At 41.2% G+C, this 134,471-nt stretch overlaps 1 protein-coding gene across 3 annotated transcripts; it reads right to left on the bottom strand.

Moving 5' to 3' along the window:
• Positions 1-15,295: 15,295 nt before the first annotated feature.
• SERTAD2 (SERTA domain containing 2) lies at positions 15,296-128,094 on the bottom strand. Of its 3 annotated transcripts, XM_089923098.1 has the most exons (3): positions 37,103-37,432; positions 24,882-25,140; positions 15,296-20,556 (listed from the first exon to the last, which is right to left on the bottom strand). In XM_089923098.1, the coding sequence occupies exon 3, from the start codon at positions 20,550-20,552 to the stop codon at positions 19,617-19,619; it is 936 nt and encodes a 311-aa protein (XP_089779224.1). In that variant the 5' UTR covers positions 20,553-20,556; positions 24,882-25,140; positions 37,103-37,432; the 3' UTR covers positions 15,296-19,616. The 3 variants fall into 3 exon arrangements, with proteins under 3 accessions (XP_089779224.1, XP_022452873.2, XP_022452872.2); XM_022597165.3 differs by lacking the exons at positions 24,882-25,140; positions 37,103-37,432 and adding an exon at positions 127,434-128,094; XM_022597164.3 differs by lacking the exon at positions 24,882-25,140 and having other exon boundaries at positions 37,103-37,431.
• Positions 128,095-134,471: the final 6,377 nt, after the last annotated feature.

Below are 134,471 nucleotides of genomic sequence, written 5' to 3'. Positions count from 1 at the left end.
AGCCCTGGGGTTCTTTAATAAAAATTGTCTTTCCTGGACGATGACCAGGAGTGACTTGGAAATTGACACAAATTACCTCAAAGAATTGACCCACTTAGAATCTCTTTAGATTAAATCCCAAATTGTTTACAGTGGAGCTGGAAAAGCACTCTGGCTGTATTGGCCATGACCTCTGAGGGGCTCACAGCACCTGGTGGCTCATATATCCAGCCCTGTGCTAGAGACCCATGGCCATTGCTCTATGGATGTCATTATAGGCTGAATGAAAATCTATCCAAGAAAGTGTTGGATACTTTTGAAGATACTGATCTAAAGGTTCACTAGAGGTTATTTCCCTTTCACAGAGACTACTTCCCTGACCTAGAAAAATGTGGGGAAAGGGAAAAGATGTAGGCATGATATTTTGTCTTTTTTCCCCAGATTAATCTTTAATATTTTACATAATATATTCAATAAAATTAAAAACATGCATAACTTTGTAATGTCCCAATCCCTGAGGCCCAAGTCTCAGCTGTTAATCTAGTTACTAAGAAGATCTGCCTAGTGGCCATGGCTTAGTGGGAATGTCTCCAACTAGAAGTACAATGGTACAACCAACAACTTTTGAGTCACACTGCCCTTAACCCAAAGGAGTAATTCTGATGATGGAGTGCAGATCAGAGAGGGGTAGATTTGGGCATCGGTTGGCCAAGTCTCTCAAGTCCCATCTCCCAGGACCCTCCCACCTGCTTCTGACCATTTGAAAAGGCAGGGGGAGTTGAAATGAGAGAGGGGGCCCTAGGGCACTGGGCCTTCCAGCTAGTAGGTGAGTACATCTGGGTGGGTGGGGATGGAAGAGGGTTTGATAGAGCAGGGCTTTGTTCAGAGCCAACTGTAATGTGTCAAGAGCCTTGGAAATATCCTTTCTCTTTGTCTCAGCAATTCCACTTCAGGTGTTTCTCCTCTGGGAATAATCAGAGAGGCTGTAAATGAACCACAACATTTGGAGTTGTTTATGGGAGTGATTTAAACAAGAGGGGCACCGTCACAGGAGAGAACAATCTACAGCCATCAAAAAACACCATTTTCAAAGAATTTCTAATGATGTGGGAATTGCTCATGATATAAGGTAAAAAAGCATCATAGGGACTTCCCTGGTGGCGCAATGGCTAAGACTCCGTGCTCCCAAAGCAGGGGGCCCGGGTTCGATCCCTGGTCAGGGAACTAGATCCCACATTCATGCCTGCAACTAAAAGTTCCCACATCACAACTAAGGAGCCTGCCTGCCACAACTAAGACCTGGTGCAACCAAAGAAATTAATAAAATAAATATTTTTTTAAAAAGTCAGAAGCAAAGAGTACTTTAAAAAAAAGCATCATAGAAAATGGTATTGTAAGATGTCTACTTTATGCAGAATAAAAACTATATATCTATAAATACTATATATAGAGAGAGAGAGACTGGAAGGAAATTTGCCTAAATATTAACAATAGTTTTCTCTGGGTAGTGGGATCATAGGTGATATTTCTTTTCTGCTTTACTTTTTCTGTGTTTTCCTTTTTTTTTTTTTTCTATACTGAACACGTTACTTTAGAATTAGAAACATAATTTAAGAACCTACAGTGTTCTAAGCTTTGTGCCAGACTCAAAGATGAAGATACAAAGACACATTTTCTGTCCTGGGGGAACCCATGGTCAAAGGAGATGAGAGGTACCCAGAAAATAGCAAGGCAAGGCAGGGTGGGATAAATGGTGAAGAGGGAGCAGAGCAAGATGCAGTGGGAGCTGAGGGGAGGGAGAGAGAACATCTGCTGGAATTTAAGCTCCTTGGGGCAAGCACATAGGCAGTCAGTGTATATGATACGAAACACAGCATGGTGGCATGAGAATCCAGTTCTGTTCCCTAATGCCCTGTGATTTTACAAAGAACTAGTCTGACTTTCCTCATCTGTAAAATGGGGTAAAAAAAATCTTCCTGTGAACAATTAATAAGGTAATGGAGTTGAAGCTTGGTCCCTGGCACAAAGTAAGTGCTCAATAAATATTAGGTTTACAGTATGTGTTTTAGTTAAGTCTGGTCAGGAAAGTGCAAAGGCATGGGATTCTCAAGGAGATGGTAGGAGAGAAGGCAGGGAGGTTGGGCGCAGCCTGGGCACAGGCGGAGGGGTGCAGCTTCCGGGGCAAGCTCCGCTCAGCGCTGGGAGCCTGGGGACCATGTAGGCAGGGCTGCTTTCCCTGTCCCTAAAAAATGGAATAAGTGCGGGCCATGGGGATGAAAAAGGGGATGGAGATTCCTGAGCTCGACTGGAGCCCTCAGCTCTGACAGGCGAGGGTAGGGAAAGGGCGTGGAGGGGCAGGCACAGAGAGCTCCTGGCATTTACTGAGGACCTGCAATGTGCCACATTACGCTTTTTTTTTTTTTTTGCGGTACGCAGGCCTCTCACCGTCGTGGCCTCTCCCGTTACGGAGCACAGGCTCCGGACGCGCAGGCCCAGCAGCCATGGCTCACGGGCCCAGCCGCTCCGCGGCATGTGGGATCCTCCTGGACCGGGGCACAAACCCGTGTCCCCTACATCGGCAGGCGGACTCTCAACCACTGCACCACCACTGCGCCAGGGAAGCCCCACATACCGCTTTTTTTAGTCCTCTCGGCAGCCCTGAACATCAGCATCCAACTCCATTTTACAGATGAAGAAACAGACGCTTGGGTTCACACACAGGCACCAGGTGGGCCAGGGTTCAAGCAGAGGCACGTGTTCTACCACCTTCGGGCGCAGCGGCGGCGGCGGTGGCGGGAAGGCTCACGTTTGCTGTGCTCCGTGTGCCCGACCGGGAGTGGCACCAAGCCAGCCTGGGGGTTTCCAGGGACCTTCCTGCCTGATTCACCAGAAAGACCCTTTCATCCCATCCTGTCCCCCAGGTGGGACCTGCGCGCCCTGCACTATGGTGGAGGGAAGGGGACAGAGCCTTTGAGCTTTAACGGTACTCAAGTTTGTTTTGAGCATGTCATGGAGGCAGCCCCTGCACCGACCCAGGGATCCGTCCCATCCCCAGGGCAGGCCTGGGTGCCAGGGGGATGGCTCCCTCCTGAAGGACCTGATTCCTCGGTTGCACTCCTCCTGTCTCCTGCTGACATCTGAAAGGAGATGAAATGCCTCAGATAAGACTTTAACTCTACACCTTGAAGCCCCAGAGAGGGCAAGATTGCTGTGCATCTGAAGGCGGATGCAGTAGAGAAGCAAACGTGTTCTGAAGAACACCAGCTTTGTCCCCTCCATTTAGGGCTCAGGCTGTCTTCAGGGAAAGTCTAATTGCCTGAGTGAGCATTTTTAATGCCTGTCAGAGAGCCTGACCGCAGTGTCTTCCTCACCCTCTTTCCTGAAACTCCAGCCTCCTCGATGGGATTTATAGAATTTGGGATGAGGGTGCTGTGTTGCTTCCCAGTTCTGCTGCCCATTTTTCATAAGAGAAAACTGGGTGTCAAAGAAATGAAAATAGATTCTGTGATGAAGCATTTGGAGCCAGACAGTGGGAGAAATCTAATTTATAACAAGGGTCTCAGCCATGGCTGCAAATTAGAAGCACGAGAACACTTTAAAAAATATTGAAACCCAGGCTCCACCAAATATTTACTCAGGGATGGGGCCTTTTCCCTTTCTTCCTTCCTGCCCTTGTCATTCTTCCCTCCTCACTCCTCCCTCCCTCCCTTTTTTCTTTCTTTGTTTAAAGTCCTCTGGGTGATTCTAATATGCCAGGGTTGAGAACTACTCACCTAAATAGGACAACTGTGCTAAAAAGAAGAGTATCCAATAGAAAAATGGACAAAGGACATGAATGGGCAACTGAGAGAAGAAATAAAAGTGGCTAATAGGCACATGAAAACTGTTGACCCCAATTAATAATGAAAGAAATGCTAAATAAAACAATAATGAGATAGTATTTCATGTATCAAATTGTCAACCTGTTTTTTAAATGCAAGAATATTCCAGAAATAGCGACAGTGTGTGTGTGTGTGTGTGTGTGTGTGTGTGTCCGCGCGCGCGCACGCACGCACGCTTGCGGGCACTGGGGTGGGGCAGGGGCAGGAGTCTCCGAATATGAGAATAAATGGCTACAACATTTCCTGAGGGCTCTTGGGCAACACACACACACCTTTTGACTCATTAATTTCACTTCAAGGTTCTACATAAGGATGTACTGAGATTTTAACTCGAGCTGCTGATCACAGCAGGAACAAAAAGTAGAAATTCCTAAATACCTACCATTAGGAGATTAGGTCAATGAATTACGGTACAGCCGTAGAATAGAATGCCACAGAGCTGTTGAATATGATATAGTGGGTGAATAAATATGTCCCTACTTAGGAAGATGTTTAGATAAATTACTGAGTGAAAAAAAATAAGCAGTTTCCAAATAATAACATTTTTACTCTGTTAAAAATATAGTGTGAAAAAGCATGTGCGTATATGTGTCTGCACTTAGAAAGTGCATATTGACAAAATATTTGCATATTGACAAAAATATATGCAAGGTTTTAGCAGTCATCACCTCTGAGTAATAGAAAGGCATTTTACATTTTTATTTTTGTGTCTCTGTATTTTCTGGCTTTGCTTTTGTTAAAAGGAAAAAAAAAACTTTTCATTTTAAAATTTTACTTTCAAGAGTAAAATTTGCTAATCTGTTTTCTTCTGAGAGGAGAGGGGTCATCCTGGAGCAATAAAATCTCCAGATAATCTCCTGACCACTCATCTTCTTCACTGCATCTCATCTTTGACCAAAAGGCCAAACTAGAGGCTCAAACTGGATTTTTCCTCCTCTTCCAGGCCTTTTCCACATTGCTGGGCTGTGAAATGGCTGAGGGAGGTGGCCCTGGGGAAGTAGAAGATCCAGAGGTCTTGGGGATCCCCATCAGAATAGAGTAGAGCCCAGGTTTTGAAGTCCTGGCTCCACCTCCATTTAGCTATTTGATCTTGGGCCAGGCCCTTAACTTCTCTAAGCCTCGGAGTGCACAGCTATAAAGTGGGAATAATAATAGTGCTGACCTCATGGGTGGTTGCAAGTCTTCACAGAGCTAATGCAACATAAAGAGCTTAGCATGTCACCTGGCATGTGGCACTCAATAAATGGCACTTCTGATCATTACTGATTTGGGAAGCCAGACCCTTCCTGCCCCAGGGGTGGGCAGATACACACAGGGAGCCTCTGATGGTTGTGACCCTCACTGAGGTCCTGTGACCATCTTGGGAGGAAAACTGGAGAGAGAAGCCGAGCCCCAGAGCCACAGAATGCAGAAGGGCCTGCCTAGTCTCTGCGCCAGGACCGATGACCTGCGAGCCGCACTTGGTGAGGTCTCCCGACCCCAGCCCTTCTCCACACCCCATCCTTAGATGCCCGCAGACCGGTACCCGTCTTGACCTTCCCCCCATAGTAGTAACCCCATTTATCGCAGTCCACGTGCGGCTGCATCAGTGACGCCCAAGGCCTGTGGACTCATCTTGCCGCCCCCAACCCCCGTCCCTTACAATGTAGGACAAAGGGATTAAAAACCACTTGCAGTCACTGATCCTCTCAACCCCCATGACCATCTCTGTGCCTCCAAGCCCCTCGCTGTCAACCTGGTGGGAAGCTCCTATGGACGGGACCCAGTGCAGAGCGAGGTGTCCCCGGGCACGGGGTTTCGCAAGCGGTGCAGCAGCTGGGGTCTGTCACCCAGCCTCGGGGAGCCTCCTCAGCAACAGTGCAGGTGCTCTCTGACAAAACCGGGAATGGAGTGGCTTTCTGGCTTCCAGAAGGTTCCATCCTGGAGTTGGAGGAGCTGCGCCTGCTCCCTGACCCAGAGGAGGCCATCGTCCTGGAGGCAGCACGTGGCCCACCTATTCTTCACTCGCCTCTGGAGGGGGGCTGCCGGAGACCAGGTCCACCAGAAACAGTGCCAGGAGAGAGCCTTTATAGCACCTGTGAAATCCCCTTCCCCAAAGACCAGGAGAGAGTTGGGAGAATGTTTGGGGTTTTTAGTACAGAGGACCTGGTGGGGCAGCCTGACTTCACCTCTCCTGAATGAGTGAGGGAATGAATGAACGAATGATTCGAGTTCACCCTTTTATTTCTAGAGTTAATTAAGGTAGACTAAAACATCTGTGGATGTGCTAACAACCACTAGAAAATCATTCATTAAGCCCGGAACCTTGCTTGTAGCAGGCAGCCACATTTTGCATCTCCTGCCCAGCAGCTAAAGCAGAACTTGGCCTGCAGAGCAGTACTTCAGTCAACTATTGAATGAATGAATGAATATTACGAGACATCTCAGATAAGGTAGAGAAATGCGGAGGAAGCTCGGGGTATGTCTCCGCACCCTATAGAGTTAAAACAACTTGTACTTCACTGTGTCACCCAACAGCTCCATAGCTCGGTGAGCCTTTGGGGTCAAACAGCCACAGATGGGGAGCGCATTTTAAAAAGTGAAATTCACAAAGCAGGAGGGGCAGGGGCAGATTGGCGGGTGGGGTTCAGTTCACACCTCAGACCACTTATTAATCTAGTAATGAGAGCAGAGCTTCTGCTACATAAACTAGTCAAATAACACCTGCCTGGGGTGGCAGGTCTTCCCGCTCAGAATTACTGGACATTCTAAGACACACACACACACACACACACACACACACACACACACACACACACACCATGGCCCTGTCCTGGGCTATTCTGAGGGTTTGATGCCTCAGCCAGAGTTAGGGTTTGTGGGGACAGGAGTCCCTGGAGGCTGAGCATCTGGCCGGGACCATGTGCCCAAGGACTCCTCGGGAGAGCCGGATCCAGGCCACTAGGCAGCCCAGTGCCTCAGGCCCTCTGCCTTTATTGCTGTGTGGTTGACTTGGCTGGGGACTCCTGAGGACTTTGAGGCTCTCCCTGATCTGGACTCAGTCCCTGGGGCTTCAGCCTTCTGCCTGCTCCCTATTTCCTGTCTCCCCCATCCTGGACTTCCCTGGGTAGTGGGCTGCCCCAGTCTGAAAGAGGCGGTACCGGGGCAGGGCACAGGCCCTGTCAGGCTGGGGCCGAGGCCCAGACAGCATCTGGAGTGGACAGCAGGCCCGTGAAGCTGGTGTTTTTCTCCTGGGGAGTGGCCTCTTTTTGTGACTCAGACCCTGGGAATTTGGGAGCCCTGCTAGGCTCTGGCTGAAGTTGGCTCCCAGGAGCCCTCACCAGGCTCAGAGTGAAGGCACTTGGGTTTCTTAGCTCCCCTGGCCCCCTCCCATTCCCCTCAGTGGGTTCCTTTTGTTGTCACTAAATCCTCTCCAATCTCCCCTTCCAAAGGCTGGCAGATCCAAGTGGAATTCAACACCCAAACACTCACACAAAAGCTAGGATTAATAGCTGGCTTTGTCTGGGCACAGATGTGCAGCAGCTTGGAAGGGTGGGGGGACATTTTTCCTGCCACTTTAGTCAACTCGGCTGGCTCCACACTGGGGGAGGGAGAGGAAGGGAAGGAGGGACGGCTGCATGGACCCCTCTCCAGGGCACTGTGGCCCAGCTTCCTGAGCTGGTGTGCTCTTAGGGGTCTGGACCCACCAAGGAGGAGACAAAGGTCCTCTCCCACTGGGAGGCCCCTCAGTCTCCCCTCCTTCCCCTTCCAACAAGTCATACTCTGCAGCCAGCTGGCGCTCACACTCCCTGGACTCAGTCCCTGTTCTTCTGGAGCCCGAGCTCTGAAACAGGCCCCAGCAATCCTCGAAACCCCATGAGCTGAGCAAACTAATGGGGGGGGGCGGCGCACAGGAGCCTGTGAGCACAGGCAGTCAGGGGAGGTTCCCAGAGGAGGTGTGCCTGAACTCCAGAGGATGGGAAGGGCCTGGGAGGTAGGGAGGAGAAGAGGGTGTCCTAGGCAGGGGACTTTTGGAAGAGTCAGTGGGATGCAAGAAAGCAGGGCCTCGAAAGCCTGAAAAGGGGTTTGCATATTTCCTCATGGCAATAGGGAGCCACTAAAGGTTGTGCATCAGAGTAGGAGCTGAGGGAACATGGTAAGTGTAAGGAAAGCTATTCTATTGTTATGGGGGGGACAGGCTGGAGGAAGTGGTAGCTGGGGCAAAGCTGGTTCCCACCCAGTCCTCTCTGCCTCCAGCCCATGCTGCTGTTCCACTCTACCAACGGAGGAGGCTTTGAACTTGGCCCTCAACCCATAAGGGGAAAATATCATGTTTCCCTATTGTTCTGTCAGGTAAATCAGGCTCTGTTCCCAACCAGAGAGCTGGTTGGAAATATGACATCAGTCAAATTTCAGGGGCAGTGGGGTAGCTTCCCCCTCCCTAGGGTGGTACAATTATCTGGGGTCCCCAGACCATCTGTTCTCTGCGAAGCTTATTGACCAAGACAAGGTCCCTACTGTCAGGAGGTTTATATACTACAGGAGAGAAAAAAAGAAGAAGAAGGAAGAAGAAGAAGAAGAAGAAGAAGAAGAAGAAGAAGGAGAAGGAGAAGGAGAAGGAGAAGGAGAAGGAGAAGGAGAAGGAGAAGGAGAAGGCGAAGGAGAAGGAGAAGGAGGAGAAAGAAGAAGGAGAAGAAGGAGAAGAAGGAGAAGGAGAAGAAGGAGAAGGAGAAGAAGGAGAAGAAAAAGGAGAAGAAGGAGAAGAAGAAGAAGAAGGAGGAGGAGGAGGAGGAGGAGAAGGAGAAGGAGAAGGAGAAGGAGAAGGAGAAGGAGAAGGAGAAAGCAAACGAATAAATGAGATAACCTCACATGGTAATAAATGCTACTAAGAAAATAAAACAGAGTGATATGCCTACTTGGGAGTGGGATGGTCAGTCAGGGCCACTCTGAAGAGGTGGCATCTGAGCTGAGATTTGGAGGATGAGAAGGAATAAGATATATTAGGAATCCTGATATTTAACCTTTTTTTAATCTACAAAAATAGTCATTTCATAGGGTTCAATGAAATACAAAGATAGAGGGGAAGGGAACAGTAAATGCAAAGGTCCTGAGGCAGACCAGAGCTTGGGGTGCTTCACCCAAAACTCTGTCTCAGAGAGTTGATTTGGCACTGATGTACAGAGAGGCTGAGCTTTCGGCATCAATAAACCACGTTTTGTTTATCCATTCACCTATTGAAGGACATCTTGGTTGCTTCCAGTTTCTGGCAGTTATGAATAAAGCTGCTATAAATATTTGTGTGCTGAATTTTTGTGTGGACATTATATTTCAACTTGTTTGGATGAATATCTATGAGCATGATTGCTGGATCATATGGTAAGAGTATCCTTAGCTTTGTAAGAAACTGCCAAACTGTCTTCCAAAGTGTACCATTTTGCATCCTCACCAAGAATGAATGAGAGTTCCTGTTGCTCCACATCTTCACCAACATTTGGTGTTGTCAGTGTTTTGGGGTCTGTGGTGGTACCTCATTATTGTTTTAATTTACAATTCCTTAATTACATGTGATGTTGACCATCTTTTCATATGCTTGTTATCTGTATATCTTCTTTGGTGAGGTGTCTGTTCAGATCTTTCGCTCATTTTTAATTGGACTTGGACTGTTTACTTTGTTTTGCTAAGATTTTCTCCCAGTCTGCAGTCTGTGGCTTCTTTTCATTCTCCTAATAGTGTCTTTTGCAGAGCAGAGATGTTAAATTTTAATAAGGTCCAATTTATAATTTTCATGGGTCATACTTTTGGTGTTTTATCTAAAATGTCATCACCAAACGCAAGATCACCTAGATTATCCCCTGTGTTATCTTGTAGAAGTTTTAAACAGTTTCGCATGTTACATGTAAGTCTACGATCTCTTCTGAGTTAATTTTGGTGAAGAGTATAAGGCCTTTGTCTAGATTCTTTTAGTGTGTGTGCGTGTGTGTGTGAATGGCCAGTTGTTCCAGCACCATTTGTTGAAAATACTATCCTGTCGCCACTGAATTGCCTTTGCTCCTTTGTCAAAGATTAGTTAACTCTATTTGTGTGTGTGTACTTCTGGGCAATCTATTCTATTCCATTTTTCTATTTGTTTATTCTTTTTCCTATACTGTGCTTTCTGTCTTGATTGCTGTAGCTTTATAGTAAGTCTGGAAGTTGGGTAGTTAGGCCTCCAACTTTGTTTTTCTCCTTTAATATTGTGTTGGCTGTTCTGGGTCTTTTGCCTCTCTACGTAAACTCTAGGATCAGTTTGTCAATGTCCACAAACTAAGTTGCTGGGATTTTGACTGGGACTGTGTTGAATCTATAGGTCAAGTTGGGAAGAGCTGACCTCTAAACAATATTGACTCTTCCTCTCCATGAACATGGAATATCTCTCCATTTATTTAGATCTTCTGTGATTTGTTTCATCAGTGCTTTGTAGTTTTCCTCATATCAGTTTTGTACATATTTTGTTATATTCATACCTAAGTATATAGTGCTAATGTGAATGGTTTCATATTTTTAATTTCAAATTTCAAATTCATTCTAAACATGAATCAGGCCACTTCCTGGCCCTCCAGCAACTTCCCATTGAACTTAAACTCCCCCCTCCTTCCCTGACCAGTCCTGCCCTACCTCATTTTTCCGAAGCCCTCCCCAGCTCAGGGCCCTGCTACTGCACTGGAAAGGACAGAACAGAAGCTCTGAATAACTTCAGTTCCCATTGAGTCTGTTACAAAGCTCCAAGGGATTTGTAACTTCTAGCTCCATGGCTGGCTGTTGACCATTATTTTTCATAATTAAGTTTCTGGCCAGTTTCTTTAAGCTCTGAAGCACCGGAAGGTAATAAATTTAGGAGTCCAGAGCCTGGGTCTGCAGCCCTGCCTCTTTGTGTGCCTCAGTTTCCCCAAGCAAGCTCAGCCTCCCTCCATTGCCACCCCCTCCAGAGTCGTCCCGAGAATCAAACAGCACAAATGTATGTGAAATGCTTCCTGCACCATTAAGCTATACACAAATGTCCAGGATCCCTGGAACGTCTCCAGGCCCAGGAAGGCGGTATTTCCCATGAGCGCGTGGATTGGACTGACTTCGAACAACACCATTTTCAAAGCACTTGGCCACCTGGCACTGTTTTCAGCGCTCAGCTGGGAGACAAGTGACCATAAATCCTTTTCTAGAGGCAGCCTGACGCGGTAACACTAACACACAAAAATAGTGACAGGCACATCCTCCAGTGATGACATCCCGGGAAGACAAGTGTGAAAAAGTCTGCTGGGGGTGCTTGTGCTCCAGCTTCTCCAGGCAGCCAAGCCCCCTTGAAGACATTTCCCCAGCTCGGCCCGCCCCTCCCCCTTTCTGTCTCCAGCCCTTCCCGGGTCTGGGCCCCTGCAGCCATTTCTTGTCACTGCTGAACAATAGGCCTTGCTAGCAGCTGGCAGCTTGGCTTCCCCGCCTGCCAGGGGAGGGAGGGAGGGAGGGAGGGAAGCAGGGGCAGGCTGTGGGACTGGGACAGCCAGCCTGCCGCAAGGGGGTTCCCAGCTCCGGGGATGGTGTGTGTGCCTTCCCGGTCTTGCACACCAGCAGCCGGGAAGACTGGCACTGGGGGACTTAGAGCAGCAGCTCTCCTCCCACCTGAGCGATTCCGTAAGATCCTGAGGCCTAGGGCTCCGTGCCCAGAGATGCTGGCGGAGGCCCCCATGCTTCCAGCTTGCAGCCAAGAAGAACCATGGCCCGAAACATGTGGCATGCGTGTGCCTCCTTCTTTTGCCACCCAGCCAACTGAGTCCCTGAGAGGGGAAGTAGCTGACCCAAGGTCACACAGAGACTTCAGCCCTGTAAGAGCAGTCCCAGCTCCTGGTACACTGCTGGCCCCACTGGGACATCTTCCTCTCTTGTCCCACTGGCTAATGCTTCAGTGTGCCAGGAGGGAGCCATATCCCTGTGGAGAAGAAGAGGGGTGAAGTGGCTTGCCCAAGGTCAGACAAGTGACAGAGGTGAAGCTTGGATTGGGACACCTGCTCAGCCTCCAGCCGGCAGCCTGCAGGTGGACTTGGATGACACCAGGAGCGAGGATGGGTGACGGGAGAGTATGCTGAAGGGGTTATAAGGGTCAGAGAGGCCTGGCCTGCAATCCCAGCTCTGCCACGTGCCAGCTGTGTGACCTCTGGGCGGTTGCTTAGCCTCTCTGAGTCTGGACTCCCTCCTCTGTTAAAGCAGAGGTGGTAAGATAAACCTCAAAGGGCTCGGGCAGAGTCCACGAGATCCCATACATGGCACTTAGCGGTATCTGGCTCGTGTGAGTGCTCGGGAAGTGGTAATCCTGAATCTCCCCATTCAGTTAAGATTCCTTTCCAGGAGGAGCAAACATACATTAAAAGCAAAGACAGAGGAGACAATAGGGACTCTGGGACCCCAGATTGCCACACAAGCTTGGAGCACAGTGTCCTCAGTAAATACATAGCTGAGAGTCATGACCACAAGCGTGGAAATGGTGGTGGTCCCACAAAACGTGCCCTCAGCATTAAGATGCCCCAGGTTTGCTTAATGGCCCAACCTAAGACCCCCACACCAAGTGGAGGCCTGGATTTTTGCCTTGCCACTCTCAGGTTAGCTAGAGCCAACATTTGTGGACTTCTTGTTTTAATTCCCTAGAACTGTTATAAGTGCTTTACATGTATGGACTCCTTTAATCCCTATCATTGCATGAGATAAGCTCAATTACTACCCTCATCTAACAGATGAGAAAGCTGAGGCATAGAGAGGTTCGGGAACTTGCCCAAGGTTACAGGCTATCAATGATGGAGCCAGGCTTCAAACTCAGGTGGTCCAGTTACAGAGCCAAACTCTGAACCTCCATGCTATGCTCTCCCCCCTTAAACAAGAATCACTTCCCCTCTCTGTGTTTCAGCTTTCACCTTTGTAAAACGGGGCCCTTTCCTTCCTAGGTGTTAAGCGCTCTGAAGATGTCCATCCTCGCGGGGCTTTTCTGGCTCCTCCGCCGTCTCGGACCCTCGCATCCCCGCCTCGCACTCTTTGTCCTTGGGATCCCTGCCCTCACCTCTGTACTGTACTCGCTTTCCAGACCCCTCTCCAGACGTCCCAGTCTGTGTAAGCCCCTGAGCACAGCAAGTCTGGCCTGGTCTCAACTATGGTCAGACCCTGTTCTAAGCATTGCATGGTTTGCAAAGATCAAGGTTTGGTAAACTGTTTCTGTTAAAGGCCAAAGAGCAAACATTTTAGACTTTGAGGGCCTTACAGTCTCTGTGTCACTGTAGTAGGACAGCAGCCATAGATAATACACACATAAATGAATGCGGCCGTGTTCCAATAAAATTCACACAAACAGGCAGTGGGCAGGATTTGGCCCAAGGGCCGAAGTTTGCCAACCTCTGACAAAGATGAACATCACGAGATAAAGTCATGGCTCCTAAATCTCTTTGAACTGCTCTCTAAAGAGCAGCAGCAGGGGGGTAGCACAGGAAACAAAGTTGCACAGCTAGCCAGAGACATGGCAAGGCTTGCTAAGTGCCTTTGCAGAGGCAGAGCCGTCCCGAAGAAGAGGAGGCTTCATGGACAGACACTTGAGCTCGGCCTGGGAGTGACGGGTAGAATATCTACAAGCTGAACTGCGGGCACAAGCAAGGGCATGCAGTGTGCTGGCAATGGGGGCGTCCAGAGGGCCGGACGGGAGTGGGCCTGGGACCCAAACAAGGAAGACCACGCTCTGTGCTTCCCTCCTGCTGTAGAGGAGGAACCACAGGGTTTTTTTGTTTGTTTTTAATTAAACAAATGTTTTGAGTGCCTACTATGCACTAGGTGCAGTAGGAGGCATGTGAGGAGAGACGACATCCACAGCTTGTGCTTTTACTGCACCGTCAACATGTTCAAAGAGATTTAGGAGCCATGACTGTATCTCCTCCTCACAAGCACAGAGAGCTTGAACGAGTCGCCAAAGCTCTATCTCTAATTAATAGCAGATGCTCATATTCCAGAGACAAACCTCTCCAGTGAGCAACAGCTTCTTATTTCTAGCGGCCTAACGAGCATCCCCATCGGGATGTCTGGATTGAGCTCAGCCTCTTCTCCCCCGTGTTAGTCTGCTAGGGCTGCTGTAACAAAGTACCACAGAGCGACTTAAGCTATAGAAATAGATTGTTCTGGAGGCCATAAGTCGGAAACAGAGGTGCCAGCAGGGCTGGTGCCTTCTGAGGGCTGTGAGGAAGAACTCTTCAGCCTGCTCCCCCGGCTTCTGGTGGTTTGCTGGCAGCCTTTGGTGCTCCTTGGGTGTAGACATGTTACCCTGATCTCTGCTTTCGTCTTCACATGGTGTTCTCTGTGCTTGTATGTGTCAAAATCTCCCCCCACCCCGCCTTTTTTTTTTTTTTTATAAGGACACTAGTCATTGGATTAAGACCCACCCGAGTAACCTCATTTTAATTTCTCTGTAAAGACCCTATTTCTGAATTAAGGTCACATTCTGAGGTCTTGGGAGTTAGACCTTCAACAGATCTTTTTCGGAGGACACAATTCAACCTATAATACCTCCCCAACGCTCCCCGCTCTGCCACCATATTCCACTGCTGACTGATCGGAACCCTCATTTTCCAGCCCCATTCCCTCACCAGCTAGTATCGTGGCCCGGAGCTGCCTGGAGGAGGTGATGCCCTCAGAGACGGCCCCGCTGTCAAGGAGACTCCCCAGGATCTCCTCCACGACCCTGTGGAAGATGGTGGGAGGGGTGGGGAGCCGCACTGTGGAAATGGGGGTCGGGCTGCTGGAGGATGTGCAACAAATTCGTGAACCACCGGTGCTGTGGAATACCAGTGGGGGGCAACATGGATGTTAGAGAAACAAGCAGGTGGCAGTGACGAGCAGGTAGGAAGCAGATGCAATAACTGGAGGCGAGGGGGGAAGAGGGTCCGGGCTGCGGAAGAAGCTGTGGTAAGTTCGGAAAGGAGGTGGCGGAATCACACCTGGGAGAAGGGTGATGAGGCCAAAGAGAGGCCCAAAGGGGAAGGCCCAGCCCCGTGGGGGGAACGAGGCTGGTTTAGACCCACTGAGCGTGAGATGGCAAAGCTTGGCAGATACCAAGTCCAGAGCCTGGGAGAGAGGTAGGGGCTGGAAATACGTTTTCAGAGTCCTGAGTGGATTAGGAGCCCTCGGGAAAGCAAGCAGGAGTGGAGGCTCAGCAAAGAGCTGGAACAACCCCCCCCCCCCCCGCCAATGTTTAGTAAGAGTTGGGGGAGGAGGTCCGAGAAGGGCCCAAGAGGCAGGGGGAGAACCGAGAGAGAAGAGTGCTCCTGAGAGTGAGAGACAGGGGGCGGGTGACAGCACCAACTCCAGCAGAAGCCGCGGGCAGACCGTTCCCTGACGTGGGAAGACGGTGACACATGAGCTGGCTGTGCTCCGGGCAGAAGGAAACTGCAAACACACCTCTCTCATCTTTTAACTGTTTATTGTATAATATAAAACTACAAAAGTAAGACTGCTCATTTCCATGTACATTTAATCTGTCCAATTGTTTAGATTACAGCCCAAACCTACATGTGAATACAACCATCTGGGTTCCGATGTAACGTCTAGTAATATTGCATAGAAAAGGCACAGCTCTCAGGTCTGTGGGGGAAAGGTTACACCTCCTGTTTGACAAAAGCCCTCCTCAAAAACCATGCACCAAACATGTCACTATGTACATCTTTTCCAAATCTTGGTTGTTTGCTCGTATGGACCGACTTCCCTTCCAAACTTGTTATCCCCAAAAGACGTCCAAAATTTTTATTGGCTTTGCTTGCAAGAGCATTTGATCCTGGCTAATTCTCAAGAACCATTCAGACTCATTCTTAGAAGCCCTGAAAACAACTGTACATAAGCAGGACGCACACACCTCACTGCCATTGGCAGTTACTGGAAGTCAACCATTTCCAGCCGAAACAGGTTAAATATGCTCTTTTCAATTATTTTCAGAAAGCATATAAAGGTCCAATTTGTAACAGCAAGATTTTGAAATTAAGACAATTCATACAGAGAATAACAATCGCTGCACAAAGTAGAGTCTCTCTCTCTCTTATTATTATTTTTTGCACCTGTCATTTGAGAAGGCTGCCCTGCAGATTCATAATTCATTGTTTACCACAACGGTGGTTAATAAATTTAAGCTTTAAAAATGATCCGTAAGTTGACACTTTGGCTCTTTGGAGTTTATTTATTTAAGAAATTTCCTTGATCTATCTCAGGGCAGCTGGGACACTCCAAGGGGCTATGGCAATAAACAGCACAATTGAGAAAGACACTCCGGTGGAGGCGGCTGTGGCTAGCTCTCACCCTTTGGTGTGAGCGAGGGCGTCGGTGTGGATGCCCCTTCTGTCATAAAGAGAGAAAGTGCGACTAAAAAAACTTTTAAAAATATCAACCCTTTGATGCTTGATTTTCTTAAAAATTTGGAGGTATTAAAACATTCCTCATCCATACCTTTTGCATATTTCAAATCGACCCATATTAGAGGAGAGAGTAAAAATGAACGTGGACTGTGCATACGATGAGAAGACCCAGGGGTCTGGCTCGGACCCCCTTTTAATACAGATTGACATTCCTACAGGAGAATAAATTCCTACATACATTCTGCACATGTTACGATCCAGATGTTGTTAGAGCTCCACAGTAAAATAAATATATTTACACAGAAAAAAAGGAATAAATAACTTATGAAAAAAAATCACTTCAAATTCAAAGCTCTTATTATTCTGCTCTCATCTTGTCACTTCATTGCACATCACTGTCAATAATTGTCCTCTCCCAGCCCCACCCAGCATGTCTCTCTGTCCCTCTCGTAAAGGCACCTCAAACTGCCTGCCTGACTCTGAATGCCACAGGATGTCCTTTAGACACAGGAAGGCACTGCTGCCGGATGGCATCTGGAAGCACGTCCCACACTCAAGCTGGGACTTGGAGATCACACACAGGCTCACGTTCTTCCCTGTCGGGACATCACTTTGTAAAAATAAGACACAAAGATAACTGGAACACTTGATGGTTTTGTTCTTTTGAAAAAGGGCCACTAATTCCCCACGTCTTCCTCATTAGACCTTTCATATCAAGAATTTACGGTGAGGGTGTCCAGGGAATTAAAAAGCATTTGCGTGCTGCTGTTGGGGGTTTTTGTTTTTGATCCTGAAGCCCAGCCTTACAAACGCGGGAGAGTCAGAGAACCACGTGTGGGCAACACTTCGCTGTGCTTATTTGAACTGCTGCCCAACATATGGGATTTGTTTAAACACACGATTTGCTAATCCAACCGAAGTACAGTTGTTCTAAGTTACTATCAATCAGTTTTTAACAATGGCAAATCAGCCGCCTTACCCTGTTACTGTCCGGAATAATCAACACTATTGTGCATGTACACGTATGTGTATGCGGGCGGCATGTGGAGAGTCTGCCAGGTCCTTGAGTTAGCAGAAGCATGGAGTCTGGGCGGACTTGTTCTCTACAGGAAAAGGAAGCCCTTCAAACGGACAGGCACGGTGACACCGGAAGCATCTACCACAACCCTCACCTTAACTACATGGTCCCTGGTCCTAGCAAAGGGAATGACACATCTGCAGTAGTAAGAGGTGTCCGGTGGAGGGTGCTTGCTGGAGAACGGTGCAGTTTGATCGGTTTCTCACTGCTCGTCTGAGTTGATAATTAGCCTTTAAAAACACATTCAAGTTGGCGGGAGGGGGTGGGGGGGGGAGTAAATCAGAACGTAGAAAGATTTAATCATATCATACACGAATCTTTTGCTTAGATGAGCAGTTCCTTCATCAAAATGTATTTGCTTTGCCATGTGTATTATAAAAATAAAACTATCTATGGCTTGTTTAAAGTGCCATTTTATAAAGCTGTCTTTTTTAATTGGCCAGAAAGACTCAATTTTATCCATGGCAAGAAGTGAGCAGAATTGGTGACTGAATATTGACAAATGACCAACAACAAAGACAACAACAACAACACAAATCCCATAATTTAAAAATTCTTAAATAAATATAAAAGTTATTCCTAAAGAAGCCACCTGCATTTCAACAATATAGGTTGTAACCAGCTAAAGTACCATTGGAAGGAAGAAAAAACTGAAACGGAAAGGCCATTAACAATTTCGGCAACAAGCATGATACATTGCAAACGTTTTAAAATTAAATGTACACCGCTAGGAATAAAAAGCTAGTTCTCAAGTTCTCCTGGCAGAGAGAGAATGGCAATGGGGGAGGAGGGGAACATGCATAGAAAGTCCTATCTGTGTATTTGGGTAAAACAGCCTTGTAAAGTGTAGTTAAAGCAGTTGATTTAAGAAAGCAACCAGATCGGAGGCCGTGACGTAATGGGGCCAACTCCAGGTTCAGGAGCCATGCGTGTTACAAGAGTGCATCCTAGGCTGGGCCGAGGAGAGCTGGGCTCACTGTGGTGATCGTGAAGATGCCATTTTCAGCACTTAGCAACAGAGGGAAAGAAAGCTCTAAGGAAGGGAAGCAGGAAAAGACAACAGAGCGACATGATGGATGCCTTCTGGGGGAGAGTTCCTTCTTGACGAGCCCTAAGCGTCGCAACAGGGTTTAGTTCCATGAAGAGGTCAGTTGCTTTTCATAAAATTTTGTTCGTGTGTAAAATTTCAGGTCTTCATAAAAATTATGCCAAAAAGGGAAAGATCTGGGGTTTTGTTTAAAAAAATAAAAACAATTAAAAGCGCAGACTTGGCATAAATACAATGAGTACTTGGTAGCCTTCCCCTCCAGAGAGAGAGCTAAAGAGAACCATCACTTAAACCCCGAGCTCCATGGCCACCTCCCGCCAACTGCTTAATGCAAGTTTGATGAGCAGACGTGGCTCTGGCTTTGGAAGTCACAGTGCTGGCGGGTGCTCATGCCAGGGGGGGTCGGTGCTTGTGAAGTTTGGGTGTGATATCTCCTGGCCCTTCTTAAAGCGCTGCGTGTGTGTGTGTGTGTGTGTGTGTGTGTGTGTGTGCGCGCGCGCGCACATGCGCGCATCTGGGGACATCAACTGCGGATTGATTTGATCCAATTTTCTCTTTGCACCAAACACATATAAAACATTACAACTCTATAAAAGTACAAGTGCAACTTGTACATCTGAAGTTTGCAGGAACTATGTGAGCAAATCCTATCAAAATAGCTATCTCATATGTATAAACAGCATTTGTTTTTAGAAAAACAATATCATAAACTGCGGAATCTGTACAAAAATATAAAATAAATTTGGGCAGCAGTTTCTAAACAGCCATGTAAATGCAACACTTACGAGGAGTAGTTAATGCCTCTAAAAAGGCTGAATTGCCAAGTCAACCTATACAGGGCGAAAATGCCGGAAAAGGTACTGAGATTATCTAAATAATATATATATATATTTTCTTTTTTTACTTCTTGCAATAAAACTTATAGAAAAAATAGACAAATATGCACATGCAATTTACAGCTTTTCCAACTTATTCCTTGTGCTTCACTTGAGCTGTTTATTTTTGTCATTCCACATAGCGACATTGTCTTCAAATGTATTCTTTCCTATTCCCGGGTACTAGGTCTCTGAGGAACCACTCAAAAAAGCATATTAAAAGTGGTCATACTTGGATGAAGGCACTCCAACTCTGCTCAAAGCAAAAACTAGTGTGATCCTTTTGTAGAATGTTCTTTTTCTCAGAAAAAGGCAAGCAAGGGTACATGCACAGTGCGGAGAGCTGTCGGGGTGCGGGGTGCAGGCGACGGGCCCCGGGGCTCAGGACCCGACCAGCACCTCCATGATGTGGTCCAGCTCCGTGAGGTCCATCTTGAAAGGCTGGCTCGGGGCGACGGGCTGGCTGCTGTAGGGGGCCAGCGTCTTGAGGAGGTCGTCGGCCGACACGGGGGACATTTTTGAGGATGTCCCCGACGCGGACGTGCAGGGGTCAAAGTCGTACATGGACGTGTCAATGTCGGCAAACAGGATGTCGTCCAGGGTCAAGTCTGTCAGGAAGCCCGTGGACGTGGTGATCTCAAAGTTGCCGGGCAGGGAGTCCATCAGTTTCGGGTCGTCGGGCCGGCCGTCCTGGAGCCCCTCGGGTCTCTGCGCGCCGGGCCCGCCGGAGTCCCCTTTCGGGTCGTCGGTGGTGGCCTCCGCGGCCTCCATGGAGGTAGATGTGGGACAGAGCTCCTCAATCTCGTCCAGGGCGGAGGAGAAGCTGTCCTTTTCCGGCGGGAGGGCAGGAGGTGCGAGTCTGGCGGGGGCCGCAGGCTGCGCGGCCGGGGAAGTGCAAAACGTGTCCTGGTCGTCCTCGAGCAGTGAGGCGGGGGTGAGGCAGGCCTCCAGGGGCGCAGCGCCGCCCAGCTCGCAGGGTGCGGGCGCGGGGTGGCTGAAGGCAGGCGGCGCCTCCCGGTAGCTGGAGCCCAGCGGGTCGGCGGGCGGCGAAGAGGCGGGGAACGCGGGCCTCAGGCTGCCCTCCTGCTTCAGCTCCTCCTGGATCCGCCTCAACATGTTGTTGATGAGCACGGTCTTTTGCAAGCTGGGCTCTGTGAGGGGCCTGTGGTTGTAGAGTTTCATAAGGGAAATGTTGAAGATAGTCTGGCGCTGTAAGGTGTAAGACACCTTGGACGGACCGTCGGAGGGGGACACAATTTTGCCTTCCAGCCCATCTTCATGCTCGTCAAACTTCCGTTTTCCTCCTTTCCCCAACATATATCTGCCAAGGAGAAAGGAAGGAGATGGAATCAATCCCACAAAAAAGAATTTGCACCGTAAAAAAAGACGCGGATTCAGAGGTCAGGACCTGGACTTGAGTTCCCTGCCCAGGGTTGGTTACAACAGAGGAATTCATTGGGAAATCTACCTTTGTGTGCCGGTGGAGCAATTTTTATCACTGGGTAGTCTGTTGAATGTATTTCTTGAGAAATGTGTACAACACAGACAAGTTAAACGTTACCATGGAAACCGTGATTTTGACTTTGTGCTCCTGGGCTTGCGTTCGCATGCCTACGGCTTTACCATGCGGGTTCAACTTCCCTCCCCCAAACAGATCTATTTTTAAAGCCCAAGAAAACACTGACAATACTATGACCTAAACAGGTAAAGGTATCATAGATTACAGCTTGAACACACCTAGAGCGATGAAAAGAACCCAGTTGGAGAAAAGGGAATATGTACAATTTTGGTAGAACCGCGTGTGCTTTCAAAACGCCCTTTCCTTCCTCATCACACATAGAGCCTTTCTGCCTGTTTGGTGACATGTGGCGGAGTGCTTGGACTGTGTTAAATGACCACAGTGATTGAGCTGCCACTGCTTTCCCGTCTAGAATCAAGTGGAGGAAGGTGGATTGCCCAGCCCAAGTTTTCCCATGGCTCAATTTCATCGCATGCAGCCATGCCTGAGTGCAACTGGACTAATTTAAAAGAAATTTGCTCTGATTATAAGCATTGCTGTTTGGGTACTCGACACATTTCTTAAAACAATACCTACTGTGATTCCAGCAGGGATTTCAAAGAAACAATGACCTCCTATCTCAGACCTTGAGCACTGGGGAATGGGTTGGATTTTAACTCCCGCCTACCTCGCCTGACACGCACAGCCTCGGAGGTCTCCTTGTGTGCTCTGGCCTGAGTGGAGACGCCCTCAGCTGTCTGTGCCTTCAGGAGAATGGCCCTTTATCTCAGAACTTCTACCAGCTAAACGGCAATCACAAGTCCACCCGCCTTTGACTCAGAGACCTCACTTTCCAACCACTGAATCAAGAAAGCTGTCCTTACGCCGTTGTTCAGACCAGCAGACATGCTTCTAATCAAGCCAGGCCCATGCTCACTCCCTATGCCCTCTACACCACTTACCCACAGGCATGTGTTAATGCTCTCCTCAAGGCCACTCACTCTTTCTGATATCGTCACACACTAGAAAGTGCTTTGTAGTTATCCAGTTTTTCTTCTAAAGGCGACTTGCCTTTTACTGAATGGCCTCCTTCAATCCTTTAACTCATCCCGCATCTACGCTGTCTTGGGCACTCGGCCAGAAAGTGGGTAGTCCTGCACAGGAATAAAGCCTGGTCTTCAAGGGGCTGAACATCTTCGCGGACACCTCATTATCATTTTCAATTAGGAGTCTCATCCTAAAGGAATAAGGCTAACCATAATAAAACTTCCCAGAACTTCCTCCCAAGGCTTTGTGAAAGAAGGCCACGCTGCCCCTCCAGGCAGACGGACATGCAGGTGGACACAGAGCCTGGTGCACAAGTCCCACTCCGGGTGACTGCCTTCATGTGCCTCAGTCTCCAGGAGAGAAGGACGAAGACAGCTGCAAGCCATCAAATCAGAATCAGCTTGAGAATTTGTTAACACTCATAAAGAATGTGGAGTTGCTTGTAGGAAACACTTTCTCTCACTTTGTAAACATTAAGAAAATGGCTGTCTATCACTAGGACCAAAGACCAGTCCCATAATTAACTGTTCTCTGAGGTAAGGAAGGTATGATAGTAACAACTCCCTTATCTAATGCTTCACATGACAGAAACCTTTCCTACTGTCCAGTGCTAAAAGCCTCATCTGTACATACACTTTGCACAGAACATTTCCTATCTAAAGTATCTGTGCCCATTTAAACTTGAGTGTGAATCAGAGAGGAGGTGACTTCATTTCACATTACAAAACACTTTCTACTTTATGCTTTAGAAGTATTACCGGACAACTGTGTTTTGAAACAGATAACTGTATTCACATATATGCCATTTGTATTTGTTTACAATTTAAGCATTTAATGTCACTTCTAGAAAAACTCCATTTTTACCAAAGAGCTCACCAAATGCATTTAATTATCATATAAAGCTGTTATATAATCTACGTTATATGCTGTAACTTGAATGTACCCAATACATCCAAACGTGTGCCAGAGTACACAAGTACACACGCACACACACTCTAAAACAGTGTTTCTCAAAGTGTGGTCCATAGATGGAACCAGTCTGTAAACTGTTACTAGTTCATGATGAGGTAAGTAAAGATACTGTATTGTTTAGAAACTTTTATAGCAGATTTACAGAGTAATTGTATCTCTGTAAATACAATTTTTTAAAACGAGGCTTCTATTTTTGTACTCTTATTTCATTTTTCTAGTAATTATTTTTGTCATGTTTTACTAAAGTATCAGTCTATAAAGGAGGAAAACACAAACAAGATCGTCTTTCATCACAAAAAGTTTGAGAAGCACTGTCCCAAAATGTAAACCAAATACACAGCTCAAAACAAATTAGTAAGCTCATCGCCACTCAAAATTTTTACTGGTTTTCTGGAGAAGTAACCCTTAGAAAAGACAACATAGACTTTTCCTTTCTTTTTGTCATTCATGCACAGCTGTCTTTTAAAGACTTGTTGACAGGAAAAAACAACAGGGCTTTTTCAATAACTCATACTTCTCTAGAAATAATCACTGAGCACATAGAACTTAAATACTTAAAAAGCATGTGGTACTAGAGGCATTTAGCAGAATTCCCATTGCTGAGGGAGATCTATGGAGATACTTTTCAGAGAGATTTCAACATGAGAAGCGCCTAATTTCCAATTAGAATGATCTAGCTGGTCATAGCTGTGTGATAATCTTAATGATTTAGGGAAAGCCTGGTAAGACATTCGTAATGCTCTCTGGAAGGGGACAGAGGAGGGCCCGCGTAAGCAAAATCTGTGAGCGCGAATAGGCAAGACGAATCGAATCCTGGATGCTTCTCAAATGTGTAAATAAGGACTCATGATAGAGTATGGCTCCAAGCAGGTCTGCCTTCATTTTTCTATTTCATTTTATGAGGCAACACTGCTCTACACACCCAGTAAGATTGCAAAATGCACACAATCCTGACTTGTAATCTGAAGTCTATCTACATTTTTACAGAAAGGAGTGAAAAACAACATAGTAAAATCTAATCCACACTCCTACTTAGAACCTTAACGTTAAAAGAAGTTTTTTTAATTTAAAATTTGTAAAAAATTAAAGTTTTCCCAAAGTTTGCTTAACACACTGTTGAGAGCGTCGTCTGCCCACGTTCAGAAGAGGCCTCCAGCTCCTGGCCTCCAGCTCCTGAGAAGGACCCTCACTTGGTGCTGTGTGAACGCCACACCTTGGAGCAGACACAATTCAAAGACAAGACGAGCTTCGCAGGAACCCAAGGGCCAGGCTGCCTGAAGCCTTTTCCTCGGGCGCGCTAAGACAACAGCAATAGCTCTTCAGGCCGCTGGAGAGGCAGGTGACGTTTCAAAAGGCCTCACTTGGCTGCAGCCTGAGGATGGAGCAGTGGCTGGAGCTCATTAGGGGCTTCAAGCTGACAAGAGGGAAGGGGGTGTCTGCTGTTCCTGCCCGAGAGGCCCCTTGGCGGTGGACCTGGACACCAAGGTGGTAGCCTGTAGTTCACCAAAGGGGGCCTGTGATAAGTCGGTTTCCAGGCCACCCCGAGGCTTGGCGCCCCACTTTGCCTCCTCCCTTGGCTTGAGAAGACCCAGGCCCCAAAGCTCATGTCAAAGTCAAAGGCCCAGAAGGGGCCCTGAGCTTCAGGGCTGGTTAGAGATCCCCACGTGGGGGAGTGAGGTGGGCGCTCCCTCCCTTTCCTGCCCACCCAGAGGGGTCTAAAACTAACCACAGCCACTTTTTTATTGAATATTCACTGGCTCTTAATATAAGGGTCCAGATAAAACACCCTCCCTCCCCAAGAAGCTTGCTAGAAAGAAACTCCTAGCATTCTGATTTGCTTAACGTACATTTTGGCAAGTAGTAACTGCAGCGATCTAAGTTTTGAAAATAGAGACCAAAACTCAAGGGTAGCGATACAAATGGACATTTCTCTGCCGGAGTTTTCCAGGAAGTTGAACAGTGAATAAAACTCTCCAGATACGAAACCTGGCTTGCAGTTGTGCCGCTTTCGTTGGGAAGGACCCTGCCCTCAAAAGCTACAATCCGCTTGGGCAGATAGTCGAAAGTAACATGTCACTGGGAGATTCCTCAGCAGAGAAAGAACCAGAGAAAACAGGAGAGGGTATTACCTGTTTGGGAGTCTGCAATTCCAGATTCTGAATGGCTCCCACAGCAGGGAGTCTGAGAGATTAGTACAGACTGAGGTGACCAGGGGACTTCTGAAGGGGATAGGATCTGAGGTTTCTGTTTAAGGCAGGATTGTCTCTCAATGTCCGTTTCCCACCCCAGATGGTAAGCCCTCTGAGGGTTTCAGACCGTTCCGATTCGTCTCTGTGTCCTCAGGTTAGGGCAGTCCCTGATACACCGAAGATGCTCCAGAAATGGTCACTGGATGAATAGTAAATGGAAAGAATGAGAAAAGACACTGAGGGACAGCCAGAGATGGACTGTAAAACAAAGACAGAGATGTGTGTCTTTGGCTCTGACTGTAAACTTGGCATGGGAGGGACGGTATGACAAAGGGGAAGGTTGAACGAATCTCAGAGGGCACAGCTGTACAGGGCAGACCCTGGGTAAGGAGATTTGTCAGTATCCGAGGCACAGCGGGTGGGCAGGGATGCCTCCCATGATCTTTAGTTCCCAAACTTGGGGGAGCATCAGACTCACCAACGGGGCTAGTTAACACAGAATGCTGCCCCCCCCCCCAAACACACACACACTATCCCAGATTCTCATTCAGTCCGTCTGGTGTGGAGGCCCAAGATGTGCATTTCCATCAAGTTTCCAGGTGATGCTGGTCTGCGGACCTCATTTTGAAAACCATGACTTCCTTTCTTCCCCATCCAGCTATTTCATATGTAAGCCTGAGAATATCTTTACTCAATTAAACTGGAGCCTAAAGGGCTTCCCTACTTGTGCCTAAGCAGGTAAGGAAAAAAAGAATGAGCAGCGTTTCTGTGATGGCAGCTGACATTAAAAAAGAAAGACTCCATGCAGAATTAAGATGTCTTCAGCTCAATTCTAATGATAAAGCTCAGCTTCTCAGACTGATATATCAGATCCCACCTGCTCACTGGGGCCTAGATTCTTCTTGCTGTGATCACAGAGTGAATGGCAGTGAGGCCTTATGCCCAATGTCCAAAGAGAAACTGGAATAGTACCTATGTGTTAAAAGGGAGCATTTCGTAGCTTTTATATTTTTTAAGGCGTTATGGGAAAAAAATGCAAACATTAAAAGAAAAACACAAGCAATCAAAAATGTTCTTTTAAACTCAATGTTTTTCAACTGTTTAAAAGCTATGCCTTGGAAAAAAATTTTTAATCACTCTCCTTTAATGTTAATCTGAGCTGTCAAAATAAATGTTATGATTTTTAAATAAAGAATATTAAATCTACTTTTGTAAACCACCACTTCTGTCATCCCCACTAACAACAACAAAATCCACTGCTTTAACCTGCAGCCCTCTGTGGCCACTAGTGCTTCCTAGAGGCCCAGAGCCTGGTGGCCGCTGATTGACAGGTGCACGGAGGGGGCTGTGTGGCCCCTGCGGGCAGCATCACTGCTCGGGCTTGTGAGAGGCCCAAACTGGGAGCCCTCCTCTGCGCACCACTAGGGCTGTCTTTCTGACTCGCTGCGGGTCAAAAAAAGATGCAAAAGACTGCATTATGCTTTAACTCAATTCATCCCCCCAAATAGTGATCACCCCAGATAGAAGGAAAACCCTCCAACTCATCCTACTCAGTATCTAAGGGAATTAATGCTACAAAAGGCATTTAAAAGAAGGTCAAAATTGATAGCTTAGTTCCAATTTCTGAAGGGAGGAAATGACTGGGGAAGGTATGACTGACCACATGATCAAAGAGGCAGCTGAGAGCGGAGGCAAGTGGCCGGGGAGGGAGTGGAAATGGCTCCCAGCTCAGCTCATCCATCCAGGCAGAGGGATGCTGGTCCACACACAGAGGTGGGGCAGACAGGGGAGATCCCAAAAGACTCACTCCAAAACACCTCAAGGCCCGATGGTTTGTACTTCGTGTACATTTTCAAAAGCTTGTTCCAATTTCCTTTTGGAGTAGTAAGTGACAACTAGAAATCCAGGGCTTTCGAGTGTAGCAGGCTTAAGTGACGTATTGTCTCAACGGTCAGTTAACGAGGCAGAACTCAGCCCTGGTGTCTTCTGTTGGGGAAGGGTAGTTACTAGTGGGGCCCTCGGCTCCCAGAGAGCTGGTCTCCTTCTACATCCTCACCAGGGTGAAGACCCTGGTGCCTGCTTTGGGATGAGTCACTGGTCTGCACACTTATGTCTGCGTCACTAAGTTAACATCTCTCAAGTGAAAGGCTCCTAATCCAGAGAGTCCCCAATCTCCTCAACTACACCATCCTGTGTGGCCACTGGTGTGATTACTGGTCGCTGAGGATTCCAGAAGTGCCCATGCTGACACTAAAAATCATAAAAACGAGGCATTTATGGTAATGCCCATGATTCAGAATGATGATTTTTTCCTCATGGATCTAGCCAGTTTGAAGAAAAAAGAAGCTAAGACAAGACATGTGACAAGTGTCTTCAAACAGGCTAGCAGAGGCTATTTCCTCACTCTGACATCCTGAGCCACCAAACCCAAAGTCCTGTAAGTGGAAACACATTCTTTCAGTTTCTTTTGGGGGCAGTAGAAGAAGAAAGGAGTGCCCCTGGCAAAACTACTGAGTGTGCGACAGTCTTCCAAGAGCAGAAGAGAGGCTGGCCAGAAATGCTGGTGAGACAACTTCTGAAACAGAATATTCTCATCTCTCCTCTCCTCACCCCATACACCTGCCTTACAATGCGCTCTGGATCCTCAGAAGAGGTGGTCCAAATGGAGAGCCTCTGCTCCTAACCAGGACACCTCCCACCAGCTGTGGGCGAACTCTGGGAAAAGGCTCTTCTGTCAGACAGTCACACAGCAGCTCCCAGGAAGGAAGGAGAGGCCCCAACCCCCTTCTACGGGGAGAAGCCAGGTTTGCTCAGACAACTTTCACACTGTTAAAATATTACACCTTAAAAAACACCCAGGACTCAGAAATCTGATAACACCTATACTTTTAACACCCCTCCTCCCCCAAGTAACAACAGAACCCACCACGAGAACAGAAAGGCCACCCTGAAGGGACATGCTAGGTGGTGGTGCCGGCAGATCGGGGAGAGAGCTGACAGAAAGGGGGGTCAACCTGAAAGGATCTCCCAGCGGGGGTGTGCCATGTGCTGTGGCCGGTGCAGTTCCCCCAAAACCGGGGTGGTGAGCCTCCAGGAGGCGCTGTGGGTCAGCACTCCTGCAGACCCCAAAGTGATTGCCTCTGGCCTTAGGGAACGGCAGAAACACGGGCAAAATTCCAACGGGGAGGGCTTCCCTGGTGGCGCAGTGGCTGAGAATCCACCTGCCAATGCAGGGAACACGGGTTCGAGTCCTGGTCCGGGAAGATCCCACATGCCGCGGAGCAACTAAGCCCGTGAGCCACAAGTACTGAAGCCCGTGCGCCTAAAGCCCGTGCTCCGCAACAAGAGAAGCCACCGCAATTAGAAGCCCGCGCACCGCAGCCAAGAGTAGCCTCCACTCGCCGCAACTACGGCAACGAAGACCCAGCGCAGCCAAAGATAAGTAAAATAAAATAAACAAACAAAAAAATTCCAACAGGGAGAAAGCCTCTGCGTGTTTACAGACAGGGTGAGGACTCCCAGAAGACAAGGGAGGGTTAGTAACTGAACACCTAAAGCTGCCCGGATCGGGGAAGCTTTTTTTTTTTTTTTAAACCCAAGCTCATCCAGGATGAGGTCCCTGCAGTAACATCCATGCTAATTGGTAAGTAAGACAAAGCCTTCCCTAACAAATCAGCAATGTAATTATGAAGCCAGTCACTAGATCAAGCCAGTTAGGCGCGCTCGCCGCGGCTCCGAAGCTGTAACCCGACACCACTGTTTGCCGCGGCGCCTCCCCGGGCTCTCCGGGCGGCGCGGGGGACACGGGCTCGGCCGCAGGCACTGCACGGCCGCGTAGCCGCGATCAGGCTCTGCACTTGGACCCGGGGCGCCGCGAACAATCCTCCTTGCTTTCTTGACAGCGTCTTAAAGCCTGAGAGACGAACATAAATTAAGCCAGGAAGGCAACCTCGAAGTCAATTAAAACAACAACTTTTACGGTTTGGGGATGTCTTCCTCAAGTCTACATTTTAAGAAACTCTAGCTTTCCCTCTCAGGATTTTTACACACTTCTATTAAATTGAAGACGGTTTCTGACGCTGCTGGTTTGTCAAACATCATATTTTCTCTTGGAAAAAGAAAAGGACGTTTAAAAATGTTGACAACTAATTTCATTTAGTAGGCAAATTCTGGGAAAGTGTGTTTCAAATGAATATTTCTTTGGAATAAATTACAGCCTTGTTAATAAACATCTGGAAAGAAACATGGGCTTTTTAGAATGTAACTGTTAAGTACTAGAAAATGTTTCTAATATCCTGTCTTACTGGTTCCTCCGCGAGCTGGGAATTTTAGGTTTTAAACCTAACTCTTAGGAAGCTAGGGACACCACCTCTTCCAAAGATACTGAGAATGCCAACAATTCTCTTATTTTACCTAACAATTCTGGCTAAAAGCACTGCACACCTAAAGTAAAAGATTGAGCCGAATTATACAGTTTCTAAACTTAAGTTTAACAAAAACATAACATGATACGATGCCTGGAATTTGCTTTAAAATGTTCTAGAAGAAAACGGCCCTGAAGATGAAACAAAACTGACAAAATGTTGATAACTGTTGAAGCCGGGTGATAAGCACAAGGGATGCATTGTACTCTTCTCTTTAAAGTTTGAGTGTGTTGGGAATTTTCCATAAGAAAAAGGTAAAACACACACACACACACACACACACACCAATACATACTTTTAAAATTCTACAAAGTAAAAAATCAAATAAGCACGATAAACTATTTACACCCTTAGCGAGAACTATTATATTAACTTGATAGGTTATTTTACATAGAAGAAAGCTATAAATGCTCTATGTAAACAAGCACGCCCAGTACAAGTGGAGACTCCTCTTAAGCTTTGAAAGAGCATATCACATCTAACCACGAGGGGGCGCAGCAGAGCAACAGGCACTCCTGAAGTCTGGTTATTCACTGCAATTTCTAACTAGAGATCTCTCAAAGCATGCACATTTCCAAGATTGTTCCCAAATTCAGGTCTCCATAGGACACTGCTAAGCAGGCCAAGAGCCCCGCAAAGACCAAACTAAATTATTTTATGCTATGGTTCAAAATCTGGAAATACTACATGTAAAAAAGGTTGTTGTCTGTATATAAGTGACACTGATGTTTCCAAAACCATGGTTAAAAAATCCATGGAGGACTCCTGAAGTGAGAACAAACACACAACAACAAACATACAACCCGAGTGATAAGATGTGGACTGGGAGAAGCCAGCAGTTCAGAATTTCCAGTGGGGGCATCCCAAGGTGATTCTCAAGGTTAGCAGTAGGAATTTTACTAGGATAGAAAAGCCTTCAATCATCCTATTGCTTCTTAATAACAGGAAATTACCTCCACACTGAACAGAAATGGCTTCAGGCAGTTATTTGGGAAAACTTCATAAAGAATATTGGGGAGGAGCCGTTTAATCGTAAAGTGTAACTCAGGTAACCTTAAAGAGATAACGAAGCAAGTTGATTGTATAACTTGCTGGAATTCTTCCTATTCAAATTACAAGTTGAAGTTCTATGATATTGTATGTTCAATACAGTGTTCATAAGACACGAACTATTACCACCAATCCTTCCATATGAAACTTGGCAAACATGAACTATTATAATGTTATTTTTATAAATAATATATTGTTGTAGTCATTAAAATTATGATGCTAGTCCACACTAATTTGGTGTCAGGAACACATCTTTAGCATGCTGAATCTAAAGCCTCATTATCATTAAGGGAAGGAATTCTTAGATTTTAATTTCTTTCCCTTAAGATTATGTGCCAGTAAAGGCTAGCCAGCCTCACCCCACCCCCATTCCCATGCATAATGAAAATATTTTTTTCTCCAGTACTTGTAATTGCCTGGATGGGATTCTGGTGTCAACCCTCCTGTACCATCTTTTCTCCAAAGATACCTTGTTTTTCCTCTCACACTAGAGACCCTTCATAAACAAGGTCGGGGAAAAAGCTTAGGGTAGAAACCCAATGCTTTGCCAAAAGTATGTGGCAGTGTTTTGGTTTTTTGTTGTTGTTGTTTTAAAGAGCGCTCTCAGATACATAAAACAGTCATACTAAAACAGGTAAATATAATTTTCTAGAACAAATCTGTGAAAAATAAAATTGCATCTTAATTAAAACAAAAGATTACCATCTAGGTTTTGTTAGCCAACTAACCTGCCACTGAATAAAACTAACAAAAACGAAGTATGGTACATCGGGAAGTGTTTTTATGAAAGTGTTTCTTACAGGTTATTATTAGTTTTTAATCTTCTTTGTTTTCAAATTGGGAATACTTTATTACTGTGAAAAATCACTTAAAAGAAGACGTGCTTTATATTCCTCACAAATACAGAACATATTTCTTTTAACTTTCACATGCAATCTAAAGAGGAAAACCAGATAAATATTCTTTATTTACTTATTTACTCACTGAGTAAATCTAAACACTGTACTGTATGGTCTAAATCTGGATTCCTTAAAGGAAAACTATCACATTTTTACAATATGACATATGGGTATAAAAATTTAAGGTACATGATAAAAGACATATACTTAAGAGATGCATAAAGGGGAGGAGATAACTATTCTACTATGTAAATATCTGTTTCATATAAGCAACGTACATATTCAGAATGTTTACTTTAGTTAATTCTAAGAACTAGGCAGGCTCCTGTTAAGGTTTTACAAAGACAATTTAAACTTTATATCATATACTCGAATAATTCACAAAGTAGAAAAAGGAAATGAGGATACAAACTATGCTTGAGGGCAGTGAATGATACTTAGTAAAGATGGCAGCCATTCAGTTTTAAAAATAATTATTTTGGGGCTATTTTGAGATAAAAGGTATTTCTTCCCAAGGACTTCTGGGTATTGATAATTAATGACCCACAGAACTTTATTTACACAAAGTCATTTAGTCAAATACAATAAAATTAATCAGAGCACCACACTGAATGTAATAAATATTTATTTTCTAAGGAAACTACCTGTCAGAACTTCAATTTCTATGATCATCAAGGACCTTTAAGGAGACCTGCCTCCAACCCACCCCACTGCCACCCCTGAACATCCTGCCTATCTTTAGGGGCTTCAGAAGCAAGAAGGCAGGTGCCACTTGAGGAATCCACACTTTGAATTTGTTAACCAGCTACTGTTAGACAGCTAACAACCAACACCAGGTAAAATCTATTTTATTTTATATTTCCGGCCATAATAAAAATATTTTTAAAAGCAGTCTGCTTAAAAAACTGTTCAGAGAAGACCATCACCAGGTTTGTGACAAGCACAGAGGCAACGCAAAAATTTCTTCATCAGCTACGGACCACGCATGGTGCTCAAATTCCTCTGCCAGTTGGGTTTTCTACGACAGCAGAGAAGACAGAGAAGTACACACATACATGGAGATTCCCTCCTCAAAAAGGGAAAGAAATCTGAAAAGCAAATCTGTATCATGTATTATTGTAAAATGGGTAACCACTAAGGGAGGATCAGATTAAAACAGTCACCACCTCGTTATCTCATTGGTGTGGCTAGAATTTTATGCAAACCTGTTCTGGTGCAGAGATGACCTTGGGACTTTCAGATTCCCAGAGTTTAACTCAACACTTCTAAACACCAGGGTGGGGTACTCCAGCAGGCCTGCCTGAAGCCCGGGAGCTGCGGCTGGCGTGGAATGATAAGCAGTCAGCCAGGAGAGCAGAGCAAGGGGCTAAAGGTTGATTTGCAGCAAGTAACGCTTCATTATTTAATTTCCTTACCATGGCATGATCAAGTAATACTTTTTACTTTTGTTCAACAGGTTCACACAGACAGCTAGAAACACGAGTGAATGAGTGTGTGTGTGTGTGTGTCCTGAAGAGCCAGAATTCCTTCCCCTTCACTATTCTACATGAAACTCCTTAGAAGCACAAAAATGCCTGGTTTAGCGTCTTGCTTTCATTTAACCACCTATGAAGGTTTTTAAAGGGAAAAAAGCTTAGAATTAAATAGCAACTCTGCAAAGCTACAGGTTTTTGCAAAGGGACAGAAAGATAGTAATTCAGACATGAATTCGTTTTAAGAGCTGAGGTTTGCTGCTACCTGGAGTTACTGGAGAAACAAAGCTGCCTTTGGGCACCTAAAACTAGTCAGACCTGCTGTAGCAGCTGCACGGTCGGCTCCAGAGCTGTCCTCCACTCTCCTCCCTCTGGCCCCCACCCCGCGCATCCGCATTGCTCACTCCACTCGGGGCGGCGCCGAACGGGCACACTCAGCCCTCCTCTGCCGTCCCTGCTCAGGGGCAGGGCCAGCTCTGGACACACGGCGTGCAAGTGTAAGAGGAGGCCAGACAAGAGAGCGATGCTGACTCCATTCTGAACTGAAAGCTGCAGTTGGTGCGGAATACAGCTTCTGTGTTCCCAGGTTGCTAAGATAGATACATCAAATTGTGGGGTTTGCTTCAGTGAATCCTGGCAGGGATTCCCAATTAAGTTGAGAGGAGGGACAGGAGATCTTGAGAGGAGACGAAGGAGGCTTTCCAGCTTCAGCAGCCCTCAGACCACAAAGATAGCAGAATTTCCTTCCAAAAGGGAGTTTTCATTGTCTCTATGTGGTGCTTGTTTAAATGATAAGCATCTGTTTTGTCCTATTAGGAATCATATGTTTTCAAAGATATTGCGATGTTTTTATTTTGAAATTTTTATTTGTATTTCAAAGAAAATTTTTAGACAGCCAAGCATGTTTTTGTTTGTCTCATGATCTTCAAGGAAAAAAAAAAAAAAAAAAACAAGGCATCTATTTATTACCCAGAATAGGAATGTCGTCTTATTGGCCTGACATATGCCATTCACAGATTCATACAAAGAATGAACTGCCACACAGTGCTCATGGAGAAAGACACTGCTCCACACAATGAGTGATGGGCGCTCCAGGGGACAGGGCTGCTCACAGGGTTTCCCAGCATCTGCACGGAGGGCACAAGTTTGCCTTTAACACCAACCGCACTAGCCATTGGAGACAATAATTTCGTTTAAAAGATACGCTAACTTTGGTTAGTTGCTCTTTCCTTCAAGAATATTGAAACTAAATTAAATATCCACCCATTTCTTAAGCAAGAGTCCTAGCTTGGGGGTTTCGGTCAACTGTTTAAGGAATAATTATTAACAGTCAGTAGAAAATATATGATATATGCATACGCAGTGGCCACTGCATTTTTAGATGTTCGTGTTCTGCTGGTCAGTGTTGATTAATGGAAAGACGTATGAAAGTAGCTGTTACCCTTATTTCAAGGCCATTTTCACTTAAAAATGGAGCTTGCCCTCTGGTGCCTTGAGCATACACCTGATCTTTGCACTCAGCAATCAGAGACACCTCTCTCTCGTCTCTCTGCCCCCTTTCCCTCTCTCCTTTGGCAAGAAACTACTGCAACTACATCTATCTCCTATAGGATAGGCCGTAATAGTAAATATGAAATTTCTATAGCAACAAAATTTTAAGAAGTTCTACAAGTGAATTAAAGTTCACACTCCTAAATGCCATATTTATCTATACATTTTAAAAATCTCTGTTGTAATATTGACAAAGTCGTCTTGTTTTTTATTGATATAAACAAAATATAAAATAAAGCTGCATGCTTTTACTAGTGTTCTCTAACAAGGAACCACAGCAAAAGAAACCTCTAAGGGTTTCTGTTGTAACTTTTAACTTTCTTAAATAGCTAAAGTGTAAAATATTTTGACCAAAGGCAAACTTTTAGTATAATTTGCTACTGATAATCTGAAGTATGCTTTTATTTATTTTATTTATTTATTTATTTATTTTCTGTCAGTTTAATTTTTGACAGAAAGAAATCTTTATGTATTTGTATGTCTGTATATATGTATGTATCTTCAACCTCCCCTTATATGTTTTTTATCTGTTTTGTGTGTGTGCACCTTTCTAAGTAGCCCTGTAACTTTTATTCTGTCATTGGAACACTCTTTAAAATAGCATATGCCAAAAGCTATCAGCTGCTACACAAATTTGAGTTTTAAAACATCAAAATATATACTAAGTATCTCATTATTAATAATTCAGTGCATGGCAACTGGGTAAAATTTATATTTCAGCTTCTCAATTAAATAAAAAAGCTTTCAAGGGGACAATTCAGCAAACAGAAGTCTAAAGGTTTTCTAAATCTGAGTTAATATCCCTTTCTAATTTTTTTAAGGGAAACAGGCCGGAGCAGCTGTTACCTAAGAAGCTGTGACACTCGCCTGACAATAAAACTGTTCCCTAGGACACTCATGTCGTACACTTGGTTGGTATTATAAAATGTGAGTCTTCTCTCCCACCTATTGTAAAAACACAAGGAACAGAGCTGAATGTTTAAGAAAAAGAAAGGCTGTCAAATCCATTTCGTAAGATTTCTCACCTGACAGCAACATGGTTATGCACATTTTAATTAGGGGAGAGGAAAGAAATAAAAATTATGTTAAAGGGCTCCAAACTTGATGAACAACATAGACAACTTTACATTAACATATGATATTTCCAAGTAAATCAATAAAGCTAAAGGAAAATTTCTAACATTTATCTGTTTTTGTCGTTTTTCCACGAAGAAATTGCTAGAATGAACAGGAAAGCGGAGATGCATGAACGAGCTCTTCTTGCTCGTGCCAGAAGCAGGGATCTTAGGATGGGTATTTTCATCCTCAGAGCACACCCTACGACACTCAAATCAGAATAGACGGCTATAAAAAGGGGGAGGACTGGGAGGAACTCTAGGGGTGAGATACGCCTTCTGAGTAGCTGAACAACTACCCCCCCCATCAGCAAAACAACCCAGAGGCAATCAGGTGGACTGTCCTCCAGGGGTTGAGTGCAGCCAAGAGCCCACTTCACTCTTGTCAGAGACTAGTCCCTAATTATAAAAGGCTACTTTGAACACTTAAGGCCTCAGGGATCCTATTGGCTACTACAACTTCTAGGCTCTTTACACACATTATGGACATTTCTTAACATATATTGGGAAATCAAACAGTATATTTCATGAACAAAGCTTGAAAACATATACTGTCTTCCTTAAGACCAAATGAGGCTGCCCAACTTGATTAAAATTAAAACCAGTATAGTCTGAGGCTAGATGTCTCGCCCTGCTGATTGTCCTTCCCCACTCAGTGCCTGTAAAAACTTCCTTTCCACCTCCTGAAACATCCTGAAATTAACCAGCTTGAAAGCAAAAAGTTATTCTAAAACAAATTATATCTAATCTTTTTGAGAAATTTAAGGATAAACACAGAACTCTAATCTCAATCCATTACTATTACTTCTGCTAAAAGTAAGATAACTCATGGCCAAGGGGGGGAAAAAACAATTTATGATCTTCCTCTCGATGCAGTGGCCCTCTGACGGCACCCTGTCTTAATGGTACAAAGTCCAGGGCTTGGGACAGCTGGCTCCCCTCAGCCCCCTCCCTTTCAGTCATAGGCGGTCACGACCAAGATGACTTGTAGATTTCTAACTTAAAAACCAATGAGACATCAAGTTTAACATACATACACATTCAAAATCAATTCACTTGGGCACGGGCGAAAAGAGGGTGGAGAGGTACGTTTTTAAGCTAAAACACAGGGAAACTAACAGAAACACACTAAAGCAAGTTGGATGCAAACCCGGCCACAGAACTCAAAAGTGAAGCAGCCTTCGCGCCAGCAATACGAGCCTTAAAAAAAAAAAAAGTCTCGCACGTTCACAACAACACAACCGCCACAACACGCACACATATCCCAGCTGTAAAAGCGACAGCTCCAAGCTCCCTCCGCCCCACCGCTGGGTTCTGGTTAGCTCCCGACCCCCTCCTGACCCCGGTCCGTGACTGCCCGTCCCCTGCCCTTCCCCCAGCAGATCTGCCCGCGAACGCTGGGGGTCCCCGGCGCTGGCCCCGGGGGTCCAAGGGAGCGGGGCAGGGAAGTAGCCGGAGGGAGCGCTCCTCCCGGTACCTGCTCCAGCCCAGGTCCCTCCCGCCGAGGCGCCCGCGACCCTCGCGGCCGCCCGGGCCCCTCCTCCGCCCTCCCGGCTCAGCCGGCCCTGGCGAGGTCCCAACGCCGCCCCCACCCACCGGGAGCCCAGCGCATCCAAGAATCCCCTCCAACCCGGCGCCGGGAGAACTTACCACATGCAGCTCCACCTGGGAACTAACACATCAGGAGGGGTTTCTGCCCACTCCTCAAGCTACTCCCGCTCCATGCGGAATCCCCCGCTCCGGGGGCCCGAGGGTGGCTCCGAGGAGCGGGCTGGAGGCGAGACCGAAGCTAAGACTCCGCCGTCCTCTGCCTGCGCGCTCGGAGCATTATACAATGGTGGAGGAGGAGGCGGCGGCGGCGGCGGCAGGCAGCGGAGGAGGAAGCGGGAGGCGGGCGGAGGGGGCGCCCTGACCGAGCTAGCGGCAGCTAGTGCTCCAGCACTCGCTGTGCAGGAGTGACGTGCGTCCAGCGAGCCTCCCGCGAGCTCCGGGCCCTGGGCTCAGCAGGCCCCGCCCCTCGGCCCGCCCCGCCCCTCGGCCACCAGGCCCCGCCTCTTGCCGGGCCCCGCCCCCTTCCCCGGAGGTCCCGGGAGGCGCGATAAATGCCTAGCGGGGCCCCGGCCGCCCCAGGAGCAGGAAGGGGCAGGCGGAGCACGCGAGACGCCGGGTGGCAGCGCCGCCCACGGCTCCCTTCCCAGCCGGGGCGTCCTTGATTTTCTCTTAAGGGAAGGCTTAAGGAGCAGGGGAGAAGAAAAGAGACACTCCGGCCAGGGGACCACAACTAACCACCAAGAATCCCCTCACACCACTCATGCAAATGACGGAGCCGCTAGTGACAAAGGCGGCGGCGAGAGCCGCGCGCGCACAGCCCGCTGAGTCGCGCGACCGCAAATATGACAAGCATCTGAGCTATTCTGCAACTTGGGGCCGGTTAGCCGGGCAGGCAGGGTCCCGGGGGGAAATGGGGGGAGAGAAAATCAGACCCCAAGGCGCGGCGTTCACGCTGCCAGCGGAGCTTTCGAGACAGGCGTTCCCGGAGGGCGGGGGCGGCGCTCCCGCAGCTGAGACCCTCTCCGATGCCCCAGTCTCAGGACGCACGAGTGGCCCGCAGAGACGTCCGAATGACAGGATGGGTGGGGGCTCCAGCTGGAGCTGGGGACAGAAAATTCCCTTTGCGTGCAGTGGCCTCAGCCCAACACTTGAAATGGGTCACCAAGTCAAGAGTACCTTCGGAACAGGACGGAACCGAGTTGCATCCTTCGTGGCAGGCCGCGGCCGTGGTGCAGACCCGGCAGCCGGCCGCCTACCCTGGCAGAGCCCACGCAGGTAGGCAAGCCAGGCTTGGATACGCAGGGGATACCGAGGCGCAGTTTCACATTGCTAGCCTTTTCTCTCTCCTTTCTTGAACTACTTACATTTAGCAGGTAAATTTATACTAGTTGGGAGAGGTTGTGTGTATGGTAAGAATTTTAAAGCCCTAGGAAAGGAGAGCTCCCCTAGAAAATTAATGATTATTTTAAAAATTACATGCGCGTTCAGTGTAAAGATGTTACAAAAAGTAATTCAGGCACCTTAAAACTTTGGCTGCCACCCCAATCAATATCGTCTCAGATCTCTTTGGAGCTTAATAGTCCACTATACTAGTTATGTTTAAGGATAATAAAGCTTTAGGACCTAACATAAAGGTGATTATAGGGCTTCCCTGGTGGCTCAGTGGTTGAGGGTCTGCCTGCCGATGCAGGGGACACGGGTTCGTGCCCCGGTCCGGGAAGATCGCAAATGCCGTGGAGTGGCTGGGCCCGTGAGCCATGGCCGCTGAGCCTGCTCGTCTGGAGCCTGTGAGAGGCCCGCGTACCGCACACAAAAAAAAAAAAAAAAAAAGGTGGTTATAAGTCGTTAACATCAAGACAAGTTTACACCTATTGGAACTGTTCAGTAATGATTTGTTATCAATCAAATCGATGATCTTATTGAAATTAAACCTGGGCTAAAATGTTGGTAGACGGAACAATGTTTCTTGTTTTATCTTTCAAGGGAATGAAAAAGGTTTTTACTGGCCCCTCAGTATAATTAAAAGGTTACACAGATTTTTCTTTAAGTATAACCAATGCCAGAAGCTAATTATTTGTGGATATCTTTGGAAAGTTGCGTTACAGTGGCATTCCAAATTACACATCGTGGAAGTAGTGCTCAGGGCCCTCAGCAAGTCCTGTTCAGTTTGTGCCTGGGTGGCATAATATTCAAACATTTTGCCATGAAGCCAAGATATTTTTCATTTCTAGAGTTCTGCCTTTCAGAGAGGACACTACCTACCAACAGTTTCCTAACAACCCACTCACTTATACTTTCAGCGCTCAGTTTAAGGAGAAGCCATTGAAATAGAAGCTGCAGTAATCTCTTCCTGTGATATCTCTGTAGCAGAGGCCACAGGCTCTGTTGAAATTAAAATAAATTGAAACTGTTATTCATGAATTGAAGTGAGCAGCAAGTTAGACTTGCACAATTTTTGTGACACTTGGATATTTTCTAGCAAATGAATTACCAAAAGAACTAAGATCAAAGAGACAATTTTTAAGTCTTCAGAGTGGATGCTTGATTCTGCTAAAGTACTGTGTTCTGTGTGTGCTCAGTAAAGGTTTGAGTTCTTAGGAAAGCAATCTAAGTTATGGGGGAAAATGTTTTTCACCTTTCCACACTTTTGAAGGTAAATGTCTTATCAGTGCACATGTTATATATAAGTCCCACTTCCCCCACTTCTAGATTCTGGCATCTTGTACCAAGAAGTCAAAGGATGAAGTGGCAGCTTCAACAGCTGCTGATGTAGTCCCACACCAGGTGGTTCATGGCCCCCTCCCCTGGGGCCAAGTCCCCCACAGGCCAGCAGAGCAATTTCTGCCTGGTCCTGGGAATCCAACACCATGAGGCTAAGGAAAGGCCCTCCTTGAGCTTTTGAAATCAACTCCCTTCAGTATGCATGATTTAAAAAAAAAAAAAGTATGTGTGTATATACACACATACACACATATATATACATACATATATATATATACACACACACATACATATATATATATATAGTTTATTCCTAGCAAATGAACAAGAAGTGCTTAGTGAACACATAAGTGTGGTTTTCACACTTTCACTCTCTAGAACATTTAGAAGTCCATTTACAATAATCCTACCCTCAGGATTTAGAGTTAGGAGCTTCTCCCTCTCACTTTCACATACAAGAAATTAGGCCAGTCATCCACATTTAACTATCAGGAACATACCTGTTTAGGGAGAAAAGAAATATTGCTTTTGTAAGTATAGAACTGTGATGGTAATTTTTTAAAATACTCATGAGTTTAATTTCAGAGCGGTACTTCTCAACATTGCTTTGTAGTTCTGGGTACTAGTTTGCACTTCACTGCTTCTCTTGAAAGTTTCTGTGCCCTCACATCTTGCAAACAACCAGACTACTGCACTAACTGAAGGCCACTTTTAGCACTTAATTAGTATGCACCAAAGAACTGACACAAGGACAAGCTGTCTACATAAACTGAGAAAGACTTTAGGACAGTTTTCAAGCTCATTCTTTCTCCTTTATTACATTTTACCTTTCAAGTTCCACATGAAATACTGGTAATAATCATCCATCTATATACCTTGGAAACATTGGTCTTATGCCCCTACCCCCTCAATAAACGTTTCAGTTATTAAACACATTATATACAGCCAGCTGGGCTAAATAATCTTTTCGTGGAAAATACAGAGATCCTAACTGAATGTGGACTTCCCATTCACTGATCACTGAAATCTATTAATAAATCTTCAAAATAAAGTCTGGACGTCTCACATCACCTAACTGATTATCAAAGAGTTGATACAGGATACGATGATTTGTTAAACTAAACACTCTCACAAAGATGGCATGGACAGGTTCAGTACTTTTCAGCCACTAGCAAGTTAAAACTTCACGGTACCAAAGGAGCCAGTTAACTTCTCTACTACTGCAGATTCTTCTCCATCTCTTCGCCCTACGTGTGTCAGGTTTTTTCCTGCCTCTCCCTGAAGTCACGCTTCACAAGAAGAGAGCTTCAACTCCGGTGAGGGGCTGCTCTTGCAAAGCTTCCCTCCTTGTTATTGGACTGCTTTGCAATGACTGCCCCTTATGTTCTGGGAGAGGGTCATTTTTCTGTTAGCAATACATGCCTTTTCTCTCTTAAAAATCTGCTAGTATTTAAATCCTAATTTGGAAGAAAATCTTAATGATAATATTGGAAGAAAATGCTCTTAAAACCATTTTCTTTTTTCCGGCATTTTTGATTAGTCCCTTCTAACCATTTCTAGAGGAGATGGCATCTGTTGAGCATGAGCTTCCTCCCTACTTCATTTGCCACTATTCTCCGGTAAAATCCTCAGATAAATGGTGAGGTCCACTTCGGAGCGGCCCTCCTTAGAGACTCCAGCTCTTGCTTTCATCCTCTCTCAGCTGGAAAGCGAAGGCCTTGCCTGGTGACAACTCCAGTGCTCCCTTCCTGCCAGATGCCACTCCGCCAAGACTTGGTGGGTGTTTCTCAGAAACCTCTCTCCTTGTCCCCAGTTCCCCACACGGCACTACTCTCCTGGTGGCCTCTGCAGGTTGACCCTGTACTTCCTGTCTATAAACCATTCTCCCTTCTTGAGCAGTTCACACCCTTCTCAAGGTACTCAGCACTCCGGGCTTCCCTAGAAAACTTCAATGAATGTTAGAAATCATGCAGCCTCCAGACCATCCTTGTCCCTGGGAACCAGCTTGGTGAGAGGAAGAGTCCTGGAGTAGGGGTTTGAAGATCTTGTACAAATAAATCTCTTAGCTATGATTAATCATTGACTTTTTAGTTTCTTAATCTGCTATGCCACAGATTTAGGATAAGCACTGGTTCCGGTGAAAAGAACACAGGTGGTTGGTCAGAAGATCTTGGGTCTAGTTCCTCAGCCAGTCAGCAGTGAAGCTGAATCAGGGCCTTGACATCATGGGGCCCGCATCCACACCCCACAGAATGAGGCACTAGGGCTCAGGGGTTTCTGTAGCCCCTTCCCAGAACTAAGAGTCTATGAAAAGGTGACTACAATGGGGACTGCCTTCACGGAGGAGTTTAGAAGAATATAAAACCAACTTCACATCCTATTTTCTGTGATACACATTCTCATATCTATTGTAGAAACGATCTAAGATTGTGTACCTTTAAATCACCTGTGAGTAAAGAGATCATTTAAGAGAAGTATGGTGATTTCGGGAATGTAAATAACGTATTTAAACCACTTTTTGAAGTCTCAGCTGTAGAAATTCTACTTTGAGGAGTTAAAAAAAGTCAAAGCTTTAATGTGTATAGATGCCCAGGAAATACCTCTAAGTTCAGGCTATGAAGTATCATTAAAAATAAACATGTGGACAGAGAACACAGTTTAAATGGAAATAGCGCATACAACAAAAAATGAATCAGCTCTTTGCCACTGTGAATTTTTATTGGTTTTCGGAGGAGACGTAACACTTAGGTAAGACTTTATCTTTTCTTTTAGTCACCAATGCAGAACTGTTCTTTAAAGACCTGTTGCCAGAATAAACAAGACTTTTTCAAAATTATCCAACTGTCCAATAATACTTGCTTTAAATTGAAAAATATGTATTTTTCAATTTAAAAAAATTTATATTTAAAATTTCAGAAATGCAGAGTGAAAGTCAAGTAGGAAGAAACTAAGGCAAACATCTCAGGTAAACACCAATGCTATATTAGATACACTTGTGTAACTAGTCAATTGTTTTCCTAAACATGTTCTAAATATCGAACAAAAGATTTTATCTTGCTGAGTAATATTTGTTTCAAAACTGCTTTCTTAGAGAAGTCTTGTTTGAGGTATATGAAACTCCTTAAATGGGCAATCATCAGAGAAACTGGCTTTTAAGGAGAAAATAATAGTGTGAATGAGCTATATGTAACTTCCCTTTTTAAAAACAGAAGTTGAATCTGTAACACCAAATTTAGAAAGGAGAGTGGATGGCAGCAAATACCACGAGAATATCATCTATAGCATAGACGCCCACTGCCGTTCTGTTCTGTTACAAATAAATGTACACTCTACAAACTCGAGTTTGCTCAAACAATGCATGTATTTAATTGTCCCTAAAGATGATTACTTTCAAAGAAAACATACATATGAGTCACATCAAATTTAAAAGACTCATTTAAAAAGTGCCAGATTCCCTGACTTTGACTACAGTGATTCATTTGGCCTCATTACACAGAGGACAACATAGTCCATACTGGGATGGCTGATAAATAGCTTTTGTGGGAGTAGTATTGGTAATTTCAACACCATTTATATTTCCTTTTACTTTCCTTTAAGTTATTAAAGCCCAAATTATAGGGCTTCCCTGGTGGCACAGTGGTTGACAGTCCGCCTGCTGATGCAGGGGACACAGGTTCGTGCCCCGGTCCGAGAAGATCCCACATGCCCCGGAGCGGCTGGGCCCGTGAGCCATGGCCGCTGAGCCTGCGCTCCGCAACGGGAGAGGCCACAACAGTGAGAGACCCATGTACCGCAAAAAAAAAAAAAAAAAAAAAAAGCCCAAATTATAAAGGTTGAAAAGAATTTTAATGAATCAGACATTCATTTTTAATCAATCCTGATTTGTTATCACTTTAGAACTGTTAGACATGCTTTTAGTTTTAGTGGTGAAAAAAAATAACAGCTATAAAGATAAAGACTCCAGAATTACTATTTTCACATTATAGCCAAAAATGAAAAGTGAGAAAATAGAAACCTTTCCAAAAGTTCATCAGATGAAAAGAACAGAATTAATGGGGAGATACACCATTTAGGGACAAGAATACTTAATACTATATAAATATCAATTCTCCCCACAACTCATCAATAAATTAAATATGATTCCAACTTAAATCCCAATGCTCCCCTCTCCCCACCCATGGAAATTTAAAAGCAAATCCAGAAATCATCTGGAATAGCAAAGGGCAAAAGATAGCTGTAGTAAGTTTAAAGAACAAGATGGGAGATGTGTCCCATCAGATATCAAGGTTTATTATAAAGCTCTAGTAATTAAAACAGAGTGGTGCTGGCAAGGGATATATAGATCAGCAGAATAGAATCGAGTGTGCAGAAACAGACCCACACATATACGGAAGCATAAAATATGACAGAGGTGAGGTTACAGATCAGTGGGAAAGAATAGGCTATTCAATAAATGACTAAAGGTCACCCGGTTACCTGCATGGAAAAATAAAATTAAATGAGGTACCTGACATTTTTAGAAAAAATACATTTCAGGTGGACTAACATCTAAATATGTGAAACAAAACATTAAAACTTTTAGGAGAGAATATAGGAAAATATGTTTATAGGCTCAGGATAAGGAATGTGTGATTTCTGTCTGTCTCCTAAGGTTCATTCTCTATTTGCCTCTGCTTTGCCCCGTACCTTGAAATGATGACCCCTATGGACTAAGCTTCTTTGCCAACTAGCTTCCAGCTGGATTCTTCAACAGGAAGGCACCAGAAAGAGACCAGTGGGTCAGAGCGGAGAGAGGCTGGGGTATTTCTTCCCTGCTCCTTCCTGCTTTGGGCCCCTGTTATAGCATCACCCATCCCTCCAAGACCACAGCTTCTGCGGGCAGCCCCTTGTCCAGGGTGCCAACTCTCACAGATTCTAGCAACACCATTTCCTCCCCTTTCCCCTTTAGACCTAAAGATAATAACAGCTTCCTACAGTTCTTGGTCTTCCATGCCTCAACCTTTGTCTCTTTGTCAAAAGTACTTTTTCATTAAAGTCTCTTTAGTTGAGTCACTTGAGTGGAATACTGTTTCCTGCCGAGACTTTGATTATTAAGAAACAAGACAGCCAATGCACAGACTATAAAGAAAAAGACCAATAACTTTGATTATATTAAAAATTAAACATCTATTAAACAAAATATACTATAAAGATAAAGGCAAGCTAAAGACGAGTGATATGTGATTCATATAATCAACAAAGGATTAATATTCAGAATTAATAAAGAACTGAATCAATTTTTAAAAAGTCATATAAACCCAATAGAAAAATGGGTAAAAGAGGAAGCTCAAATATCCAACAAATACGTGAAAAGATACTCAATCTCATCAGCAATAAGAAAAATGCAAATTATAAAAGGTTAGTTCGCAGCTATCAGATTGACCATTTTGGAGATAATGTGGCATTATCTAGTGGAGTTGGAGATGCACACACCCTGCCCACATACGTGCAGTCTCTCAGCTAGGGTTCCATAAGAAAATAAGCCCTACAGAAAAGAATTCAAGTGACTGTTTCCTCAGATCTCCCAAGGGTGGTATAAAGGTAAGAACCAGTGGTGTGCTGGTAAATGTTTAACAACTGGCTGGTGTGTGGGTGGGGAATGGGGAAAGAAGGAAAGAAGCCCTTATTTGTAGAATTTGCTGATTTCTGTGGTGCAAATAACCCACCATGGCTAATTTCAAGCCTCCCAACTGAACTGAAGAATTAGAAAGATTGGCGTAATCGCTGGCTCTTAGGAGCAGGTATCAGTCTCCAGCTCCAGTCCAAGGCGTGAACCATTCTAGACAGAAGATAATTCATTACATACAATAGATGCCTTAGGGGTTTAATTCTCTGGAAGAATTCTGGATGAGAAGGGCTAAATCTAGAATCTAGAGAAACTCTTGTTTTTATTCCCCATGGAGACATAGAAGAGTGTTTATTGTAGCTTTGCTTGTAATAGCTAAAAATCAGAAACAACCTTAATGTTCATTAAGATGAGAATAAATTGATATACTTGAAAGCTATGGTGGATAAGAAGTACTAAAGATACCAAATATCAACATGGTTAAATCTCAAAAACACAATGCTGAGTAAAATAAAGCAAGCTGTAAAGTATGTACAGTATAATATCATTTATATAAAATATTTTAATACATGCAAAACAATACTATATATTGTTTACCAATACAGACGTATGCAATTATAGAATAAAAACATTACAGACAAAAAACATTCATGAAAGTGGTTGACTTTCGTAAATGGAGGAGAATACTGGAATCAGGGAGAGACACTATAAAGTTTAATTTCTTTTTAAAAACATGTAAAGCAAACAAATATGTTGTAATAAACAATTTAAATTTATTGTTTTGGATTTCATCACATTAAAAAAATACATTTTTTCCCTTTCTTCCATATGTTTCCCATGAAGTAGAACTTCGTAAGGTTTTTTCCCACAATTTCTAATATCTATTAGTAAAGCATTGGGTAATATTTATATTTCATGCATTTATTTATCCCCCATTATTTCAGTAATAACTTAATTCCTTTTACTCATTTGATATATTGTCCGTCTTCTCTGTCTCTTAATAATAGACTGCAAAATTCAATGATGATGCTACCGTAACCTAAAGTTTTTAATAGGAAGCCCAGCTGACAAGGCAGGTATAAGAGAATAATTGGTTTAAAGCCAGTATTTGGGGGTATATTTCTCACCTGACTAGAAAGGATAAAAACTTCCTCACAGACTATGTAAGGCTTCCTGTTACTTCCTTAATATACCAAATAACGCATTTAGCACTGAAAAGTGAAATCTTGTTTTCTTTTGTTTTAAAAAACAATGGAAACACACTTTCCCCGTGAACTATCTTTCACTTGGTGTTCAGGTGACCACTTACTGCTACACCAAATGCATTCTGCTTCTCTCTTATTTGTGTCCCTCGATACAGGGTTATAGGAATAAAGCCCACACACTCTCTTGACCTTTGGGAATGTGATGCTGTCTCAGTGCACGAGTAGTGTGACTTTTTTTCAGAGATTGTCTTGAAATAAGCCTATGTTTTAAATACACACTTTTCTTTTTGCTAGCAGGCATTCTGAAGCTAGGTGGTTCTAAATAAAGAACTCTAGTCAACAACAGGAAATAACTCCCACAGAAAAAAGGGGCAGAATACAAACTCTCACCAACTCTTGTACACAGTTCACAACGGCCTTTTGTTCCATGCACATTAAGCCTGAAATCTTTACTTTTCAGAGCATGTTTGGGCCTTTGCAGAGCAATTAAACCTTCCTTTTCTTTTCGCTGGTGTCCTTGCCTTCTCTCCGAGAAAGTTAACCTTACAACGGACTTCTTACTATGAGGTAGCAGATCAGAAAATGGAACAGTTTCTATTCTGAAACTCAACATTTTTTTCTTAATGGAGCTTCTCAAGGGGAAAAAAAAAAAATCAACTCTCAGTGTAAAACTCACTTTTCCTTCTAATACATAGAATACCACGTAAACACACATATATATATGTCCCAAAGGAATATGTTCATCTGAAGTGTATGTTTCTAAATCTATCAACAAAGACATAATCATATCAACCCATAAATCTAGTGATGGGTTATCAACACTTTGCCAGTGACATTTCAGCAAATCAATGCATCTAGAAGATACATTTATGTTCTATTCAAAGGCACCCATCTTGAGTCTTTAGTGAAAAAGAGGTTTCGAGAAAAATCTAGGTCCCAAACCAACCAAATAGACATGTGAAGGATGGTTTTTAATGTCTCAGTGACTCCTACTGGGACAGAATGGTGGCATTCAACCTACAGCATAGGTACTCCAGACTAGAAAATGGGGCTGAGTGAAACAGCTTAAATATGACTGCAGACTGGTATTTCTTCCTCTCCTATACACTCAGCCTTGCCCTCTCTACTGGCTCCGTCCTGCAGTCAATAAATTACAGACTCAATGTTCTCTCTCTTCACTTATAAAACAAGAAACAATCCTACCCTGCTTCAATGTTGCTGGCTACTTCTGTCTTTACCCTTCACAGCTTTAGTCCCACCTACTTCCTCTGGCTTCTGCAGAAAAACTATATTGATCACCCCCAGAAAAGAGCACCAGTGCCCCCTAAGTGCCAAGCCAATGGACATTTCTGAGTTCCTCTCATGACTGAGCCTCTCTCTCTATAGCATTTGACATTAATGACCACCTCCAACCATTTCTTTCAGTAACTCTGGCTGAACTATAGTCAGTCTCCTGGTTCCTATCTCTCTGTCCACGTGCAGTTTCCTTGGCTGGCTCCTCTTCCTCTGACCACCCTATAAATCTACAGTTCTGCACTTAAAAAAAAAAAAATCACCCCCTATTGCAATTTGGGACCAGAGAAGATTACAAAGGTGAGTGGGGAATGGGGATGGTTAGTTAGGATATCAGAATCTTCAGGAAAATTTGGAGACGTGGGTGTTTTGAAAAAATTTTACCAGTTGATAATCACTATCTAAATGTTTGTATTCCCTATGGTTCTGTTTTGCTCCCTCTTCTCTTTTTCTCATCCTATAAATTCTCCCTGGGCAACCTCACCCACTCTCAGGGTATCTGTATGCTAAAGATTCATAAATCAATAATCACATTCCAGACCTTTCTCTTTGAGGTTCATATCTGACCTTTATATATATGAGAGACCATACATATTGTCATTTGTCAGGGTCATTCCTAGTATATGCTTGTCCTGGCATAATTAGTAATAACACCCTGCTTCAATCTCAAAATGGTCCTGGGTTGAACAATAAAAGTATATAATTAGCCTATTTCTATCCCATTGCCTATTAGACATCTCCACTGGGTATCATAAGGGCATCTCCAACTCACAGCACATCTAAAATTGTCCTAATTTTATCCTCCTTAAATCTGCTTCTCCTCCTGAATGCCTAAATATGGTTAAGGTACCAACAAGGTACCCCTGATGTCTAAGTTGGAAATTTAAGATTCAAAGTATCTTCTCTCATATTTAATGAGACATAAAGTCCTGTCAATTTTCTCTCTTAAATATTTTTCAAATATGTCCCCTTCTCTCCATTTTTACCAAAACTGCCCTAGTCAAGACCCTAATATCTTTCACTTTGATTACGGCAACAATCCATCTCCCGACTTTCAGTCCTAGATATTCTCCTCTAATCCATCTACACCACCTACTGTGTGACAGGTAGCATGCTAGGTACAAGGAATACAAAATGAACAAGAGATGTTCCCACTGAGTTCACAGGGTAGACTAACTCATCACTGTGACACAGTGGGTTACGTGGCAATAGAGACATGCGCAGGGTGACAACAGACACACACGAGTGGCCACAGAGCCTGGCCAGTGTGAAAACAGGGAGGTAGTGATGGATTTTAGGGTAAATGGGAGTGAGTCAAGGTCATTAAAGGCAGATGGAGCTGCAGAGATGGGGAGGTGAGAAAAAGCAGAGGACGTGGGTGCGGATCTGAAGCGTAAATCGCAAGCAGGGAATAACAATAAACAGGCCCAGAGAGTCTGACTGGGCACGTCTAGGAAGGCCTTGGATACCACATTAAAGGGTCTGGCCTTTATGTTCTGAAGGTGGTGAGGAGTCATTAAAAGATTTTCCGGAGACTTCCCTGGGGGTCCAGTGGTTCAGACTCCGTGCTTCCACTGCAGGGGGCACGGGTTTGATCCCTTGTCGGGGACTAAGATCCCACATGCCACATGGTGCGGCTGAAAAAGAAAAAGAAGACTTCCCATGGGGGAGAGGTACAATATGATTTTTATTTTAGGACGTTAATTCCACATCTATTCCTGAACTTAACAGAATGATCCTAAAATTTATTAAGAATAACCAACAAATGAAAAAATAAAATAAATTTTAAAGAAGGTAGTAAAAAGCTGTAATAATTAACAGAGTTGGGTTCTGGCAAAAGAAAAATATAAATGCATCTACAATTGAAAAACTTGAAACAGACCTTAGTATAAAGATTTAGTATATTCTAAAGATAGCGTTGTTAGTGCAATAGTTTATGATTTAAGGGGAAAAATGGATGTCAGATTCTCGTATTGTCTCGTGACAATATGAAAAAACACAAGAGATTAACTAAATAATAAAATATATTTTTAAAAATGTAAGAGAACTAAAAACAATTACAGCTGAATAATTGATCTTAGAAGGAGACAAGATTTTTCCAAACACAAAGCAAAAAAAGAACTATAAAATTAAAATGGATTAAAAACCTATACATCAAGAAATACCATAAGCAAAATTAAAGGAAAAATGACAAACTTGGAAAAATATCTGCAAACCAGATAACAAAGACTTAGTAACCTAACCTAACCTAACCTAATTTTATGAATCAAGTAGAAAAACACCAATACTACAATAGGAAACACTGAAATTAAATTAGCAAAATGGGCAAAGGACAAAAGCTGATGATCACCAAAGGAAGACATGCATGAAAAAACAAAGACAAATGCACCTAATCAAAGCAGTACAAATTAGAAATATAACTGCTACACACCAAGCTGGCTACAGGTGTGTTAAAACTGATAACAATGTGAGGACACAGTGGACAGGCTGGGTCATAGCCACTGATGAGAATGTCAATGAATTCAACCTTGGGAAGGCAGGGTTTGGACATCTGTATCAAGAACCTTTTAAAATGTCCATATCCTGTACTGTGGTCATTTCATTTCTAGGAATTTACCCCATAGAACTAATCAGAGCTGTGTATAAAGAATATATTCATTCAACAAATATTTATTGAATGCCCACTGTATCCTAGGTTCTAGGAGTTGGGAATGTGGCAGCAAACAAAACACCAAAATCCCTGTTCTCACGGCTCTTACATTCCAGTGAGGGGGAAGAGAGAAAATAAGATAAATTAGTAAATTATATGGCGTATTAGAAATTAGGTGCTCTACGGAAAAGTAAAACAGGGAAGAAGGATGGGGAATGTGTGCTTGGCTGTGTATGTGTGGGGTGGGGGCAATTCTGAAGAAGTGGTTTAGAAAAGCCTCGCAGAGAGGATGACATTTGAGTAAAGATCTGAAGGAGGTGAAGACTCAAGCCAAGCACAGTTTTCCTGGCAGAGGGAACAGAAAATGCGAGCAGGGCTGGAGTTGGGCATGTGCCTAATGTTTCAAAGACATCAAGACAGAGGGGAGGAGTGGGGGGGGGGAGTGGGAGGAGAGAAGGTACAGGGAGGAGGGGCAGGGTGTAGAGGGCCTTATATGCCAATGCAATGACTTTGACTTTGACCTTAAGTCAGATGGGAAGCAATTACTGCAATACTCTTGGCCCCTAACCGTGTATCTCAAGATACTGGCCAGTGATCCTTTTAAAACAAAAGTCAGGTCACATCACTCCTCTCTTAAAACCCTCCGGTGGTGGTGACTATGTTGTAATGATTGACTTGTTTAGTGTTGCTTTGAGTTTTTAATCTCTTCAAGTGTGCCCCAAACGCTAATATTTGAAAATGTGCTACTAACACTACATGACAGAGAATCACTGTCTGGGTGAGTGTAATGGTTAAGAGCCTGAGCTTTACAGTTAAGGCAGATCTGCCACTTATGAGCTTTTCACTTGTGAACCTTGGGCATGTTTCACAATCTCTGATTCTTAACTGTAAAAAAGGGGAAACATTACCCACCCCACAGTGTTATAAAGATTAAGAAAATGCTTTTTTTTCAAAGGGAAGGGTGCCCACTGGTGGCACATGAGGTGATTTTAAAAGGTATCGATACGAAGAGAACTGGCACTAAAGGATCATCTTTGGAGGGGGAAGGCACCAGCTAGATGAGAGGTAAGTGTTGTCTGAGGGATGCGAAAGTTTCCCAGGAGGAGGAGGACAGGAGAGCGTTTTGAGACAGTACTCGAGGTTTCCTGCCGTCTGGCCTCCCTTGATGGGTGATGCAGTTCCAGCTAATTGGGTAGAAGGGGAAAGTCTGCTGAGGGCCCTGGGAAAGAATTTTTCCTCTCTGATTAAAAAATGAGGGACACAAGAGCATGCAGGAAGAGATCTTTTTCTCTCTCATGGCTGTGTGAGGATGTGGTCCCTGGAGCTATGGTAACTATCCTGTGTGCATGCTAGAAGGGTAAGGACTGAGGGTGATGGGGTAGAAGTCAAGGTGGAGCCTGGGTCCTCGAGGACATCACTGAGCGGATGAGCTGATGAGAACAACTGGCTCTAGGGCTACTCACCTCCAGACTTCCGAGGGAAACAACAGATGGCCTTATGAGTCTGTTTGTAACCACAGGTGAGGTCCGAGGACACAGGCCACTCAATCACCAAGGGAATGGTTTAACCCCACATCCTTAGACCCCGCCCAGCTCTGCTAAAACAGTATCTTTGTGGGAGGGCTTAAGAATCTGTATTTTATACTTCCCAGTTGTACTGGTTTCCCATTGCTGCTATTTCCTATTACCATAAACTTAGTGGCTTAAAATGACTCAAATTTATTCTCTTACAGTTCTGGAGGTTCAGAAGTCTAAAACTGCAGTGTTGACAGCTCTGCACTCCTTCTGGAGGCTTCAAGGCAGAATCTGTTTTCCTGTCTCTTCCAGCTTCTAGAGGCTACCTGCACCTCTTGGTTTGTGGCCTCTTCTTCCATCTTCAAAATATACCATCCCAACCTCTGCTTCTGTCGTCCCATCTCCTTCTTCTGCCTTTGACCTTCTTGCCTCCGTCTAATAAGGACGCTTATAATTATATGGAGTGCAGCCAAATAATCCAGGATAACCTGGACAACAAGGATCTCAAGATCCTTAATTCAGAAACATTTGCAAAGTCTCTTTTACCATGTAAAGTAACATAGGTGGGGAAGGAGGGCACTATTCTGACCACCGCATCAGTTAACTACAGGGCCATTAAAAATCATAAATTTAAGCCACTATTTGTTGACCTGCATGTGAAAGCATCTAAATAAATCACTTGCTGGTCATAAAAACTTGAGCCAATGGTTCTGAATGGGAGCAGAGGTGGTGGAAGGGTGTGGAAGATGGGGAAAAGGGTTGGGGAAAGCCATACATGTTAGAATTATTTGGGATCTTTTTCCAAAATATAACCTGGGTCCTGCCCAGACCTATGGAAATGGGATATCCAGGTAAAGGGAACATGCATGTCTGGGTGAACGAGCCTCCCTGGGACATTCAGCTACAACCCCCGGCTAAAATAACCTCCAACTATGCCGTAGTTTTCTCATCTGTAAAATATTTTAAAAAATACCCACACACACACACACACACACACACACACACACACACATCCTGCCTATCTCTCATGATCATGTTGAAGGGATGTTGAAGAATTTTTTGGCCACGTGGCATGTGGGATCTTAGTTCCCCCGACCAGGGATCGAACCCGTGCGCCCCCTGCAGTGCGGAGTCTTAACCACTGGACCACCAGGTAAGTCCCTTGAAGAATTTTATAATTGGTAACGAGCTAGATAAGTACCACTGGTGATTATTAGAGGAAACTGATGCAGACTGTAAATGGTGGTGTTGGGCAAAACGATTCATTCAGAGAGACTCCAGTTACTCAGAACCAACAAAGCAAGCAGAAATAAATCCTTGAGGAAAAAAAAGAAGAAATCACAAAGCCCATGCACCAACCTCATGCATTATCATGTACTTCCTGAGTGTCTATTTAATCTTAAGATGATTTTATTTATTTGTTCCCCCAAACCATAGACTGTAAATGGGAATTAGAGGGGAGAATGCATTTAAAAAGAAGCGAATTGATACTAGCACAAAAAAAAAAAGAAAAAGAAAAAGGCAGCTAACAATTAGAAATCAGGGTTGGGGGGATTAAAAAATGTTGATACAAGAGCTCAAAAAATTTAGTGTGGGAGATCATTTAGAGGCAAATAGCACTATGCCCCTCACTAGCCCTGCCCTAAAGGGCTCTGTATTCCAACAGAATACCTAAGCAATCTAAATGATCCTGAATCATGAAGAAAAGGTACCATTATGCTCAATGTTTTCTGTGGGAAAAATGTAATAATAAAACAACAGTATAGGGAAATGATACAGGGAAAGATTTTTATTGAACAAGCTTACATTAAACAAATTTGGGTACTTAAAGAGAAACTTCAAACATCTGTATAAAAAAGGTACACGTATAGAATTCCTGTATGCTATATAAAAATATGCCACTGCATAAACCATAGCTGCTGTAAATCTAAACATAAGCTCTGCTGATGTGAAGGAAGTCCTCACACAGCATAAGAGCTCAATAAATCTGTGTTGTCTGAGAGACTAAAATAGACGTTGTCACCTGCCTGGATGAAGGATGGTGTTAGATTGGTCCATCTGCTGGCTGTGGAGTATACAATAACAATACCGCACCTTTGAATCTGTATAATTACTTATTTATACACATGATAAAGCACGTTGACATCACCATCTTAGTTGCTCCCCACATCCTAAAGCCCCAAGTAGCCCCAGCTACTACTATTCTGTTTTACACTTGAGGAACTGAGGTTCAAAGAAAACTTTCTCAGGATGCCACAATGACCAAGCAGCAAAGCCTAGATTCCAGATCCAGTTTTTATTTTCAAATTTACATTATTGCAAATACCACTACACTTAACCATCTAATGAAGACTCTCTGCCAAAGCACATTTCTGAAAATAGATTGAGATGGGAACTTTAAGCATGGTGATCTATCTATCCATTTATTTATCTACCTACCTATTTATAAAGCAGCAAATTTTTAACATATCTTTTAAAAACACATCTTATCTTTTTCTTTTCAATATGCCCACACACTGGCTAAGTTTCTATAAACAGCTTTAGGTCAGAGTGAGATTTTATGACTGAATCTTAAACGTTAAGTAAATAGAAAATACTAAGACGGTCTAAGTTAATAAACAAAATCATTAGCTCTAAAAACAAAAAGCTCAAAATGTACAGATTTCACAAATATGTGGTTGCTATATGAAATGCTGCAGTTATTCCAAAAGTGTATTTTACTTTTGTTTATATTTCTTGTGGACTACTACGCTTCCATGCAATTTCAACCCACATATGTGGATGACACACACGGAGCTTAAAATACGACGATGCCTCGGGCTGCCACAGTCATGCAGCTCAGTGATATACCCATCGGATGTGAAGCTGAACTCTGCGTAATGTACATTCACGCTCTTCTGCCCGCACCAAGCATTGCTGTAACTCCAGCAAAGCATATTCATCCACCTCCAACCCACCCTCCCACTTGAAGGAGAGTGCATGCTGTGAAACTGAAGTAAATAGATTATGTAAAGCACCTTTTATGAGAAGTCATCTTTTCCATATTAACAGTAAAAAAGTCTTCACTATGAGTTAGGCCGCTTTTATACCATTATCTTTTGGCTCTTTGCAGAGAAACCAAAGTACAAAATACAGAGTATTTTGAGATTATTTAACATATAATTAAGCAAACTATAGTCAAGATTTTCTGACATGCCTAAGAACACTAACTTTGGAGTCAAATAGTCCTGAGACAGACAGGGTTTCAAGTTCCAGCTTGACCGTGTGCTGGCGATCTGACCTTAGGCAAGTTGCTTAAGCCTCAGTTTTCTCAACTGTAAAAAGGAGACAGAATCAGGACCTGAGGCATGGTGTTATCATGTGGGTTAAGTGAGATTATGCATGTAAAGATGTTAGCACAGCCTCTGAAAATGATAAAGAAAGGTAGCTCTTTTTGTTATTAATAATTACTTAGATAATGCTCATTAAATTCAATACTGGGCCAGCGATTACTGGTGTTGCAAGGAGAGCTCCCTTGTTCCTCCCCAGCATCGCTGCCAAGTATGGTGAATCTTATGTACAGCTTTGGGATACACGCTGGACATTAGATGGAGCTCCACTCACTTCAGGCATTAGGTAAGACTGGAGCACAGGAAAAAGACATTTTTATTGAATAAATCTCATCATCTGACTAGCATTCAAAATGTACCTCTGTCCCTGCAATTCAATATAAAACCAACCCCACCTTTTTTTTTTCTTTGTCTAACAAACATTTACTGACTGTCCACTGTGTCAGGTCCCAGGCTAAGCTTAAGAAAAGAACTGGAAGAATGTAAGATCTCTGGATTGTTAATTATTTGTAATTTCCTCCTCCTTGTCACTTTGCTTTAATTATATTCTTATGGGAAGATGTGTACATAACAAAGCATAATAAAGACTAAGAAAGATCAGCTACTTTCTTCAATGGCTTTAAAATATAAGTAACAGAAGCAAACAGCATGTCTCTTCCTACTTTCATTGCTATAACTAGGCTATAATACTTTCTTTTTCCACATAAAAAAAATGCCATTAATGTTTGGCAAGTGAGCCCAAAGAAATGGAGAATGTACACAAAAAATGTAGAAAGCTTTAAGTCTCATTAGGAGTAGAGGTACCCATCTTTCTTTAATACCCATTATACCTCTATGCGACTGAAACTCAGATCTCAAATCTCAGTCTCTTGAGTTGCTCTGAAAAATGCTGGTGCTCAGCAGCAGACACAAATATCTCCATTGGCCACGCTTCTATTCTGTTTCATGGATTATGGGCTTGAATGGTATATTAGGATTTACACTTGGCTGTAAGTAAAGAAATGCTAACAGGGTGAAATGACTTAGAGTTTATTCTTTGTTCTCATGAAATTAGAAGTCTAGGGTTGGGCAGCTCAGGACTGGAAAGATGGCTCAAAGGTACCTGTTCCACCATCCTCATGGTGCTGAGGGTCATAAGAAGGCTGCTATCCACCAGCTATTTCATCTACATTCTATGTAAGAATAAAGTCAAAAGCCTTGTCTTCATGAGGCTTTGTCTTTTTATTCAAGGCATGTTCTCCCCAGAGACCTCTACCCACATCTCACGGACCAGAACAGAGCAGAACGTAGCCATCTCATCTAAAAGGGTGTCAGAACATCAAGTATTTTAGCTTAGCACAGAACTACCCTAAATAAATTCAGAGTTCTCTTAAAACAGAATGAGGAGGAGAGGATTCTGGGAAGATGGTAGAGTAGGAAGCACCAGGAATCTATCTTTCCACCTAGACAACAAATGGGCTGGCAGAATCTGAATGATGTAACTATTTTGGGACTCAGAAGTCTGTTGAAGGCTTGCAAGTTCCAGGGAAAGCTAATATGGTAAATTGCAGTAAATTCTGGTTACTTTCAGTCAATTACAGCTCTTAGCACAGTAGCAGCTAGCCACCCTCCTACCCCCAGCTATGCACATGATCCTGGAGCAGCTTGCAAGCAGCTTACAAGAGCTAGGGGAGCAAAAAGAACCCTATCCTCTAAATATTAGGGGTCTGCGCTCTTATTGTTGCTTCTGATGACATTAGTGCAGACAAAGAGGTGGCAACCATTGTTGCTGCACCTGCTCCCCCACATCCCCACCACATTGTCACAAGCCTCTCCCCCTGAAGTGACTTTCCAGGGGATTTAAAGGGCCAGAACCTACCCCTCCCCACCTTCATTTTTCACTTACCCTAGACATTAAAGACTAGGACATTAAAAAAAACTGTAATATACAGGGAAAATAAGAACATAACCATGTACGCCCAGAGAAAGGCTCAGAAAAGACCTGAGAAGACCTTAAATTTACACCTCAGGCTGATCTTGGCACAGAGACAGCCTACCACATTCTAAAAAACAAAAATGATAAAGAAAAATACAGGAAACCTTGAGGAAGAGGGAGAATCTGATTTCCAGAGTCATCACATTATTAGATTCAAATGTCCAGTGTTTGACAAAAAAATCACAAGGCATTCAATGAAATGGAAAAATATGACCCATTCAAAGGAAAAAAAAATCAACAGAAACTGTCCTTGAAAAAGACCTAATGGAGATATACTAGACAAAGACTTTAAAACAGTGTTTTTAAAATGTTCAAAGAACTAAAGGAAGATGTGGAGAAAGTCAAGAAAATGATGTGTGAACAAAATGGAAATTTCAATAATGAGAAAGAAAACCTAAAAGGAAACCAGAAAGAACTTCTAAGGCCAAAAAGTAATATAACTTAAATCAAATATTCACTAGAAAGATTCAAAGGCAGATTTGCATAGAAGGAAGAATCAGCAAACTTGAAGACGGGACAATGGAAATGATCAAATCTGAGAACAGAAAGAAAAAAAACATTGAAGAAACGTGAACAGAACCTAAGGGACCTGTGGAGCACCATCAAGTGGACCAACATGTACATCGTGGGAGTCCCAGAGGAAGAGACAGAGAAAAGGTAAGAGAGAATATTTGATGAAATAGTGCTGAAAATTTCCCACTTTGATGAAAGCCATGGTAAACATCCAAGAAGCTCAAGAAACTCCAGGTAAGATGAACTCAAAGAGACCTACTTATTATAATAAAACTTTCAAAAGACAAAGAGAGAATCTTGAAGGCAGCAAGAGATAAGCAAATCATTACATACAAGGGATCCTCAATAACATTATCAGCACACTTCTCATCAGAAACTTGGGAGGCCAGGAGACAGTGGGCTGATATATTCAAAGTGCTAAAAGGAAAAAAAAAAAAACCTGTCAACCAGGAATCCTATATCTGGCAAAACTGTCCTTCAAAAGTGAGGAGAAATTAAGACCTTCCTGGATAAACAAAAGCTGAGGGAGTTCATGATGACTAGGATTGTCTTGGAACAACTGATCAAGGGGGTCCTGCAAGGTGAAATGGAAGAACACTAGACAGTAACTCAAAATCATATGGAGAAATAAAGATCTCAATACAGGTGAACACATGGGCAAATATAAAAGCTAGTGTTATTGTAAAAATGGTTTTTAATTGAACTTTTTGGTTTTCTACATGATTTAAGAGACTAATAGATTTAAGAAAAAAAAATTATTAGTGTAAAAGTTAGTAACTGTAACTTTGGTTTGTAACTCCAAATCTTGTTTTCTCTACAATTTAAGAGACTGGTGCATTTAAAAGAATTATTAGTTCATGTTTGGGGGCACACAATGTATAAAGGTATAATTTTGTGACATCAGTAACTGAAAGGGGTTGGGAAGGAGCTATAAAGGAGCAGAGTTTTTGTATGTTATTGAAGCTAGGTTGCTATAAATTCAAATTAGAATGTTATAACTTCAGGATGTTAAATGTAATCCCCATGGTAACCACAGAGAAAATAGCTATAGAAAATACACAAAAAGAAATGAGAAGGGAATTTAAACATTTCACTATAAAAAAAATCAACTCAACACAAAAGAAGACAGTAATACAGGATATGAGGGACAAAATCTGTAAGTCATATAGAAAGCAAATACCACAATGACAGAAGTCCCTCCTTTATCAATACTTACTCTAAACTGGTTGCATTTCTATAAACAAACAATGAACAATCTGAAAAAGAAATTACAAAAACAATTCCATTTATAGTAGTATCAACAAGAATAAAATACTTAGGAATTAACTTAATCAAGGAGGTGAAAAAGACTTGCATAACGGAAACTACAAAACATTGCTGAAAGAAATTAAAGAAGGCATAAATAAATGGAAATGCATCCCATGTTCATGGATTGAAAGACTTAATATTGTTAAAATGTCAATACTACCCAAAGTAACCTACAGATTCAATGAAATCACTATCAAAACCCCAATGATGTTTTCTGCAGATACAATACAGAAAAATCATCCTAAAATTCATATGGAATCTTAAGAGATGCTGAATAGCCAAAGTGATCTTGAGAAAGAACAAAACTGGAGGAACTTGTACCTCCTAATTTCAAATTTTACTACAAAGCTACAATAATCAAAACAGTGTGGTATTGGCATAGAGACAGGCATATAGGCCAATGGCATAGAATAGAGAGCTCAGAAATAAACAATCACATACACAGTCAAATGATTTTTGACAAGGGTGGCAAGACCATTCAATCTTTCAACAAATGGTGCTGGGAAAACTGGATATTCACATGCAAGAGAGTGAAGTTGGACTCTTACCTAACACCACATACAAAAATTAATTCAAAATGAATCAAGAACCTAAAAGTAAGAGCTAAAACAATAAAAATCTTAGATGAAAACATAGGACAAAAGCTTCACAACATTGGATCTGGCATTGATTTCTTGGATATAACACTAGAAGCACAGGCAAATAAATAAAAGGCAAATTGGACTTTATGAACATTTTTAAATATTGTGCATCAAAAGACACTATCAAGAGAGTAAAAAGGCAATTCACAGAATAAGAGAAAATATTTGTAAATCATATATCTAATGAGGGATTAATATCCAGAACATATAGAGAACTTCTAAAACTCAACAACAAAAACAAAGAACCCAATTCAAAAATGCGCAAAGGACTTGAATAGACATTACTCCAAAGAAGATATATGAATGGCCAATAAGCACATGAAAAAATGCTCAACTTCACTAATCATTAGGGCAATCCAAATCAAAACTGCAAGGAGATACCATCTTACACCCATCTGGATGGCTACTATCAAAAAACAGACAAACAAACAAAACCCAGAAAGCAACAAGTGCCAGCAAGGGTGTGGAGAAGTTAGAATCCTGTGCCCTGTTGGTGGGAACATAAAATAGTATAGCCACCGTGGAAAACAGTATAGTGGTTTATGAAAAATTTTAAGTATAACTACCTTATGATCCAACAGTTCCACTTCTGGGTATATGCCCAAAGAATTGAAAGTCAAGGTCTCAAAGAGGTCTCTGTACACCCATGTTCATAGCAGCATTTTTCACAATAGCTAAAATGTGGAAACAACCAAGTGTCCAGCAACAGATGAATGGATAAGCAAAATGTGGTATATACATACAATGGAATATTATTCAACCTTAAAAAGGGAGAAAATTCTGCAATACGCTACAACTGGACAAACCTCACCCATGGATGATCACATTATGCTTACTGAAATGAGCCAACTGCAAAAAGACAAATACTATATGCTTCCATTTATATGAAGTACTTCAAACAGCTAAAATCGGGACTTCTCTGGAGGTCCAGTGGTGAAGAATCCACCTTCCAATGCAGGAAACGTGAGTTCGATCCCTGGTTGGGGAACTAAGATCCCACATGCCACGGGGCAACTAGGCCTGCACGCCGCAACTACTAAGCCCACGCACTCTAGAGCCACACGCCACAACTAGAGAGCCTGTGCGCCACAACTACTGAGCCCATGTGACACAACTTGAGAGAAGCCCGTGCCACAAGAAAAGATCCTGCATGCTGCAACGAAGATCCCGTGTACCGCAACTAAGACCCGACACAGCCAAATTTAAAAAAAAAAAAAAAAAAACAGCCAAAATCATAAAAACAAAGTATAATGGTGGCTGCCAGGGGCTGGAGCTGGGGGAGAATGGAAAGCTATTATTTAATGAGTACAGAGTTTCAGTTTTACAAGATGAAAAGAGTTATGGGGATGGATGGTGGTGATGGCTGCACACAATGCGAATGTATTTAATACCACTGACCTGTACACTTAAAAATGGTTGAGATGTTAAATGCTAGCTTTTATATATTTTACCACAAAAACAAGCAAACAAAACCAAAATGAGGGAACAGGGGAATAGCTATAGCATAGATAATTAATAGAATTTGCCATAAGTGGTAAGAGACTGTGGCTTAAATTTAAAACTTCACTGGGGGGAAAATAAATTAAAATGTCAAATGATTATTAACAATTAAAACGGCTTTGTATTGGTTGGTAATTAATAGTAATTACCACAATAACATCTTGGACTTATTCACATAGCACTTTTCTCTGAGGATCTCCATATGTTTTCTATACATATTAACTTTTCTCACAAGGTTAAATGAGAAATTTTCCAGGGAATATCTGCATAAGGTAAAGGAAAGAAACAGAATATAGAACTATAGAATGAGTTCTTGTGCCCAGTACTCTGCTAAATGTGTTACATATGCTGCCTCATTTTCTCCTCCCCGAGGAGATTCAGAAAGGTTAGGTAGGCTTTTAAGGGCTATCCATGAGAAATGCAATCTGAGTCTAGTTAGGTTCACCAAAACTGAACGTGCTGAACCGAACAGACTCTTCATGAACCCAAGACTCACCCCTTATCAAAGAGATTTGCAAGCACAGCCCTCGTGAGTAGCATGTACAGTGAAACTAAAAGAGGTCTCGATATTTAGGTCAACGTAGTCAAGTTGTCAGCGCTAGACCAAAAGAGGAAGGGAGGGAAAAATGAGGGAAGGGGGTGAAAGGTGGAGCTTAGATTACTATGAAACAACTCCCAAGGATTTAGATGAACTAAAACCATGTCACTTAAGATATGATTCCCTTAAATTCAGATGTAAGTTCACAGATGGGAGCATTGTCCCAAGGAAATTAAACTTTCAGAGAACATGTATGCAACATATTCAAGTCCAGAATATATTAAAACTCGGTAGGGTATCATATAGCCATTAATTAATATTGTAATTGCTCCTGAACATACAGAGTTTCTGACTCAATCAGAGCATATTTCTAAATTTTTAACCATGCTGTAGACTAAAAAAAGAGTAGTATTACAACACTATTAATAAGCAAAATACTAAAAATACTAAAACACAATGGAAGCTATTCTCTGCTGAGCACATACACAACTCCCATTGTTATTAAGAGAGCTGAGTGCACATGCGTTTGGAGGAAAAAAAAAAAAGAGAAATACACCGTAATGCCTCAGGGCTATTATAAGTGATGCATTAGCTTCCTAAGACTAAATAAGAAAAGCAGAGACTGGTTAGATTTACAGTTTTCAAATATGTACATGTCCAATCAATTATCTATTTCATGTTCATTTTAATTTAAAAAATTACCCCACATAAAATGGTTGCATCACTGATGTATTAGATCATAACACTCTTTACAGGAAAGCAAAGATAAGTTTAGTAAGTTTAATATACTAAATAAAGGTTCTTTTTCTCAGCCGAGAAAACATGTGAGTTGAAATCAAGCATGGGGAGTTCTGGAGTCAGTTTCATAATTACTTATGACCCCACAAGTAGTAAGAGCAGAAGTTCTTTACAGGAAAAAAAATGGTTTTAATTCACAATTAATTATGTGGTTGGGTGCATATTCACCACTAACTACACAGATCATAAGGTCTCAGAAGCAAATTAATACGCGCTCTCTGTTTTGAGATCTTGGTCTTTCTTTGAAGAAGAATGGGTGTGGCAGTGGTGGGGAGGGCCCCTAAGCTGGAACTGGCCTGGGAAGTTCTTCCAAGACTTTCATTTTAAGAAAAGATAGATAACAAACCAACATTGGGTCCATTATTGAGGAATATTTGCCTGGTTGCAAAAATGAATACATTTCTTTTACTGCGGTGTGTGTGTTGAAGAGGTTGACATGATTTTTAATTGTATATTACCAAAATGGGCTTACAACACTTTGTGTCTGTTTTAAAACTAAAAAAAAAAAAAAAAAATTTTAAGTAAAACTTTTTACCCCGGTGGACAAAGACTTGGGCCCTCTCATGGCTTCATACGAGTTGGTTTTTAAAACCTGGAAACTGATTGGGTGACATTTAATCTCCGAGATTAAAATCACTTAGTGAATATTGTATTGTTCCACTGTTCTCACTGTCATTTTGGCATTTGGGGCCTCGCTCTGCTGCTTCTGCTGGCGCACTTACCAGCTAATGAAACCTAGCCCGGGAGCAGCTGCCTGAATCTATGTCAAACTGCATCTGGCACCCATCTATCTTCCAGCCATCTAAATTCACCTCTGAAATCATACAAAAGCAGCGCAGAGCTCCCTGCAGCCACACCAACACACCAGTCTTTGTTTCATCAAGGCTGTAAAGCAATTTCAGACTTTATTTTTTTTTAATTTGCCACATATTTTAGAGTGGCAGCTTTTGAAAGTAACAGGGGAAAGTATTTTTTTTTCTTTTTAATCATGAGAATATCAAGTCTTAAAAATATCCTGTTAAAATTTGGTAGACCATCATTAGTGCAGTTTTGGCTGAAATAGTACATTTAAGGGCTTGCCAGGAGAGACACACTGGTGCCGACAGATCCCAGACAGGGAGGCGAGTCTGCTTAAAATTCTTGAGTTGTCACGGTTATTAAATACGCTGTGCCACAAAACCTTCCCGTACTCAAGGTTTTCTCCATATCACCTCTGCTAAATTATCAAAAATGCTGGTTTTAGCGGGAAAATTATTTACATGTGCATTCAAGGAACATTGTTTTCAAGAACCATTATGTGAGAGAAAGAAAAAGGTTTTACTATATGAGGCGGATACACACACACACACATATATATATATATTTTTTTCTTTTAGATGAACTCTTTTTCCAAAAATTGTAATTAGTTAGATCACTCTGTAGCAATTGACTCTTCCCCTGCCCTTCTGATGATAATGACCTTTATAAGGGGACACTAGTTTCTATAACTGCAATGGCTAAGGCTTGAGCCATTAAGAAAGGACTGTAACCAACATGTACTAAAGGATCTCAAAGGAAAGTCAAATCATAGACGATGCTTAAAGCAAGCTTAGTTCTTAGATCAGAAGAAATAAGTTAAAAAATAGCCTTTTTTGTTTTTTTGCTCATTCATTGATTTTATCCACCTATATATACCATCAGTTTCCCTTTAGACAGTGTTTTATCTGAATCCTATACTTTCTTTTTATTGTGGTATTTACATTTACCATTCCAACCTTTTTAAAATGTACAATTCAGTGGCATTAAGTATATTCATATTGTTGTACAACCATCACCACTATCCATTTCCAGAATTTTTTCATCATCCCAGACAGAAACTTGGTACCCATTAAACAATAACTCTCCATTCCTTCCTGCCCTCATCTTCTGATAACCTCTATTCTACATTCTATTTATATGAATTTGACTATTTTAGGTACCTTATATAAGTGGAGTCATACAATATTTGTTCTTTTGTGTCTGGCTTATTTCACTTAGTATGTTTTCCAGGTCCACCTATGTTGTAGCATGTATTCTAATTTCATTTCTTTCTAAGGATGAATAACATCCTATGGTATGTGTATAACACATTTTGTTTATCCATTCGTCTGTTGATGGACATTTGGGCTGCTTCTACCTTTAGGTTACTCTGAATAATGCTGCTCATGAACATTGGCATACAAGTATCTGTTTGAGTTCCCGCTTTCAATTCTTTTGGGTATATACCTAGAAGTGGAATTGCTGGATCATATGGTAATTCTTAACTTTTTGAGGAACCAAAAGTAGCTTTTTAAAACAAATCTTCTAATACCTAATTTTGTCCTTGAAATGAGCCATAGATTAGTTTAATGACTAAAATTCTTCTTTGATGTACAGAGGTCATCAGTTTCCTCATGCACATTTAACCTGGCAGCAAATCCTGTTGTCTCTGCCTTCAAAATCTAAACACAAATGGATTATTTCTCAGGACTCCACTGCTACTACCCCAGACAAATCACCGTAGCTTCCTGCCTGGAGTACTGAAGTAGCTTCTGAAGTTCTCTTCTTTGCTTTTACCTTGTTCTGCTACCGTTCATTCTCAACACAACAGCTGTTAAGTCAGGTCATGTCACTCCTCCACTCAAAACCCTCCAGTGCTTCCCCATTTCATTCAAAGTAGGACCCAAAGACTGCAGCACCCTACACGGCTCTACATGTCCTGCACTCTTGTTGTCTCTCTAACTTTGCCAAACTACTCTCCCTCTCTCATTCTTGTTCCTCCAACACTGGTTTCACTTCCTTGCTAGTCCTGAACATGTTAGACACCTTTCTAACTCAGCCTTTGCACTGGCTGCTCCTCCATATACCTACATGGTTTTCCCCTTACTTCGTTCAAGACTTTGCTCAAATGACACTGTCTCTTGGTATTTAAACCCTGGCTAAAATTACAAATTGCAACCCACTCACTTCTGCAGTCATTTCCATATCCTCGGCCCCTAAACGTTGCTTAAAATTACTTTTTTCTTAGCACTTACCACTTCCTAACATATATAATTTCTGTATTCTGTTTACTGTCTTCTGCCCCAGTTAAACTGTAAGCTCCATGAAAGCAGGGGTTCCTTCCCCACCCCTCAATTTTGTTCCCTGTTGTATCTCCAGCACTTAGAAGATGAGGTAAGGTAGACGCTCAATAGTTTTTAAATGAACAGTTCAGAAGAGAAATACCCTTCATTTGGGGGTGCACTGTCAGTTATGGGTGCTTAATATAATTACATTCATATGTTCAGCTTCTCTCCCTTAAGGGTACCCATAAAATATTTTCAAAGCATCTTTCATGAGGCAGGCACTGTACTAGATGCTGGTGAAATACAGATATTCCTTCCCTCAATGGAGCTCACAGTCCAATGGAATTCTGAGGACTTCATAATTTTTCAGTTAAACTTTTAATTTTGAGATAACTGTATTTTCACGTGTAGTTGTAAAAACCAATATGGAGAGATACTGTGTTCCCTTTACTCAGTTTCCCCCAAAGGTAACATCTTACAAAACCACACCACAGGGTATCGACATTGATATAGTCAAGATACAGAGCTTTTCCATCACCACACAGATCCCTTGTGTTGCTTTTTTATAGCCACACCCACTTCCCTCATACTCCTCCCCACCTTCCTTAACCCCTGGAAATCACTAATCTGTTCTCCATTTCTGTAGACATGGAATCATATGGTATGCAACCTTTTGGGATTGGCTTTTTTCACTCAGCATAATCCATCCAGGTTGCAGCATGTATCATTACTTGGTTCCTTTTTGTTGCTGAGTAGTGCTGAACATACCATAGTGAGTTTAGCCATTTACTTATCGATGGATCTCAGTTGTTTCCAGTTTGGTGCTGTTACGAATAAAGCTGCTACAAACATTTGTGTTTGTGTTTTTGTATGAACTTAAGTTTTCATTTTTCTGGGATAAATGCCCAGGTGTGTAATTGCTCGGTCGTGTGACAGTGACATGTTTCTTTTTAAAAGAATCTGCCAAGCTATCTTCCAAAGTGCCTGCAACATTTACATTCTTACCAGCAATGGATTGATGACCCAGTTTCTTGGCATCCTCACCAGCATTTGGTGTTGTCACTATTTTTTATTTTAGCTATTCCGATAGGTGTTGTACATATCTCACTGATTTAGTTGGCATTTCCCTAATCTAATGATGTTGAACATCTGAAAAATGTGTCTCTTCATGTGTTTTGCCTAATTTTTAATTGGATTGTTTATTTTTACTCTTGAGTTTTGAGAGTTCTTTATATAGTCTAGATACTAGTCCTTTGCCAGATACATTGTTTGCAAGTATTTTCTCAAAGCCTGTGGCTTGTCTTTGCATCCTTTTAACATAGTCTTTTCATAGAGCAAACTTGTAAATTTTGATGGTCAATTTGTCAGTTATTCCTTTTACGGATCACGTTTTTCATGTGTAATACATTTTATTTTGTAATGGACCTGGGTCTTAAATGAGTAAGAATTTGCCAGATTGAGAAATGGGAAAGAACATTCAAGGCTAATGTATCAGAATGGCAATAGTAGCTATGATGAGTTGGCTTTAAAAATATGAGAACTGGAGAACTCTTTGACAATCCTACACTAATACTCTATGTGTAACCAGAAAGTTCTGCACTCTTTACAGGATAGTGGGAATGGGGAGTAATTGCTTTGTTTACAATTTGAAATATATGGCGATTGGCTAATACATATACTTTCTTTAAAAACAAAGAAATCACTAGTGTCAACCACTTTGAGACAACATACAATTCTAGATACCAGAAATGGAACTCAGAAAGAATTTTCCTATACAAATAATGTGGTGGTAATTAGATAAGATGAGGAGTATGGTGAGTAGAAAGGCCTCTCCTTTATTTGCCAGGATCATTTTTACAGAATGTTCTACATAAATGAATTTTCCAGATAGCTGATGAAGCTTACCTCTTTCAGAGCGCCAAAATGTTTTTTCTTCTTTGAAAAACAATGGAAGACTCTGGATCATCACAACTAAATCTAAGTATTTTACTTGGTGGTGATGTTTTAAATGAGCACCGCCTCAGGCTACTAAAGTTCCGAGGACTGGCTGCCCCTCTATCAAATCCCTCTGAACCGCCAGCTTAGTCTTTGCCTCAGCCTTTTGTACGTCCATATTTGTTACTGAACATTCTACTCTCAATTTTTGCCTGCTTCTCACTGTATTTCCTTCTAATCTGCAGTGGTTTGAGAAGTCCCGTAACTAAGCTAATAAGAATTCTGTCTGAATTAAGAGTAATAGGCTCTGAAAGAGGACATTTACTCACCTCAGTGAAATGCATTAGTGCGTGGCCAGGTGAGAGCCATTTGAATGCTGTTGAAAACTTTGGCCAGAGGCTTCTCCCAAATATTCTCCCCTTCTTCAGGGATTTTTATTCTTATAAAAATTATAATAGCATAATTTTTAGTTGAGCCCATGACTGCCCAACCAAAGACTAAGTTTCCTAGCCTCTTTTGTAGCTGGGTGTGGCCATGTGACTATGTTCTGGCAAATGGGATATGAGCTGAAATGAGAGCTGCTACTTCTGGGCTGTACCCATCATCCCCCTCACTCTATTTCCCCTTTCCAGTGGCTGTTTTAGTGAGTGCTGAGCCATCCTGGACAAAGGTTAATGCTCCAGGCATAGTGGAGCAATAAGATAGAAAGTGATATGATAACAGTTCTAGTGTACTGTTCCCCAGTCCTTTATCCATTACACCTTTGAGCATCACTAATATTTCAAGAGATGCCATAATATTCTTAGCAAAAAATGAATTCTAAGCCGTAATACATATTATGTAGACCCTTCTGAGAGGAATGTTGTGGTAGGCAGCCTCTAATGCGTGCCCCCCAACCCCCCAATTCCTGCTTCCTGGTATTCATGTTCTTGTGAAATTCCCTTCCCCTGAGTATGGACTGAGCTAGTGATTCACTGCTGACAGATGATACAGCAAACGTGATGGGATGTGGCTTTCAAGATTAGGTTTACAAAAAGGCTGTGGCTTCCATCTTGCTCACCCTCTTGCTCAGCTGTTCTGATGGAAGCCAGATGCCATGCCGTGAGCTACTCTAGACAAAGGCCCACGAATCAAGGAACTCCTTCCAGCAACCCATGAGGCACTAAGGCCTCCATTCCAACAGCCTGTGAGGAGCTGAGTCCTGCCCACAACCATTTGAGTGAGCTTAGAAGTAGATCCTCTGTCCATCAAGCCTTCGAATGAAGCGGCAGCCCTCCCTGACGCCAAGAAACCCTGAGGCAGAGGCACTCAACCAGGCTGCAACCAGATTCTTTACTCACAGAGACTAAGATGTTAAATGTGTGTTGTTTTAAGCCGTTAAGTTTGGCGGTAATTTGTTATGCAGCAACTGGTAACAAATAGAGCTGTTCCAAAATATAAATATCAATGATAAGAGATCGTAAGTGCAAAACATCACACATAAATTTCGTTTCATGGTTTTGCTGCTTTTATACATACCAGAAATTTGTAGGTAGTGCTTATGTGAAAATGAAAGAAATACATTATCCAGAGTATGAAAATAACTTTGTTCATAGCTATACAATTTGGACACTAGCAAATCAGTCTTTGAAGATGACCAAATAATTAACTTTATTAAAACTTTTAGGACTAATGATTTAATATCACAGCAATGATCTATATTACATAGCCATAATGATTTCTTACTCTTTTCTACCAAAATAAAATAGTACCTTGATTATAACATAATTTAGGATTGAATTCTAATTGTGACACGAAAAATTATAAAATTCATGAGAGATATCAATAATAACAAGCAAACTTCTAAATGTTCAGATTTGGAAATGTTTTAAGTACTGGTAACATAAATATTCATATCTTGGTAATTCCAACCTCCTGAGTAAACTCTCTCTTGCACAGAGAGTAACCAACTTTTTTTCTCCAGATTCATTTTTTTAAAAACTCAAATACAGCAGATAACTTTTTTAACAGCTTTATTGAGATAGAATTCACATACCATACAACCCATCCATACAAAATGTGTAATTCGATGACTTTTAGTATATTCATAGAGTTGTATACCAAGTGCTTTTTGCACTTGGTGTTTTAAGAGAGCAGGATGGAAAGAAAGTATAGAGAAAGGACTTTTACAGAAACAAGCACCTTTTTCAAAAGCTAAAGTCCCATCTTTCAATGTTAACCTGCAGGCATTTTTCCAAAGCTTGTTCTCCTTCAGACAACTGACTAAAATTCCTAGATTCCTTTTCAGTCTACCACCTCCTCAGGGAACCTGGAAGGTAAGTGCCACCTTCTTTACCTTGTTTGTCAACACATCCCGAGACCAGCACCATGCCTGGCTTATTCCAGGTGGTAGACAACTTGGCTGAATGACTAGAACTCACACTCATCTTCTTATGCAATGTGACCCAATAACTAAGGGTTCACTTTTGTCAGACTCTGCAGAATTACAAAACCAATGGAACACACAATTGTTGTCTTTAGTCTCCTGGGATTAACTGATCCTTTTCTGGGGACTTCTACGATCTGGTATTTCTCAATTCTGCATTAAATGTATGCATAAGAATTCATTTAATTTAACAAATAGTGAGTGGCCGCTATGATAGAAAGCCATCTTACTGGGAAATTTACAGATTTCACAATACTCATTTTTAAAGAACACTATCTGCCAAATAAACCTTGGTAAGAAAAGCGAGGTTCTGGGAAGGGCATGCCTTCTTTGTTTTTGCTTTTGTTTAATGTACGGAAGAAGTTCTGAGAAGAAATAATTAAGAACTGCCTCACCCGGGAGGCGACACCTAAGAATAATAAGAAAGAGTGAAAGCATAAGTGGAGAATTTGAACTCAGAACAAGGAAACACTCATTAAAACAAATCAAAAAGAAAAACAAGCTGAGTGTGGATGGTCACATTCATTTTATCTCTCTTTTGTAATCTATGATGGATTTAGACGTCATACTCAACAAGTAAATCTTAGAATTCAAATTTGCTTGGTGTTTATTTCCCACTTAAAAAAAGATAATAAATACAGCTCCATACAAACAAAAACAAACCCTCCTATTAGGGAGTAAAAAAGAGAGAAAATTAGAGAAAATACAAAGTTACAGCTATAGCACATTCTACTATTTATTTTGAATTATAAAAACACCACTGATGCACAGCTGTCACATACAGCAAACTCAAAAAATGTAGGAGGACATGCATATAGGAAACATGAGTGCAAACAATTCTCAACAATAATGGGTATAACTATTACTCTGTCACACTTAACCCCTGGGATTCACAGCATTTAAAGAATTCCTGGTAGCTGAAACTGTACAACAGGCAGGAAGAATGATACTCCTGTCCTTAAAACTGGCTCTTCTCTGGGCCAGTCAAAAGTCTCCTTCTAATTCTGAGCATTGTACCCTATCTAATCAAACCATCAAAATCCCCTCAGAAAAGGAATCCTTATAAAGTTTTCCTTGAGTCTGCCCTATCAGTCTGTTAACTATAAATCTTTTTTGCCTCGGGTGAAAATTCGTACTTAAGAAGGAAGATTCTCAAAAACAGAAAGAAACTATTCTTGAGAAGCAGGTGGACAGCATATTACAAACTGAGATGATTAAATGAAGCTAAAAATTAGAGTTTGAAATTGAATTCCACCTACGATCCTGAAATCCCAGTCTTGGTTGTTTTATCATTGTGTATCCTTCCTCCACTCCCACCCCACATGAAGAAACTTTTTAAAAACACTATTAGAATGTAGCTGGTTTGGTTTTAAGTATTTCTTCCTGTATCTGGGAGGCTCATAATCAGTTTCAAAATCAAACTGATTTTGAAAATCAGTTTCAAAAGATGAAGAGCAAAAGGAAACTGAAGGAGGGAGCTGGATTATGTCACTTGATTCTAAGATTTTATAAGCAAAAGAGAAAAGCTGTATAATCCATGAATAAAACTATCAGATAATGAATAATCAAGAAAGAATATAAATTTACCAAATATCCTAGTGATTAAGAGAATTTTACTTGATTTTATCTTTTCTTTGGGCTTGTATTTAGTATTTGCTGAACAGTAAAGTGGTTTATTATCTTACAATTCGGATAAAATTGAATATTTAAGATCACTTTCACTAAGGACAAAATTAGTCCTTATATGTTTTTACCTTGCTTCATCTTTTGTTTCATCAAAATTCTGTCACATTGGGCTTCCCTGGTGGCGCAGTGGTTGAGAGTCCGCCTGCCGATGCAGGGGACACGGGTTTGTGCCCCGGTCCGGGAAGATCCCATATGCTGCGGAGCGGCTGGGCCCGTGAGCTGCTGAGCCTGCGCGTCCGGAGCCTGTGCTCCGCAACGGGAGAGGCCACAACAGTGAGAGGCCCGCGTACCGCACCAAAAAAAAAAAAAAAAAAAATTCTGTCACTGAGTAACACTGCAAATAGTGGTACAGATTATTTATGAATGGGTTTGATAACTGAAGCAGTCAACTATTCAAAATTGTACCTCATTTGCCATGCTGGTGGTTTAGTCTCTGTACACTTTTATTTCTTTTGGCAGGTATTGGTTAATCTATAGTACTGAATAACACCTCACAGTAAATGTGTACTGTGAAAGCATGTTTCTGACAAATGAAATCTACAAACACCCGATGTGTGTTTTTCAATATCTTTAACTGAATTTTCCTGGAACTTATATTATTACTTAAACTTTTTATCACCTGCTTTATATACTTTTTTGTTCAAAACAAAATACAGAATTTAACAAAAAAATTGTGGAGGTTCCCCCCCCAAATACTATTTCTCCCTGAGTATAACTAATTATCTTTCAAAGAAATCTTTCTGAAATAAATACAATCAATCATAACTAAACTTGTAACTGACAAATATGTTTTATATAGCTCAATACCTAGATATCAAAAAAAGGCCATGTATCTCAAATAAAAAACAATTAAGGAGACAGCTTTTTAGTTTTTAAAAATTCATTTTAACAGTGTACTATATGTTTTTAAGACTGCAAAAAGGAATCACTCATAATATATTTAATAATAAATTTAATTGTTCTTTGCAAAGAACCAATTGTTGTTTCATAGATTTTTTAATAGTCTTTGCCCTTTTTCTATTTTGTTGATTGATTTCTCCTTGTTATTACTTTCCTTCTACTTACTTTGGGTCTAATTTGCTCTTTTTCTTGTTTATCCAGGCAGAAATGTTAAGTCAATGATTTTGGACCTTTCTTCTTTTCTAGCATAAGCATTTAAAACTATAAATTTCCCTCAAGCACTGCTTTAACTGCATCTCACAAATTTTGATATGTTGTGATTTCATTTTCATTCAGTTCAAAATATTTTCTATTTTCCCTTCTGATTTCTTCTTTAGGCCATGTGTTATTTTTAAAGTGTGAAGTTTAATTTCCAAATATTTGGGAGATTTCCCAGATATATTTCTGTTATTGATTTCTAGTTTGATTCCATTGTGGTCAGAGAACATATTCTCCATGATTTCAGTCTTTTAAAATTTACTGAGACTTTTTTTTATAGCCATGAACATAGTCTATCTTGCTGAATGTTCTATGTGCACTTGAAAAGAATGTGCATTCTGTACCCCTAGGTGGAGTATTCTATAAAAATCAATTAAGTTAGGTTTGTTGATGGTGCTTTTCAAGTTTTCCAATTCCTCTCTGATTTTGTGTGTGTGTGTATTTATTCCATCAATTAATAAGTGTGGAGTGTTGAGGGCTTCCCTGGTGGCGCAGTGGCTAAGAATCTGCCTGCCAATGCAGGAGACACAGGTTTGAGCCCTGGTCCAGGAAGATCCCACATGCTGTGGAGCAACTAACCCGTGCACCACAACTACTGAAGCCCACGCGCCTAGAGCCCGTGATCCACAACAAAAGAAGCCACTGCAATGAGAAGCCCGCGCCCTGCAACGAAGAGTAGCCCTCGCTCACAACTAGAGAAAGCCCATGCACAGCAACGAAGATCCAACGCAGCCAAAAATAAATAAATAAATAAATTTAAAAATAAATAAGCCTGGAGTGTTGAAATCTCCAGCTGAAGGAAATTACTATGGATTTGCCTATTTCTGCTTTTAGTTCTGACAGGTTTTACATTATATATTTTGAAGCTCCATTATTAAGTGCATACAGATTAAGATCTGAATATCTCCTTGATAAGTCAACACCTTTTATCATTCTATTAGCTCTATTACTGTGTAACAAATTAAAACAGCAGCTTAAAACAACAAACATTTATTTTTGATTCTCATACAGGTTCTGAGGGTCAGAAATACAGAGGCAGCTTAGCTGGGTGGTTCTGGCTCAGGGTCCCTTAGGAGATGGCAGCTAAGATGTTAGCTGGGGCTGCAGTCACCTGAAGGCTTGACTGCAGCTGTAGGATCTGCTTTCAAGATGATCCCTCACATAGCTGTTGGTTAGAGGCCAACCAACCATATGGACCTCTCTTCATGATGTGGCAGCTGACTTCCCCCACAGTGAGTGATTAAATAGAGTGCAACCAAGCTGAAAGCCATACTGTCTTTTACCTCTTCCACCATATTCTATTCATGAGTCACAAAGTCCAACCCTCATTCAAAGGGAGAAGAATTAGGCTCCACTTCTTAAAGAAAGGAGTGTTAAACAATTTGAGGACACATTTTAAAATTACTACAATCTTTATGAAATAACTTTATCCCTAATACTATTTCTTAGTCTGAAGTCTACGTGTCTGATGATACAACCACTACAGTTTTCTTTTAATTAGTGTTTGCATAGTTTATTTTTCTCTATTCTTTTACTTTTAATCTCTGTCTTTATATTCTAAGTGTATAGATAATATATAATTGTAGATGGCATATAGTTGGGCCCTGTTTGTAGATAGCGTATACAGTTGAGTCTTTTAATCCAGTCTGACTCCTTTACATTGGATTGTTTAAACCATTTACACTTAATGTAATTATTGAAATAAGTTGGCTCTAAGTCTAGCATCTCATTTTTTGTTTTCTATTTATGTCATTTGTTCTTTGTTACATTTTTCCTCTTTCCTCTCTTCTTTTGGGCTGGCTGTTTTCTGGTATTTCATTTTATCTCTTCCATTTGTGTATTAGCTATTCCTCTTCACTTAATTTCTTTATTAGCATTTGCAATATGCATTTTAAACTTTACACATTATACCTTCAAATAATAGTATACAACTTCACATACATTGTAAGACCTATTCTTGGTACTATTGATGTCATTCATTTTACTTCTACATAAGTTATAAGCCCCAAAATACAATCTATTTGTTTTAAATAGTCAACTGTCACTTAAAGAGTTTTTTTTTTTAATGTTAATGGAGAAATGTCTTTCCTCTTTACCCACACATTTACCACTTCCACTGCTCTTTATTCTTTTATGAACATCTAAGTTTCCATCTGGGATCTTTTTCATTCAGCCTGAAAAATTTTCCATTACATTTCTTGGTATACAGGTCTGCTGGCCATAAATTCAGTTACCTTTTGTTGGTTTAAAAGGTCTTTATTTTGTCTTCATTTCTGAAGGATTTTTCACCTTGTATATAATTTTATACTGGCTCCTTTTTCTTTCAGCATCTTAAAGATGGGAGATGCTACTGGCATCTAACAGGTAACAGCCAGGAATGCCACAAGGCACCCTGCAATCCACAGAACAGCCCCTCTACAACAATGAATTCTATGGCCCAAAATGTCAGTAGTGCCAAGGTTGAGAAACCCTGCTCTAGACCCATCTAACAACTTAAAAACAAGCCTAGAAAGGGTCAAGTTGATCTGCCTATTGAACAGTTATATATCTGCAAAGGACCAGCTACCCATGGTCACTAATACTGATTATCTCCCTGTGTTACCATTATTTACCAATGCTTTCTTTTATTCATTTAGTCTATCTCTTGATAATTGTTTTGGCTTTTTATCCATACCTCATTGAATAAGACCATCTCCTAGCCACTCTGTCCCACATGCCTGTTTACTGGAATCTCATTCATTTACTTGTTTTAACAGATATGTATTAAGCACCTACTTTTAGGGAGCCTAGTATAATGGTTAAGAGCATAGGACCTGTAACCAGGTTGCCTGAGCCCAAATTCTGGTTGTTATTCTTACTAGCTTTGTAACCTTAGACAAGGTGCTTAAATTCTCTGTTCCTGTTTCCTCATCAGTTAAACAGATACAATAGTATTTCCCTCATAGGGTTGTTATGAGGGCATTTGACCTTCTCAACAACCCTCTGAAGGAGATACTGTCAAAACTTCTTAGAATAGTGCCTGACGCAAAGGAAGATCTATAGAGCCCTTACTACCACCAGCACCACTGCTACTACTCATAGTGCCAAGTGTTAGCGCACATGTTGGAGAGAAGTGAGTAAGACATAGCTCCCCTTTCCTCCAAGGAGTTTAAACCCAGCAAAGGGCACACAACAAGAAGCAATACAATAATGTGTCAGGAGTTCAAATAATCATTGTAAGAAAACATTTACTGAGCACTAAATAGCTTTATCTATCACTTAATCCTCATAGCAACTCCATGAGTTACAGACTATTATTACGTACCTGTACAAAGAAGGAAACTGAGTACTTGAAGGTTTATGTAATAACCCAAGGTCACTCAGCTGCTATGCAGCTGGGATCTGAACTCAGGTAGTCTAGCTCCAAGCAATAGAGATTTATTGGCTCACCACAGCCAGTGGTTAAAAGCATAAGCTCTGGAGTCACAGAAAGAAGCGCTATTAATTCTGCCTAGTGGGGCCAAGGAAGAGATAACATTTGGGTTGTGCTTAAAGGATGAACACAATTTCACCTGGCAGAAACAGGGAAAAGCAACCACAAAATGAGCCAATTTTGACAGGGGAATGAAACAGCCAAGTGTATTTAGAGTACTGAGACTTGTTTGATGAGATTATAACATAAAATGCACTTGTGGGGAACGAGAGGAGCTGAAGCCAGAAGTCAGTTGGGGTCATCTTTGGCACAGTGTTTATGGGAGTGCATATTTTATCCTGTAGAGCAATACTTTCCAAACATTTTCAAATCATGCACACAAAGAAAATATGTGTAGAGCAAATATACGTGAAGGGATGCCCCTGCTGGTTGCTGGATGAGTTCACTGGGGACTGGGGCTTCGGGCCACGCCCGAAGAGCTGAAGCCAAGAGCTGAAGGCATTGGACATGGAGTGTGAGGAAGAGCTGGGGTGCAATTAAGATGATAAAAGGATGGAGACAGATGCCATAATAGGAGACAGAGAATTTAAGAGGGTAAGCTAGAGGCTGGGGAGAGATAACAAGTTTGACACAGGATATGCTGAATCAGGGGCCTGCAAGACATTTAGAAGAGCACTTTGTAATACCTTATGGAGATCAGGAGCAAGGTCCTACCCATTATCTCCTTTTCTCACCTTAATTAATTATTACCCTTGGTGCTGTTTTCAGACCACACGTCCAGTGTCTTTTGGATGTACGAAAAAGAACACTATTGAGTATGTTTGGAGAAATGTGTCTGTGAGTTTGGTGAGAAAGTAGAAGGGTTAGAAGAAGGAGTTGGAGTGAAAATGATCAAATTTTTAGAAAAGGTGCCAAGTTCACCTTCTGGTATACTCTTACAATAAGAGCGCAGCCTATAAACAATTTTTAAAGTTAAGGAAATATGTAGCAGCCAAACAATTAGATTTACTAGGTATTAGGGAAGGTAGAACGCAATTGTGCAACACTGGAATTTGACCAGGCCATTAGGGTCAAGTAGTTAAATGTAAAAGGTGCTTCTGATTGCCTGGAACATCGAGTCTGTTTTCCTATTCATTAAAACAGAACTTCTAATCACCCTGATTTTCAGTTCTTTTTCCTTAATTCTAAAAGTAATTAATCACACTTTAATAAGTGGTACAACTGAAGGAGAGAAAAGATAATACCCTAAAAAGTATATATGAGAAAAATCTTTCAATTAATGATTTTGAAATAGTTTAATGTATTAACAACTGTTGTTCTGTAAAAAGAAACCATGTGGAGAATATACCAACGTTTAGTTTATGTTTTCACAAGTATATGCTGACTGTCTCATAATTAAGTACACAGAACTCAAAACAGCCAACACTGCAGAGAGCTTACACTGTTAACCATTATAGAAGTGGTTGAGAGATATTTGCTAATGACTACCATAAAAGGAATGGATGACTAAGAACAGAGAGGATGTGTGACTAAAAAGTCCCACTACAGTTCTTTGAAAATTCCCTGAGTAACTAGGCATGCCAAATGTGGTCCGTCATGAAATTATTTGATGCTAAACTCTGTAGTTAGACAGCAAATAAAGGATAAAGCCTTTGTATAAATCATTCAATTGCAAAGTGCCGAAACAACAAGGTCATCATTAAGTGAAAGTGTTAATCAAATTAAAATATGGCCCGGAATTCAAATGCTGCTGGGCCAGACTGGGCTAACTCCACAGATAGTTCATTCAATTCCTAGGGTGCTGCACCACAGTGCAGTAACCAGGCACTTCGAGCTGCTGCTGTTCCTCCCTAGACCTGAAATGTACAGGACGTTTCTCACAGATCTTTGAACACTAGAAAAAGCCAAGTAGGCACATCACAGCCTACCTTTGGCAAATTGATCTTTTCACCCCAAAGGCTTACCACAACTATACCTAAACTGTAGGTATCAAAAGAAAATCCCAGTACACATGTGGAAATGCATCATATTTCTTTCATATACACAACTGTCTCTGAATTTGCTGACACAATGGATTTTCCAAAAGAATGTTACCAAAAGAATGTTCCCCCCAAAATAATTCTAAATTGCAATAATAGTGGTAATAGTTACTGTTGTTATATAAACTGTGTCATTTAATCTTTAAACTCATGAGATAGATATTACATCATTTTTCAGATGGGGATGCATGCTTAAAGTCACATCATTTAAGATGAGATTGAAACTCAAGTTCGGCTGACTCCAAAACCCTTCTTTGCTTCACTACTCTTCATTGTTTTTTGATATTTTTCTGTTTGTCACTGGCACTCATGGGAGACAATACATTAAGCAAGTACTGACTCAAATGGGGAAACAGTTTTGAATGACTGCAAAAATGTCTTGTAACACACAGCAGTGACTTTTCATGCAATGTGATTGAGGGTACTGTATATGTATTTTTCTTTTCTGTTTTATATTTTTGGCTTTCCTTGTATATGCTACTATCTGGACCTCTAAACATATTTATAACACTGTATCAGATTTCAGTAACATGGATTTTTAGTAAAATGTACATCTCCACCATGTATGAATCTTGCATCTTTAAGAATCCGTGTTTTATGTATACAATAAAAAAGGAACAATTCTTTACTCCTCTGTACAGCTGTCTTTTTCTTTTTAATAAATTTATTTATTTTATTTATTTATTTTTGGCTGTGTTGGGTCTTCGTTGCTGTGCGTGGGCTTTCACTAGTTGCGGCGAGTGGGGGCTACTCTTCGTTGCGGTGTGCAGGCTTCTCATTGCAGTGGCTTCTCTTGTTGCCGAGCACGGGCTCTAGGCGCGCGGGCTTCAGTAGTTGTGGCACGCAGGCTCCATAGTTGTGGCTCGTGGGCTCTAGAGCACACGCTCAGTAGTTGTGGTGCACGGGCTTAGTTGCTCCGCAGCATGTGGGATCTTCCCGGACCAGGGCTCGAACCCGTGTCCTCTGCATTGGCAGGCGGATTCTTAACCACCGTGCCACCAGGGAAGCCCTATACAGCTGTCTTTTATTCAATATAATTGACTCAAAAATGAAGGATATAAGTTACTTTCCTTATTAGGATTTTAATATTTCCTCTTCCTAGTGACTGATGTACAATGAGAAATAACTAATAAAAAAACATTTTAATTTTCTGAAGCAATAAGTTACAAAGTGGAATTTTGCTCTACTGGAAGAATGCAGAATGCAGTATTATTGAAAATGTCAAATACCATGATTACGGAGGACATCTGTTAGCTTTGTTGCATCTGTTCCTCTTTTTCTGTAACAGCACCCCGCTTTTCTTTGCGAACCATCCCTCCCTTTTTTCTCAATCCAGCTGATTCTACTATCAGTACCAGGGACGGGCACCTGACCTACGCCTGGCCAATCAAAGCATTCCACCCCTCTTGCCACAGTGACTGGTTCACAGATACATATGTGTCCCAAGACAGGCCAATGAGATTCAATGCCAAGACTTCTGCACAAACAACTGGTAAAGAAGTGCCCTCGGGCTTCCCTGGTGGCGCAGTGGTTAAGAATCCACCTGCCAACGCAGGGGACATGGGTTCGAGCCCTGGTACAGGAAGATCCCACATGCCGTGGAGCAACTAAGCCCACGCGCCACAACTACTGAGCCTGCGCTCTAGAGCCTGCAAGCCACAACGACTGAAGCCCGCATGCTACAACGACTGAAGCCTGCGCACCTAGAGCCTGTGCTCTGCAACAAGAGAAGCCACCGTAATGAAAGGCCTGCGCACCGCAAGGAAGAGTAGCTCCCACTTGCTGCAACGAGAGAAAGCCTGCGCACAGCAAAGAAGACCCAACGCACCCATAAATATATAAATAAATAAATAAATAAAATCTATTTTTAAAAAAAAGAAGTGCCCTCTTTCTGCTAAGGATGCTAAAAAGGTAAGGCTGTCACTTCTGGCTGTCTTTACTACCACTGGGGACAATATACCTAAGAATGAAGCCACCATGGGCGGGGGGTGGGGAGGAATGAGGAATGAAGAAAAGTAAGAAAAGATTACATATTCCTGACGCTATTATTTTAGCAGTAGCAGGTTCAGGATGAGAAGGTTGGTCTTACCAATCTATCCTTGTCATGTGGCCTTACTCTGCTGCAGGCCACCCACCTCCTCTTGACTCCTTGTTTCCAGCTTTCCTGGCAAATCTGTGAGCACCTGATACCATTTTTGGCTTAAGTAAAACAGAGTCAGTTTCTGTTTTTGCAACCAAGAACCCTAGCTAGTCCAATGAGCAAACAATTTTATGACCTTAAGGTGGAGAAGGCCTGCCGAGAAAGATAGATCTGACTACATAACAATCTAAAAATAGTAATAAAATAAGAAAAATTTACAGAAAAAATAAGTTTGTAAATATGCAATTCACAAAAAAAGAATACTAGTCAATATTTACTTTAAATATTCAAATTAATGAGAAGAAAAGAAATGAAGATTAAAAAAAAGCAAAAACAAAACAGATGCTAGTCTCCCCAAACAAACCCTGTACAGTTTCTGTATTGCTTTTTTACTTTTTAAATTTTTTTAAAATTTTATTTATTTTTGGCTGCGTTGGGTCTTCCTTGCTGTGTGCGTGCTTTCTCTAGTTGGCGGCGAGCGGGGGCTACTCTTCGTTGCGGTGCGTGGGCTTCTCGTTGCGTTGGCTTTTCTTGTTGCGGAGCATGGGCTCTAGGCATGCAGGCTCAGTAGTTGTGGCTCACGGGCTCTAGAGCGCAGGCTCAGTAGTTGTGGCACAGGCTCAGTAGTTGTGGCGCACGTGCTTAGTTGCTCTGCGGCATGTGGGAACTCCTCGGACCACGGCTTGAACCCTTGTCCCCTGCATTGGCAGGCGGATTCTTAACCACTGCACCACCAAGGAAGCCCCTGTATTGTTTATTATTGAAACTTTAGTATACCTTGGCATGTAGTAAGCACTCAGATTTTATTAAATAAGTGAATCAGTTAGGAAAGAAGCAAATGGGTATAATAAAACAGACCTTCTCATGCCCTGTTAGTAGGAGCACACACTGGTATAAACACTGGGGAGCAAATCGGCAATATTATCAAATGTTTTAATGTGCTGCTAGACTCGGCAAACCTACACCTACAAATTTATCTTATTGAGAAAAATGGAAAAGTGTGCAAAGATGTAAGTGTAAGTGATGTTCCCAGGAGTACACTGCTTCCAAGAGAACAAAAGAAAAACAATACAAATGTCTGGCAATGGTGGTTTACTGAATAAATTATTACATATCCATTCACATTGGAATACTATGCTGCTATTTAAAAATATAATCTATATTGACATGGAAAGAGTTCCATGACTGAAAATAACAAAAAGCAAAACGGCATCTATAGTATGGCTTTATTTAATAAAGTTATTTATTTCTATTTATTTCCTGGGGGAGGGATTAAAAGCTTATTCATTAAAATGATGTCAGTGGGGCTTCCCCGGTGGCACAGTGACTAAGAATCCACCTGTCAATGCAGGGTACTTGGGTTCGAGCCCTGGTCCGGGAAGATCCCACATGCTGCGGAGCAACTAAGCCCGTGAGCCACAACTACTAAGCCTGCACTCTAGAGCCCGTGAGCCACAATTACTAAGCTCACGCGCCTACAGTCCGTGCTCCGCAACAAGAGAAGCCACCGCAATGAGAAGCCTGCACACCGCAACGAAAGAGTAGCCCCTGCTCACCGCAACTAGAGAAAGCCCACGCACAGCGGCAAAGACCCAATGCAGCCAAAAATAAATAAATAAACAAACAAATAACTAAACTTATTTTTAAAAAATGATGTCAGTGGATTCTGAGTAGAGGGATTGGGGGGTGGTTATATTTTTACGGTTTGGATCGCTTGAACAAACATCTATGCTCTTTATAAACATACAAAATAATAAAAACAACATATACATGTACATATACAGAATTAGTACAATTTCCAAATGACTTAAATTCAATATGTAGTCAGATAAGACATGAGAGAATCTTAATTTTTTCATTATGGCAATGTAAACTTAAAAATATACCAAACTAGCCTCATAGGGAATAAAATCCCCCCTTTTCATTCTAGAGGTGTAAAACCCAAGGGAAAGACAGAGGCTAGAGCAGTTACCCAGGTAAAGCATCCCAAGAAAAGAATTTGTTTTATCTTGTAAATGATGCTCTTCTGAATTAACACAAAAAGCAAGGAAACTGAGGGAACGAACCAAGGCCATCAGTTGTCCAGATGGCACTCCATCAGTTCTGACCAGTCAGAAAACCTACACTAGAAAACACGTCCAAAATGCAATGGAATTCCTTTGTTCAGCACCACCAGAATGTCTCTTATTTTGCTACAAATTCAAAGATATTCACCCACTACTTATCTCCAACTCCTCAGACATATAATCAATTTTAAAAGTAGTTAAGTCAAATGCCTGGCATGTAATATGGAAGGCAAGATTGATACCCGGAAGAGGTAATGTAATACAAACTGTCAGTCTAGTACAGTAAACAGTACAACCAGCGTATCTGAAAGTCTTTTTTTTAATAATATTTTTGTTTCTGTAATATTCTGAAGTACTTAAATTCTCGAGAATTCCCCCTTTGAAACAGAAAGCTCTCTACAGGGACCATAACTTGTACAATAAATTCAAGTTAATATTGTGAACTCTCTCCACTTCTTTAAAAATGAAGATACATGGGGAATTCAAGCATGTTAAACTCCCTCTCAGAATTTGCTTATTCAAATATAGGCAGTCTAGCATAGTGGTTAACGTCCCAGAGGTGGATCGTATGAGTACAAGTCTCGGCTTTGCCACATACTAGCTGTGAAACTTGTGCAAAATGAGACCTGTTTTAAAGCTGTAAGGATTAACTGAGCACTTATAACATATAAAGCACTTAGAGCAGTTCCTGACACAGAGAATGCTCAGTAAGTAATAGCTATTATATGACTGAGGCATAAATGATTCCAGTACTCTAATATTGTGGGGTAGCCATGGAACTATCCAAGGTAAATTTAAGTTGTAAGGCATTTATAATTCAACTTATTATGGCCCTTTTTAAAAAAGTGAATAATTAAATTCTTTGAGGTGCTTTAACACTCTGTGTTAACTAAATGTTATTTATAAGGTTATATAGTATTACAATTGTTTCAAAGAGCTCAGAGGCTTAGTCTAGTTATTTATTTTGAGCCAAAATATGGTATTATTTTTTTCAAATAAACGATTTCTGAAAGTGGTTATGTTTATGATTTGCAGGTCTTATTCTGAAAAAAAAAAATCTCTGCAAACATGATACATATACTTCAAAGAAGTGGTAATGAGGAGTTTTATGCCAGTAATTACCACAAATTTGAAAGGGATCATTGCAAAATCCAACTACAGGAAAAACCTAGTACTAAGAAATGCTCTAATCTTAGATGTACATTTTTCCCCTCCATTCTATCAAAATGATGCTTCTTTCTTTTTACTTCTTTATAATTCCACTTTTAGCCATTCTTTAATTTCATTAACACATCATCAGACTTCATTTCATTGTCCCTTTTCAACAGGGATGCTCTTTTAAAATAAATGTTTCTCCAACTTTGCAAAAAATCATAAGGCCTAAAATTTGGCCAACTCATCATATTATTTCATGTAAAAGAGTCTGCCTTTAACACATAGCACTGTTGGTTTTGATAGAGATGATCTATAAAATTTACATTTCTAGAAATCTACTACATCCCAACATAGTTGTCACTTACCTTAGTGCAAAGACCAAGATTTTGTGTGTTCATCAGTGTACAGACCACCTCTGACTTCCAATGTTTCAGCTTAGCGAATTAATGGTTCATCAATCTTATGATGGTGCGAAAGTAATACACATTCAGTAGAAAACTGGTCTTCAAATTTTGAATTTGGACCTTTTCCTGGGCTAATGGTATGCTGCACAATGCTCTCTCGTGATGCTGGGCAGGGGCAGCCGCAGCTCCCAGACAGCCACGTGATCACAAGGGGAAACAACCAATACAATTACAACCACCCCAGGACCCTGTAACCATTTTGTGTTTTTCAGTACAGTATTCAATAAATTACAGGACATACTCAACACTTCATTATAAAAGGGGCTTTGTGTTAGATGATTTTGCCCAATGGTAGGCTAATGGAAGTGCTCTGAGCACATATAAGGCAGGCTAGGATAAGCTATGATGTTTGGTAGGTTAGGCGTGTTAAATGCATATTTGACTTCCGATATTTTCAACTTACAATGGGTTTATCAGGATGTAACCCCATTGTAAGTCGAGGAAGCTCTGTATTTGTTTAACTGTGAGATTTGAGAGAGACCCGTTTGTAGCAGGTTTGATTATTTAAAAGTCATAAATACAGCCCCCTTTCTTGGTAGTAGACATCTGAACTTTGCCAGCGGCTTTTTCACCTGGTCCTTGACTTGAAAGGCAAAGATCATCTCCTGGGCCACAGTCTAAGGTCTAGGAAAAGTCTGACCTTGTCATGTAAGTTGTAGTCCAAATCACACTTATGAATCAGCATACGCCATTGTTATTAAGACTCACAATAATAATTTCTAACAGTACTGGGTGCTTTCCATGGATCGACTTACTTATCAGTCCTCACAATAAACCTATGAGGTAGATATTATTATCATGCTGACTTTATGAATGAGAAATATGAGAAGAAAGATTAAGCAACATGACCAAAGTCACACACGTTGTGAGTGACAGTGACATGGTTTGAACCCAGGTCTGAACCAGGGCCCACGTTCTTAACCATTGTATTATATTCCCTCAAGATGATTTTGGACAAGCGAGAAACAAAAATAGAGTGGTGTGAGTTGCATCATCATATTTAATTTATACAATGTCAACTATATGTGCTCAATTAAAAAAAGAAAACTGGAAAATAACAACTTAGGTAGTATAGGCAATTCCACCTATTCTACTCATAGTATGCTCAGGACAGAGATGGGAAACTAATTGTTTTGTACCTTTAGTCCATTTTAGTACTTAAGTACTCCTCCTTTTCTTTTCTTTTTTTAAAATTTTCCTGTTTTATTTTTAAATTTTTATGTTTCTTTTTTACTTTTTAAAAATATTTATTTTATTTTGGCTGCATCGGGTCTTAGTTGCAGCATGCAGGATCTTTCGTTGTGGCGCGGGCTTCTTTCTAGTTGTGGCGCACAGGCTCCAGGGCACGTGGGCTCTGTAGTTTGCGGCACGCAGGCTCTCTCGTTGAGGCGTGTGAGCTCAGTAGTTGTGGCACACGGGTTTAGTTTCCCCGTGGCACGTGGGATCTTAGTTCCCCGACCAGGGATCAAACCTGCGTCCCTGCATTGGAAGGCGGATTCTTTACCACTGGACGACCGGGAAGTCCCTTAAGTTACTCCTCCTTAATGACCCAAGGACTTCTCCTTAATGAGAATATTTAGTTAAGCTGAGTGTGGTTTTAGAGTAAAGAGACGTTTTTTAATATACCGTTAGTTATATACAAGTCAACTATTTCATCTGGTGCTCAGTGGAAGAAACAGTGATTATTCCACTAATCCTAGGGAAAACTGGCTCTCTGAGGAGATGGAATGTCAGTCCCCACTGTGCACCTTCCTAAGGGATTTACAAGACCCATTTTGACCAAATGCAATTTTTGTTGCATGTGTTACTTCAATAACCGTGAGTAACAGAGGCCAGATAATTACAGAATGCAATTCACGCTCATCTAGGCCATTACTGTGGCTTTGCAGTCTCTTATATTCCTCAGAGCATCTGTTCAGTTTTTTTCCCTACTCTGCACAAAATCTCAAATAGATCCACACCCCACTCATAGTTAGTAGCTGACAACAACACTTACTTTATAAGAAGATGGGGGCCATGCAGCATCAATTCCCTCCATTTACTTTACTTTTACCACAAAACTCTGTATCCTCATCCAGCCCCTCCTGCTACAATTTGGAATTTAGTCTCGTCATTTTAGTGAAACTGCTCTCTCAAAAGCCACTGATGACTTGGTTGCCAAGTCCAGTCACGTCTCAGTCCTCATCATGTACTCTCTCTATAGCAGTGATTCTCAACCTGGCTACAAATCAGAAGTACAAAGAAAATACTGATGCCAGAGCCCCACCCACAGATTCCAATTTAATTGGTCTGGGGTTGGCAGAGGGCTGGGTACTTGCTTAAAGCTCCCCAGGTGATTCTACAGGGTCAAGAACCACAATCTACAGCATTGACTCCATTCATTAACTCACCCCTTCTATTTGAAACTCTTGGTTGCCACGATATCATACTCACTGGGTATTTCTACTTGCTCCTAATGTTCTTCAATATCCTTGTCTGGAGTCTCTTTCTCTGATTCCATTTGCTCTGCCAACTGTCCCTTTTCCTCTCAACCCTTAATTTAAAGTTTCTAACAATCCCAAATCTCAAATCTCCATATCTAATCTTGAACTCAAGCCTCAGCTCCGGACCCTCACCTCACACAGAAACTGCCCCTCTGAATTCAGACTCCACATGGCCAAAATCCTATACTCTTTTAGTTGCCTTGCTCTCCATTCCACACAGTAGCTGTTTCAAACTTTCTGCATTTTTCTCAAACCTGTCATTCCACCACATCTCCCCTTATTCATAGCAGAAAACCTTGCTCCTACTTCACAGAGAAAATAGAAGCCTTCACAATCTCTTAACTTGACCCTTATCTGACAAAGTCACCTACATATGCACTCTTTCTCTGCACTCCAACCCCTCCGGGGCTCTTGTTCTCAGGCACCCTGGAGACCAGGACTTATCAATTATTTCCTTTTCCCTCTTCTGGATCCTTCCTATCAGCATCTAAGTAAGCATCTTCACTGAGATGAAGTCTTGCCCATTTTCAAAAAAGGAACTCAGAAAACTATTCAGCTTCATAGTCTCTTAGGTACCACCACTTCTCTCCTCTTTGCGGTCAAAATTCTTAACCAGTTCTCTACATTCACCTTTTCTCCTTCCCATTCGCCGCTCAACTCACTACAACATGCTTCCACACTACCACTCCATCCAATCGGTACTTGTCATAGTCAGCAAGGGGCTCCTTGTTACTAAGTCCACGGAAACCTTTCAGAACTTAGCTTTCCTGATCTCTTTGTAGTACTGTACACTACTAACCGTTCTCTCCTTTTTAAATGCTCTTTTCCCCTGGCTTCCAAAACACTTCACTGTCAATGTCCTCCTACTTCTCTGGCCACTCAGTCTGTCTCTTTGGAGGATTCTCTCCCTCAAGCTATTCCTGAGGATGCTGTCCTCCTTTGCTGTCTTATATACGCTCCCTGTACACTCTCATCTACTCCCAAACATCAATTGTGGGCTATCTGCCTCACAAGTATTTCTCCACCCAGATCTTTCATGAGATTCAGATTTATAAGTTCAAATGCCTAACTCTACTTCCTCTCTGAGAAGTCTTCTGGGTTTTTAAAATACAACATGTCCAAAACTGAACTCATCCTCTTCTCATGCCTCTCCTCAAACCTGCTGCTCTTTCTTTTTCTTGGTGAAAGGCATCATCATTATCCATCCAGTTTCCCAAGCAAGAAACCTGGGCATCTTCCTTACCTCCTCCTCTTTGTAAACCTACCACATTCCAGCAGGTACCAAGTTCTGCCCGTTCCACCCCAACTGTTTCAGTTCAGTTCAGGCTGAGACTATCTCTTGCTTGAATTTTACTGGAACAGAATCCTAACTGGTCAGCGTGACCTCTTTACAAATCTGATTATGTCATTCTGCTGCTTAAGACTATTCAAGGTGGTGCATTTTATATAAGCATGGGAATAGACAAACATATTTATGGGATGAAATAGAGTTCAGAAACAAACCCAGAAAAATAATTTTATATATGATGACATTTAAAGCAGCACTTAAAACCACTGGAAGAAGATTCAATTAATGGAACTGGGATAATTGGCTATTTAGTTAGGAAAAATGAAAATGGTATCCTTACCTCATATAATGAATGGGAATAAATTTGAGATAAAGATCTAAATGTAATAAAATAAACCATAAAAGAACATAGAAGAAAATATATGAAAAAATTTGTAGTAATCTAGGGATGAATAAGGTACTTGAATAAAAGGTCTAAACTCTTTAGAAGGATATATGAGGACCCTTGCTTACCTCCTTAACATCATTTCTCTCTACTGCCCCTGCTACTCCTCTCCAGTAAAGGGCATCTCTTGCTGGAAAAGATGCACCATACATGTCTCTCATCTGAGGGCCTCTGCTGTGTTCTTTGTTCTCTCTCTCTAATTTACTGAACAGTCCATCCTCTTCCCTTTGATTATAAAAGCTGTATTTATCATACATTCAATTTGGTTCTATGTCTTTTTTCTGGATTCTTTTCTGTTCTGTTGATCTCTTCCTATGCCAATGCCATGAAGTTTTCTTTTTTTAAACATCTTTATTGGGGTATAATTGCTTTAAAATGGTGTGTTAGTTTCTGCTTTATAACAAAGTGAATCTGCTATACGTATACATATATCCCCATATCTCCTCCCTCTTGCATCTCCCTCCCATCCTCCCTATCCCACCCCTCTAGGTGGCCACAAAGCACTGAGCTGATCTCCCTGTGCTATGCAACTGCTTCCGACTAGCTATCTATCTTACGTTTGGTAGTGTATATGTGTCCATGCCACTCTCTCACTTTGTCCCAGCTTACCCTTCCCCCTCCCCGTGTCCTCAAGTCCATTTCTCTACGTCTGCGTCTTTATTTCTGTCCTGCCCCAGGTTCTTCAGAACCATTTTTTTTTTTTTTTTTTTTTTAGATTCCATATATATGTGTTAGCATACGGTATTTGTTTTTCACTTTCTGACTTCCTTCACTCTGTATGACAGACTCTAGGTCCATCCACCTCACTACATATAACTCAGTTTCATTTCTTTTTATGGCTAATATTCCATTGTATATATGTGCCACATCTTCTTTATCCATTCATCTGTTGATGAACACTTAGGTTGCTTCCATGTCCTGGCTATTGTAAACAGAGCTGCAATGAACACTGTGGTACATGACTCTTTTTGAATTATGGTCATAATGTTTTAATTACTCTAGATTTGAGGTAGATGTTTGTACCTGGTAGGATTATGCCTTTTATTCTTCTTTATTCAGATTTTGAGAAATGCTGGAATTAGCTTATCAAATTGTATTAAAAATTCCGTCAGGACTTTGGTTGTAACTGCACTGAATCTATAGATCGCCTTGGGGAGAACTGGCATCTTCTCACCTAGGAATATGTTTCTCTACATATTTAGTCCTTCAGCAAAAGAAAATTTTTAAAGTCTTACAGAATTATTATTAAAAACTGTTCCTAGGGACTTCCCTGGTGGCACAGTGGTTGGGAATCCGCCTGTCAATGCAGGGGACATAGGTTCGAGCCCTGGTCCAGGAGAATCCCACATGCCGCAGAGCAACTAAGCCCGTGTGCCACAACTACTGAGCCTAGAGCCTGTGAGCCACAACCATTGAGCCCGTGTGCCACAACTACTGAAGCCCACGCACCTACAGCCCATGCTCCACAACAAGAGAAGCCACTGCAATGAGAAGCACACGCACCCGCAACAAGGAGTAGCCCCCTCTCGCTGCAACTAGAGAAAGCCCGCGCACAGCAACAAAGACCCAACGCTGCCAAAAATAAATAAATCTATAAAAAAATTATTTAAGACAAATTGTTCCTATATATTTTATAGTTTTAATTGCTATGGTGATTGGGACTTCATTATATTTTCAAATATATATGTTTTTTCATCATTATATTTATCTTATTTCATCGTGATCATTGATGATGTACAGCAGAGCTACTGAATTCTGTGTACTTCACTTTGCATCTGGTCACCTTATTGTTTTCTCTTGCCAGTTCTAACAGTTAGTACTCTGGGAGAGCAAATGAACATTAGGTTCCACAGGAAAGAAAAAAGGTAGTTGAAGCAGGTTTGTATGCAAGATAATGAGGTCCAAATGAGACAGGTTGAGCTTAAAGTGACAATGTTATACTTAACTGGAGATGTCCTAATAAAAGCATACAGAAATACAGGACTGGAGCAGTGGGAAGACATGAGGACTGAACAAACTGTAGAAGTCAACACGTGCATACAGGTAAGAGCTGAAAATGCTCCTTAAGAGCAATGTCAATGCCAGGGTTGCTGAAGAAAAAAAAAGTTTCTCTATTCCAAAATTTGCTACTAAAAACAAAATAAAAGACATTTTAAAAATTGTGTGGTACTTTGATATTACAATTATTGAGTATAGACCTGGAAAATGTACTTTTCCAGAAAGAATTTCAGGAGACCAAGGGGTGGGGTCTCCTGACTGTGGGTCTGACTACTACATTACTACCATGGGATTCATGTGAAAAAGAATCCTGATGATCAAAAGTAAAGGCAGGAAACGGGTGGAGGGAAAGGGAAATGCTGAACTACAAGGTCATGGTCAGGAAACCAATTTGGCAAGGCATGTGGAAAACCAAGGCATACAGAATCAAGTACCACATACAGTACTGCACAGTCCAAAGCCAGCTTTGTTTTCAGTAATGGGACTCAAACGGCAGGGTGAAGGCCGGTGCCTGCGATCCACAGAGGGAACCACCTCAAAATTCCCTATCGAGCTCACTTTCTGTTAGCCACTCGTGCTACGGAGACAGAATTCCAAATGGAGCTCGGACAAAAGGCTGCCTAGATTCCAAGAAATGCATTAGTAAAAAATGCCTAATGCTGATTGTCAGCAATGTACACAAAGTCTGCCTTTCATTCATTGCCATTATTTTCCTAAACAAGAACGATACTTCTAAATCATACAGTAAAAGAAAATTAAGAAATAGTATGTAGAGCCACATGCTAATTTTATGAAGAACATGTGTCAAACTGTTAAAAGTAAATATCACTCAATACCAGAATGCAACATCATTTGTATGTTTTAACTTATTCTTTTCTGCACTTTTATAGTTTTCTACAATGAATATTTACTGATTTTGTAATAAGAAAAATACAACAGGAGGTGTTATGAAAAACAGAAATCTAAGATCCTGATAAAATTTTAATATCAAAGAAAAACAATCACAACTATAATACAGGATTTCAGATTACTCAAGAAATAGCAATTCTGATTAAATCTCCAATCAGAATAAACGTAATAAAATAAAGGAAGATGTACACCTAAACGTCTCCTTTGGAGAAAGCTAAAAGAAAAGGGTCCTAAGGAGTAAGTGTGAGATCCATAGAAGTAAGTGTAGCCCCATGAAAAGAGAACGTAATTGATACTCTCATTATGTCACAGAATGGGAAAGAGGTCAGAGGAGACAGTCACCTCAGAAATGGCCCCTTTGAAACAGCAAGTGAAAACAGGGTCACACTTTGGGGAAATGAATGCAACATCTCTCAGAAACCGATGAGGTGTAGGGTTAACTGCAGGAGGGAGCTTCTTCCTTGGCGCAGTCTCTGTGGAGGGGAGTCATGGGGGGCAGCTGAACCTGCCTTCCCCTGAGATAGCTGTTTCGAGCCTGGCCTCTTACCTCCCAGCACCCTGACAAGGCTACCTTCCAGGTGCCTAGTCCTTCCGGAGAGTCCCTACCAAAATCCCATGACCCATGACACATCCTCCCCTCCTCAGAACACAAACTTTTGAAGCTCAGAGGGAAGAGGCTGGGAAAGCAGCTAAGTGGACAAATTAGAGTCCTCTGACTTGTTGGCTGGAAGACGGTCTCTGCCAGAAGACAACTGCCTGAAACCAAGAGTAGTTTATTTGTGACCAGATGTGAGAAATGAGTATGTTTATTATGCTCAATTGAACACGTGTTTGTTAAATATCTTCTACAGATGAGGTACTTGCTAGGTGCTGTAGGGGATATAAAGAAAAATTACTCACTGTCCTAAGGGAGCTAGTATAGATAGAGGAGGGGGTGGAGGAAAAATAAAGTAAGTCAATAACAATGCAATATAATAATGAGAAGAAACACTGCACAGTGGGTGAGAGTGGGCTCTGGAGTCAGGGGAGTGAGTCCAAATTCATAGCTTCCTAGCTGTGTGACCTTGAACAAATTACTTAACTTCTCTGTGTCTTAGTTTCTTCATCTGTGAAATAATGACAATACTGGTATCACCTCATCAGGTTCACAGGAAGAGTAGTTAAAACATAAAGAGCTTACATGCTCTCATACCCTCTCCCTTTCTTCACATTGGCTTGTGAACTTCTTGTCAAGTGATTCAGTTGATTCATGATTGTTAAGTTTCTTCAAGAATATGTGTCCCTGTTTTGAAAATAAAAACTGAGGTATGCTAAAAACAAACAAAGAAAACATAAAGAGCTTAGAACGGTAACTGGCATATAATAAAACATTTGCTATCATTTTGTGCCTACTATGTAGCAATGTGCTGATATTTCATATCTCATATTAAATAAGGGAGGCATTATTAGCCCTATTTGTAGATGAGGAAACTGAGGGTCAGAGAATAAGGTAATTTGGATAAGATCTAGAGAGAGGAAGAACAGAGTTGTAAGTTGAGCCCACATCTGCCTGAACAAAAGCTTACGATTTTTATTACTACTACTGTCACTATAAAACAGTAGTGGCCAGTATTTCTTTAGTACTTACTCTATACCAATCGTGGTATGCATAATTGTGATTATTCTCACAAAATACAATTTGACCCCGTTTTACAGAAAAAAAGAAGAAGGCCTAGGTGTAGAGGCTGGCACCCATACTGGAAATCCCTGGGCTGCTAAGTGGCAGAGCCACGACGTAAGCCTGTGTCTGCCCTTTGCTGGTGCCAGAGTGCATCCCCCCCTGCCCAGTGGTGCTTCATTCAACTGGGGGACTTTGAAAAGAGAGAGATTTCGGAGAGTCCCACTCCTAGAAGTTTTTGATGAGGTAAATCTGGGGTGGGGAACCGCGGCAGCACACTAATCTGGCCAGTGGTTCTCGTGAACCTGCAAAGGCATGTTTTGTCATGGGTCTTAAATGCCAAGGTGAAAAGTTTATACTCAATTCATCTAGAAATGGGGAGTCAATTAAGGTTTTCCAGTGAGGTTTTTCAGTAAGCAGTGTTTTAGGAAAATTAATCCGGGAGTAATGAATAGGATGGACTGAAGGGGAAAAAAAAAGTGTGGCAGGGACCGACTGGCAAGGAGACTATTCTAAGCCACAAAGCTTATTTTAGTCTTAACACAGCTATATATCAGACACACAGAAAACAAGCCCTTGGAAAAAGACCTACCTGACCACAGATGACTTGCAGCTTGCAGAAAAACATATTTTAATATTCCAGACTGATATCTAATAACTCAAATAAAAACTGGGTTTTTCCTTTTTAAAATTAACAAATGTGTGCATACACAAACATCGATTTTTTTTAAAGCAAACTCTGGTACCTACTAGGCGTATAAATATGATTGAACTGACCTAGGGTATTATGAAAAAAAGAAAAATTAGGATTTTATAGGGATTTATAGTTTTAAAAAAACAGTGATATAAACTTTCTGGAAATACTGAAGGAAAGAGAAGATAGTATGTGGGATTTATTTTATATAATAAAGGATATAGCTTATTTTGATAATTATAAATTCATGAACTGCATTTATTTTTAATTTATATTACAGATGTAAATGTATTTATGAGATGCTAAATTTAAAGGAATAATAGTTTTTTTCAATTTGAGATTTAAAAACTGAAATCAAAATTGTGGTAATAAAGAAGGTTTTATAGTTTCTAGGTTTATTATCATTAGAGTGTTAATAAGCAGATATAGAAAGTACTCATTTTCAGAAAGGAACTGAGACAAGCACCATAAAGATATTATACTCTTTGACTAAATAAATCTACTCTTAGGACTCTGATTCTAGGGAAATAATTGAATAAGAGCAAAAAGGAGCTACACAACACAGTGTTTCTCTGGTACCTAAAAACAAGAAACAATCTAATGATCCAGCATTAGAGAACTGCTTGATAAATTATGATTTATAAACATAATAGAATATAATACTAAGTAAATTTCAATGATAAAAATGCTATAGAAATACAAGAAAATGATTGCTATATTTTAAGTACATATTCCCAACCACATCATTGTATAGATATTATTTATACCTATATATAAAGCATACATACATGGAATAAAGCAAATGTCAAAAGTAAAAACAGTAGTTCAATGTTTGCAATTAGGTGTCTTTCTTAAAATAAAAACTTCTCATATTAGTCTATTGTCTTTTTATCGTCTTTATATCTGTATCAATTTTTCAGTTTCTTTATAGTGAATTAAACTTCATAAGAGAAGCCACCTCCCACCCGCAATCTCACTGATTAAAACTTCTCTCATGTATGGTTTTGCCTAATTAATCTGATTTCTAAGGCAGAACTAACAATAGCCTTTCTTCTCATTCTTAATATTTATATTAACTGGAAATAACATAAATCACTGTCCCTTCTCAAGATTCTGAGTCCAGGGCTAATCCAGGCAGATACAGGACAGGTGCTCCCACACCCACAATCCTTCCTTAATTTTTGGATACGAGCTCTCTGCAGCCTTGCAACAGGCTTGCAACAAAATCCTTCCTATTTCTAAATAAAGTATTTCTCTGTGCTCATAAGTGGAAATGCACTCAGATTCTCCCAAAGAGTTCATTTTATCTGGGCCATTAGATAAAGAATGCCTGACAAAGGGAGAATGGGATTCAGGGAAGTGAGAGCTGCAGATGGTTTTTCAGAGAAGTCTTTCTACTGCCAGGTTTTTAGAAATAATTTAGGAAGAATGAGCAGTTATGAGCAGGTTGCAACAGAAACACCTTAGTTTAAACAATTTCTCCAATATTCTACACTCAATTTCAGAAAAAAAAAAAAACTGCAAAAAAAGGGTAGCTTTCAAAAAAATTTTTTCCAGCTTTTTTCTGTGCCTTTGCATCCCTAGGTAAAATCCAAAGTGTGGTTAGAGACGGACTGACATAGATCTCGCAGAATAACAGACAGACATTGGGCAACAGCAGGGCCAAGTGAAAGAATGAGTTTCCTCTCTCATTCCAGCTGCCGACCCTCCCCTCCCCTTTCCCATTCTCTCCGTGCCACCCCTCCCCCACTGCTCACTGTTCAACTCTATGTCTATGTTCAATTCTACAGGTCTTTGAAAATACATCCATTTCCAGTCCTCTCCCCTCAGGGTACCATTACCGTCAGATCCAGCTTCCTACAGACAGCTCCATCCACACCACCCTCCTCTTCAAAACCTGCACTAACTTGGCAAATTCCTTAGCACAAGCTTCAACTTTCTCCCCAGCTGGTCCACCTATTGCTCCTCTATATACCTTGGGCTTCTCCATCTCCAAGTCTTTGCTCACAACATTCCCTCTCTCTGAAATGCTGTTCCCCTTTTCATCCTCAATGCTCCAGATTGTCCCTGCTGGCACTAATGAGATACTCTGTCCTTCCTCTGAACTGTCATCCTAATTTAGGCCTCTGTTACAGCATTCATGTAAAAATTCATGGAATTTTTATAGTTATTCATGAATAAAGCTTATTTCTCCACTTAAAAGTATTGACAACAGCATCTCTTCTACGCTCCTCATGATTGTTGAATCAATGAAGGACAAAGTTTTTTTGCTGAAGTTAAGACTGCATATGTACATTCGTGTGTGTGTGTCTGTATGTATGTGTGCATGTGTTTGTGTGTGGAAAGTTCCCACTTGTTTAGAACTTGGAATGGGCAGGTTTCCAGGCTAGCCTTCACAGGTATACTTAACCCCTACGTAGCTAAAATGCTTCCCCACCCTGGATGCACACTGGTTACCTGAGGTGCTGCTGGGTCTCACCCGCTAAGAAATTCAGATTTGAGGGACTGGGGCAGGGCCCAAGCATGGGTCCTTTTTAATAAGCTCTGCAGGTGACTGAATGTACAGCCAGAGGGCAGATACAGTATTAACAGTCTCAGCCTGAGTTTGGGGTCCTAGCAACAATGTGTATGTGGTTCAATAGGAAGGAAGAAGAGGAAAAATTCACCCCTTTTCTGGGGGAAGAATGTACCCAGTCTCACCTTTTAGTCTTCCTTTCCCCACTTCCCAGGGCCTTATGATGTTCCACATCTCCTGACTTTCTCACCTTGGCCTGCCCTTTTCCCTAGCATATCTATGCTAACAGTGCCCTACTGTCCTACCCCTCTCAGAATGTCAGCTCCGGACAGCTACATGTAAAAGAATGAAATTAGAACACTCCCTAGCACCATACACAAAAATAAACTCAAAATGGATTAGAGACCTAAATGTAAGACTGGACACTATAAAACTCTTAGAGGAAAACATAGGAAGAACACTCTTTGACATAAATCACAGAAAGATCTTTTTTGATCCACCTCTTAGAGTAATGGAAATAAAAACAAAAATAAACAAATGGGACCTAATGAAACTTCAAAGCTTTCGCAGCAAAGGAAACCATAAACAAGACAAAAAGACAACGCTCAGAATGGGAGAAAATATTTGCAAACGAATCAATGGACAAAGGATTAATCTCCAAAATATATAAACAGCTCATGCAGCTCAATATTAAAAAAACAAACAACCCAATCCAAAAATGGGCAGAAGACCTAAATAGACATTTCTCCAAAGAAGACATACAGATGGCCAAGAAGCACATGAAAAGCTGCTCAACATCACTAATTATTAGAGAAATGCAAATCAAAACTACAATGAGGTATCACCTCACACCAGTTAGAATGGGCATCATCAGAAAATCTACAAACAACAAATGCTGGGGAGGGTGTGGAGAAAAGGGAACCCTCTCGCACTGTTGGTGGGAATGTAAATTGATACAGCCACTATGGAGAACAGTTCCTTAAAAAACTAAAATTAGAATTACCGTATGATCCAGCAATCCCACTACTGGGCATATACCCTGAGAAAACCATAATTCAAAAAGACACATGCACCCCAATGTTCACTGCAGCACTATTTACAACAGTCAGGTCATGGAAGCAACCTAGATGCCCATCAACAGACGAATGGATAAAGAAGATGTGGTACATATACACAATGGAGTATTACTCAGCCATAAAAAAGAATGAAATTGGGCCATTTGTAGAGACGTGGATGGATCTAGAGACTGTCATACAGAGTGAAGTAAGTCAGAAAGAGAAAAACAAATATATATTAACGCATATATGTGGAACCTAGAAAAACGGTACAGATGAGCTGGTTTGCAGGGCAGAAATTGAGACACAGAAGTGGAGAAAAAAATGTATGGACACCAAGGGGGGAAAGCGGCGGGGGGTGGGGCTGGGGGGTGTGATGAATTGGCAGACTGGGATTGACATGTACACACTGATGTGTATAAAATGACTAATAAGGACCTGCTGTATAAAAAAAATTAAATAAAATTCAAAAATTCAAATAAAAAAAAAAGATCCACATTGATCTTTAGTGGATGTGTGGTTATAAGTCCAGTGTGAAAAATAAAGATACCTTGAAAATGATGAATTAAATTAAAAAATTATTTCATAAAAAAAAAAAATGTCAGCTCCTCCGGAGAGTAGAGTTCAGATAGATATGTGGAATAAAGCCTTGTCTTAAAAATAATTTATGCTGTAGGGATCATGAATGAAACCTTTGTCTGCATATATGAAAAGAGCTACCATCTACTGAGTGCTTACTATCAATACAGCTTAGGCATGGGGTCATGTATACCATATGCATACAGGTCATAATATAATCCTACAGTAACCCTGGGAGGTAGGTACAATTATTCCCATTCACAGAAGACAAAACAGACTCACTAGGTGGGGTGAAGCAACCTGCTCAAAGGCCACACAGCTGGGAGGTGGTAACACCCAATTTCAAGTCTACAGTGTCAGACTCCAGACTCATGCTCTTATTCTCCTTGCTATAGGTTAAAGAAGACTGCTGCTGGACTTCGCTGGTGGCGCAGTGGTTAAGAATCCGCCTGCCAATGCAGGGGACACGGGTTCGAGCCCTCGTCCGGGAAGATCCCACATGTCGCAGAGCAACTAAGCCCGTGTGCCACAACTATTGAGCCTGCACTCTAGAGCCCGCGAGCCACAACTACTGAGCCTGTGTGCCACAACTACTGAAGCCGACGCACCTAGAGCCCATCCTCTGCAACAAGAGAAGCCACCGCAGTGAGAAGCCCGTGCAACAAAGAGTAGCCCCCGCTCGCTGCAACTAGAGAAAGCCCGTGCACAACAAAAGACCCAACGCAGCCAAAAATTAATTAATTAACAAAAAAAAGAAGACTCCTGCTAATCCACACTTGTTACTCTGTCCAATGGCACTTGATGAGGATAAGTAAAACAAATAAGTCTGGTTGTGGACAAGGGGACAGGAAACTGCCACAGTATGACGGCACAGGCTCTGTTCCTGGGGTCTGCTCCCCAGGCACTGTTTCTTTAACTGTCCCTCCTTCCTCCACTCCCACCCACAGATTCTCTGAGCACTGACAACGCGCCTTCCGTGGCAGCTGCACCTGGGCCTGGTCAGAAGGGGAACAGTGGGGCAAGAGCAGCAGCCATTTGTGTGTAGGGGTTGCTTATAATTAGACTACCGTATTTGAAATGCATCCGGAAAAATGCAGTTAGTAGATTCATTTCTAAGACTTCTGTTTTATTTCACTTGTGAAAGGCTCGATTAAGACCTATATCTCAAAAATAACATCCTGGTAGGAGTTAATGAGAAAAATATTTACTAAATGTAGGTCCTGGTCGTGAAATACAGGGCCCATGATATCCATTTATATATAATATCTATTTATCCTGGGACTCTAACATTAAACAAAGGTAAACATTACTTTCAAAAAAGAAAAAAGATTAGCCTGGACAAACTGTAAAAAGAGACTTAATTTTTTTCTAATTGCCTCACTCTGTTGCCAGAGATTCTGTTGCCACTTTCAGGAAGACGTCACATGTCCGTTTAAGTCAGAGTTGGTTCTATGGGCCATTCTCCATATCCTCCAGAGCCCAGGAGCTCTTTGCCTAGGCTCTTTGCCTAGTCTGTTGCAGCCAAGCTGGGATCATTCTTTTCTGTTAGTGCATGCACTCTTGCACACGCAAATCCCACATGTGTGGACCTCGTCCAAGGAACAAGAAGACAGTACTGTTGGGAGATCAGGTACATCTGAAAGTGAACTGGTTTTATCTGCAGTCCAGCTGCACCACCTTCCAGTCACTCTGACAGTTAACAAAAGGAGCATAAACACTCCTCTCACTTATGGCACGAGGGTTCAGGTTGAAGGCCATGATTAGTAGCATAGAACACACACCTCAATGGACTCAGTTTCTAACAGACAAAATTGAAATTTAATTTAGTCTTTGTGGTTTTCTAAATGTTCTCATTCCAAGTGTCAGAGCATAAGGAAGCATGGTAGGTGGTGCTGATGTACATACAGAGCACTGACTGATGTTCCTGACCAAGAGTGGAGGAGCTCGGCTTGTTAGGAGAACTAACGAGGCAAAGACAAAAATGCCCAGGTTTTGATGACTATCTTGAATTCCTTAGGAGTCATGAAATCTAGAGTAGTCCTGGCTTTGCTACTGAATTAATTCACAGGTCTTTTCTGTGCCTCAGTTTTCTTATCTATGAAATGGAAGTATTAGTACTTGCTGTGCTTAATTCAGTGTTATGGAGATAAAATTAGACAACTAAAGTGAAAGTGTTCTCAAAGCATGACCATAAGTAAGATAATCCAGTAATGCCAAAATCTTATTACGACTTCTCATTTCATGTATGGTCACCATAGTTTTATGATTTAATAACAGCAAAAGAAGAAATGGTTTTACTCTGCATTTGTGTCCTTACTCGAGTTACTTTTCATTTTGTTCTCCTTCCAGAAAATAAGAATATGGGAATAGCTTCTATGGTAAGGTTCCTAAGTCTCAAATAACTAAGCACTATATAAAGTTTTCAATTGAAAGAAAAAAAGCTTCCTCATAATTTTCACTGCCTTAGCCACCTCAGAAACGATGAGGGGGAAAACACACTAGAAGTACTTGAATTCCTACCTCAGCTGTAATATAACCAAAAGAACCACAGCCCAAAATGCAGAAAAGGCTGGATAAATACATCCCATACACAATACAAAGAGGGGAGCACTGGAGGGTGGTTCCTCCCTTCTCAACACCCTTTATTTTGCTAAACCAGAGACGAACACTAACAATGCTAGTGAAAGTCAGAGAATCAGACTTGTAAATAAAAGACATAAAGAGAAATACATAAATAAAAATGGACAGATTCACATATCATAGAACAAACACCCCCACTCAGGCCAAGAAATAGAACACTGTCAGCATCCCAGAAGCATCCTCCTCACCATACACCTCTCCTTGATCATATGCCCCCCACCCCGCCACACTCACATTCATGTAAACCTGATGGATCCTGTGTATCCTGGTGCACAAGAGTTGTGCTTTCTCTAGGGAACAGTTCTCAAGTGTGGTCCAGTTCCTGGACAGGGAGGGGGTTCTAGGACCCCTGGGGATCTCCAGGCCCCTGCAGAGGGTCCACAAAGTCAAAACTATTTCATAATAATTCTAAGATATTATTTGCCTTTTTTTTTGCCTTTTTCACTATTGAAAAACAGTGAAAAGCTTAGATGGATTCAGGATGACATGAACAAAGGCAGTAGCACCAAACGGTACTAGCAGTCATTGTTTCCCTGACCTTCACCCACTAAAGCAGAAAAAAATATTAATTTAATTAAATCTCAACCCTCAAGTACATGTCTTTTTAATGTTCTGTGTGACGAAATGGGAGAGTACACATAAAGCACTTCTACCACATACCAAGGGACGAAGGTTGCCTGGAGAAAGGGCTTGGGCAATTGTTTGCCTTTGAGCTGACGGTAGCTGCTTGCTTCATGGGACACCATTCTTACTGAAGAATGACAGTCAGACAAACTGTGGTTATTCAGACTTGAGTATCTAGCAGACAAGTGAGCCAATCAGTTCGAGAAAAACAACAGAGTTTTGGTGCCAGTGATAAAATTCGGGCTTTCAAGTGAAAATTAGAATTTTGGAAAACTTGTTATCTGCCACTACGTGCTTGACAGCTTCCCAATACTTAAACACTTTTCTGATGATATCAGTAGTAAAGTTAAAGAATGTGACATTTTAATATTGTATAATGAAATGTGTCAACAATGAAAATATCTGCATAACTCAGTGAAACAATATTTTCCAAACAATCAGTGTATGATGTTACAAAATCAGGCATGAGTGAAAAATCTACTCAACAACATGCAAGGTAAACTAAAAGATTTTAAGTAAATTAAAGTATATTGATATGGTTTCAGATTTTACAAAAATGAATATCCACAATTGTTCGAAAAGGTTATTAAAATATTCCTCTTTTTTCCAACTACATATCTGTGGAAGGCTACATTTTCTTTGTCTACTTCAACCAAAACAACATACCACAACAGATAAAAGCAAAAGCAGATAGGAGAATCCAGCTCTCTTCTATTAAGCTAGACATTAGATAGGTCTGCACAACTGTAAAACAGTGCCAGTCTTCCCACTAATTTTTTTTGCTTTGGAAAAATTTAGTTTTTTTCATAAAAAATAAGTTATGTTAACACATAATGGTTTTTTTAATGAATAAATAAATATTAAAAAATTTTTAAAATTTTCTAATATGGTAGCTATCAACAGATATAATCCACATAAACAAAAGTTCTTTGAGGTCCTCAATAATTTTCGAAAGTGTACAGTGAGATCAAAAGGTTTGAGGAACTATTGCTCTAGGTTATAAATCTAGTAGGAGTGAAACTGCTGAATCACAGGGTATCTTATCTTCAGCTTTACTAGACACTGCCAAACTTTTTCCTAACATGGTTCTACCAGTTTACACTCCCATCAACAGTTCTTTATATATTTTGAATATCAGTCCTTTGTCTATTATATGTGTTCTAAATACTTTTCTCAATCTACTTTTTCCAATCTTTTTAATGAATAAAAGTTCATCAACAGTAGTCAAATTTATCAGTCTTTTCCTTGATGGTCAGTACTTTTTGTATCTTGTTCTATGAAATCTCTCTGTATTCCTAATTCTATATTCTCCAAGATATTCTTCTAAACATTTTATGCCTGTGCATTTCACAGTAAGATTCACGGCGCTATATGCTAATCAGTTGTTATGTAGGATCTCCATGGGCTTTTGCAGGAAGGAACTCTACTACTCTTCTCTGCATTTTCGTATGTCTCGTTCAGGAGTCACTCTGTTCTACTGCTGTTAAGTTTCCATCTGAATTTCTCAATTCAACTTAAAAAGTAGAAGGCTGGGGATTCAAATGTTTCAGTAGAAAATAAAAAACAAGAGGTCTTAGTTTTTCAGCTGACTCTTGGATGAGCAAAGATTTCATCCACCCTTTTACAGTATTACAATGATCAGGAAAGCTGCCCTTCATGCTGCCACAACAAAGTTTTCAAGAAAGTGGTGCTGATGTTTTGTTTTAAGAGAGAAGTGAAAGCACTTTGGGAAATTTTCTAGGTCCAAAGGATTTCAGTATTTCTCAGCAAGAGGTAAGTCCATAACAGAGTGGAGTGCAGCTGACTGCATATGGCACTCGTCTTGCTTACTATACTTTACAAAGGGCTGGGAAAGCCTCCAGAATATTCCTCGGTAGGAAAAGCACAACCATATCATCCACCATGGAAACTGGAAAAGGCATTCATGTCACATATTTGTCACCCTATGAGACCCCAGCATCTCTCTAGAGCATAAATTATTCAACAAGACTGAATAAATATCCACGTGCAAGTATCTGTTTGCATGTGAAATTATCTATCTGCTACTTTTAACATCTAGCATAGTATTTTTCAAACTACAGATCTTAACGTCATGAAATCAGTTAGGTAAATTATAATCAATATTTCTTAAAAATGAACTACAATAGAATGTAATAGAAAGTATCAGAATGCCTTGTACATAGTGAGGGTAAATACTGTTTCACAATTTTTTTTTCAATTAAGTGTGTGTGTGTGTGCGTGTGTGTGTGTGCTTAAATGTAAAACGTATTTTTTACTATGGTTTTCTGTCAAAACATTTGAAAGGCACTGGTCTGACATGTTATAGTGAGCATACATGCTGGGGAATTTTCTTCCCAACAAGCATGTCTTACCCAGGGCAATACCCACCTACCCACTTTTAGTCCTATGGGTAAACACACACGTGTCACCATGTTTCTACATGACCCCCACCTCCCTAACCCTGCTGAATGACCCAGGGATGGACACATGACACACAATGATCTGAGTTTCTTGCCTATGATTTTTTCTTAACTTGGCATTGAGAGAACTTTTCAGTGACAGAAGCTATAATAAAAACTGTTGGTGGCCATGTTGCTAGCCATGAGAAGGAATGAAACAAAAATGCAGAAAGAGACAGAGATGAAAGATGGAGAGAGTCCTGGCCAAGTTCAAGCCGACTGCAGTACTGCTCCTCCCACAGTCTGGTGGCCCAGGCCTTTCTCAAATTCTATAAGTCAGTAAGTCTCCATTTTCTAAGTTAGTTTGATAGGTTTCTGACACTTTCCGTCAAACAAATAGACAGGCAATGCCTGTTTTTCTCCTAAAGTCTTGGGGGCTGAAGTGATGAACTGAAAATTTAAATAGTGAATTGAATGAATAATGAGTTGGGTTCTTGCCCTAAAATTTATGGAACTCCCCTTCACTACCACCATTTATCACCTAAGAGGGAAAACTGGCAAAACCCACAAAAAGCTATAAATATTCATAGATTGTTAATGAAATTCAGCTTTGGTCTTCACTACCAAAATGAAATGAGGGACACTTTTGGGCAAACATGGTAAGTGAACGTAGGACCCTCATAGCCTCTTCAGCAAAGTTTACATATGTACCATTTACAGTATTTTACGTCTGTCTTTGGCCTGATTTGAAGCCAGTGAGACACATTACGGTAGAAAGGTACTACACAGACTGTAATCAATGGGGTATCTGGTTATTTTTTTAAAGCTAACCCCAAATTATTCTATCCACTTCTTAGGCCCTGGAGAACGGAGTGAGGACAGGACCACCTGATTATAAGCAAGTACTGCTGAGTGTGATTCAAGAGCCTAGAGGCAGGAACGTGACAGCCAAACCTGGAGCTGACAGAGGTGAGCACGATCCAAGCCAAGAGACTGGGAAATTGAACGCAGCTCTTAAATTAAAGAGAATTTTCTCTTCCTCTAAGAATATAATATAATATAGCTTCTTCATATATCTGCTTTACTGGAAGCTAGTTTGGCCTTGAAATTTATAATCCAACTGCCTTTGTGTATACCTGAACATGTCATGCAAGAAGAACACTGCACAAACTGACCCGTTTACACAATGAAGTTTGTTCAGCTTTGGAAGTAACTACCGACAAAGACAAGTTTAATTCTGGTGCAAGTTAGGTCCTATAAAGGCATTCCCTGAGCATTTTTGTTGGCAAAGTTTTACATAATGGAACTTGTAATTATTCTGATCAGTTCTGCATCCCCTATCAACTCAGCCTGACTTGGAGACTGCCCAAATTACCAGGGGGTTCAAAAAGGCTCTCCAAGCTCTCGCTCGCCATCAGTTCTTTGAAAATGTATGCCAAGGAGTTAAAAGGTATTAGCAGAGCTTTTATAACAAGGCACAAATAATATATGATTTTCTCAGTCAAAACTTCTAGGGACAATGTCTAAAGAGAAATCCAGGGCTAACAATCACAATCTGATTTGCTTTTCATCTTCATACTTCAGCTTCTTAGGGATAGGCAGCGTTCATTATTCTGAAACACTCCTAAGTGGCCACAGTTGTCATTTTTCTTACAAATAGAAGGTCATATAAGAAAGGGCTTCTTCATAAATGTTTTCCAGAAGACTGAGACCAAATGTGAGTTATCCATGAATCTATCCGTGACCTTCTTAGTCTCTTAAATGACTGAACGCTTAGCACTGGGGCATTTCACCCTGGAGTAAGTCTCCCCCACTAGATCCTAAACTCCCACAAGCCTGGTTCCAGCACAAGGTTTCACAAAGGGTAAATGCTTCTGCTGGAAGCTCAAGTCAAATTAGCTCCTGGGATGAGGACTCTAGCCTCTGTTTAAGGAGGTGTCCTTTTTAAAAGAAAACGCCACCTGGTCTGAGGCTGGGGAAATGGGCTCTAGTCCTCTGCAATTAACTGGAGTTTCACTTTCCTTATGAAGGGGGGCTTTACTCTGGGTAAAACAATGTGTATTAAAACCAAATGGTCCCTATGGTTCATTGTGCACTACTCTTCTAATCCTGCGTAAGAAATAACAAGTCTTCTCTTTTTATTGGATTATTAACTTCAAAGTCAATCAAGAAGCTACCCTTTGACGATACAGTTTACTGTGAGCAACAGGAACCGGTCACTAAGCTCGATTTGCTGCCTGCGGTTTTCTGCGCAGATGCGAGAGCAGGAGGTGGGAAGACCATGAAGCTGGGTGTTATCAAGGTGCTTGTTCCCAGCTCGGTGACAGGAACGCTGGAGTCAAAGGACAGGGATTCCAGTCGAAGCCCTAGTACTGCCTGCTAGCTGGGTGCCCTTTGACCAGTCATAACCTCTCAGAACTCTGTTTTCTCATTTATAAAGGCGAAGGGCAGTACCTCACGAGGTGGTTACGGCTGCAAGTGTTAAATAAAATAATGCTCACGAGAGTGATTATGAACTGCAAGGCACCATACAAATCCAGGTGGTATCATCATTCGTACCAAATCTGCCAAAATGGTACTTTCCAACTCTGAAATGCTAAAATAAAAAGCTAATGCTTTTATGGAGGGCTAAAATTCAAATCCCACCTTGTTTTCTGCTCATATGTTACTCACTGTGGAACACATAGCAAGATAATTACTTAAAAGTTAAAAGCTAAGGCCAGCTTGGCTCTCCCACTGCTCTCCCACTGACTTCACTTATCTAACATCTGTCCTCTGCCCTTACTACTATGTGCTTACAATTACAAACAGCCGCTTGCAGTGATGAGAAACTCCACGCTGTTACTTGACAGACTGGGACACTTTAAGCATCAGTTTATTAACTTAAAGCTGGGTTGGGCAGACCCCCTGCAGCCTTTCCTGTAACAAATGGGCATGGGCTTCCCCCAAGGGCAGCGCTGGGGAAGCCCCGCACTGGTACGCACACTGCACCGGTGGCGCTGCCCCCACTGCTGGGGCGGCTCACTGCACTGGCCACTCCACTCCCCCAGCATACCCAGACTTTGAGACTTCGCTGCCCAACAGAAATGACGGGCTCTGACTGGCAGCTGTTACTTGCTCCTTATTCTTTGCCATAGACAGAAGCAAAAGATGGTGAGAAGGTAGTGACTTGTTTTCTTTGTTAAAGTAGATTTGATGTACTACCCTTCTATTCCTTCAACCTGCTATAATTTTTAAAACCAGCAGTACTGTCTTTTAAAGGCAAAGCTACTTTTTTCCATTCAGTGAAATAAAAAGCAAAATAAACAGCTCTTTTGGTTCATTTTAAATTATGCAATAAAATATGTTTCTTCCACCCCAAACACACTTTTTTTCCTTAGGTATATCTTTAGTCAACTACTATAATAGATGCTAGCTTATTGAGGTTGCTAACATAGTTAATTTCTGATTATCACAGTTTCATTTAAAGTTCCTTTTTGAGTGCCTACTGTATACCAAAGTGCAGTTTTAGAAAGCAGTTTCTTTTTTTAAATTATATTTGCCTTTTTAATACATAGGATTTAAACACATTTTCTGTCAGGGGTAAGCTAAAATCAACATTAATTTGCATTCTCTAAACATACACTTCAAAATCAGGGGAGCTGGCTCAAGTTGCGGCATTCAGCAGAGAAGTTAAGGTCCGACTAATTTACGGTGCGTAGTCCACACACACCTAAACACCCTTCTACCTATTCTTCAACGTCACATTGAAAAACCGACTCAGAGTCAAAAAGAAAACCAAGAGTTATCTACAACCTGAAGTATTCCCAAACCACATACACAACTATAAATCATGAAAGGTCATTGTAACTGCCTGAAAATAAACTAGAAGTGGGTATGTGAGAAAGACAACTACTTATACAACAAATAAGTTATATTTTAACCAGTAGCTCAACTCTCCCCTCCTTCCCAATAAAATTCTGATTTCTAACTAATAGAACAGCCCCTTCATGTTAGCTTTGTCTCTTCCTGTTAACAACACAAAAGAATTACGATCTTCCACCCTCTCGATTTTATGTAGCTTTCAGAGGCCAAATGAAGAACAGGATCATCTTGTTAATAAATCATTCCAATTAGGCTGGTGAGTGTAGACTTATGCTAGATTTTTCAAAAGGCTCTCTCTGAGGCAAGGAAGTGGGTTAATGTATTGTCTGGGAGTTTCCGAATGCAAGAAGACTGTATCTGATTTTAACGCACAGATGTCTTGACTGGGAAAAAACTCATAAATCATCATCCCACACATTTTAGTTCAGAGAGGAAGTAACAGAACAATTAACAATTACTAAAGAAGTTATTTAACATAGTAAAAAGAGACAAAACAGTGTTTAGAAGGCCTGAATTTCAGTCATTCCACCACTGGCTAACTTTTTAATTCTCTGGACTTGAGTTATCTTATTTCTAAAATAGAAATAACTACAATTCTCCTGCTCGTCACACAGGTTTCCCATTAGGATTATATGTGAAAATTCAAGGTCAAGTACTTCACAAACCATTTTAAAGGGCTACACCAGTATTCCTGACATTAACGAATTTCTCTGTACTGCATTTATTCAAGTGTGAGTGAAGATGATCAAAGCCAGTGACAGGCCTTCAGCAGATCTGCCAGTTGAGAATCTCTAAAGTGGGTCCACTATCACTGCTGCAGGGGGTGACGTCAGGCTGTTGTTTACAGGAGAAGAAAGGCTGCCAATTTCCCCTGAGCAGAAGACTGCAGCGGCCAGCCTCCTTGGCTGCGTGTGAGCAAGAATGGACTCTTTATGTGAGGCATGTGTGGACATGCAGTGGTTCACGTGCGGGGCACCAAAACAAGAAGACTGCTTTGTGTGTGCACACCAGCACACGCTTTGCGCCTCGAGTTGTCACTAAGAAGGCTGAGCAAAATTGACCAAAATGCAGCTTTCACTTCTGTTACTCTGAAGGAAAAAAAAAAAAACAAAAACCTGCCACTCTCAGAAACTTTATCCTCAGGTTTTTTTAAGTATTTTTAAAGCAGAACGATCAATTCTTCTAGTTTTTACAGACTCCTCAAGTTATACATTCACTAACAAAAGGAATTTTGAAGACCTACATCAAAGCACAAAATATATTCAGACTGCAGTAACTAAGTTTTATAGGAACAACTTCATTTTCAGAGTGGCTGGCGTTGCTTCCCCCTGTAAGTTCAGGAAGTACTCGCTCAAGTTTAACACACTCTAACTGAATCCACTTTGGGGAGATATTTTGTTAAGTTTATTACTATAAAAGAAAAAAAACTCTGGCTTATTAACATATGCCCATTCATGAAATTTCCTGGTAGAAAGCAACCTTATATTAAATCAAATTTAGAAGGGCAAAAAGAAAACAGGGGATACATTCCTTATACTCTTTCTTCAGCTATCCATCACCTTCTGGGATAGTAGTCAAATCAGGAATAATATGGGAACAGATCGTGTTTATAACCGGCACTGAAACTTTACTTCAGACAATAAATCTAGTATAAATCCTAACACTGGAACGCTGAAGAAGAGATGTGGGAAATATTTTTGGAAACTGGAAATGTATTTTCTTTGGTCCTGTTGTAAGTATATGTATCTGTAAAGGAGAGAAACTATTGCTCGGTAATAAAATGAAGTCGAGGAAGAATCCCGCATTCTGTTTTTGGCACTCCGGCTGATTATAGTACAATCCTAGGTCAAATACTTAGCCGAGATATGCCTTGTTCTTAGTATCTGAGAAATGGGGATGATACTAGCAAGTATTACTTTCCAAATTTTAGGAAAAAAGATTTTAAGAAATCTTTTTTAAGAAAAAAGATACCGAGTGGAAGCCTTATGCAACATTGTTACAAGAATTATAAAATAATAGAAACATGGGCTGGGAATCTTGCCTGATATTGGCCAACTCCTTGGAGAGCTGGGGAGGAAAACGTGCTAAACAAGTAGGAAGTGTTATTAGCACTTCCTTCATTTTATAGTTAGACATAACAGTAGCAAGAAATATATGGCACCAGTTCAACTTTTCCAGGGCTGGTTCCAGCAAGTAACATTGACCGCATATTCTTAAACACATCAAAAAACCTGAAGGGCCATCCTGGGTGCCTCCTTTAACATGAATGCTAAAAAAGGATGCCAGAAAACCTTGCAGAAAGATGTGGAGTAGATTAAACATTATACATTAACATACACCATTATAAAATGACTGTTGTCAGTTTCATTCCTTCATGTGGTGAAAGACACCTGATCACACAAGTCAATGATGATGCAAAACAATGATAACAAAATGGCGGCACGTAGTAGCAGTGCTAACCTGACAGTCAGGGATGTTTTAAAAGTATAGGAATTTTACTGACTGAACAGAGCAGTGATTAAAACACAGCATCACACATCCTGAGTCAGTACAAAGTTCATGAACTTTTAGTTTTAATTTAAAAAAAATAAAACTTTACATAAAGTGCAGCAGTCAACTTGTCAGTCAAGGGGATAAGCAAGAGGAACAGTAAGAAAAATCAAATTGATGGTTATCCTCACACTTAATATGTTCCCCTAATACAACTTACTTAAAATTCTAAAATCAACTATTTGGACTTTATTTCTGTTACCCTTTCTGGTTGTCAAATTGACAGGATCACTTTAAAGCAATTACAAATACACACGAAGAAAATGAGAGCATATGAAGAGTAGAAACTGATAACTGGATTGACCAAGTGCCTGAGTTTCCACTTGACACCTCGTGGCTTAACTGCTGTGCTCCAGTATACCAAAACATCATCTGCTCTGTAGCACGCTAGTCAGAAAAGTCACAATATACTGACTCACTATACATTTGCTTCACAAACTGCCTCCTCGGGAGTACAAACGTTCCCAAGAACTCACTACTCTAGTGCTCACAGATGACTACTGAATCATTTCAACTTCAAAGACATACATAATAGGGCTTCCCTGGTGGCGCAGTGGTGGGGAGTCCGCCTGCCGATGCAGGGGACACGGGTTCGTGCCCCGGTCCGGGAAGATCCCACATGCCGCGGAGCGGCTGGGCCCGTGAGCCATGGCCGCTGAGCCCGCGCGTCCGGAGCCTGTGCTCCGCAACGGGAGAGGCCACAATAGTGAGAGGCCCACGTACCGCAAAAAAAAAAAAAAAAAAAAGACATACATAAAAGAAAACTCAGCTCCATTTCAGTAACTGATTGAACAGGACAAAACTTCTCTTTGCGAAGAACTGTTTCCTAGTCATAAACATGTCTTTTTTTTTTTTTTCCTCATCGCATAATGGCATACTGAATTTGCACTAATACCTGCATCCAGTATTCAAAAGTTAAAGAATAAGTAGTCTAAAGTGCATCTCCTTTTGTATTCCTCAAATAAGAAGTAGGGATACTGCGAGGTAGAATGCCAACAACTTGGACCGAAAAACAACTTGAAAGCTTTCAAAAGAGGAATTCTCACACCAATAATGTTTATAAGCATACAAATATAAGATGAAGCAGAAGAACAAAAGAAAAGGCTTCCACATTTATTTTATTTTTTCCCCAAGGGCATGGAGCTGCATTTTTTGAGCACCCACTGTTTGTCTCCTGGCCTCCAGATTTCTCAGCCTCACAGCAGTCCTTTCCCACTGTATTTTAGGAAATAGGAAATCTGTTTTTAAAAACCCATTTTCTTTTTTTTTTTAATTAATTTTTTATTTATTTATTTTTGGCTGCATTGGGTCTTCATTGCCGTGCGCAGGCTCTCTCTAGCTGCGGCGAGCGGGGGCTACTCTTCGTTGCAGTGTGCGGGCTTCGCATTGTGGTGACTTCTCTTGTTGCGGAGCACAGGCTCTAGGTGCGCGGGCTTCAGTAGTTGTGGCACGCGGGCTCAGTAGTTGTGGCTCACGGGCCCTAGAGCACAGGCTCAGTAGTTGTGGTGCATGAGCTTAGTTGCTCCACAGCATGTGGGATCTTCCTGGACCAGGACTCGAACCCATGTCCCCTGCATTGGCAGGTGGATTCTTAACCACTGCAACACCAGGGAAGCCCTAAAAACCCATTTTCTTATTCTTATTTTTATTCAAAAATAAAAATCACAGTTTCTCCAAAAGAAGTAAAACTTGTCACCAGAACAGTTGCCAGAGACCATATGAAATGATTAGTAGATTACACAGATGGACAAAAAGTGGTAGCAACAAGCACCTCTCTTCCATCACCTCCCCTCAACATTGATTCTTTGCCCATCTCCCCATCCAGTAATCAGGTGAGAGCAAAACAGAAAAAAAAAAAAAAAAAAAGGTTAAATGCTTTATATCTCTATTGGTGATCCTAAATTAACCCAAATAGAAAATGCTTCCGTTTTCACCATGTTGTTCTTATGATGCATAAGTAGTGCAAAAAACAAAACCAAAAACTTATGACCCCTGTTGATCTAGTGCACGTACCACTCAGCAGTCACTACATTAGCCACAACATGTGAAATGGGTTGAAGTGGAACATGACAATAGTGCTGAGAAGACAGGAGGGTCCCTGTACCAGAACGTTTTCACACTAAGTTAGGACTCTGCATCTCCAGCAGAGTCCACGACTTGGTCCACAATAAAACTAAATTTATGGCTAATTACAGACAAATTTTCTAACAATCAAAATTTTCAACCATAATACAATTCCATTAATATCCTCAAAGTATCGTTTGTTTTTGTCTGCCTGCAACTTAAAAAAAAAAATTTCTCAAAACTCAAAGTTGACCAGTAAGTGTCCCCAAATGCCTCATGCTCAAATATATAGCATATAATTAAAGATGCACAGACTGAATGGCACGAATGGTTAATACAGCAAAATAGATTCATGGCCAGAAAATCTCTCCATGGTATATGGGTCTTTCAGAAATAATAATCTTTAAGTATAATCTCTTTTCCAAATAGTTTTTTCAAAGCTACTGTAAATATACTTTTCTTAGCTGGTCAACAGTTTTTTGTTGGTCATGCTACAATTTTTCAGCCAAAATAAGAACTTCTTACGGAAAATGAAGACAATAAATGGCCTGGGACAAAAGCAGTTTGTCCTTAGAATCCATTCCACACAACTTTAGACCCCGCCCATGAGAAGCTCCCAAGGCAACACAGAAATGATAGAATCAAGAAAGATAAACAAAGCTCTAGCAATTATTCTATCATTAGAGTATATAAGTCCTGGGTAATAAGAGGCAGATAATGCACTGCTCTCCAACCCACTGTCACTTGGGCTTTTGTTCCATTCTCTCAGGGAGACGAAAATGTAGGGGCAAGAAGCATAGTTGAAACATTTCTCTGTAGGGAGGCAAAAAAGAAGTTGAGTCAGTCCCAACTGCTTAGCCTTGATTGGTTTTTACCTGCCTGATTGAGTATCTGAAGACAGGAGTACATCCCAATCGAACTACTAATCCCAGCAATCAGTATGGCCAACTGTTTAGCTATTAACAAACGTTTCCTACGGATGACTTTTCACATCACGGCAAAACCAGCCTTATTCTAGTTAGGAAATTAATTTTTATTTATTTATTTTTTTGCGGTACACGGGCCTCTCACTGCTGTGGCCTCTCCCGTTGCGAAGCACAGGCTCCAGACGCGCAGGCTCAGCGGCCATGGCTCACGGGCCTAGCTGCTCTGTGGCATGTGGGATCTTCCCGGACCGGGGCACGAACCCATGTCCCCTGCATCGGCAGGCGGACTCTCAACCACTGCGCCACCAGGGAAGCCCCGGAAATTACATTTTAGTTTGAGCTTTTGGATCTTGATCTTTGCTTTCTTTTCATTTCCTTTTTTAACACTGGGTAGTGGAAATAAAAATAAAATCTAGTATTAGATGGGAAACAACAGTCATTTCACTTTTCCTTTCAGCCTCTGAGCCACTGGTAGTAAACCTTAGCTAAATAGTAAAATCATTTGTTACACAGCAAAGGGAATCTTGTCCACTAAACTTTTCTGCAAGGTACTAAAATTAAAAATTTGCCCAAACAAAACCAAGCTTCACAAGTTACAGTCTTATGTCACCCTTTTTAAAAGTAACCAACAGCACTTTGAGGAAATGCAATACAAAGTTCTAACTTTTTTTCCCCCAAACTCTAGCACTTTTAACTAAGATTATAGCCACAGTGTCCCTTCTCTGGCTTCTTTAATAAAATACAATTTATTTCAGAATTCTGCTTTCATTGTGCTGCTTCATAATTTAAAGTTTACAGAACTTTCATTTGAGATGTATAAAAAACATCAAAACATACGTAAATAATTCTTATTTTCAAAAATTTATTTTATTTTTGGCTGCGCTGGGTCTTCGTTGCTGCATGCAGGCTTTCTCTAGTTGTGGCGAGCGGGGGCTACTCTTCGTTGCAATGCGCAGGCTTCTCTTGTTGCGGAGCACGGGCTCTAGGTGCACGGGCTTCAGTAGTTGCAGCATGTGGGTTCATTAGTTGTGGCGCATGGGCTTAGCTGCTCCGCAGCATGTGTGATCTTCACGGACCAGGGCTCGAACCCGTGTCTTCTGCATTGGCAGGCGGATTCTTAACCACTGCACCACCAGGGAAGCCCTTAAATAGTTCTTTTAAAAAGTATTCCTCTGGCTCAAAACAATTCATAGCAGAAGCTTTGAATTATGGATGGAACCATTCAAAATCTGAGTATTTTCAGTATTCACAGAGCTTACTAGAGCAATAGGTACCTCATCAACACTAAGCCTGAAAATGAAAGACAAAGTAAAAAAACTGTAATTGAAAATTTAGGGACAAGCCAAGACTTAGCATCTTCCAAGTCAAGAGAGACACAAGACTTTCACCCTTCTTCTGTTCTTTCCATGGAGGCTGGCAGGAATCAAATAGTCTACTTGAGGGGTCAAGAAGAATCAGTAGCTCTCCTTCAAGAGTGATCCCATCATTTAGGAAGAAAATTTTTAAAAACAGTGAAGATCTTCCCACGTGATTGGGTTGTGACAATGTTGCAGGCTTCGCAGGTGATTCAGGAGTGCTTTAGAAATTCCATAGGGGGAAAATCTGACAACCCTTCACTACATATTTTGAGAAGAGCATGCGTGAACAAAGACCCACCAGTGTGCACACATACTGGAAAACGCGTCTTTAAAAGACTACTTTCTCACGGTGGGTGAGAGAGGGCTCAAGATCAAACAATCCAGAAAAGACTGACTTGTAAATCAGACACAATTCTATTTAGAAAGTACGTTCTAGAGAAACCAGACTGGCTAAACTGCCATGATAGGCCTGGCTAACCTACCATGATAAGACTAGATATTCCCAAGATATCAAAGACCCGGTCTATCCCGGACAAATAAAGTACTGTGTTTCAAATATAGTGCTTTATTTTGCTGACTTTTCCACAGGTCATGGTGCATTTCTTTTAAATAAAGGGAAAAAATCTATTTCAACTCTGTTGTTTTTATGAATAGTGAAATTAAAGAGATTTTTGTTCCCATCTGATCTGTCTCTTGATGAATATGTGCACACTGTTGACAGTTTCCCTTCCCTGGCTTTGGAATAATATAAAGTTGAAACATATAAGAAAAAATAAGAAGGGCCAAGATAGATTAATGGAGGGTACCTGACCAAAGTGCAAAATTCACATAAAATGCTATGCCCTAGAGCTTCCCTGGTGGCGCAGTGGTTCAGAGTCTGCCTGCCAATACAGGGGACATGGGTTTGAGCCCTGGTCTGGGACGATCCCACATGCTGCAGAGCCGCTGGGCCCGTGTGCCACAACTACTGAGTCCGTGCGCCACGACTGCTGAGTCCGTGCGCCACGACTGCTGGGTCTGCGCACCACAACTGCTGAGGACCATGCGCCTGGAGCCCATGCTCTGCAATGGGAAAGGCCACCACAGTGAGAGGCCCGCGTGCCATGGCGAGCAACGGCCCCTGCTCGCCGCGGCTGGAGAGGGCCCACGCACAGCAGTGAGGACCCGGTGCAGCCAAAAATAAATAAATAAAATGAATAAATTTATTTAAAAAAAAATGCTATGCCCTAGATACTGAGGTTAGAGAACAGGTAAAAGACCAGTTGAGAGAATCACTTACATATACTTACTAGAATGGAGTGTAGCAGTATCAAAGGAAGAGAGAATTTTCCATAAGATGAAAAGGAGAGAAGAAAAAAAGGAATTAGCATTTATTAAAATCAGCTGTGTATTGTTGCTTTACCTGTTGTATACCATTAATAATCATAGAGGTAGATTATCACTGTTGCTATTCTATAGCGAGGAAAACGGAGACTTAGAGAGGGGTAATGAACACTGTTAGTGGTATACCCGACATCCATTCCTTCCTTCCTCTCCCTAAGAGAACCCCAGCCCTGTGGTCCAGATGTGGGCAGAGATGCCCAATCAGACAGAAAGACTGACAGTCCACACCTGTGGAGGTTTCTGACTTCCTCTGAATGCCATAACATCAGCATGTGAACCAGCTTGAGGAAGGAGCCAAAACAGACGTGGGAGCCAGCAAGGAACCCAGCTGAAAGCCAAAAGACGCTAAGAACCTGAGCTACAGAAATGACCAACCCTGGAGCCCGCCGTAGCTCTGGATTTGTTGTGAAATAATAAATTTCCTGATGATTCCAGCAAGCTTGAGGGTGGTTTCTAAAAGCATCCTGATACATGAATTCAACTTCTCCAAGGTCACCTGCAGTAAGTGGCAGAGCAAGAATTTGAACCAACATCGTTCTGGCTCAAAATAGGGCTTTTTTCACTAAACCACACTGTGGCATGAACTTTGATAAAATTTTTTTTCTCATGATATGATCATGCGACGTTAGATCTAGAAAGGATCTCACCTCGCCATACATAAGAAAAGGCATTTACCTTACAAAAATGTTTGAAGTAGTGGCCTTACTTGCAAACACAGATAAGAAACATATCTTTAGCAAAAATACCCAGAATTTCATATTCTGCAGAACTTCTCACTTCATATGCATTTAACTTTTAGCAGAATGTGAATTCATACACCTTTAATAAATGGAATTGAGCTCTTGAAAAGCATTCCAAGTTATTATTAATTTTCATAGGTGTGCTAATGGTACTGTGGTTATGTAGGAAGATGTCCTTATTCTTAGGAGATGCATATTGAAATATTTAATGGTAAAGAGTCATGATATCTAAAACTTACTTTCACATGGTACAAAAAATTATACATATAAAGAAAGGGAGACAGAGAGTCATAAAGCAAAATAAAGCAAAAGGTTAATAATTACTGAATCTAGGTGGAGGAAATATGGGTCTTTGCTGAATTATTCTTTCAAGGTTTCTACATAGTTGAAAAGTTTTACAACAGAAAGTTTGGGTGTGGGGGAATATGGTGTGAGATACAGCACTGCAGAGCACAGTGTGGCTCTACATTGGAATAAGTTGAGGACTTTCAAAAATACTGAAACCAGGGCCTCACCCTGGGTTGTGGCCTGGGGATGGGTGATTGTAATGTGGCCCTCTTGTATGGTAGAAGGAGCCTGAGCTTACAAGGCACAACTCATTAATACCCTGACAGTCCCAATCCCAAAAACACAACTCAAATTTTTTTTCTGCAATGTTTTTTATTCATAAAAAATTGCCATTTTAGGGACTTCCCTGCAGTCCAGTGGTTAAGACTCCACGCCTCCACTGTAGGGGGTGGGGGTTTGATCCCTGGTCAGGGAATGCTATGTAGCGCAGCCACACACACATACAAAATTGCCGTTTTAAAGTTAAGCATTAATTCCAACAATGAAGAAATTTCTCTGAAACACACATTGGGTAACATAAGGAATACTCAATTAAAATTAGACCAGGACTCTAACAGATCGATAATGAAGCCTTCTGTGCTGTGCTCAAGACCACGAGGGCAAGAAGAAAGGGGCAGACTCGGTTATTCCCTAAACAAATCTATCCATAGACTCTATGGTCCGACATGCCAAAATTTAATTTATAAAAATGCAATTTAAGGCTTCCCTGGTGGCGCAGTGGTTGAGAGTCCGCCTGACGATGCAGGGGATACGGGTTCGTGCCCCGGTCCGGGAAGATCCCACATGCCACGGAGCGGCTGGGCCCGTGAGCCATGGCCGCTGAGCCTGTGCGTCCGGAGCCTGTGCTCCGCAATGGGAGAGGCCACAGCAGTGAGAGGCCCGCGAACCGCAAAAAAAAAAAAAGCAATTAAAAAAAGGAACAATATTTAAGGAGAAGCATTAAGCCATTTAATCTCTTTTTAAAAAAAAAGTCCTACTAAAATCATGCTCTTTATTCCACGCCAAAGATGAGTCACAATCTGTTAAACTATAAGGAAAGAATAATTCCTTGAAAAATACACAACTCCAATTCTCCAAATTCAAATTTCTGCAAATTACTTAAAAATACTCTAGTGAGCATTACATACAGTAGAAAGCTCTCTAAGGTCCTATATCTAAATTTCAGCTGGCACGTGAGTCTCTGTGGTTCCATTTGTCTTTCTTAAAATATATGTGACTGGGGTATAGGATAGAGGTAAATAAACAGTAGATAAAATTTAAAAAGAAATAAAAAATAAATGACAAACTTTAAAAATATAATCTTACAATAGAGATTTTATCTTGAAAAATATACCTTACAACCTAGGTGGCTTTTTCTTAAAGTTTCATTAATATCCAATAAATGCATATATTTAAAATGTATAATTTGATAAGTCATGACATATCTATATACCCTTGAAATCATCAGCAATCAAGATAATGAACATAACTATCCCAGGTGGCCTTTAAATCAAATAGATATGTGATGGTTCTAGCACAGATACAGTTTCTCAGAAAAGAAACAATTAAAAAAAAAAGTCTCCATACAAGTGTCCAAATACTTTCATCCATGGCTAAAATAAACATTAAGGCTTTAGAATTTTTCCCCTAATTTAAATCTAACAGGCAAGCATATATTGTGTTATTCTACCTTAGATTTAGGTCCAAATAAACAAATATACTCAAAAAACAAAGAAATTCTTAATATTTTTAAATGTGCAGGAAAATGAAAACAAAAGCCATAGTCACATGGGATTATATTTTAGAATTTGAACACACACATATCAGGAATCTCGGCTAACTGAAAAGCAAAACAATTTAGAAAGATCATACCTACATATTACAGCAATATATAGACTTCCTAAGTTTGGCATATTAGACCCAGGGTATGCCCATCTCACAGGCAGGACTGCTCCAGGCAAAACTGAGGGAAAAAGAGTGTGTCTTCAGTAGCTATCAAAAGTCTCCATCTCCACTTCTTTCCTCCCCTTTCAGTGTTTCTTCCATTTTTCAGGGAACTCCCCTTGTGTACAGGCCCCTCATTGATGTACCAGCCTTCCCAAAGCTCTGGAAAAGGTTTTGTCTTCAAGAACCCAAACCATATCCATTGTGTGCCCATACAGATCTTCCTCAACTTACAACAGGGTTACATCCTGATAAACCCATGTAAACTGAAAATACTGTTAAGTTGAAAATGCATTTAATACACCTAACCTACCAAACATCATAGCTTTGCCTAGCCTACCTTAAACATGCTCAGAACACTTCCATTAGCCTACAATCAGGCAAAATCATCTAACACAAAGCCTATTTTATACTAAAGTATTGAATATCTCATGTAATTTATTGGATACTGTACTGAAAGTGAAAAACAGAATGGTTGTACGGGTACAGAATAGTTGTAAGTGTATTAGTTATTTACCTCGTGACTGTCATCACGAGTGGATCGTGTAGCATACTGTCAGCCCAGAAAAAGATCCAAACTCAAAATTCCAGCTCCATTTTCAACTGAATGTATAGAACTTTCACACCATGGTAAAGTTGAAGCATTGGAAGTTGAACCATTGGAAGTTGGGGCATTTGTATTCTGTTTTCAGTTCAGAGTCCCTGCTTTCCTCGGGAATAGCTAGCGAATGTATTGATAATAAATGGCTAGGGTGTGTACTCCATTTCCTTTCCTTCCTTGCTGAGCAGTTGCAGTAGCTAGAAAAGGGACTGTTCTACCCTTAAGTGCCTAAGGCACAAAGATGGCAATCTTTCCCAAACTTAAAAGGATTAAAAACAAAAACAAAAAAAGGAAGGATGGACTCCTATGAAGGCCATCCAGGACTTCCAGAAGGCAAGTCCATTTGACCTTGCTTACTGTAGTGGCCTACACCAGACTTTCCATCAAGTTAAATCTCATATTGCCCAGCACAAGAGACAATTTTCATGTGGGGATCTTTTGTCTCCCCAACTGGACTGTGAAAACCATTATGGACAGGTGCCATGTCTATTAGTCTCTGATATCCCCAAGCACTTGGGACATGTGTTAAATATTTATGAACAAAAATAAAATAATTAACGAAAATCATTATATTATATCATACTCGTGCTATTTGTACCACAAAAACACATATATCTTCTTTAATATTTGAGGTGGAAATGTACACTAAGAGTTTTATTTGTTTAGGAAATTACACAGTTTTTACAATCACAGAAACAAAAGATTAGTTCTTTATGTACACTAGACAAAGGAAACTTAAGATTTTCTTGTTAATTGTGCCATATAGCTGAGATGACTACATTTCCATTGTGCAATTTTCAGTGTTACACATGTTTTTCAGGCTCTGTCACAAAGAAAACAAAGCAAAATGAGAAAATAACTTCAAAGGTGTAAAGAAAAGCTAGGAGAAAAGCTAGGAGAAATTTCAGACCATGTCCAATGTAAGGTTTCCCAGGGTTCATAAACGAGGATGATTTCATGATTTCTGGTGGAAACATCAGCAACATTATAGGTTTTTAATATTTCAACTCAAACTCAAATAAAAATTGTCCATTTGAATGCAGTTTTGTTTCAGGACTCAGTTTTAGACTTTTGTACCAACTTAAAAGGTATAAAATCCATATGAAGAAATCTTGACTTTTTTTTCAAACCATTATTACACAGTGTTTAGTTATCACTACTCAAAATAGTAGATAACAAGCTCTAAACACATCAAAATAGTTTAGAATGTAATTTCTACAAGGACAATAATATTTGTTACTTTTCTTCACTGCTATAATGTATATGCCTCATAAGAGTAGCTGGCACATAGTAAGTGCTCAATAAATCTGTTGAATGAAATGAATAAATGAATGAAGTCAGGAATGGGATATAGGTTTACAAAAGAAAAAAGAAAAGACCAAGCTTCTTCCAAGAGGCATAGATTTTACAAAGTACAATTTCTAGAAAGTCTCTTATGTAATCAACTCCAAAATGAAGTTTATCTAACCCTATATTGGAATTGTTTAAATAAAAAGTAACAATGGACTGTTTGTTTTGTAAATCAAAAAGGGGATTCATTTCATTTAATCAAATTGAAAGGTTTTCTACTACCAATGTCTGAATAATGTCAAGTATTTTAAGAAACTATTAAACTTATAGGTGATTCACTTTGTTATAGAGCAGGAACTAACACACCATTGTAAAGCAATTATACTCCAATAAAGATGTTAAAAAAATAAGAAAGAAAGCAACTACTAAACATTCTCTCCAAATTAATGGATTTGAGTCCTTAGAAAATCTTTTTACTCAAAGGATTTTTACGTAAATCTTTTTTGTTTAAAAATACATATTCATTTTCATACCCTTTGATTTTCTCAGTGAAAAGAAGTCTTAAAATCAAAACAAAATTAACTCAAAGGGATACATTTCATTTGAGCTGAGGCCACTGGAAGACAATAAAGCTAATGGTTACTTCACGAGGAACATTAGTCATTCAACAATGGCGAACCCTGGAAAACCTCACAGTGGACAGAGTCTGAGGTTCTGTCTGGTTTTACGGAGTTAACAAAACAAAGGACCTGCTCTTCATGTCTAATGTGCTGTTCTCAGGCCCACTCGCCCCCCACGTGGTCAGGTGGCCACGGTCATAGCTCAGACTGCCGCCAGGGCTCGCCCGGCACTGGGCGCCGAGCAGCACAAAGCCTGGATGTTTGAGATGTTTCAAGGTAATGTGGAAAGAAAAAATTCTGTGGTTAACCCCCCAAAAAAAGAGATTAATAGAAAATCAGTAAATAATAAACATATCGTTATTGTCCCTTTTTACCACCTCACATGAGTTAAAACTTGGTTTTAGGTTTACAAAATGGCCCCTTAAGTTTTGTGTAGATAAGATGATCAGAGAGCTCATCTTCCAAAATAAGGCAAATTTTCTATATGGAAGGCCTTTGCCTCAGTCTCATAAAAGCAGACTGAAATAGATGAAAACCCCTATTCCATGCCTTAAACAGAGGCAAAGGCAAAAGAGGGGCAAAGAAAAAAACCTGTCATAATCAAGGAAAAAGACCAATGTGAAAAGAAGAGCAAAATGAGAAAGATGCCGCATTAAAAGAAACACAAATTCAAGTGGTAATATTAAGAAAACTGAACAACAATGGTAGAACAAAGGGAAGAAGGTTGTGAAAATCAGATAAAATTTAAATAAAAGGTGGACTGTTTTGGTCATTTTAATATGTTAAAAGTAAACATTCAATACTACATAGTTGTACGTAACATCACACAAAGCTTTATAAACATCAGTGTGGACTATACATTAAAAAGTAGAAAAGAAATCTGATCGTTCTGAGTTTTCATCAATTGGATGTTGAACAATAAGGACAAAAGGACAATACACTTTTAAAAGTTGCTTTTGCTTAGCAACCTTGCATTTGAGGATCACTGTTCATGATACTTAATATTAGTTGGAACAAAAAATATTTCTTTGTATGTCCCACTTGTTTTAATAGGTCTTACTCTGAGTACACTAGAATTTCATTTCCACTTTAAAAAGTGATAATATCATAAGGTTGTGACAACTCTTCTGTTAATAACCACAGAGAGGGAAAGCTGAATTCAAAGAAACTGACATAATGTGCTAACGCTGGGCTTTTTGACTTTTAAAGACTCAGAACTCATTTTTAGGGACAAGAGGAAAAAAAACTAGTTTCTTAAAATACAGACTTTCCCTACCTGTCTTCACTCACCTTCCTAAATAAAAGATTCGCTGGAGTAAATAAAATCCTTCAAGCCACTATATTCTGAAATGTGCACATTTCACTGTATTCAAGGTACAAAAATAACTTAGTGTAAGAAGGGGTCCTCTAGCCAAGTAATCCTTTTGAAATTTAAAAGTAAATAATCTAATTTTTCTCTTTGAATATACTGCTAACAAAACATACGTCTAAACACTTTTTCCTGCAACACACGTGAAAGTTTTACAAGCTTTAAGTTAATAAAATGTATTATCTCCTAGATACATAAAGTTTGTTCTTACAATATCAACATCTGCTATAATCTAGGATATACCAAAACTCAATGTTAACATTTAAAATCCCTTTCAAAGTTTCTTGGCTCTTTTAGGTACCTTATACTTTCTTGTGAATATACCAGTAAGAAGTCTCTACTAATATAAAGTTAAAAGGAAAAATGCCCTTCAGACAAAAGATCTCAAGTCACAACTTTTTAATAATGACAAACAAATGTCCATTTCTAAATGCAAATGTTTACTTTGTATTTGCTTCCACCCTGTCCTTCTCCAATGCTCTTAAAAAGCACTTACAACTTATCCCTACAATGTCCTCTGTGAGTGAGGGCAGGGTAAATGCCTTCCCTCTTCCCACTGAAAGGATGAGAACACTACTCAGCCATAAAAAGGAACGAAACTGAGTCATCCGTAGTGATGTGGATGTATCTAGAGTCTGTCATACAGAGTGAAGTAAGTCAGAAAGAGAAAAACAAATACTGTATGCTAATACATATATATGGAATCTAGAAAAATGGTACTGATGAACCTAGTGGCAGGGCAGGACATAGAGAACGGACTTGTGGACACGGCGGGGTCGTAGGGGGAAGGGGAGGGTGGGACGAATTGAGAGAGTAGCATTGACATATATACACTACCATGTGTAAAACAGATAGCTAGTGGGAAGCTGCTATATAGCACAGGGAGATCAGCTCCGTGCTTTGTGAGGACCACAGGGGTGGGATGGGGAGGGTGGGAGGGGGGCCCAAGAGGGAGGGGATATAGGTTACATATAGCTGATTCATTTTGTTGTACAGCAGAAACTAACACAACATTGTAAAGCAATTATAATCTAATAACGATGAAAAGAAAAAAAAAAGGATAAGAACAGGGAGAGTCCTGGAGGTTAAGGGTAATGCTCAAGGTCATGTGCCAATCGGTAGCATGGTTCAGTCTAGAACTCCAGCGACTTTAATTCTAAGTTTATGTCAATAGATAACACAAAAATAATTTTCCTCTCCTTTTGATCACTGACAGAGTATATATATATATATATATATATATATATATATATATATATATTTTTTTTTTTTTTTTTTTTTTTTTTTTTTTTGCGGTACGCCGTTCTCTCACTGTTGCGGCCTTTCCCGTCGCAGAGCACAGGCTCCGGACGCGCAGGCTCAGCGGCCATGGCTCACGGGCCCAGCCGCTCCGCGGCATGTGGGATCTTCCCAGACCGGGGCGCGAACCCGTGTCCCCTGCATCGGCAGGCGGACTCTCAACCACTGCGCCACCAGGGAAACCCCCAGACAATTCTTCATCAGAAACTTCACTTTTTTAAAAGTTGAAGACATTATATACATCTGTAAAATATCAATAAATACTCAAATGTCTTCACCAAAACGAAAAATGTTAAATGAAAGAGATATAAGCTACAGAAATAGTCATGCTGAAATGTGTTAAGCAAAAACTCAGACCTTTCATCTTGCAGACCAGACACTTAAGTGTAGTTTCTAAGTGCCTATAAATTAATTTTTTAAAGTTTCATTTTAGATTAGCTGCTTTAAAAGTGTATGAACAAAAAAGGGCGACTTTTAAAAAGTTAATTGTTTTAGCCAGTGAAAATGCAATATATTCAACTAAACTGGATAACTGATGATTTGGTTAGACAAAGGATTATATATACAAAAGTACCCACATTGTACTAGATAGTTCACATATTTGAAAAGTTTTAACAATGTTATGGAACTCTGTAACACTTCTGAGTAGATTAGTTTTCAGATTTTGTTACTGAGGATATCTCTTTCATGAAAGATATTTCTTGCATTTTTATAATTTCAGAGGGCACAGTAATTAAACTGGTTTTATTGACAAGTAAAGCAGAATGATTCTATAAATGAAGCGGGTGGCACAGGCCCGATCAATTTTCTTATTTAAAAAGATACATTACCCAATTGTGTAATGCCTATTAAGTGTGTGGTGAAGTTAGTTAAAGTGCTTTATTTGCTAATTACATATACCTTCTTTATGATTCCTATTACACTATTTACTACGCCTATTTGAAAAGCTAATTATTTATTAAGACTGCTCAAGAGAAAGAATTTCACTCTTGAATGGAAAGAGAAATAAAGCTTAGGTCCTTAAGGAAATGATATCGTTTTATTTCCACAGTGTTGGTTTGATAAATTCTCTTTATTATTATTGATTCAGAAGCCAATAATAACATCACATCATCATTTGGGACATTCAAAATCTAATTTGTATAATTTGTATTAATTATAATAACATCCAACTTAGTTACAGGAAGTTTGGGAGTCAGAAATTCTTTCAATAAAAAAAATGGCCACATCAGGTATTAAAAGAAGACATTTGATATGTACTTTTCAGAATATTTTAAGTTCAATCTTCAAAATGAAAAATATTTTCCTAATAAAACATGTTATAATTCCCTCTCTATTTCCAAAAATAGTAATTGAGAACATAAAAATTCAACTCAACACCACAAATAATAGTATGCTCCATAATATCACTTACAATGTCATTCAACTACTCATAAACAAATTGAGAATAACATTGTTTAATTCATTCTACAGCATTCATTAAGCCTACCTATGTACCAGGTACTCTGCTGGGCACCTGGGATTAAATTATGAATGAAACACTATCCTTACCCTCAAAGAGCTTTCTGTTTAGTAGAGGAGAAAACCACATATAACAGCAAATATGTGATAGGTATCGTTATAATAGTGGTATATATATTTGGTTATGCAAGTTTAAATGAAAGAGTGATCAACTCAACTCATCCAATAACTAACTTTCATAAAAACTCATATAAACTTCATTGAAAAGTATAAATCCCATAAATCATCATGCATATGGATAAGAACTCTGCTTATTTCAATGACAGCAATAATTCTTTATCTTTACAAAAAGTATAGTTCTAAAAAATATAGTCACCCATTGTTTCAAGACATACCAGGAACAAAACAGAATTAAACTTGAAAAGATGTACCAAATACTAGTCAAACTCATTCCGACCTCACAGTAACCCTGTGAAGTAAATTTTTCTATTATCCCGGCTTTATAGATGGGGAATCTGAGGTTACCGCGGCCAAGATCACAAGGATAGCAAGAGGAAATGCTGGCACTTGAACCTACAGTCTGGTTGTGGAGGTCCCCTTAACCACTACATCACACATCCTCTCAGTGGACGATGATGATGGTGATGATGATGATGGGGCAGCTAACAGCAAGTACTCTGTGACTTGTGCCCTCTCACTTATCCTTAAGGCAACCCTTAGATGAAAAGTCATTCCTCCCGTTTACAGGAGAAAACCCTCACAGGCCAGGTTTGAAACCTGCCTAAGGTCAGTCAGCCATCCAGGGATGATGGCTAGATTCAAACTCAGGCAGCATGGCTCGCCTCTGCTCTGAGGCCTCTCAATAATTCAGTCTTACACTCAAGAAAAAGACCACATGATGAAATTTATTAAACAATTGAAAAAGACTTTGTATAAGTCTTCCTGAAACACTCTGCAAGGTTTTGGGGCTTATGATAAGCATTTCCTTATGACAGCACTTACATTTGAGTCAACTTTACTACTTTTGGCTGATCATAAACACATTTCTTCTCTTTAAAAAGAAATCTTTCTGTAGAAACTTGGCAGATTTCAGTACAGGAACAGTCTATTCTTTACAATTAAATTTATCAACAACTTATTCTGGTTAGTCTGAAAGAGAAGGAGAGAATGAACTACTAAAAGGCCTTTCCTGTACTTTAATATTTCAAAACATGTTTGGTTTGGCCTAATTTGAATCTTGTGGACAACTAGACCAGAACTTGATTCAAAAAGAGGAATACCATTTAAAATAGGCTGAATTCTCAAAAGCGACCTCAGAAGGTGATTCAGAGTAACTATTTCTCATAATTTTTAGTTTTATCTCAAATTAAATATTAAAGATGCATAGGGCAAGATTCTCATAAAGCATATATGGCCAAGTATGTGTACTTTTGAACAGCCAACAACCAAGAGACCAAATTAAAATTTTGTTCAAGAGCAATCAAGTATACAAAAGAGAGATATCAAAAGAAAAAAAAAGCCCTTTTTGTCCTTAGCACACCCCACTGTGCCCAGTGACGGAGAAATAAAAAATTCTGTGCTTTAATTTCTTGCTAGAATAGAGGTGAGCTAAAGATGAAGTGTCAAGCTGGATTTGCATCTTACCTTGCTTTCCTCCAACAGGTTCAAAGACTTCATAACCTTTACGTTAATACTGAATTCACGTTTTTTTTTCAAAAGGGAACCTAAAGAACTATTTTAAAATAAAAATAGTAAGCCATGCCACAAGGCAACCTGTCTTCTCTTGGTCTATCTCCACACATTCAAATTAGAAATGCCTTTTACTTTGCCTTTATTGAATAAAAGTTTAACTTTGATTTGGAGGAAAACCTACCCATTAGCCGTTTTGCACTTTTTGCAGGTCATACAGTCTATCAGATCACATCGCTGACTATGACCACTCACTAAGAAAGCATGCCATTACAGCTCATTTTATAAGCATTATAATGCCCCGATGGTGGAAGTCTGGCAATACCTAGAAATACAGCAAGGCTGGTGAATAAGGAGTCGAGGGGCGGGGGAAGAGGGAGAGAGGGGGAGGCAGTCGCCACCTCAAATCCACGCCTGACCGGGAACCTCCAGCCCACAACGTGATCCCTGCCCTCCCCAGAGTGGACCGGCTACAACATTTTTCTAGATTCTCCCCCACCCCTCCGCCAACCCAACACGGTACTCACCCTTCTGTGAAGTCGGCACCGGGTCCAGCCCCGAGACGGGTCGGGGTGGCAGCGAGGGAGGGGACGTCTGGGCTGTGGGCGGAGGGTGTCGCTGCGTCACTCGAGTGCAGGACGCTGAGTTCGAGCGGTGGGAGCGGAGAGGGGCAGGAAAATCAAGTCACGGCCGCAAAGGGACAAGGAGAAACGGGGGGAGGGGGGAGAGCCCCTTCCCTAAAATAAACCCGCCGGCCCCTGCGACCCCCCTGCCCCAGGGAGGGAAAATAAAATCAGGGGAAATTAAAGACTGACAAATAAATCCCTAAAACGACGAGGAGCGAGGAACAGACTTTAATTTAAAGGGGGGAGATTGAGCGAGCGCTGGAGGGGAGAGAGAAGTGGCTCTAGGTCTATCCCATGCCTTTGCAGTCCCCAAGCAGAGGAGGAGGCTGGCTGAGGGGAAGTTGCAGCGGCTCCTGAGGAGGAGGCGGAGGAGGCGGAGGAGGAGGTTACACCGTAACAAGTACAGACAGCCATGGATCAGAGGGGCGCTGCGAGAAGGGGCGGCCGCGGCTGGGCGAGCGGCGGCGGCAGCAGCACCGCCTGCTCGGCTCGCTCAAGACATTTAATTGGATTGATAGGTTGTGCAGTGACTCACAGACTTTACAGAGTCGTACAGCAGTCCCCGCCCAGCTGGACAGGGGAGACGCGGCGGGGACGGGAGGGGAAAGGGGGCAGTGGAAGAGCCGGGAGGGGAGGAGGCGACTGAGAGGGCGAGGCTTTGGGGGGGGCGGGGAGCGGAGAGAAGCCACCCAGTGGCGAAGCCTGCCGCTCCGACGGGCGTGGGCGTCGGCCAATGACGGCGCGGCTCGATAGGCGGCTGGCTTCGCCCCTGGCCCAATGAGTCTTCTAAGGACACTGCCGCGAACTGGAAGAGGGAGGGGGAATGGAGTGGGGGCTGGGGAGAGGTGGGTGGACGTTGAAAAGGGGGGGTGGAGGGAAAGATGAGGCGCCGGAGACCAGCGGAGTCACTCTGCCCTCCTCGCCCCGAAGTGCGCCTTCTGCCAATCCCGGGGCCGCGTGGAGGTGATGGACACAAGTGTGTGACCAATGAGGAGGAGAAGCTGCCGCAGAGAGCCAGAGGGGAAGGAGTGGGCGGGCCAACGCCCTCCCCTCCCTCAGGCGCCCAGGTCCTCCCTCCTGCCCATTTCGGGTCAGTCAAGCAAATAACAGTGAGAGGGTTGGGGCCGTGCGGGGTGGGGTGGGGGGCGGAGGGGCCGCGCTGCTGGCGGCGTGACAGCGATAGGGACTGGCTGTGCTGCCGACTCCGCGCCGGCAGGAGGAGGAGGCGGCGGAGGCTGGCTCCTTACTCAGCCTGCAGGCTATTACTGCTGCTGCTGCTCAGCCTCTGCCTGGTGCTGTCGGGGAGCCTCTGCGGCCAAACCCCACTCTCGAGTGGCAGACAGATTTGGAGCGAATCAGATCAAAACTTTGCCTCAGGTCGGTGAAGTGCCCACTCTTGGAGACAGCTCCGTGTGACGCCCTGTGGGGCTGTGCTCTGGGAGCTGAGGGAGCTGGACGCCAGAGACCGGAGGCTTGGCAATGGCATTTGCCTCCTTGCTTGCCTGTTTTCTGGGGAAGTCAGGGTAGGGTGTGGACAGGTTGAAACAGCTCCTGAATGCATACCATTTCTTTATTGAGTTTCTGGAAAAGGCATTTCTTAACCTGGCATGAGTGAAGCTGTATGGGCTTTGTGCGTGTATATATGTATTAGCTACCTCCAGCCCTCTCTCCCGCACCGCTCCCACTTCTCTGCCCACGGTCCTCACCTTGTACCCTGACAGCAATCCTAGGGAGCACTCACTACTAGATCTTCTCGCGGCTTATTCCCAGGAGCTATGGCTTTTTCTCAATTTCTTGCCTACTGTCTCGTAATCATTTTACAGACCTTAACACTTTCCACGCACTTGAAAGGAACTGTTATCACTAATAAACCTGAACAGAGATGCCCACAAAAGCAAACACACTGGCAAAAATCCACCTTCTTTCCCACAAGGTGCACTTCTGCACGCTATTTGAAATTTACGACAATTGCTTCCTACCAAGAAACCAAGGAAAGACAAATCACATATCACATACCTACAAAAAAAAGATTTTCAAAACCACTTAGAATACCCAAAGTCCATTCTCCATAGACAAGTCAACTAGAGAGATCTAGGGTTGATTTACGGTCTTGAAGTGAGCAAGATCATTTTTCCCCCCATAATTATAAGATTAAAACCTACAGTGGTCTGGAATTCAGAGGAGACATAATAAGTGAACAATAAGCCTTCAGGCTTATTCCAGTCATATTGGGGCTTTCCTTGATTATTGTCATTTTAAGGTATGGATCCTTCCCCTAGACTGTAATTGTGACACTCAGCCTGACACCACTTACCTCTTCTCTTTCTGATTTTAGCCCTACTCCATGATTTCAGCCTGTATCCTAAGCCCACCTAAGAAAATGAACCAAGCTGCAGACTTCTCATAGTGCCCAGATTGTGTATCTGTTGCCCCTCGGTGTTTTGAAACTTCTTCGGAGTTCGGCAGTGCAAGGAGGCCAGCATCCTCATCCCAGGACATAGTGATCTGCAGGAGGTGGGCCATGTTCCCTTAGCCAGGTCACCCTGTGATAATTTAAACATACTAAATCCCTCATGTGAGAAAAATCAGCTCTGTTTCTATCACCCTGTGATAATTTAAACACACTAAATCCCTCATGTGAGAAAAATCAGCTCTGTTTCTAGTGTGGGCTGTTTTACTGCATTTAAGAATAATGCTGATAATACTTTTTAGAAAGCCTGTTTCTTATTTCTTTCACTGTGAGGTCATTTTATGGCTCAGGTGAATATCATTGGTCGGAGTGTTATCTTACATACTGTGGATGGTACTGAAAACACAGAAAGAGATTTTGAGTCTAGACATACACTAGTATCTTTCAGAGGATCTCCAAATAGCTAGGGTTAGCATCCTGTGGCAGAAGTTGCTCCTTTGTCAGTTGTTATTGGCATGTCTCCAGTCCCCACCATGTGTCATTTTCTAATTCTGTGCTCACCCTATTCCAGTATTTCTTAAATGGTTGTCTAAGGCCAACCTAGATTCCTGAGTCTGCTCTCAGATCTATTGACTCATTATCTCTGTAGTCTGGTCCTGGACATCTGATTTTTTAGCAAATACCCCCGGTTACTTGAAAAAATATTAAAATATCAAATGTTTCATTTGAAAACCCCTGTTTACTCCTTCCTTTTGAAAATTTAAAAACCCTTATTTATTTCTTCCTTTCTTCTTTTTCCCTTTCTCACACATATCTATTTTCTTTCTTCCACATATATTCCTTTCTCCTATATATTTTCTATCTCTCATTTTTGTGATCACTTCCCTTTCTACATTTCTTGTGCACAGGACTGTCTTATACACTGGCAGGGTGATCCCTAACAAAAAAAGGATGAAGTTGGCAAATGGGCTTTCATAAATACCATAGGCATACCTTATAACTACAACACTTAAAATATGGGGAAGTCAAATAAATGTATAAGCTTAAAAATATCATTGTAATTGATGTTATGTATAAATCTACAATATGTGTGAAACTAGTTTATGATTTCAAAGTATACAAAGACAGAATTTTTTATATGTGGGAATCACATTTCAAAATGCAAATTTCAATATACAAATGATATCAATACATTTATATTGTTACTGTCATTTTTTTTCTAAAGAGTGGAGTGAGACTAATGATGTGCTAAGAACTATTATGGTTACCAAAAAAAAAAAAAAAGTACTATATGAGATTTTTGTTATCTCATAGAGCTTATATACAACCCATATGGACTGGGAAGCAAAAGCACATCCTTTATTGAAGATAGAGGCTTCAACCCGGTCTCATTAGCATTCCCAAAGAGAGAGCCCAAACATTAGCTCACAATCCAAATTACAAAACAAATGAAGAAAAAACCCACCATGACTTAATTGATATTTATAAGACATTCCATCCAAAAATAACAGAATACACTTTCTTCTCAAGTGCTCATGGAACATTCTCCAGGATAGATCATATCTTGGGGCACAAATCAAGCCTCAGTAAATTTAAGAAAATTGAAATCAAGTATCTTTTCCGACCACAACGCTATGAGGCCAGATATCAATTACAGGAAAAAGTTTATAAAAATACAAACACATGGAGGCTAAATAATATGCTACTAAATAACCAAGAGATCACTGAAGAAATCAAAGAGAAAATCAAAAAATACCTAGAAACAAATGACAATGAAAACACGACGACACGAAACTTATGGGATGCAACAAAAGCAGTTCTAAGAGGGAAGTTTATAGCAATACAATCCTACCTCAAGAAACAAGAAACATCTCAAATAAACAACCTAACCTTACACCTAAAGCAATTAGAGAAAGAAGAACAAAAAAACCCCAAAGTTAGCAGAAGGAAAGAAATCATAAAGATCAGATCAGAAATAAATGAAAAAGAAATGAAGAAAACAATAGCAAAGATCAATAAAACTAAATGCTGTTTATTTGAGAAGATAAAATTGATAAACCATTAGCCAGACTCATCAAGAAAAAAAGGGAGAAGACTCAAATCGATAGAATTAGAAATGAAAAACAAGACGTAACAACTGGCACTGCAGAAACACAAAGGATCATGAGAGATTACTACAAGCAACTATATGCCAATAAAATGGACAACCTGGAAGAAATGGACAAATTCTTAGAAAAGCACAACCTTCCGAGACTGAACCAGGAAGAAATAGAAAATATAAACAGACCAATCACAAGCACTGAATTTGAGACTGTGATTAAAAATCTTCCAACAAACAAAAGCCCTGGACCAAATGGCTTCACAGGCGAATTCTATCAAACGTTTAGAGAAGAGCTAACACCTATCCTTCTCAAACTCTTCCAAAATATAGCACAGGGAGGTACACTCCCAAACTCATTCTACGAGGCCACCATCACCCTGATACCAAAACCAGACAAAGATGTCACAAAAAAAGAAAACTACAGGCCAATATCACTGACGAACAAAGATGCAAAAATCCTCAACAAAATACTAGCAAACAGAATCCAACAGCACATTAAAAGGATCATACACCATGATCAAGTGGGGTTTATCCCAGGAATGCAAGGATTCTTCAATATATGCAAATCAATCAATGTGATAAACCATATTAACAAATTGAAGGAGAAAAACCATATGATCATCTCAATAGATGCAGAGAAAGCTTTTGACAAAATTCAACACCGATTTATGATAAAAACCCTCCAGAAAGTAGGCATAGAGGGAACTTAACTCAACATAATAAAGGCCATATATGACAAACCCACAGCCAACATCATTCTCAATGGTGAAAAACTGAAACCATTTCCTCTAAGATCAGAAACAAGACAAGGTTGTCCACTCTCACCATTATTATTCAACATAGTTTTGTAAGCTTTAGCCACAGCAATCAGAGAAGGAAAAGAAATAAAAGGAATCCAAATCAGAAAAGAAGAAAAGCTGTCACTGTTTGCAGATGACATTATACTAGAGAATCTTTAGAGAATCCTAAAGATGCTACCAGAAAACTACTAGAGCTAATCAATGAGTTTGGTAAAGTAGCAGGATACAAAATTAATGCACAGAAATCTCTTGCATTCCTATACACTAATGATGAAAAATCTGAAAGAGAAATTAAGGAAACACTCCCATTTACCACTGTGACAAAAAGAGTAAAATACCTAGGAATAAACCTACCTAAGGAGACAAAAGACCTGTATGAAGAAAACTATAAGACACCAATGAAAGAAATTAAAGATGATACAAACAGATGGAGAGACATACCATGTTCTTGGATTGGAAGGATCAACATTGTGAAAATGACTCTACTACCCAAAGCAATCTACAGATTCAGTGCAATCCCTATCAAACTACCACTGGCATTTTTCACAGAACTAGAACAAAAAATTTCACAATTTGTATGGAAACACAAAAGACCCTGAATAGCCAAAGCAATCTTGAGAAAGAAAAATGGAGCTGGAGGAATCAGGCTCCTGGATTTCAGACTATACTACAAAGCTACGGTAATCAAGACAGTATGGTACTGGCACAAAAACAGAAACATAGATCAATGGAACAAGATAGAAAGCCCAGAGATAAACCCACGCACATATGGTCACCTTATTTTTGATAAAGGAGGCAAAAATATACAATGGAGAAAAGACAGCCTCTTCAATAAGTGGTGCTGGGAAAACTAGGCAGCTACATGTGAAAGAATGAAATTAGAACACTCCCTAGCACCATACACAAAAATAAACTCAAAATGGATTAAAGACCTAAATGTAAGGCCAGACACTATCAAACTCTTAGAGGAAAACATAAGCAGAACACTCTATGACATAAATCACAGCAAGATCCTTTTTGACCCACCTCCTAGAGAAATGGAAATAAAAACAAACAAATGGGACATAATGAAACGTAAAATCTTTTGCACAGCAAAGGAAAACATAAACAAGACAAAAAGATAACCCTCAGAATGGGAGAAAATATTTGCAAATGAAGCAACTGACAAAGGATTAATCTCCAAAATTTATAAGCATCTCATGCAGCTCAATATCAAAGAAACAAACAACCTAATCCAAAAATGGGCAGAAGACCTAAACAGACATTTCTCCAAAGAAGATATACAGATGGCCAACAAACACATGAAAGGATGCTCAACATCACTAATCATTAGAGAAATGCCAATCAAAACTACAATGAGGTATCACCTCACACCAGTCAGAATGGCCATCATCAAAAAATCTACAAACAATAAATGCTGGAGAGGGTGTGGAGAAAAGGGAACCCTCTTGCACTGTTGGTGGGAATGTAAATTGATAATAGCCACTATGGAGAACAGTATGGAGGTTCCTTAAAAAACTAAAAATAGAACTACCATATGACCCAGCAATCCCAGTACTGGGCATATACCCTGAGAAAACCATAATTCAAAAAGAGTCATGTACCACAATGTTCACTGCAGCTCTATT

Source organism: Delphinapterus leucas, chromosome 13 (genome assembly GCF_059928025.1).
Source record: "Delphinapterus leucas isolate spDelLeu-1000000601 "Yukka" chromosome 13, BTC_Dleu_Yukka2, whole genome shotgun sequence".
In the NCBI taxonomy this organism is placed as follows: domain Eukaryota; kingdom Metazoa; phylum Chordata; class Mammalia; order Artiodactyla; family Monodontidae; genus Delphinapterus; species Delphinapterus leucas.
This window is presented reverse-complemented; position numbering and strand designations above follow the sequence as displayed.

What these genes read in the sequence shown, in the direction of transcription:
- SERTAD2 (XM_022597165.3), bottom strand. Translation starts at nt 20,552, where the DNA reads ATGTTGGGGAAAGGAGGAAAACGGAAGTTTGACGAGCATGAAGATGGG.